The sequence below is a fragment of the Martes martes genome (genome assembly GCF_963455335.1).
Source record: "Martes martes genome assembly, chromosome: 9".
Lineage (NCBI taxonomy): Eukaryota > Metazoa > Chordata > Mammalia > Carnivora > Mustelidae > Martes > Martes martes.
In genome coordinates this window covers 30,124,944-30,269,122 of record NC_137896.1, presented here as the reverse complement: position 1 = coordinate 30,269,122, position 144,179 = coordinate 30,124,944, and the positions used below count along the sequence as shown (strand labels likewise).

The 144,179-nt window shown below is 44.9% G+C and overlaps 3 protein-coding genes and 1 pseudogene across 4 annotated transcripts; 2 read left to right on the top strand and 2 right to left on the bottom strand.

The window, feature by feature from the left end:
- Window positions 1-54,355: 54,355 nt before the first annotated feature.
- Window positions 54,356-107,795, bottom strand: CDS2 (CDP-diacylglycerol synthase 2). The gene is made up of 13 exons (XM_080813179.1): window positions 107,613-107,795; window positions 70,029-70,165; window positions 68,686-68,782; window positions 67,829-67,926; window positions 65,173-65,312; window positions 63,339-63,397; window positions 62,387-62,469; window positions 60,362-60,449; window positions 59,751-59,819; window positions 58,697-58,849; window positions 56,875-56,994; window positions 55,789-55,892; window positions 54,356-55,529 (listed from the first exon to the last, which is right to left on the bottom strand). Exons 1-13 carry the CDS (start codon window positions 107,667-107,669, stop codon window positions 55,397-55,399), a joined length of 1,338 nt encoding a protein of 445 aa, XP_080669305.1. The 5' UTR covers window positions 107,670-107,795; the 3' UTR covers window positions 54,356-55,396.
- Window positions 92,900-106,580, bottom strand: LOC308349843 (ATP synthase F(0) complex subunit C2, mitochondrial-like; annotated as a pseudogene). The gene is made up of 2 exons: window positions 106,495-106,580; window positions 92,900-93,345 (listed from the first exon to the last, which is right to left on the bottom strand). The product of its transcript is annotated as an ATP synthase F(0) complex subunit C2, mitochondrial-like (transcript).
- A 9,816-nt stretch (window positions 107,796-117,611) lies between the features above and the next one.
- On the top strand, window positions 117,612-123,899 carry PCNA (proliferating cell nuclear antigen). The gene is made up of 6 exons (XM_080813382.1): window positions 117,612-118,053; window positions 119,091-119,188; window positions 119,349-119,416; window positions 120,139-120,333; window positions 122,413-122,536; window positions 122,620-123,899. Exons 1-6 carry the CDS (start codon window positions 117,833-117,835, stop codon window positions 122,697-122,699), a joined length of 786 nt encoding a protein of 261 aa, XP_080669508.1. The 5' UTR covers window positions 117,612-117,832; the 3' UTR covers window positions 122,700-123,899.
- A 493-nt stretch (window positions 123,900-124,392) lies between these two features.
- TMEM230 (transmembrane protein 230) lies at window positions 124,393-135,475 on the top strand. Its single transcript, XM_080813178.1, has 4 exons — window positions 124,393-124,524; window positions 126,683-126,803; window positions 128,106-128,228; window positions 134,383-135,475. The coding sequence occupies exons 2-4, from the start codon at window positions 126,705-126,707 to the stop codon at window positions 134,521-134,523; spliced, it is 363 nt and encodes a 120-aa protein (XP_080669304.1). The 5' UTR covers window positions 124,393-124,524; window positions 126,683-126,704; the 3' UTR covers window positions 134,524-135,475.
- The last annotated feature ends 8,704 nt before the right edge of the window (window positions 135,476-144,179 follow it).

Below are 144,179 nucleotides of genomic sequence, written 5' to 3'. Positions count from 1 at the left end.
GCATTTGTGTTGGGGTGCCTGGGTGGCTCAGTGGGTTAAGCCTCTGCCTTCAGTTCGGGTCCTGGTCTCAGGGTCCTGGGATTGAGCCCCAAATCGGGCTCTCTGCTCAGCAGGGATACTGCTTCCCCCCGACCCCTGCCTCTCTGCCTACTTGTGATCTCTCTCTCTGTCAAATACAAAAATAAAAATTTGTTTAAATTGCATTTGTGTTTACTCTTCTCAAGACTAATTGATGGTAAGTTTAAGATACTTTTTAATGAGCTTGACTATGTCAACATTTATACATCCTATCATATATTGAAAATATAATCTCATTTGGCAAACCAGGTCCATTTCTTTGGCTGGAATAAGAGAAAAGATGGCTTTGTGATGAAACTGTTAGAGGTTTTTCTTTCAGCATCCAATAGCCAAATAAGTTGACTCTCAATGCTCGCGCATGCATACACATGCACGCGCGCACACGCACACACAGACACACACCCCAAAGCAGAAAATGGCCTTTTAAGGGCATATGATTCAACTTACTCCTTGCTTGGGTGAGGAGATCTAAATTCTAAATGAAGAAAAGACTTGCTGAAGGACATACAGTGAACACTCATTGGAGCCAAAACATTGCCCCAAGGTCTAACTCTGGTCCAGTGAACTGCACTCAGTCACTGTATTCCAGAGCCCCAAAGAGATGACCTTCTCTAAGAATGCTTAAAGGGCCATTGAAACTGGTTTATGACCTCCTGGGAGAATCTTAAATTTCTCAAAAGATACCTTCCCTCCCTCTAGCAAGTAAAGAGTGCATCCCATCTATGTGACTTTGCAATTCAGACTCCAAGATTCCAGAGAAACCAAAGAAGAATTACACCAGGTCCCTCTAGTGCTCCTGTGTTTCTTTTCCCCATGAGAGAGGGAGGTCAGAACAGATTGATTTGAAGGTACATGGAGCTATTTGGAAATGATGCTAGAGCACAAGGGAAAAGTGACCCTGACCCAGATAGTGGGAGAAGGGGTTCATATTCAAAGACAAAGCAAGTCTAGGGCCACCCAAGACAGCGTGCAATCTTCACGCAAATCCCTACCAGCTGGCCCTGAGCAGTGGTCATTCTTCATACTTCCCAAGAACCAAATACCTTCCGGTCACCAGGTCGGCCTCCCTCCTGAGGTACGCCAAACAGGCACACGTGACATCGTGGACCGGCTTGTACCACCTACTCCTGTATAGATGCTCAAAGAGCTCCAAATATGGGACAGTTTCTCTTAAAGAGAAACTGGTACGAGAAAAAAAAAAAAGTGTTTGGCACTTTCTTCAGATAGAACACTGGGCACAGGCGAGGGATTCATTGGAACTTAAAGAAGAATAAGTAATCGCTGGACAGGGCAATAGGCAGGAGGTTTGCCTAGTCCAAGGTCAGCCTTTGGAACAGAAGGCCACGTAGACACAAGGTCCTTGCATCCTTTTACCGACTCTTCCTTTTTTTTCCCCCTTTTACTGACTCTTATACTGAATTTCCACAGCTGAGTCACAGGCTGATATGAAAGAGGTCATTCCCAGAATCTTGTTTAATCTTGTTTAATCATGTTAATCCCAGCTCTGGATCCAACACTGTCCTTTGGCTGAACTCTGCTTTAGAGATGGTCCACTGTGGGCAAACAAGGGTCTTCCACCCACTCATCCAGTGTCTGTGCTGGCTGCTAGCAAGGAACAGCAGTGATGGAGATGCAAAAATCCTGAGGTGACTCTTCAAATAACATATGGCTAGGGGACGACCTGGGCGGCTCAGTCGGTAAGCATCTGCCTTCAGCTCAGGTCCTGATCCCAGGGTCCTGGGATTGAGCCCCACATCAGGTTCCCTGCTCAGCAAGGAACCTGCTCTCCCTCTCCTTCTGTGCCTCCCCCTGCTCATGCTCTCTCTCTTTATCTCTCTCGTTCTGTCTCTCTCTCCTCCAAATAAATAAATAAAATCTTTAAAAAAAAAACAGAAAGAAATAATATGTGGCTAATTCTGTGTTGAAATAGAGACAGGGTAAACAGAAAAATGAAAGGAATTCAGAAAACAGTTTCCTTCTAGTTATGGGGATCAGAGAAGTTTTGGGGTGGCGAGATCATTAGGCAGAGCCCTGGACCATAGTGAATGGTGGGGAGAGGGCATCCCAGGCAAAGGGACCAGGATGAACAACAATGTAGAAGAGGGAAAATGAGATGTGCTACACATGGAATGATGAATTGTTTGGTTGGCACAAAGAATGCAGAGTGTTTAAAGGGAGGACAGACTTGGGCAGTAGGCTTAAGAGCAGGATGAAGAAAGAGGCCAGGGGATGGGGAGGGCCTAAAAGAGGCTGGGAGGCACAATCAGACAGGATCAAACAGTAATTCCTGCCTAAACATGTGCATTTGGAAGATACCTTACCCCTTATCCAGGCCTTAGTTCCTTGTGTATTAAATGGGAGTAATAATAGTACCTCCATCATAGGATTATATGTGGACTAAATATATATCTTATAAAAATGCCTAGTACATCATAAGTGGTCAATAGATATTATCTATTATTTTTAGAATGATTAATTGTAGGAACAGAATTTCTTCTAGATGAATCCAGAACATTGTGTCATGTATAATGGATATAATATTTTGGGGTTATCAAACCAGAGTATTTTTATTTTCTGTGATCTCAAGTTTCTAGTCATCTTGGACTCCCAACCATACAGAGCAGCTCAAATCACAGGATTTTTTCCCATAATGTGAGGATGCCCTTCCACTGTTGTGCCCAAGCCAGGAAGTTTAATGACCTTCAGGAAGGAGACTATGATGTTGGGGAAGTCCTTTCTATAGAGGAAGAAAAAACCAAAGACCACTCCTTCCAGTCCCTATGAGATTAGGAAAGAAAGAAAAAATATTAATTGAACATCAGAGTTATTTTTCCTTGCTTTCTCCTTTATGGGCTCAATCCAGGTGGTGGAAGTAGGGTTACAATAGGAGCATCTAAGTTACGGGGAAGCCTAGAATCGAGAAGTAGGGAGGCACCAATGGAAAGCTTCCCCAAGCTCATTCTTCCTCAAACACCTCTCAGATGAGTCCTGCATATGACCCAGAAAGATTGCGAACCAATGGTGGAAGAGGCCACCATCTTGGTTGCCAGGTTCTGTGAGACACTCTTGACATGTGGGAGCATGCTTAAACCTCTATGTCATCTCACTTCATCATTTAAAGGTGATTAAATTCCTCCCCCCTACCCCACCTGGAAATCCTTGATGTAGGAGTGATATCAGTGAGCAAAGTGAAATGTGGTATGTTATCAGGGCTCTCTTGTGAATAGCTGTTGGGAGCACAAGGCCCCTCACCTCATCCAGGAGTAATTCAAAAAATAAGTTCTCTCAGGGTGCCTGGGTGACTTAGTCGTTAAGCGGCTGACTTCTGCTCAGGTGGTGATCTCTGGGTCTTGGGCCTGAGCCCCACATCAGACTCCCTGCTCAGTGGGGAATCTGCTTTTCCCTCTCCCTCTGTCCCTCCCTCCACTCATGCGTGCTCTCCTCTCTCATTCTCTCTCAAATAAATAGAAATCTTTAAGAAAAAAAGTTCGCTCTCCTTGGAGAAAGAAAGAGGAGAAGGAGGGAGGGAAAAACAGAGAGAGAGAACACATAGCCACATGTCTTCCCACCTGATTTAACAGCAGCTCACTGAAAAATTGAAGGGTGAAGAGGTATGCCTACAAAATATGCAGATGGGGACTTCTGGAAGAGTTCATCCTCTGCGGGATCTGGAAGGTCAAAGCCTTGAACTGCCTGGGAGCCCCCAGGGCATTCTCATAGATGGAGTTCCTTAGCACCAGAGAAAGTACTGCCCAAGGGGAGGGGGATAGATCCTGGGTGAGGCAAATCCTTTGGGTAAACAGGGAGCATCTAAAAAAGTGAGTGGGAGTCCCATGATAAGAAGAGAAGAGGAGCACCTAGGTGGCTCAGTCGGTTAAGTGTGGTGTGGACTCTTGATTTTGGCTCAGGTCATGATTCAGGGTCATGAAATGGAGCCCCACATCAGGATCTGTGCTGGGCTGGTGTGGAGCCCGCTTAAGATTCACTCTCTTCCTCTCCTTCTGCCGCCCTCTTTCCCCGACCATTCATGTGCATGTGTGAGCACACACGCTCTAAAAACATTTTTAAAAATGAAATAAAACCTTAAAAAAAAGAAAGAAAGATAAGTTGGTGCTCCCTTTTAAAGCAAGAACAAGGGGCGCCTGGGTGGCTCAGTGGGTTAAAGCCTCTGCCTTCGGCTCAGGTCAAGATCCTGGAGTCCTGGGATCCAGCCCTGCATCAGGCTCTCTGCTCAGCGGGGAGCCTGCTTCCTCCTCTCTCTCTGCCTGCCTTTCTGCCTACTTGTGATCTCTGTCTGTCAAATGAATAAATAAAATATTTTAAAAAAATAAAGCAAGAACAAGATAAAAAAAAAATGTTTTCATCCCTTCCATTCAACCTGTAGTAAACGCCAACATAATAAGATAATAAAAAATATATAAGAATTATAAAAGGCCATTGTCCTTATGTGCAGACAATATAATTGTCTACACAGAACAACCAAAAGAATCTAGTAAAAATTAATAGAACTAATGAAAGAGTAAAACAAGATAGTTGGCTATAAGATCCAGAAACAAAAATCAGTAGTGAACTTTTCGAGCTTATTCCAAAATTCAAGCCAAGTCACCTTTTTGAGGAAGAGAGTCTACCAGATACCAATATTTATTATGAAGCTAACTAGGCCAAGGAAATAGAATATAAAGCCCCAGGGACAGATGCAGATGCATTTATATATGGGATTGGCAAAAAAAATTAAATTTTCTCCAAAACATGCAAGTTAAGACTCAAGAACTAATTTAATCTGTTATAGAAACATAAAGTGAGACTTTTACACACTTGACTTTTTTTTTTTTTTTTTTTTTTACTAAAAATTTACACCTCCAGCCTCCTTTCATACTTAATGTGGAGGTGTTGAAAGGGATAAGGGGACAGGAGAGGAAAAGGAAATGTCATCTGCCCCCCTTCAGCCCTGCATGGATGCCTGGACAGAGGCAACTGGATCATGGGGGGAGTATGGTGTCCAGGCCTTCCTGGGTCGCTAACAGCAAAGTGAGCAGAGGCAGAGACAGAGCCATGACGCCTGGCTAGCACCATATCTCATGCTGGACTGAAGAGAAGCTCCCCTGACATGAGGCCTGGAGGCTGGGAGGCTGGTCCCTGGATGACTCTACCCAAACCCAGTCAATATCACATATTACCAACAGAATTCCTCTCTCTTTTTTTAAGATTTTTTTTTTATTTATTTATTTGACAGACAGAGATCACAAGTAGGTAGAGAGGCAGGCAGAGAGAGGAAGGAAAGCAGGCTCCCTGCTGAGCAGAAAGCCCAATGTGGGGCTCGATCCCAGGACCCTGGGATCATGACCTGAGCTGAAGGCAGCGGTTTAACCCACTGAGCCACCCAGGTGCCCCAGAATTCCTCTCTCATACACAACACACCAGGAACTCATTTCCTAAACATTCTGCAATCTCCTTTCATGTGCCAGAGACAGATTTCCAGTGTCTTTGCCCGTTTTTATAATAATCCTTTCCTTCCCCTTACCATCATTAAAGAGTAAGCCAAAGCTATGTAATCATGAGCTATGATTCCGCCACCCTACATTTATCACATAAAACAGACAGGGTGGGCCTCTGTTTCATGTGCCCTTTCCTGCCTGCCCCTGGTCTCTTCCCTACTCAGACTCCTCTAAGACCAGAAAAATAACCTCAACCTCCCTGCTTCCATCCCTATTACCTACTCCACTTTCTCTGGTGGAACTGGCTCTTTCCAATGACTCTCAGACTGTTGGCTGCTTCTGGTCTCATGCCTGGGTCTGGGCTCCCCAACCCACTGGGACCGAGCCCTGTTAGATGCAGAAGGACTCCCCAGAGTGAACTGCGTCCCCAGGTGTGTCGCCACTGCCCAAGACCCCTGCCTCTTCTCCTCACCAGAGAACGCCTCCCCGGTGTCAGCACCAGCACAGACCAGTAACGATAACCTATCATGTAGAACCACGTGAGCCAGTTCTGCTGCTGTGCCTGATTCCTGGGTCCTGCTCCATGGGTCCCAAGTTTATTCGACCTCCTTCTCCCCTCTAAGCTGCACCACTGCTGCCTCAGAATATCAATCCCAAACAGACTGGGACCTCTATTCTTTCTCCATGCACCAGCCAGGTGGTTCAAATGAGGAGACTTGAATGGAGGAACTATTTACAGAAGTGTGGGTGGGGCTAAGGGAACCAACAACTGGTGATTGCGCTCCTGGACCCCAGCAGCCAAGGGCAGCTTTACTGTCCTGAGGACTGGAGAGAAGGGAAGGAACTGGTGGCACAGGAGCCTGGAGAGAGTCACAGGCTGTGAAGGGGCCATTGCTGGAGGGATGGAACTAGTGTTAAAGCAGGGGGCAGGGAGAGTGTATTCTGACCTCTCTCTCCTGCTGCCCTCCAGTCTCAGATGCCTCCCATTGGTCAAACCCAACAAGAATCCAGCTGGCATTTGAGTCCCCCAAAATGCCACCCCTAGGGTCAGTCTCCAAGAACAGGCAGAGCAGAGAAGGGTAGAAAATGAGTCTGGGGTAGGCCAACAGCTCAAGCATCCTACCTCTCTCATGGTAGGTCCTTCTTGTCTCCTTCAACCCTGAGAGCTTCTGCTCCATCATGTGGGCTCTCCTGGCCCCTAGAGAGGGGAGTCTCTCTTAAGTCCTTCAGGAGGTGTCCACTTGGCCATTGCCAAGGCATTATGGCTCCCCCATTGCTGCTCCAACTACTCAGCTAGGACTCGGACTTCCTCCCACTCCTGGGGGTGGAGGGTCTCTGGTCACAGGAGTGACTATGAACTTCCAGAGAGAGGACAGGGAGGGTGTGGCTCCCATCAGGGAGCTCCCAGTAGAAAGGCAGGCAGGTGGGACAGAGGCATAAGGGAGGAAGACCATAGAAGTGCAAAGCTCAAGCCAGGACCCTTTGGTCCAATCGCTTGGGACACTCAAGGGAGACGATCCCTTCTCTCCTGCCAGGGGGTGCCCAACAGGCCGCAGAATGACTCAGGCAGCCCTGATCAGGAGGGCTGCAGACCAGGTAGCAGTGTCCCTTCCAAGTTCCTACCCTTCGTTCTGTCCACACCAGGCTCAGCTTCCCAGCCCCCACTCAGACACTGCTGTCTGCTCTGACTTAATGCCCATTTTCCTACCTGCATCTCGTATTCCCAGCTCCTTCTTTCTAGGTTTATTTATGTCATCCCATCACTTTGTGTTGTCACCTAGTCCCAGTTCCACGTTCTTTGCCAACTTTTACTGACTTTAAAAAATACGGTTGCCATAACGACACTTGCAAAAATCACGGGCGAGCTGCATTATTTAGCGGTTGGCATGTCCCACCTCGAACGACATCCTAGCAAAACAGAGGGTATGGGCTTCTATTTTATGTTAACTTTGAGATTCAGGAAGGAGAACCAACACGTTCCACTGGCTGGCATTAACACACACACACTAGCTCATTTAACTCTTCAACTACTCTGTTAGGTATAAACCAGTATTAGTCCCATTTTATAGATGAGAAATCTAAGGCTCAGAGAGGATGAACGACTTGCCCCAGGTCATGCTGCTAGTGAGTGTCAGAAGGGGGACAGGAGCCCGGGTCTGTCCAGCTCTGAAACACATGCTCTGAACGAGTAAATTAAGGCCCCTCTATAAATCATTTCAAGGACCGAAAGTGGAGACACAAACATGAGTGAGATTCTGATGCCCACCTCCAGTAGCCCCTGCTCCTCCCACCTGTCCCTGCCCTCCCAGGAGATTTTCTAAGTGAGAATTCTGCTTCTGGCCCATTGCTGGTTAAAGCTAACGCTCCCCTAGTTCTCTTTCTTCCTGAGAACCTGGAGCATTAATGAGAATATCCTCCCAGGGTTCTAACACTGGTTGCCTGCCCCCCCACATTGTGATCAGATCAGAATCTGACCCCGAGACTGGAGTTCAGGTGTGAGTGGTCAATCACAAAATAAGTTCCTTAATGAGTCAGATAATTAACGAATTAAGGAGAACCCAGGAAGAGAGCGGGGGAAGCAGGATATGGAAAGGGAGGAAGCCAAGGAGGAGAGCATTTCCGGTGGGGCCCCAGCTCAGCCTGCTCCCATGGGGAGGTCTGGAGCCTACATTACCTCGGACTTTGTCTACCTTGGGGAGCTGAGCTCTGTACTTCCACACTCGTCCCTGGCTAGGAAGGGAGGATCTCGGGGGGAAGGTCGTGGAACTCTCAGGCCCCTCTAGCTCTTGTCACTGCCCAAGCTGATCTTCCCAAAGGCGCAGATGCCAGCATTCACAGCCAAGTCCATGGCAGCTGGGGATGCACATAGAGAGATGGGGAGAGGGACCTCAGGGGATCCAGGTGGGACAACAACAAAACAACAATGTCCGCGACACACACCAGCTCCTCTCCTAAAACCAAGAGCCAATGCCGTTCTCCTCCAGGGCAACAGCCGGTTCCACACTCCTGCTGCCATCACTCTGTCACCCAGGCTGTTCTGAGCATGCACTGGTTGGATTTCCAGTCCTAGCAGGAGCTTTGTCCAACGCCACTCCACTAGTTCTCTATGTCACCAAATGTCCATGATCCAAGGCTGAGGGAAAAAAGCAGCATTTTGGAAGGAGGCATTTTTCTCTCCTCTTACTGCTGCTGTTTCTCTCGCTTCCCCATAGATTCTGTGTACATATGCCCCTCGTCTCTACCTCATATTTCAGAGCAGGACTGAATGAATGAGTAGCCAGGCCTGACAGAGGCAACCTCCCCGATGGGGTGATCCAAGCCCTAGGTAGTTCCAGGAGGACCTGGGCTCCTGTGGCTGGGCCTTTTCAAGCTCAACTCAACAGTCTGCTGTTGTGTCTTTGTTCCTTTTTATGCCAGGAACAGGAAAAGGAATGTTTGTGCTCTCCAGGGAGTGAGGAGGGATGGAGGCAAGGTCATTCTGAGACAGAAACAGGACAGGACCTCCCACCGCTCCTCAGCTACCTGCTATCTGTCAACACAGGAGTTGTTGCCACACTATAAAAATGAAAAAGCATGGCTGTTCGCACCTTAACAAGCCATTTCCTGCACTATCTAGGGCAGTTTGGGCTCTCTCATGCATCCTTCAACACAGACACACACACAACCCTGGCTGGGAGCAGAGGGGACAAATGACCCCAGGCTCCTGTCCCGCTTGTCCTTGGAAGCTTGTAGGTGATGCCTGAGGGGTCCATAGAACCCTCAGCCCTCTCACTTTCTAAAGAGGGAAATCAGCGGGGCGCCTGGGTGGCTCAGTGTGTTAAGCCTCTGCCTTCAGCTCAGGTCATGATCTCAGGGTCCTGGGATCAAGCCCCGCATCCGGCTCTCTGCTTGGCAGGGAGCCTGCTTCCCTACCCCCTCTCTCTGCCTGCCTCTCTGCCTACTTGTGATCGCTGTCTGTCAAATAAATTAATAAAATCTTTAAAAAAAAAAGAAAAAAGAGGGAAATCAGGTCCCGAAAGGCAAACTGCCTTATGCAAAGTCACAGAAACTGTTGAGGGCAGACTATGACCTAGAACCCAGGTCTGGTCTGAAGTCTAAGGCGTTCCCATTGCGCCATCCTGCTCCCTTCCCTCCATGAGGACCAGTGGTGGAGAGCCCACAGCAGCGTTCAGCTGGGCCCAGCCTACTGGCCTGAGGAGAAGGTTTGTAGGGAAAGAGGCTCTTGAAAAGTGAAAAATGAGTCTCATGATCTTTCTCAGGGCAGAAAGAGCCCTTCCCAAGTTGGGCTGCCAGGTTCACAAATTAAAATGTAGTATGTCCTGGTGAATTTGAATTTCAGATAAGACATGAATAATGTTTTGGAATAAGGGTGTTGAAATATGACAACTCTATCTGGCAACCCTATTCCCAAGGTTCAGGTAGAGGGTCAGAAACACCATAACCGCCACAGACCCTTCCTTCTTTCCCTGAGACCCTACACCAAATCGAATCTGCCCTGTTTTCCAGCTTTGGTTCTGGTCTGAAGTCAACAGAGTGCTAGAAAGCACCTGGAAATGTCAAAGTGTTAACTGGGAAAGTCAGAAAATATGGATTCCAAAACATTTAACCCATACTACCTCTTTTCTTTTCTGAATTTCTCAGAGAGAGAAATAGACATGTCATGCCACCCTAAGAAAGATGCTGGGCAGATGACCCTGAAATTAAGCAGATGCTCCCCCACATATTTCTTGAATCAATGAATGAATGAATGAACGAATGAATGAACCCAGGCCTGAGCTATCTTTTAGGACTCAATGGAATCCCCCCCTTTTCCAAGAGCTTCCTCTTCTAAGGAGCTCCTGGATGTCAGGGGTTTGGCTCAATCACTCATCCAGGACCCATAGGGCCTATCTCAAAGCTAAGCACAAAACATGAAGCCAATTAAAAGTTGAATGAATGAATGAATGGAGATCTGACCACAGGGACCTCAGGAGTCCAAGAAACTAGCAGCTCTCTGGGATTTGGAGTGCACAATGATAAGAATCCATTATCACCAATCCTGAATCCACTCATTCAATACTAAATATGCTGAGCTTGTTGAAGTCTAAGCAGGAAATAGCTTCATTTATCCACTTTCCTTCAAAATTACTCAGCCCCACCCCTAGAAAACATCTCGGGCTAATTGACTACTTTCAACAACAAGACCAGTCTCATTTTGATACTAACTCAACTGTTTAGCTATTAAAAGCCAAGTCCAGTCCATTCCAAGTCAAAACTCCAGTGTCATGTGCAATTCCAAGCATCAGCTCTCCTTGTAGCTCCTTCCTAAACCGTGCCTCAAGGCCCTGTAATGAGGAAGAGTGCTGTCAGCTGTCCTTGCTTTCCTCCACTTCCTCCCTCCAATGGGACAAAGCAGGAGAAGGAGGGATTAGAGAAAATAGGGAAGGATCAATGTACTTAGCTTGTGCTGTTTTGGGTGTGCCTTGACTGTGAAGGTCTTCTGGATGTAGAAGGCCCTCAACCTTGCTCCTGGTGGGGTACACCGGGAAGTCCTTTAGAAGTATCTTTGCACAAACCTCCACACTGTTTAGTTCTCTGACATGAGCAATGTACTCCTTGCTGATTCTTGCCCAACCACTTCATCCTAAAATTTCTTCCCGCTGGAATCCCCTAATCTCTTGGGCAACCTCCCAGCAAGGCTGCTTAAACTTGGTGACTTTCCATAGTACCCATTCACCCATCCTTGCTCCTTGAAATGAAGAGTGCTCTCTGCCTACAGATGCCTTTGCTCCTAGCCCTGCCATCAATCAGCACCAACTAACATTCCACCTTTAGCATAACCCGCTAAGTCATGGACTCCAATAGGTTTCACATAAATCCCCCACTTCTGGGTTCGCCCACACACTCTCACCTCCCTCCTTTCCCATGGCTGCACCAAGATGGGTGCAGAATCCTGCATCTTAGCAGGTCACCAGTGAGGAAGTAAGAGGCCAGCTGGGAGAGTATGAACCATGGAGAGAAGGGAGAAAAACACCACAGCAGCTCACACTAGACTGAGCTCTCCTTTCCCAGGGACTCCCCCATAATCATTTCAAATAGAGAGTTTTCTCATAAAGACTAGAGGTAAAAGTGGTTGATGGCCACTGAACTTCTAATATTTCCTAGTAAGTCTGGCATAGGTGTGTCTAGTGCCTCTCTTGGTGATGTACGTAAATACATCTTACATAATTCATTCTAAAACCTCTCTTTGGGAAGTTGAGGGTAACTTTTTGCCTACTATCCTCACCTTCCGGGATTTGCCAAAATTCTATGGCATCAGGAGAAGCCCTCTCAACTTCCTGTGGAAGTCTATTTATTCATTCACTCCTCCATCTGTTTATTAATTCAACACATCGTTAGAGTCCAAGATTGAGTGTGGCCAGGGGACACCCAACAGAAGGAATCTATCTTGATGGAAGGTCTCACTGGGAGAAAGCATCTGGTTTTAAGACCCCATCAAACCATCAGTAAGAATGGGCTTTAAAAGCAAAAAATGAAACAAAGCAGTGTCATCAGTGACCACAATAATATATGTGAAGTCTGACTCTAGGGACATGAAAACTCCCCTTCCCTCTGCATTCACACACTCAGTACTGGGTTCCCTTTGGAACACCACCATGTTTCCTGGAAGGATATTGACAAACCGGAGCTGATAGCCAGATGTGGCTGCATGGGATGGTGAAGGAGTAGGTAGGTGAGTTTGCCCAAGAAAAGAAGAAGCCAAAGGGAGAAGGGAAAACATTTTGTAGCTGCCCTCAGTATTGGCATAGTAACCGGGCATGGGAGGAACAGTCTCAAAGAGTCAAACTACAAGTAATGACAGAAGATTCCCGGGGATACAGAGTTAAGTTGTGTATATGAAATCACTTTCCAGTATTCAGTCCCCTAATCATTTGCATTGTGTGCCAATGAAGGTGTAAACTAAGATCTGCTGGACCTTTAGCCGGGAGTTTCCCTACCGCAATGGGCTTCTGATAGCATTTGTAAAACAGGTTGAAATACAGATTCCTGGTCCCCATTCCAGCCGAAGATCAGAACCTCTGGAGTGAAGTCTGGGGGCTTGGGGGAGGGGGAGTCTGTGTGTGTCCATAAGCTCCACAGGTGATTCTGAAGGGCCAGTCAGGACTGAGAACAAATCTTCTGTGGGGTGGGGTGTCACACTATGGCCATTGCCAACTCCCAGCTGGGACAGTTTTAAGAAATATTTGGTAAGAAGTAAATTGGGGTGTTCTAACTTAAAATAAGGCACTAGGGTGCCTGGCTGGCTCAGTCGATAGAGCACCTGACTCCCGAACTCAGGGTCACGAGTTTGAGCCCCATGTTGGGTGCAGAGCTGACTTAAAAAAAAAAAAAAAAGTTGAAAATTAAATTTAAAAAAGGAACTGAGCACACAAATTATCTCCTAATCCTCCTTAACTCCCCCTGAAAAACAACAAAAAATTCTTCTTAAAAGGCATAAACCACAAAAATAAAGACAGCAGGAGAGGAAATGAAAGGCACCACGTTTTTGGAAGCTGGGCAACAGCAGGCTGTGGGGTAACTGAGTTCGACCTGAGAATTGAAAGTCAACAGTGGGAAAATCCAAGAAGCAACCCTCTTTGTTCAGCAGAACCCCCAGAAGTTCCAGGTGTTATGGGGGGCAGGGTTAAGGGCAATGCTGAAAACACAATGAGGTTGAGAGTCTGGTGGCAAAGAAAATAGACACTGAGATTCTCCTCCTTGGTGCCATCCAAAGACTAGAGGATCCCCCCTGCATCCCCAAAGAGAACAAAGTAGAAACACCAGGCATAGTAGAAGGAAGCAAATACCATATGGCGAACAGGAACACCAGCAAAAATATGTTTACACACCGACTTTACACCCCAACCCTCTTCCTCCTTTTATCCCCCAAATTCTGGCAACCAGGGCCACATCCTGGAAGTGGGCAGAGAAGTTTTCTTCTCTGGAAATTGGCCCAGCCAGCCCAGAGAGGAAAGACCTAAAGACATCGACATGGAATTTCCCTAATAAAAGGGCCCAGCCACATCACTCTTCGGAGGAGACAAAAAGGCCAACAATTGGGGCACCTGGGTGGTTCAGTGGGTAAAGCCTCTGCCTTCAGCGCCTTTGTCTCAGGTCATGGCCTCAGGGTCTCCGTCAAATAAATAAATAAAATCTTTTTTTTAATATTTTATTTTATTTATTTGACAGACAGAGATCACAGGTGGGCAGAGAGGCAGGCAGAGAGAAAGGGGGAAGCAGGTTCCCTGCTGAGCAGAAAGCCCAATGTGGGGCTCGATCCCAGGACCCTGAGGCCATGACCTGAGACAAAGGCGCTGAAGGCAGAGGCTTAACCCACTGAACTACTCAGGTGCCCCTAAATAAAATCTTACAAAAAAAAGTCAACAAATGTCACCCATGAGCACAGACTCTCATCATTCTTAGTGACATGCCCTTCCAAGGTGAGCAGACAACCCAATAACTGAGGAAAGCCATGGACAGAGACAGAAATAATAATTAGAAGAAAGTGACTAAGAGGGGATATATACATATACATATACATGATATATATAAACACATTGTATATTAAAATGTATTATTTATATAAATGCGCAATATAAATTAAATATATAATATTCTCTATATATATACATATCTAAAATAAAATATCTATGGCAATTCCATTCCTCCTATACATGTGCCCTAGGAGGCATAAATAGAATATTCAAAGCAAAACAATTTCTAATTTATAAAAGGGGGGTGCCTAGATACAATCTGAATGTCCATTCACAGAAGAATGGATCAATAAATTGTGGTTCTAGTCATAAAATGGAACACTGTAGGACAAGGATTTTATGTCTTTTTATTTTTATTTATATTTTGAAATATATGGTAGGAAAAGGACTGGCGCTTAGCTACATACGTATCACTGGGCAGGTTCAAAATCAACATGGACTAAAAGAAGTAAGTCACAAAGGGACGCACATCTCACCTACGGGATTCCCCCATGAGGTCCTCTGCCTGGAAGAAATGTCACTTTCCAGGTCTGACTCTGCCCTTGCGTTTCCGTGATGTGGCTTTGGGAAATCTCTCACCACCCATTTCCAGGGCTTAGCCCATTTGGCCACAAAAGGGCTAGGGAGGGTAGCTCTTAAAGCCAGCCGGTTAAAGGAGTCCCTGGTAACATCACATGATGGGGTTCAGCTCTGTTCCCAAACACAAGCCAGGAGTTTAATCCAGAATTCCACTTTTAGGGTGTTTATTTCTTTCAGGTCTTTCACAATGTTTTCAGGGCCCCTCCCTGGTGTGGCCTTTAGATACAGAAAGATAGTCATTCCTTCTGTAGGCATATGGCAGGACAGTAATTCCCCCTGCCCCTTTCCTTCCATTGTACTTGTGGTCTGTGCCTGGCCCAGGCAGGTGGACATCCCACCCTCACTGCCCAGGACAGTCCTGTGACACCACTTAAACACTGTCTCATCCCCACCCCCCACCAGCCCCAGGAGCCCAGATGCGCACAGTAGGAGAAACATGGGGCAGGTGGTAGGGTTGAGGGAGGGACCCTGAATTGACTGAGTTGAAATCTAAAAATAAGCCCAAATGTTGAAGTAACTATATTCACCCGTAAATCACAGGATTCAGTTTTATGCATTCAGATGGAAGGTGAGACCATCTTGGTTGGTCTACTCTAGAAGCAGACCCCAGGGTGAAAGGTATAAGTGCAAGTGGCTTATTCAGGGGATGGTGTCAGAAGACCACACGTGGCAGAGTGTGGAAGAGAGACCGCCAAGAGAAGGGGGCCCATGAAGAACGGGTTGATGAGCAGATTACTGTTGTAGACGACTAGGCTCTACCCAAGAGACATCTGGGAGCCAGCTTAGAGCTCCCCTGGGAGTTGATGACCGTCGTCAATGGGAATAAGGAAGGTGGCCCAGTCAGTGTAAGTCTGCCCCCAGGCCAACTCCTTGGTTCTTCCAGCCCTTGCTGTCTGACAGAAGTAGCCAGAGAACATTCCCAGGGGAAAAGGTGCCGCAGGAAGCCATAGGATTAGCCGGCACTAGAACAATGAATGTGAGGTGGGCATGCGTGGGGCCATCAATAGTGTCTGAGACAGAGACTCAAGATGACTGCGCTCATTGTTAGGAAACAAAGGAAGTTTCAATTTTGCACTCCAGAGCTCTGTGACCTTGAAATCGAGTTTCAGGTTTATAGCAAAATCAGCAGAAAGTACAGACTCCCCATACACCTCCTACCCTCCCCACATTAATAACCTCCCCCATTATCGATCCCTTACCAGAAGGGTTTGCGACAGCTGATGAACCCGTCTTGACACATCATTGCCACCTAAAGTGCATAGTGGATATTAGGGTTCACTCTTGATGTCTATTCTGTGGGTTTAGACAAATGTATAATGACATAGATCTACCACCACAGGACACCACCACAGGATAGTTTCACTATCAAAAAAGCCTCTGTGCTCTGTTTAATCATCTCTCATACCGCCACCCCCCCACCCCCCACCCCAACCCCTGGCGACTGCTGATCCCTTTACAATCTCCATAGTTTTGCCTTTTCTGGAATATCATGCAGTTGGAATCATACAAAACGTAGTCTTTTTAGATTGGCTTCTTTCACTTAGTAATATGCATTTAGTGTTCCCCCATGTCTTTTCCTGGCCCGATTGCTCATTTCAATAAGATCCCGTTGTCTGGGTGGACCACAGTTAATCCTCTCACCTACCAAAGGACATCTTGGTTGCGTTCGAGATTGGACAATGAATAAATGAATAAAGCTGCTATGTATATCCATGTGGGGATTTTTGTGTGGACCGCAGTTTTCAGCTCCTTCGTGTAAATGCCAAGGAGCATGATGGCTGGACTGCATGGTAAGAGTATGCTCACTTTTGCAGGAATATATCATACATACTATCTTGAAAGTGGCCGTACCATTTTACATTTCCGCCAGCAAAGAAATGAGAGTTTCTATCACTCCACATCTTTGCCAGCATTTCCTGCTACTAGTGTTCTGGAATTAGGCCATTCTGATAGTCATGCCGTTGCATTTTAGTTAATTTTATAATGATATTAAATTTAATTGTGACTGTAATTTACAAACATTTAAATGCCTCCTGACATTAAACATCACCTCCTTAAGTGAAGGACAAAGATGGCCTCTGTCCTCTACATAAGAATTAAGTCTAAGAAGGGCACCTTAAGCCTGAGGGGTTCTGGGCAAGGGGGAGAGGCATCCCCCCACTCCCCGCTCAGAGCAGCTGGTTCCACCTTTTGGCCTCACTCCCCTTCCTCTCTTCTGTCCTTCCCTCCTCCTCCGACTGCCACTCAGAGGCTAACATTTATAGAACAGTTACCCTACACCAGACTCAACAGATGTTAAGTATCACGATTATATTATTATCCCAGAACATTCCAAAACATTTGAAAACATCTTTAAATAGAAACTCAATGTATTTTAAGTGACTCCATAAGGAGACGGTGAAAACAGACTCCATCGGAGAAAGTGCCGGGTAGACAATTTAGCAACACGATTCCATTCCAGAGTCCCCTGCTGTGTGTGGGTGACATCAAGTCATTGAAAGTGCCACATCCGATCCACCAGGAAGTGGGTAGTGTTAACACAGACATTCATGTGTTGCCAAGGACATCTCCCTGCTTCGTGATCCGAAAAGCCTGGAGAGTTCACTGGCAGGTCAGTGGGGCTAAATCACCAGCCCCCCTAAACAGGAGCGAGATGTGTATATCCACAGTAGAGGAAGTGGGAGCAAGTTCGGATACCTTTGCAACTTGGTAACCCTCTCAATTTTAAAAATAATAAGTGTGGGAGAGGAAACTCAAGAACATACTCAAGGATGTACATACACACGTTGATACAGATACACACATACAAGGTTCCTTGTCCATTTCTTTATTAAAATGGGATCACCTTACGCATGCTTTTTACCCCTAGTTTTTCTCATTCCACAGTGTCTGGGGAAGACAGCTCCAGGCCATCTGCGTAACTCTGATAGACTCCTTTTAATGTCGGCGTGATACTTCCTAGCATGACTACACCATATGAAAGCATGCTTCCACGTGTGCCCATTTTCTTTATTCCCAGTTTCTTTTGGCACAACAATGTTGTGATAAGCATCTCCATTTTTTATGGACCAGTGGTTTTAGTGCAGGGGACAGACTTCTAGGAGAGTGTTCCTGGGCAGAAGTAGATGTATTTCAGTAAAGTGCACAATTCTTGAGTTCATGACTCAATGAATTTTTAAAGGATCAATACTTTTAGTTGTTAGAGATGTTGCCAGATTGCTGTTTAAATTCATATGGCTACAGCAATGAAGGAATGATGGCGAAAGGCACTTTGGCCGTCATACCCCTCCTGGTGACATTCACGTGTTGCCAAGGACATCTCCCTGCTTTGTGATCCGAAAAGCCTGGAGAGTTCTTGTACCCAGACTGATGGGTACAAAGTGATACTTGTTACCCTACCTGGTATTTCCCTGCCTGCTGGTGAATTTCAGCATCTTGTCACTGGCAAGTTGACCATTTGAATTTGCTATTCTGTGAATCACTTCTTTCAATCATTGCCCATTTTCTTTTCCTTTTGGGTGCTTGATCTTGTTCTTGTGAATTTGTAAAGCCTCTTTGAATATTAACGATTTTAACTGTGTCATCTGCATTATTGATATTTTTCCCTGACCTGTCATTTATCTACTAACATTCTCTATGGTTCTGTTTTTCTGCAGAAGCCTGTTAACAACAGTTTAGTGGGAAGGGGGTGGGGGAAGGGAGCTGGTGGTAGATAAAGACATGAGAAGGAAGAGGGAAGGGACAAGTAAAAACGAAAAAAAAAAAAAAGACTGAAATAAACCCAGGACATTTGTCTAAAATTATGTCTAAGTTTAAAGAAATTAAATACAAGGGTAAAAATATATTTTTGAAAGACATAATGAGACTGATTCAAATTTTTAAAAAGACTTTTTCTTCCTTTCTTTCTTTATTTATGATAGAGAAAGAGAGTACATCAGCTGGGCAGAGCTGAGGGGTGGGCAGAGGGAGGAGAAGCAACTCCCCTTTGAGCAGGGAGCCAGATGTGGGACTCTATCTCAAGACCCCAGGATCATGACCTGAGCCAAAGGCAGACGCTCAACCGTCTGGGCCACGCAGGCGCCCCCTGCTTCAACTTTTTATCTGAGATCATTGTAGATTCACATGCAGATGCAAGAAATTATACAGAGATTTTATATGCCCTTTATCCTGTTTACCCCAATAATAGCATTTTGCAAAACTGTAGCAAAATATCACAACCAGGATATCGACATGGATACAGTCAAGACCCAGGGACATTCCCATCACCACATGATGTTAACCTTTAGAGTCACACCCACTTCCCTCCCATCCTTACCCCTTCCTTGGCCCCTGGCAACTACTAACCTCCTCTCCATTTCTATAATTCCATCCTTTCAAGAATATGGTGTAAGTGGAATTATACAGTACGTAACACTGTAGGATTGGATTTTTCACTTGGGACCATTCTCTGGAGATTCATCCAGCTTGTTGTATGCATTGCCCAGCGTCCCTTTATAGTGCTGAGGAATATTCCATGGCTCGGAGACACCGTAGTTTGTTCAACCATGGAAGGACATCTGGGTTGTTCCATTTTCAGGGTATTACAAAAAGAGCTGCCAGGAACATTTGTGTGCAGGCTCTTGGGTGAGCATGTTTTCATTTCTCTGAGATAAATGCCCAGGAGTGCAACTGCTGGGACGTATACTAATTGCATATTTACATTTTTTTCCTTTTCTTTTTTAAGTAAGCTCCAGGCCCAGTGTGGAGCCCAATACGGGACTTGACCTCCCGACCCTGAGATCAAGAACTGAGCTGAGATCAAGAGTCATTGCTGGCCTCTAGGGCAGCTGTTTTCGAATGTGGTCCGGCCTTATCTTCTGGGAAAGTCTGGTCCTTCACTCCTCAAGGCCAGTGGTCTGCAAATCTCAAAGTAAGTCTGTTCTGCTACAGATCAAGGCTAGGAAGGACAGTGTACTCTTTTTTTTTTTTTTTTCAAGATTTTATTTATTTATTTGACACAGAGAGAGAGAGAGATCACAAGTAGGCAGAGGCAGGCAGAGAGAGAGAGAGAGGGAAGCAGGCTCCCTGCTGAGCAGAGAGCCCGATGCAGGCCTCAATCCCAGGACCCTGAGACCATGACCTGAGCCAAAGGTAGAGGCTTAACCCACTGAGCCACCCAGGTGCCCCAAGGAGAGTGTACTCTTGAGGCAAGCTAACCCTTAAGAGGGGGTGGAGTGCTATTATAGGGGAAGTGAAAGCATAGACCACCAAGCCTTTTATGGGGTCATAGAGCCTTGTATCAATCAATGCGTCCCTTCCTCCTCTTGCAATGGCCCCCAGTGACCATCTTCAGTTTCCAGGGACCTGTGTTTCTGTTCTGGCTCTTCATTGGCTTCCTTCCTCCAGTTGCCCCTCCTGTGACAATATCACACCAAACTCGAACTTCAGTAAGTCTTGATATGTAGTAGACCATGACCTCACACTACCTTGTTTTGCTCTGTCGGGAGTGTCTTGACTTTCTTTTCTTTTCTTTTTTTTGGGAGGCGGGGGAGGGTGGGATGACTTTGTATTTATAGCTCAGTTCTGGGGAAATTGACACATGTGCAGCACTGCATCTCCCTAGTCGTAACATGGCATTTCTATGCAACTATTTACGTATTCTTTAACATCTTTCAATAAAATCGTATCATCTTTCCCATAATAAATCTTGCTTTGACAAATGAAAAACCCGAGTTTATATGGAAAGCCTCCTTGTCTTAATTTCCAAAATGCTCGTAGACTTAACACTGATTTTCATTAGTAAATTGGCTGCTGCTGAAGAACTTTCAGAAGAGCTCTTCAGTCTAAGTTCTCATCAGTGAGAAGCAGAGGCTGGGAGGGAATGTCATTCCCAGGAGGTTTTTAGTTAGGTCATTTTCTCATCCACTTGTTCAAGGGGGAAAGAAAGTGCTCCCTGCCTGGGCACTGCTCCAGGATTTAAATAGGTTTTTAAAAGTTATGGGGCGCCTGGGTTGGTTGAGCGGCTGCCTTCGGCTCAGGTCATGATTCCAGGGTCTTTGGGATCGAGCCCCGCATGGGGCTCTCTGCTCAGTGGGGAGTCTGCTTCTCTCTCCCCTCTGCCCGCTGCTCTGCTTACTTGTGCTCTCTCTCTCTCTCTCTGTCTCTCTGTCAAATAAATAAATAAAATCTTTTTTTAAAAAAAGTTATATCCTTTCACTTTTCCAACAGACACTTATACTCGATGGGCTTGGCACCATGTTGGAAGCAACCAGGATGCAGGTGGGTAATTTATTGTAGTTGGTCCCTGTCCTCCCAGAATTTACAATGTCTCTGTAGAGACAAGTTCCCTTGGAATTGTTCTAAACTCCACAGCCCAGAGCTTCAAGCCTCCCAAACACTGATTTTAGTTTGTTCTTCCCCTTTGGCCAAAGACAAGTGATGATGATGCCTGATAATATGGTTCATCTTTATCCCCACAATATACATTTTTTTAAAAAAATGGAACCACTGGTTCCCCTTTTTAATCTACCTCTCCTTCATAGAGAAGAAACCAATGGCCTCTTCAATTCACTGATTGAATTATTTGCTTAACATGTATCTTTCTTGTGTGATGTCAGGTAGTATCTCTATCATAAACCTCTATCTCTAATTGGGAAACAAAAGACTTTGCTTGCTGTTAAAGGATTTTTTTTTTAATTTTAGATTTTATATATTTATTTGAGAACGAAAAAGAGAGAGAGAGAGAACACAAGCCAAGGGCAGGTTAGGGGGGGCAGAGGGACAGGGTCCCCACTGAGCAGGGAGCCCCACATAGGTCTGAATCCCAGAACCCCGAGATCATGACCTGAGCTGAAGTCAGAGGCTTAACCGACTGAGTCACCCAGGTGCACCTATAAAAGAAATTTTATGTCAGCAATGGAAGGAGATACTTTGAAGAGGGGGTTTCACAAAGACAAAGAGAGAACTTGAAATCTGGAGGCCATCTATAACCCTGAAGAGAGAAAGACTGAAATTACCCCACTTGCAGCAATGAAATTATAAACCCAGAGTATGAGATTTCAAGGGGGGAGGGTACATATCCCCCTACCTGCAACTTCACAAAGGAAAAATTATTTAAAACTATGAAATATGATTAAACTGACAGAAAGTATATTGCATAAGCCTTTTGGAGGCAGTAAGTTGTGACACCTGAGTTATGTTTCTGTTCTGTAACAGCACAGAGATGAGAAATCTTTCAGTCTTAATTTAGAAAATGTAACAGCAGCTTGGCATAACTCAGCCACCTACATCGTGCGGATCATCCCATCTCTACGTCCCCGCAGCAGCTCACTCCTTCAGACTGACCCGTGAGCAGCTCTCCACGGCCAGGCTCACGCATTTCTTGTTTCCCTTTGACCTGTGAACACTTCAGGTGTGTTCAGCTGTGGGTTCTTTCCAGCACTGCCATGCCCCACACAGTAGCCGTTGGCCACATGTGCCCATTTACATTTTAATTAATTCAAATTAAACAAAACTGAAAATTCATTTCCTCGGTCACAATAGCAACATTTTAAGCGCTCAGTCGCCCCAGGTGACCAGTAGCTATGGGATCAGACAGCACAGATAAGAGAATATTCTCTTCATCACAGAAAGTTCCTCAGTGGAGCTGTTCTTGGTAAGTGAAAGAATTTGAAAATCAAATTAAAATAGAGGTCTTTCTCTTTCCTCCCAGACTCCTCTCCTCTCTCGTCCCTCCCTCCTTTTCTACCACAGCCTCTTCTTATGTTGGGTTCAGAATTTCTAGAAGAGATTGGACAGGGTTTGTGAGTGTGAATAAACTTTCCAGCAATGACCCCGAAGTGATTATACGTCAGTAAAAATACTGGAGCTGTAACCAGAGGAAATTTTAAAAGAATGAACTAAACAGGAAGTAAATACTTAATAAACATTTTTGAAAATGTATTAGTAGGTCAATAGTTCTCATGAAAATATGTTTATTAGTATTTTGAATTAAACACAATTCGATTCATCTTAATTTTTTTTAATATTGACTTCACATTTTGTGTACTATAATTTGAAGGGAGGTCTGTTCCTTTCAACACTTGCTTTTGACATCTGTTCTAACCAAAAAAGTTTTCTCACAAGAAGTGAATGTAGTAAAGACATCATCAGATGTGCTCTGCAAAATTGCAATGCTCATTTTTCTCTCTTCCACCATCAATTATGCAAGACTCTTGTTGACACACGGCAAGTAAATCACTCTGTTCCCTGACGTTCTTGCAGACTAATGAGGGGGTACCGTGTTCTTATATATTAACAAAGTGTTTCAGTTCAAAACCTACTGAAGGGCTGCCTGGGTGGCTCAGTGGGTTGAACGTCTGCCTTCGGCTCAGATCATGATCCCAGGGTCTTGGGGATGGAGTCCCTCATCAGGCTCCCTGCTCAGCGGGGAGTCTGCTTCTCCCTCAGCCTGCCTCTCTCCCTGCTTGTGTTCTCTCTCTCTCTCTGACAAATAAATAAATAAAATCTTAAAAAAAAAAGCCAAAAACCTACTGAAATACTTCATTTGGAAGCTCAACCCTTTTGTTCCCACGTTCCCCCCCCCACTTTTTATTGTGGTAAAAAAGCACATAACAAAATTTACCATTTTAACCATTTCTAAATGTACAGTTCAGTAGCATTAAGTATATTCACACTGTTGCAAATGGATCTCCAGAATTTTTTTATATCATAAATATGAAATTCTCTAGCCATTAACTCCTCTTTCCCCTTCTCCTCTGCTCTTGGGTACCACCTTTCTACTCTTTGTCTCTAAATTTGACTCCTTGAGATGCCTCATGTAAGTGAAATCATGAATATTTCTCTTTCCATGACTTGCTTGTTTCACCTAAAGTCCTCAAGGTTTATTCATGTTGTAGCTTGTGATAGGACTTCTTTCCTTTTTAAGGCCAAATAATGTGTCTGTTTTTCTTTGCATGTGTGTATCACATTTTTGGGTGTTTTGTTTCTTTTGTTTTTTTAAAGGATTTTATTTATTTATTTGTCAGAGACAGAGAGCACAAGCAGGGGTAGCAGTAGGCAGAAGGAGAAGCAGACTTCTAGCTGAGCAAGGAGCCTGATTCGGGTCTCAATCCCAGAACCCTGGGATCATGACCTGAGCCAAAGGCAGACACTTAACCCACTGAGCCACCTAGGCATCCCCACGTTCTGTTTATCCATTCAGCTGTTAGTAGGTGCTTGGGTTGCTTCTGTCTCTTGGCTATTGTGAATGGTGCTGCTGGAACATGATTGTACAAACACCTCTTCAAGATTCTGATTTCAATTTTTTGGATATACACTCAGAAATGGGATTGCTGGGCGCCTGGGTGGCTCAGTTGGTTAAGTGACTGCCTTCAGCTCAGGTCATGATCCTGGAGTCCTGGGATTGAGTCCCACATCAGGCTCCCTGCTCAGCAGGGAGTCTGCTTCTCCCTCTGACCCTCCCTCTTCTCATGCTCTCTCTCTCTCTCATTCTCTCTCAAATAAATAAATAAAATCTTAAAAAAAAAAAAGGAAATGGGATTGCTGCATATGATAGTTTTTAATTTTTTGAGGAACCTCCACACTGTTTTCCATAGCAATTGTACCAGTTTACAATCCCAACTGTGCGCTAGGGTTCTAATTGCCCCACAACCTCCCTAACACTTACTGTTTTCTATCATTGTTTTTTTATAGTAGCCACTATAACTGTTAGGTGATATTTCATTATGGGGCTTTTTAAAAAAGATTTATGTATTTATTTATTTGAGAGAGAGGGGGAGAGCATGTGCATGCAAGTGGGGGAGGGGCAGAGGGAGAGAAACTTCAAGCAGACTCCCCACTGAGAGTGGAGCCCAACATGGGGCTCCATCCCCCAACCCATGAGATCATGACCTGAGCTGAAACCAAGAGTCAGACGCTCAATGGAATGAGCCACCCAAGTGCCCCTTCATCATGGTTTTGATTCACATTTCTCTGATGATTCATGATGTTGAGCATCTTTTAAAATGCCCATTGGCCATCTCGATATCATCTTTAGAGAAATATCTATTCAAGTCCTTTGCTCACTTTTAAATTGGGTTGAATTTTTTTGTTGAGTTAGAAGAGGTCTTTATATATTCTGGATATTAACCCCTTGTCAGATGTATGATTTGTAGGTATTTCCTCCCATTCTGTATCTCACCTTTTCACTCTGTTGATTGTGTCCTTTGATGTGCAAGTTTTTAAGTTTGATGTAGTCCCATTTGTCTGTTTGCTTTTGTTGTCTGTGCTTTTGGTTTCATATCCAAGCAATTAATGCCAATGTCATGAGCTTTTCCCCTAAGTTTTCTTCTAGGAGTTTTACAGTTTTAAGTCTTAAGTTTAGATCTTTAGTCAATTTTGAGTTAATTTTTGAATATGGTGTAAGATAAAGGTCCAACTTCATTCTTTTGCATGTGGATATCAAGTTTTCCCATAGCCATTTGTTGAGAGGACTGTCCTTCCCCATTGAGTGGGCTTGGCATCTTTGTCAAACATCGTTTGACCATATACACAAGGGTTATTTCTGGGCTTTCTATTCTGTCCCATTGTTCTATTTATGTTTATGCCAATGCTATATTCTTGATTATTGTGGCTGTGTAATATGTTTTGACATCAAGAAGTGTGAGCCCCCAGCTTTGTTCCTTTATTTTTATAATTTTTTTATTATGTTATGTTAGTCACCATACAACACATTATTAGTTTTGGATGTAGTGTTCCATGATTCATTGTTTGCGTATAACACCCAGTGCTCCATGCATACGTGCTCTCCTTAATGCCCATCACTTGGCTTACTTATCCTTCCCCCCAAAACCCAGAGTTTGATTCCCAGAGCCCATAGTCTCTAATGGTTTGTCTCCCCCTCTGCTTTCCCCGCTCCTTCATTTTCCCCTTCCTTCTTCTAATATCCTTCATGTTATTCCTTATGTTCCACAAATGAGTGAAACCATATGATAATTGACTTTCTCTGCTTGATTTATTTCACTCAGCATAAACTTCTCCAGTTCCATCCACATTGATCCAAATGTTGGGTATTCACCCTTTCTGATGGCTGAATAATATTCCCTTGTATATATGGACCACATCTTCTTTATCCATTCATCTGTTGAAAGGCATCTCAGCTCTTTCCACAGTTTGGGTATTGTGGACATTGCTGCTATGAACATTGGGGTACATATGGCCCTTCTTTTCACTACATCTGTATCTTTGGGGTAAATACCCAGTAGTGCAATTTCTGGGTCATAGGGTAGCTCTATTTTTAATTTTTTGAGGAATCTCCACACTGTTTTCCAAAGTGGCTGCACCAATTTGCATTCCCACCAACAGTGTAAGAGGATTCCCCTTTCTCCACAACCTCTTCAACATTTGTTGTTCCTTGTCTTGTCAATTTTTGCCATTCTAACTGGTATACAGTGGTATCTCAATGTGGTTTTGATTTGAATTTCCCTGATGGCTAATGATGTTGAACATTTTTTCATGAGTCTGTTAGCCATTTGCATGTCTTCTTTGGAGAAATGTCTGTTCATATCTTCTGCCCATTTTTTGACTTGATTATTTGTTTTTTGAGAGTTGAGTTTGAGAAGTTCTTTATAAATCTTGGATACCAGCCCTTCATCTGTGGTGTCATTTGCAAATATCTTCTCTCATTCCATGGGTTGTCTCTGTTTCATTGACTGATTTCCTTTGCTGTGTAGAAGCTTTTTATCTTGGTGAAGTCCCAGAAATTCATTTTCACTTTTGTTTCCCTTGCCTTTGGAGACGTGTTTTGAAAGAAATTGCTGTGGCCAATGTCAAAGAGGCTGCTGCCTATGGTCTCCTCTAGGATTTTGATGGACTCCTGTCTCACACTGAGGTCTTTCATCCATTTAGAGTTTATCTTTGTGTATGTTGTAAGAGGATGGTTGAGTTTTGTTCTTCTGTATATACCTGTCCAACTTGCCCAGCTCCATTTATTGAAGAGACTGTCTTTTTTCCATTGGATTTTTTTTTTCCTGCTTTGTCAAAGATTAGTTGACCATAGAGTTGAGAGCCCATATCTGGGCTCTCTATTCTATTCCATTGATATATGTGTCTGGTTTTGTGCCAGTACTATGCTGTCTTGGTGATCACAGCTTTGCAGTGTAGCTTGTAATCAGATGACATGATGCCTCCAGCTTTGTTTTTTTTTTTTTTTTCAACATTACCTTGGTGATTCAGGGTCTTTTCTGGTTCCATACAAATTTTAGGATTATTTGTTCCAGCACTTCAAAAAATGCCAGTGGTATTTTGATCAGGATGGCATTAAAGTAAAGATTGCTCTGGGCAGCATAGATATTTTAAAAATGTTTATTCTTCCTATCCATGAAGATGGAATGTTTTCCCATCTTTTTGTGTCTTCTTCAATTTCCTTCATAAGTTTCTGTAGTTTCTAGAGTATATATCCTTTACCTCTTTGGTTAGGTTTATTCCAAGGTATCTTCAGGTTTTTGGTGCTATTATAAATGGAATTGATTCCCTAATTTCTCTTTCTATAGTTACATTGTTAGTGTATAAGTAAGCAACTGATTTCTGTACATTGCTTTTGTATCCTGCTACATTATTGAATTGTTGTATGAGTTCTAGTAATTTGTGGAGTTTTCCACAGAAAGTGTCATGTCATCTGCGAAGAGAGAGTTTGACTTCTTCTTTGCCAATCTGAATACATTTTATTTCTTTTCATTGTCTGATTGCTGTTGCTAGGACTTCTAGTACTATGTTGAACAACAGTGGTGAGAGTGGGCATCCTTGTCGTGTTTCTGATCTCAATGGGAAGGCTGTCAGCTTTTCCCCTTTGAAAGTGATATTCACTGTGGGCTTTTCATAGATGGTTTTTATGAAATTGAGGAATGTTCCCTCTATCTCTACACTCTGAAGAGTTTTAATCATGAAAGCCTAATGGATTCCCTGGGGAATTCTGCCAAAAATTCAAAGAAGAAATAATATTTATTCTCCTGAAGTCTCATTCAAAAAGTGAAAACAGACAGAAAACGTCCAGACTCATTCTATGAGGCCAGCATTACCTTGATCCAAACACCAGACAAGGACCCCATCAAAAAGGAGAATTAGAGCCCAATATCCCTGATGAATATGGGTGCCAAAAGTCTCAAAAAGATTCTAGCTAATAAGATCCAAAAGTACCTTAAAAGGATTATCCATCACAACCAGGTGAGATTTATTCCTGGGATGCAAGGATGGTTCAACATTTGCAAATCAATCAATGTGACAGAGCACATAAATAAGAGACAAGAATCACATGGTCCCCAATCGATGCAGAAAAAGCATTTGACAAAATACAACATCCTTTCCTAATTAAAGCTCTTCAGAGTGTAGGGATAGAGGGAACATTCCTCAATTTCATAAAAACCATCTATGAAAAGCCCACAGTGAGTATCATTCTCAATGGGGAAAAGCTGAGAGCCTTTCCCTTAAGATCAGAAACATGACAAGGATGCCCACTCTCACCACTGTTGTTCAACATGGTACTCCTACTTTGATCCTTTTCAAAATTGTTTGGGTTAGTCAGGTTTCCTTGAGATTTTATATGAATTTAGAATGTATTTTTCTATCTCTGTGAAAAATGTCTTTGGTATTTTGATAGGGAGTGCACTGAATTGGTAGATTGCTCTGGATAGAATAGATATCTTTTTTTTTGAAGATTATATTTATTTATTTGACGATCACAAGTAGGCAGAGAAGCAGGCAGAGAGAAAGGGGAAGGCAGGCTCCCCGCTGAGCAGAGAGCCCTATGCGGGACTTGATCCCAGGATCCCAGGATCATGACCTGAGCCAAAGGCAGAGGCTTTAACCCACTGAGCCACCCAGGTGCCCCTAGATATCTTTTTTTAAAGATTTATTTATTTATTTTTAGAGTGAGAGAGAACACGAGGGTGGGGGGCAGAGAGAGGAGGAGAGAGAATCCCAAGCAGTCTCTGGCTGGGCACAGAGACCAACACAGGGCTTGATCTCACAACCTGAGCAGAAACCAAGGGTCATAAGCTTAACCAACTGCACCACTCAGGCATCCCTAGAATTGATATCTTAATAATATTAAGTCTTCCTATCTGTGATATAAGATCTCTTTCCATTTATTTATCTCCTTTAATTTCTTTCAATAATGTTTTGTAGTTTTCAGGATAGGAGTCTTTCACCTCCTTGGTTAAGTATATTCTTATGTATTTTCTTCTTATTATTGCTATTATAAATGCAATTACTTTCTTAATTTCCTTTTTGGGTTGTTTATTGTGTTTCCCAAAATTTTTTAAAGTAAGGCAGAAGGTCGATGATCCACTTTTTTTCTTTTATCAATAAAATATAAACTTTCAAAACATCCTCCCCATATATTTTATCCCAAAAAATATTTGCTTTCTTTCTCAATGCTGAACCATCGTTTTCAACTTGATGGTACAGATGGTTTTTTATTAATTTTGCTTATTATAAAAATGTTTATTATGAGCATTTTCAAACATATGGAAAAATAGAAAAACTAGTGTAATGATCTTCCATATACACCTTACCTAAATTTGACCATTGTTAACATTTTGTCAGATTAGCTTCATAATTTTTGCCAAAGTATTTACAATAAATTACAGACTGTGACATTTTACCTCATAATACTCATATATACATCTCTAAAAATAAGGGCTTTCCTACATAAGCCTATACTACAATACCCAACAAAATGAACAAATAATTATCCTATGTCACCTAGTACCCAATCTATATTCGGATTTCTCCAATTGCCTCCATATCGTCTTTTGCCATTGGTCCGTCTTAGCCAAGATCCACACAAGGACCACATATTGCATTTGGTTGATAGGTCTCTCAGGTCCCTCTTAATCCAAAGACAGCTGGACAGCACTAAGCTCAGGAATGTGTCTGGACAAGGCTTTTAGCCTGGGGAACCGAAGGGGACACAGAAGGCTGTGTTCATGGCTGAGGGTACTAGGACCTATAATAATACTTCATATCATAAACTCCAAGAGTGATGAGGTGCTTCTGGCTCTAGTGCAGAATTTACTGGGTAAGTCTGGAGCCAAAGACACAGGCTTCCAGAAGGTCTGTTGGAATCCTTATCTGATCAGATTTTGTCATCTGACATTGTGAAGCTTGGGGAGATTTAATGCACACGTTTGCACCTCCATGTGGCTCAGTGAACATTCCTGATCTCTTTACAGTGAATTCTGACTATAACCGACTCCCATCGGTGAGATGAGTGAGACTTGCTGATTTACCCAACCATGAGTGTTTCTTGGCTTTCCTCCAGGCTGAGCCCTCCTATGTCATTTGTCAATTCAATTGATAGTTACTTGTCTTCCCAGAATAGGCTCCCAAATTTGAAACGCTTGTCTTGTTTTCAAGGAAAACTGTGTAATTTATCTTCAAGTGAGAAGCTCTTTAACAAACTTGCACCGGATCACTCATGAATTCTCATGTTGTCAAATGCTTTCCATGGTCATTCTCTTAAATATACCCTTATTCAGCAAGCGATGTCCACAGAGCCCTTCTGATTTCCCCCGCTCTGCTGCAACACGTGGTCTCCGAAACAATGGTGGATGTGGTTTTTTTATGGGATGCCCCAAACCCTCACACCAAAATCCTTTCTGTTCCCCTCTCCAAATCAAAATAGATGATCCTGGGTGGCTGTACATTTTGGTGGCTTTCCTTTTCATCAAACGTTGGCTTTATTTGAAAAGTCATTACCACTGAGACTATTCGTCTAGTTCTATCTTTCCTTTCATGCCTCATTTAAAAAACACCTTCTGCACTTTATTACTGATGGAATCTAACAAGCACAATACCCTGGGACACACACATAAGCAACAGATCTCTGGACTTCCATCAAACACATTGCAAACTTCCCACCTGTGTCATTTAACATTTTCCAAATCTCCAGGAGTCCTCTACTTATTTTCTGACCAAGGACTGCATTTTGATTTTGCTACCAGACTGTTTTCTTATATTCTTTCAATCATCTTTTATTCTAGTAGGATGAGACATTTTACACAATGCCATGGAACTTTCCATTTTTAAACTCTTAAATAGAAAATATAACAAGTGGCTATTTGCCACGACATTTCATAAAATTTTGTCAAATTCTGAAACCCATTTCCCATGATTTTAAAAAACAAAACAATGAGAAAGTAGGGTATTTGGGATTAGGCTCTCCCCCCGCCCCACTCTAGTGTTACTTCATCCTAATTATATCTGCCACGACCCTATTTCCAAGTAAGACCATCTTCTGAGGTTCCAGGGGTTATGACTTCAGTGTATGTTGGAGGAGACACCATCCAGCCCATCACAGAGCTCAAAATAGTTGTTAGAGGAATGATGACCAACTCTCCCCGCACTAATATCCTGTGTATCTAGAAATGAGATGAACAATGGGAAGTGTTGTTGGAGCAAGAAGATACATAGGAGAGAGCACCGTGACTATGCTTTGTGGCGTTGGCACAGAGGATGTCAACCAGAGATATTCTGATCTCTGGCTCTGCCATCAGATTTGGCTTTATTTGGATCTAGCCAGACTGGGTTCTGGCTGTTGTTAAATCAAAATGTGTCCTCGCATGCTCTAGCCAGAAGCGTGCTCTGTGCAGGGCTATTTCCTCCCATCTGTAGAAATACATGACTGACAATCATAGTAAGAGTCCTGTGACACTGCACGGTCAGGGAGTCTCTTCTGAGCCATCCAAGAACAACTACATTATCCTCTGAAGAGTGTTCCTGTTAAATGCATTTGAGTGCTTTCTTTGAAATTCAGTCTCAAAGTTAGTCCCTTGAAAGCAGAGGCTGGTGGGGTGCCTGGGTGGCTCAGCTGGTTAAGCATCTGCCTTCAGCTCAGGTCTTGATTTCAGGGTCCTGAGATCAAGCCCCGCATTAGGCCTCTCATCGGGCTGCCTGTTCAGCGGGGATTCTGCTACTCCCTCTCCCTTTGCCCCTTCTTCTGCTCATAATCTCCCTCTCTTTGTCTCAAACAAATAAATTAAAGCTTAAAAAAAAAAAAAGCAGAGGCTGAGACAGGATTCAGGTGCATGATTTATAGAGGGGGACTCTCTGGAGAAGGGGGTGAGAGAAGTAGGAGGGGGCAGGGAAAGGAGCTGAGCGGGGCTGTGGCTTCAGCTGGAGTGTGGTGTCAGCCTGGTCCACAGGGAGCTCGAGAGTGTGAACTGCACCACATGGTCAGTCCCACCTTAAGGCAAGGGGGCTGTACCCTGTACAGTACCCTGCTATACTGATTTGTACCCCCAAATCGGTCATCATTAGCTGTGGGCTGCCAGAGAGGGGACAGAGCCTCTCCCGATTAAGTTCCTGGACAAGGAAAATTCTGCACAGAGAGAGGCAACTGTGAGCCACTAGCTGCCAACAGTCATAGTGAAGAGATGGGTACACCGGCTGGTGAAGGGGCCTGGCATTTCTGTGCACTTGGTGATATGTGGATTGGGAAGAGACAGGATATGTGTCTGGCTATAGTCACTGTTGGGGCTGAACTGTTCCCATCATCACCACCACCAAATTCGTATGTTGAGGTCCTAGGATCCAGCATGTAGGTCCTAGGATCCAGAATGTAACTGTATTTGGAGATAAGGTCTTTCAAAAGGTAATTAAGGGGTGCCTGGGTGGCACAGACAGTTAGGCATCCGACTCTTGGTTTCGGCTCAGGTCAAGATCTCAGAGTCATGAGATCAAGCCCCACGTCGGCCTCCAAGCTCAGTGGGGTCTGCTTGAGATTCCCTCTCCCTGCTCCTCCTGCTTGTACATGCTCTCTCTCTTTCTCTCTCTCTCTCTCTCAAATAAATAGATAAATCTTCTTTTAAAAAGGTAATTAAGGTCAAATGAGGTTCCTGGGTGGGCCTTAGTCCATTAAGACTGGCATCCTTATAAGAGGAAATCCGGACACAGACGCACACAGAAGGAAGGCCCTGTGAAGACACAGGGAGAAGCCCGCCATCTGCAAACCGGGGACAGGCCTCAGAAGAAACTCGGACGACACTTTGATCTTGGACTTCTAGCCTCCAGAACTGTGAAAAATAAATAAATTTCTGGTGCTAAAGGCACCAAGTCTGTGGTACTTTGTCATGGCAAACTAGTAGTCTAATATGGCAAAAAGTCACTGAGACTCATTAGCTCTCCAAAAGGCCGGGATGTTTGGTTCACCTGGAAATCTCACCTTCCAGTCCTGTTAGAAAACCCCTGACCATAGTGCATCGTTATCCCCAGTGCCCAGTGACTGCCAGTAAAAACAAATCCATCTAACACTCTACCTTTGTGGAAACATGGACATTCAGGCATCTCCTTGATGTATTTTCTTTCCCACACCCGTACCGGCGGTTGATACCGCCGGGAAGCAGGCTTTGTTTTGCTGAGAATTATAAATGTGAGAGCTTCTGCATTAGGGTGGTTTGAATAACAGTGGGAGAGAAAAGCTATTAGCCCAGGCATGCTTGCTGCCTTCTGTTTATAGAACATCTTCGCTCTGTAATGGTGTCAGGGGACATTAAAACGTCATCGGTGGACCAAGGCTTTGTAACAGCACCATCTTACCCAGAGGCTTGTGGATGGTTGGATTATGAGGGAGAAGTACTCAAATAGCTATTGATCTCTGCTGCGTTATATGGGGAGAAACATTTAATGCTCTGACTTCACCATCTTCTCCTAAACAATCGCCAATCAGTTGCTTTTTGGTAAGGACTGCTGTCAGTTTGGGTGTATGACGCTATTTGGAAATAAAGCTACTTTTTTTTTTTTAAGATTTATTTATTTTAGAGAGAGAGGGAGACAGAGGGAGCATGGAGTGGGGGAGGGGGAGAGAATTTCAAGCAGACTCTGCACCGCATGTGGAGCCCAATGTGGGACTCAATCCCACAACTTGAAGATCACAACCTGAGCCAAAACCAAGAGTCAGATGCTTAACTGACTGAGCCACCCAGGTGCCCCTAAAGCTACTTCTTAATGACCTTTTCCATATGGGGGTGAAGGCCCAGGAAACCGAATTCCCACAAAGGCCATTTGGGTTCATTTCCTCTCCCTTCCCCACACCCTTACGGTGAACAACAATATTGGTTCCCTAGAGTTTCTTCGGTCTTTATTTCCTCTGTGCACTGACCGGTGAGATACCAGCGAAGAGTGAGGAGGCAGGGGCACAAACTAGATCATTCACTTCTCACTTGACCCTGGACCTGAGCTTCGGAGCTCCGTTAGGGCCTGTGGCTCAGGAACTCTGGCATTCAGCCCCAGAAGCCGCAGCCAGCCCTCCTGACTGCTCCGTGCTGTTCACGGCTCCATGGATGAAGCCCTCGATCTCGGGCAGCTGCTCACCACACCCTAGATGTAACCCCAACAGCTGATCAAAATCTTCTCCCTGGACTCTGTGAGGATGGGGGGGGTGGTGGTTTTGCTCCCCAGGGGACATCTGACAATGTGTGGAGGCATCACTCGCTGTCACACTGTGGGAAACAGGGGGGTCACTACTCGTATCTAGTGGATAAAGGCCAGGGGTGCTCCTACCATACACAGGACAGTCCCTCCCCCCAACACACACACACACACACACACACACCCCGAAGAACTATCTGGACCAAAATATCAACAGCAGTAAGTTTGAGAAACCCTGCTCTAACTACTGTTCACCAGAACCCCCTGCTCCAGCCTTGTATCCTGCCTTCACCTACATCACCATTTCTGCCACTGTCAGTCGGTCTACAAACACTCAGCACGTGCCTTGGCTGAGCCTGGAATTGTACCATTTGCTTTCAAACACACATGGAACAAGGATAAAGTTTGAAACTGTAGCTTCGTAACTAACAAGGGCATTAATTCAGAGAGTCATTTCCCTTGCAGACAGGGAGAAATGCCTTTCGCCATAGATGGGCTGGGCCAGAGGGATGGCTGCTCACCAAGGTGTTGGCGGGTTCCCTTGTGCACTGCCATCAGCTCTCGGCGGATGAGCTCACTCCCACGTTCGCAGGGTGTCTGACTGTCCGCAGGGGCGATAAAGGTCTGTTCATCAGAGCATGTGTTGCTCATCTGGTAGTGGGTTCATTTGCATAGCAGTGGAACTAGGGTTCCCAAGAGCCCCGGGAAAGGGAAAGCTCCACGGGCAAGGGCTTTTGATGCTTCCGTTTGCGATGCAAAGCAAGTCACATGTCCCAGCCCCATTTCCAGGAGTAAGATATGAACTCCGTCTCTCTCTCTCTCTCTCTTTTTTTAAATATTTTTCTTATTTATATATTAGAGAGAGAGGGAGAACATGAGAGGAGAGAGGTCAGCGAGAGAAGCAGACTCCCTGCCAGACAGGGAGCCTGATGTGGGATTCAATCCTGGGACTCCCGGATCATGACCCGAGCTGAAGGCAATCGCCCAACCAACTGAGCCACCCAGGCACCCTGAACTCCGTCTCTTGTTGGGAGGAGCTACAAAGTCTCAGTGCTAAGGTAGATACAAGGATAGGAAGAAGTAGAGCTAAATTGCAATCAGTTCTGCAGTGAGAGTGACTCGTTAATCTTTCTCTCTGGTTCCTCTCCACGAGAGACTACTGAGTTCTTCCCATTGGTTTTGGTTAAGAACCATTTCTCATTTTCACCTTACTTAATCCTCACCCCAATCCCTTGGGGGTTAGCTGGGCAAGTTTGGTTTTTGTTGTTTCTGTTTTTACTTTATAAATGCAAAACTCGAGTTTCAGAAAGAGTTCTAACCTAAGGTCAAAAGCTAGAAAGTGACAAAATAGACCATAATAATGACCATCACGTGTTGACTAGGCCACCAGCACTAGCACTGGGTGATGAACGTTCTTAATCCTCACAATAACCCTCTCATGGATCCTGTTTTACAGATGGGTAAAGGGAAGCTCAGAGAAGTTAAGTAACTTGCCCTAAGTCACACAGCACATAGGGTTGAAACTCTGACTTAAGAGTTAAAGCCAGATTTTTCTGGTGCCAAGGCAAGTTATATCTCAGTGTAACAGGGTCATTATGAAAACACGCTGAGCCCTTGTTGAAGCAGTAGGTAGGTCCATCTCTGTAGCAGACGGGGCAATGCTGTCGTTAGCTGGGGTAATCCCTGCACTAAAAGCAATTTCCCTGCTGTCTAAGCTGATATGGAGGACAATGAAGAACATATAACCACGGCCAGTGGTGTGTTCTGACAAGACTTAGAGGGCACACAGCTATTTCTTCATGGGGATAGAGGCCCCATAGGTGAGGAGCCTGCTCTCAGGTATGCTGACCTTGACCAGCACCCCAGCCTAGGTAAACTGTTTTAGTATGAATGATGGAGCCACAGCTGGGGTTGGAAGAGAAGCCACTGAAAGAAGGAGTAGTTTTGCTCAAACTATCTGCATCAACAGGAGCAAAGACAATATTCTTTTTGCTGATGCGTTTTTCTATTTACAAAAAGAATATGGTCAATTTAAAACCCTGTGAAAACGCACCAGTAGTATCTTCCCCCAAATTCCAAATCACTCCTCCTTCCAATGTACCCATTATGAATACGGTCGTATCCACTCTCCTCACGTTTTTGTATATGTAATTGACATGTGTAAGTAACTTACAGGCATAATTCAAGCATGTATCATAAGTATGGGAGTAATTTACCAGTGTCTCTATGATTTTTATTTGTCTATATAATTTATCAAAATGAAGACTTTCTGTACATTCTGCCTTGCACCCTGCAATCTGTTGTGAACATTTATCCCCGTATACCAATATTCTTCAAAACGTGACTGTAAGGGCTATGGCATCTGGTCACACCTTGATCATCTAGCTGGATCTTGGGCTTGGGTGTTTAAACGGACAGATTTGCAATTCGTTGAGTTTGGGAAGTTGTTTTGTTTTGTTTTGCCCCTTATCATTGAGGCAAAGAGATCTGGGGTGGGCAAATGGAGATGAGGATCAGTAAAAACCTCTCTGATCTGTGTTCTTTCCCTGACGCCTCCTTCTCCCGCAATCCCGCACAGGAGCCCGCGGTCCTTGAGTTAATTAGAAGTGCTTGGGGGAGCACAGAGCGACAGTAGCGCATTACATCTCTAAGGCTCCACGGAGCATGATGTCGCATGGGGTTATGGAATGCATTATTTATTTTCCAATCCACCTGGCCTCCAGGCAGGCAATTCACTATTTCCACTGTGTCCATGCTGCTAGTCTAGTGAAGGACGTGGAGGCTAATGTCTGTATGCTAGACATTCAGGAAAAATTATAGGCTCAAGTGTGTGCTTGAGGCTGATTGGCAATTTGAGGCTATATGCTAATATTTCAAATAATAATACCCAGAGTCCTCATCGTTCCTCTTTTAGAGAGATTCCAGGAAGAAGGAACATTATCTTCTTGTACAATTTGTATCTCTGCTTGTCATTCCTGTGAGTAACAGAGAGAACGTCTTACCCTGAACACTGCGAACCAAAAGAACTTTCCAGCTGTGGCTTTAAGGCTCCTTGGTGGACCTTGAGCTAACTCATCCTCATGGTGCCAGATGCGATGAGGAAAATACAGTTTTTAAACTGTTTGCAGCGTGAGCAGCAGCTAACACTCAGAGAAGTAAGCAAAATGTGCAGGGTGAGACTTACTGTTTCGCTTAGCCAAGCATCTTGATAGGTAGGGTTGGTAGGGAAGTAAAGATCCCTGTGGGCATTGCCTAGGTGAGATAAAGAACAGTTAAATCACTCTGCATAATGATTTGGGATTTGCTTGCTGAGGCCTGGAGTTAGTGTAGAGAAAGGGGAAGGGGAATTGAGACCAAAGGTGTCCTAGCAATATGGTGGAAGAAAGGGACCATAGAAAGGATGATGAGGGGGCACCTGGGTGGCTCAGTGGGTTAAGCCTCTGCCTTTGGCTCAGGTCATGATCCCAGGGTCCTGGGATCGAGCCCCACATCGGGCTCTCTGCTCAGCGGGGAGCCTGCTTCCCCCTCTCTCTCTGCCTACTTGTGCTCTCTCTCTCTCTGTCAAATAAATAAATAAAATCTTAAAAAAAAAAAAGAAAAAGAAAGAAGGGATGATGAGGCCAGTACTGCCCCCAATCCCAGAGAAAGGAGGACCCATGGAGGCAGGCACACTGAGAGACAGCAGAAGTTAGGGAACAGTGTCTTAGGGGGTTCCCCAGAAACTGACCTGAAACAGGATTTGAGTGCTAGTAGATGATTAGGGAGGTGATCCCCTGAAACACTGAAACAGTGGTAAGGGGAGTAGGGTGAGAGATAGAGAGATGGCAGGAAGTGGCAACAAGCAGAACGCCCCCCTGGGAAATTGGGGCTGTCTTCGGGCAGCTCCAGGACAGAGCATAAGACACGCCTCAGAGTTAGCCCACCAGCAGGGCAAAGGGACTGGATCGTTTATCTGCCAACTCATACACCAGCAGCTGAAGGATGCCTACTCCCCCGAACTTTCCACCTCCTCCCTGTGGAGAGAAAAGTCTTATGCAGAAAGGTGCAGGGGCTTACAATGGACTGCAGTCAGTGTGTCCTGGACTGGTGAGAGCCAAGACCTGGGCTGGTCACTGGCGGGGGTCTACAGTAGGCAGTCAAGACTGAGACTCCCCCAGAAGGAATCAGGAATTACCCTCATAGTTCAGTTTTGTTGAAGGTTGTCCACATGAAGGTAGAAATGAAAGAAAAAAAAAAGTCTAAAGCTTAGGAGACTAAATTTAGAAGTTAGGAGCCCCAGGAACATCCAGTTCAAACCCATTGTTTTATAGGAAACTGTAGACCACAGGACTTCATGTCATCTCTTGTCCATACAGCTAGACAGAAACAGGGGATTAGGAAGGAGAGGCCAAAATATCTAACCTTTCACATACCTGGGAATCCAGAAGGGAAGTGATCCCAGGGGCCAGCTGGGATGGTTGCTGATAAATTCATGGAATGAGCAGCGCTTGGTTCCCACGGTTCACACCTAATCTGTATTGTAGGGCACTGACTATGGCCCAGCCCTGTTCCAGGAGGTTATGATGCAACAGTGAACAAAGTGGGCAAAATCTTTGCCCTCAGGAGTCTCACCCTTGAGAGGGAGAGAGAATAAGCAAATAAGTAAAATATGTAGTATGTTAGATCATAGTGAGCACTTTGGAAAAAGAAGTATCAGGCAAGAGGACGGGGGTGGTGTGGGGTGGAAGTGTGCGTGCTGCTAGACAGGTGGGCTGAGAAAGCCCACTATGGAGGAGACATTGGCATAAAGATCTGAAGGAGCCGTGTGGACATCTGGGGTAAGGACAGTCCAAACTGAGGGAACAGCAAGTGCAAAGGCCCTGAGGTAGGACGTGCTATTCCAGGGGGCCAGTGTGATTGGTACAGAGTACACGAGGAGGAAATGAAGCCAGATCGTACAGACATTGTAAGGACTCTGGCTTTTGCTGAGTGAGAGGAAATCTCCTGTAGGGTTCTGGGAGAGGAGGGATAGGATCTGAGTGGGCTGAGTCACTCTGGCAGCTGTGTTGCTTCTAGAATGAAGAAAGGGATAGAGAAAAGGAGATCAGTTAGGAGAGTGGCTCATTACAAAGTGATAGCAAGGGGCAAGAAGTGTTCAGATGCAAAGTACATCGTTTTCAAGAGAAAGTGTGAGTAAAATGTCATTTGTACCAGAAGTGACACCCTGGATACCCATGCCATAAAACCTACATGGCAAGAAGAGAGGCAGACGTAGACACTGCCTGTGTAAGGTGTGGGCTCGGAGAGGTGAGGGGCGGTGTCCAATCACTCAGCTAGTTCCTCGCTCCTTCCTCCTCATTCCTTTCCTCATGGCAAAGACCCTCTCTGAACTTTCACCATCTTCCCCATGGAAGGTCCGTTCCATACGTTGCCCAAAGTGGGAGTGCAGACTGCAACTTTCCTGTTACATTATTTAAGGCAACTAACTCACTCTTCTCACTGGGTCTTTAGTCGCAGGGGACTCTGAAGTCTGCATGGACTTGTGACATCCACACCGCTCCTGAAGCTGGTTAAGGCTGTGGACTCTCCCAGGCCCCCACTGGTAGGCTCCTGTGTTTCTCTCTGCCCTTTTGTGTGAAGTGGGAATGCGTGGTTATCTGGTATTTGTTATCCCAATTGTTTTGGAGTAAAAGGTGTTCTTAAAGATAGCTGATGTGACTTTCCACTCCTTTCCACTCTTTCTCGAGTTAATGGTTAAATGTCCTCAGAAGGGTTAGTGTCGTTTGGACTGAGGTGGGAATAAATATGGCAGCTCCCAGAACAATTAGGACTCATCTTCCTGTCCGCACTGAACACCAACCAGTACAGTGCCTTCATGATGCCCAACGGCTGACCTAAAGACATACTGTGGCCATAAACCATTCTTTTCTAAACTCACTTTTCCTATTTAGTGCTCCCATTAACTCAAAGGCTAACTTTGTACCAATTAGAAAATGATACACCCTCCAGACTTGTAGATTCCTTGTGTCCAGATGTATCCAGATTGGATACAACTCCTTGCTGGACATTGGAGACTAGTGAGCGTAGCTGTTCTGCCTTTTGACTCCCATCAGCCAGCATCCTTGTGGAGCATGCTGTCTGCCTTCCAGAATCCAGTAGACTGAGCCCCCAGGGGTCAGGTATCAATAAATTAAAGCCAGCTAATTATCTCAATAGTGCCTGCATGAATTCCTGGAAAAGATCGGACACACCCAGCCCATCCTTTCTCCAAAAGTTGCGTGGGCTACATCCAAGCTGGCTATTTTATTTATTTTTTATTTTTATTATTTTTTTAAGATTTTATTTTATTTATTTGACAGAGAGGGAGAGAGATCACAAGTAGGCAGAGAGAGAGGGGGAAGCAGGCTCCCCGCCGAGCAGAGAGCCCAACTCGGGGCTCAATCCCAAGACCCTGAGATCACGACCTGAGCCGAAGGCAGACCCCAACCCACTGAGCCACCCAGGTGCCCCTAAGCTGACTATTTTAAAGAACAAAATAGTTGGATGAAATATCAAAAATGCATGGGATGTTTTGAGATGGAACGGTCATGGTCCATTATTTAGCTATTATTCACAATCGGTCATGAGGATTTCAAACCATGAAACCGCCACAGGCCCCAACAGCCTCCTTTGTGTCATGCTTAGAAAGACTGTCTGCCTGCCCTCCCAGTCCTGGCCTGAGGTCCCGAAGCCCAGGTCTTCCCTGAAAGCTGTTGCGGCCGAGTACACGAGGGCCCCACAAAAACCCTCTGACTCACCGTTCCCAGCGTGCCATGACTTCCTATGCAAGCGCTTGCTACCCATCACCTGCGGGGCTGCCTTGGGCTGTGGAAAAGTTCTTAGCCCACTGCACGGGGGGGAGGGGGGGTACAGGGTGCTGGAGGATTTGACACCCCCAGAAGTTCGCCTCAACAGGGGACAAAGCAGGTTGGAGGAACTTCGGCGCCTCCTGGTGGTACCAACTCCAAAGAATGTGCTCTTCCCAGCCTCACGGGTTCCTGCAGGGGAATCGAGCCCGGCCAGCTGCCCCCTGGCAGGACCTGCTGGTTAATACTCCCTTCTTGGTCTGCTTCCCACATCACTGCAGGTTTGCCCTGAATGTACTTCCCAATAACCTCCCTCTGGGTCTACTCCTGGAGAAGCCCAACCTAAAGCAGCTGCTTAAAGGACTGGCCACGAGGATTCTCCCTTCAGCCCTTCCGGTTCTGCAGGCTCCAGTGGAGACGGGGTGTCATTTTCACAGAGTAACCGAACACACGCAAAGGACAGTCACATCAATCACACTCTGTGGGCAGAAGAAGCAGCACTGTTATTTCTGCAAACCTAATTATGCTGACGCCCACCCAATGCCAGAAAGAGAGAAGCTTCAAAACAGAGATAGCAAAAACAAACGCACCAAAGCAGTCAGCCCAGGCAGGTGCTCTCAGCTCCCAGACAAGCGCCACTTCACCATGAGAAGTTCTGATTTGCAGCACGGGGACAGGGAAAGCGGGAGATGTCCAGGTGTTCCTCCTCTGAAACATCCTTCGTGCGGTTACATGCCCGCTCCCTTGGCTCTCTCCCCCTCCCCATGACCACCTCTGTCCTATGCTAAGCGGCAAGCCTCTTACCAGGAAACAGTGGCACCCGGTCCACAATTACGGGAAAGACCAACCTTTGCCCACAGCACTAACCTTGGTCATACACCAAGTGATCATAGATGTGCAGTCTGTTTCCTTGCTTTTAATTCTTTCACTTTATTTACCCAATTCAAAATCACTACCTAGGTGGCTAGTATGTTCATCTTCTCACAGCAGATATTTGATTCTCTGGGTACAGTTATTTAGACAAGGCAGGGTCCGTGCTTGATTCTGTCCCTTTGTTTACACATTCTAGAAAGAGATCTCCTTTTCTAGCATCCTTCGGTGGTGATCCATTGAGCGTAAATATCCTCATGAACTCACGTATTTAAACACAATTGATAGGTTTCAATCAACTGCACTTATTACTCTTACTGATGTTTGGAGCATCCCATCTTCGGCAACCTCTTCTTACTGATATGGCCCTATTGTTTTTTACAGCTCCCTTGCTCTCTGGTCTGTTTGTAGCAATGGCTAATGGGCGGGTAGGGAGCCCGTGGTCAGCTTAAAATCCCACGCGGCTGACTGGTGGCTCCGGGGAATTCAGTGTGAGCAGCCACCATGGACAACAGAAATGTTCAAGCGAGGGACGGCCGCCCTCCCCACTAACTCCTTCACCCCCATGGGGCCATCTCCAGGGCGATATGCAAAGGCCAAGGACACAGATCAGGAAGAGAAGGGAGGAGGTTAACACTGAAATGATAAGAGCTAATACTTACGAAAATGTGCCATGTGCCAGAAGCTAGTCTAAGGTCTTCCCAAGTCCTAACTCGTATCACCCTCACAACAATGCCGTGGGGTGGGGGCTCTCATTACCCCTGTTTCACAGCCGAGGAAACAAGCACAGAAAGGTTAAAGAACTTGCCCCAAGCCCCCAGGTCACACCAGGAAATGGTGGATTCAGGAGACAAGGTGGGTCATTCTCCCAGCCATAAAGGAAAAGGCCAGCCACGCCTCCTTTGTGGGTTTGTGAGAGCCTCCATGGCGGGGCTGGGGGAGGGGGGCTGGGGGGTTGCAGCACCACGTGGGAATCTGTGCAATGCCCTGACAAGCTCAGGCAGCAATCCCAGGGAGAATTTCGGATCTAACTGACCTTGGGATGCCCAAGGTCAATAATTCAGCTGCTATTGATAACTTCAGTTCCCCCTGCCTTCCTTCCCGAGAGCCTCCTGCCTGGTGGGTGCACCAGCCTCTGCGTCTTGCTCTGCTCCTGCTTTCGCTGAAGCGTGGGTGCCAGCCCTTCCCCTGCATCCCCCAGAAATTCACTTCTCAGACCAAGGGGGTAGTACCACAAATAAGTTTCTGGTGGGTGTGTAGTAGGTGCTAGATGCTGGACAAGTGCTTTGCAGATTTGCTCTATCTCCATCTGAAAGAGGAGGAAGCCGAGTGGTTGAGTATTTCCTTCAAGACACAAAGCTGGTGGCCGCTGGACCAGGCTTCCACCCAGAGTCGTCTCACACCAAAGCCCTGGGCCTCACTTGTGACTCACGGCTGCCCTCTGCTGGGCTCATGACAGCACTGCCCCGCTGTGCTGGGCCCGGTGTCACCTAGGCCCCTGGAGTGATTCCATCCCACCCCCGAAGTGGTGGCAGCCGTTGGGGGACAGGGTGGGAGGAGGGCAGGGAAAGTATTTCTCATTCTCAAAGTGGCAGAGCCACTGACAATGACGAATTGCCTCAGTCCAAACTCTATGTATTGTTTTGTTATGAAGAATATAGTTGCAATCATTGGTGGAACTTGAATAAAGTTACAGTAAAGGGGCCTCATGTCTATAATTTCAAACAATTTGAAAAAGTGTGTGTGTGTGTGTGTGTGTGTGTGTGTGTGTGTGTGTGTGTGTGTGTGTGTAGAGAGAGAGAGAGGGAATAACTCAATTGGTAAAACGTTCACATTTGAGGAATTTGGGTGAAGTTTGGAGGGAATTCTTTACACTATTTTTTATATGTCTGAAATTATTTCAAGGGCGCCTGGGAGGCTCAGTTGGTGAAGCCACTGATCACTCAGGTCATGATCCCAGGGTCCAGGGATCGAGCCCCACATCGGGATCCTTGCTCAGCAGGGAGCCTGCTTCTCTCCTGCCTGCCATTCCCCCTGCTTGTTTGCTCTCTCCCTCTCTCTCCCCATCTCTGTCAAATAAATTTAAAAAAAAAAATCCTTTAAAAAATTACCTCAAATAAAAATGTCAATAATTGTACCTTCAGGAAGCCACCAACCACAACTCTCCTGAGACAGTAGCTGGGAACTGATGGAGTCTGCAGGAGACCATAAACCTATGACCCTCAGGGCTCGTCTTCATGATGATAATCACAAGCACTGCAGCCAGTCCGGAGTACGTGGACCAAGCTTGAGATGAGAGGAAGCAGAAGCTACCTCTTGAGTTATGGGTCTTCAGTTCCCACAGGACCCCGTGTGCAGCCCCACCAATGCACACACGTATTCACAACTGCAGGGAACGAGAGGGGACCCTCAAAAGGGATAAGCCTGTGTGTGTCCAGACACTGGTTGGCAGAGGGAAGGGGCAGAGGCATATCTCATAAGGAAGAAGGAAGGACAGAAAATGGGGAGCTTGGGAGGCCAAGGCTGGTGGCAAGGACAGGAGCTACCTGGGGGCACATAGCAAACACTGAGGGTATCTGTGAAGCAAAATAGAAGCAGACCCAGTCTGAGATGCGAGATGACGGAATGAGCTCTGGGTGGAGGGGCTGGGAGGCACGTCATTCTACACTGTGGCTGTGGTGCGCAACACTGTCCCAGCGATTAATCCAGAAGGCTCACCTCCGGGCACCTGCGGCTCTCCATTGGAGATGCTCCCCAAGAGGATGCTGACCACCTGCAGGGGTAGAGGGGGTATCTGACAGGGATAGACTCCCGGGAGGGAGTTTCAACCACTGGTTCTCAACCTTGGCTGCACATTGGATTCACCCGGGGAATTTCTTTAAAACACCCAGATTCTGATGTCATTGATCTGAGGTGCTGCCTGGGCACTGACGTTCTTTTTCCAGTTCCTCGGGTGATTCCAATGTGCAGCCAAGCTTGAAAATCACTGACTTAGAAAGTACTACCTCCAAGGTTCTTCGAATCTCAGAGAAATCAAGAAATCTCAGAGAAATCAAGATCAGAGGGGCCCATTTTTGCTATAGGAATAGCAGCTTCAGTCACCTCAAATAGAAATCAGAATTGACCCTGAACCTAGTCTCGGATGGACGTGCATTTGACCCTGAAAATGTACTGAGCTTTCTTGTTAAAATTGAGAAGAGGCATGAAGGGAATGGCAACATTGTTTTATTCCATTTGACAGCTACCAGGACTTTGACCAATTTTGGAACTAGCCGTGTCTTTTATGGGGAGGAAATGGCTTTTGATGATGTCACAGTCAGGCCATCAGTCCATTCTCTGGGGCTTTCTACCCCAACGGCCTGTCCTCTGAATATACGAATACAGAAGTCATTCTTGCTTTGTTTCCTTCTGCCACCTTTCCCCAAAAGACCAAAAAGGTCATGGCTCCCCTCCTTCTCAAGGAAAAGGCACCCAAGCCTCTAAAATTCTGGTCCCCTACCCAGGAGGAAGTTGGCAGCCGCTTCTGTTGTCCGGTGGGGGTGGGGCCACCCGAAGACAAACTCCATCCAGGCCTTTGTCCTGGCCCAAAAGCTGGACTGAGAACCCCTGAGAAATGAGACCGTCTCATTGAAGGCAAGGGACCTAGCTGAAAAGAAGCAGATCCCTAAGTGCAGAAAAATGAACAGAGGGCTTGGCTTTGGACCTGAACTCTTCCCCATCAATGGTCTCATCTAGTCTTCTGGTCCAGAATAATCTCCATATATTGGCCACTCCCCTGGTTTGGATATCCCCACGTGGATATTTCACGGGCACATCAGACTTACTGTGTCCAAAACCAAACTCCTGATCTCCCTCTGCTCCACCTCCCACCCCAAACCTGTTCTCCCCCAGCCTTCTTTAGCCCCAGACAATGGGGACGCCATTCTTCCAGTTGCCCAGACCAATAGAGCCACAGCCATCCTTCACCCCTCTCCCATTCCAAGCAGAATCCTCCAGCAAATTCTAAATGATGTTGCTATTTCTCCTTGTATCACCCACACCGAGCCACTGTCCTCTGCTGCCTCGTCTGCTGCTGTGTCCCCCTCTCCAATCCTCCTCCTTTCACCCCTCTGAAATCTGCTCTTAGCACAGCAGTCGAGTGACTTTGAGAACAAACATCAGATCAAATCACTCCTTGGCTCCAAACTCTCCAACAGCTCTCATCTTGCACAAAGTAAAAGCCAGTGGTCTTGCCCTGCATAATAACCCCCAATCTCTGGGGCCTCGTTTCCAACCCCTGCTGCTCCCCATTCACCCTGCTCCATCCACCACTGCAGCTCCTTGAGGACGTGTCACATTTTGCCGTGCATCTGCTCGAACACCCCCCGCCCCCATACCCTTCAGTGTGCCCAGTTGCCCAAACGTCACCTTGGTAGCAAGGTCTTCCTTGATCACCTTATTTACAATAATCATACGCCATTGTGTTCTCCTCTGCTGGCTACATTTTCTCCAGCTAACTAGCTAGTGCCTTTTTCACATGTCTGCAACGCTCTCCTGAAATGAACTCCATGAGGACAGGGACTTGGTTGTTGCATCCCCAGTGTCCAGACTGGCCAAGCACAGAGCGGGCGCTCCAGGAGCTTGTGCTGAGTGCGTGGAGACCATCCAGACCTGAGCACGGGGGCTCTGAGGTGGAAGGACGTTAGCAGCAGACGACTGCACGGGTGCCCACGGGGGACTGGGGCCTCCTCAGAGCGAGCAGATGGACCCCACAGGCCGGGATGACAAGAGCCTTCAGCACATGGACAGCACCACACGAGCCCATGGCTCCCAGTATAACAGAGGGGCAGGCAGCCAGGGCAAACAACCAATGCTCCGTTTCTCCTTAACCTTGGAAACCCAAGGTTTGGAGTGAGATTTTGTCGGATTGAGAGAAATAAATGCAGAATTTTTTGCACCTTGACTGTTGGGAAGCAGTTCATCCCGCAAGTCCCCCCACTTAGGGTCCCTGTGGGCAAGAAAGGCAGAGGCCCCTTGCAAAAGGCAAACACTGGAGGTCCCACTGGCCCAAGGTACTAGCCCAGGTGGGGCTGGCCCACTGGGTCCCGGGGCTGCAGATTCGGGGTGTCCTCCACCACCACCTCCACCAGGCCCACAGTCTTGCTGGGAAAGCAGTCTTGGGGTAGGACAGTAAGGTGAGTAGGAGTTAGGCAGGTGGGGGAAACCAGGGGGAGAGGAGAAGAGAAATCTGGCAGGGGAGAGGAGAAGAGAAATCTGGCAGGGAGGTGAGAGTGGCTGGGACAAAGCAGGGACATGCACGGAGCATGGTTGTAAGAGAAGAGGGCCCAGGTGTGGGGTCAGAGGTTACAGACTGGGGAACTCACAAACAAGCCTGGACTTGGCCCTCAGGCCGCAGGAGGGCTCCAGCAGAGAAAGCTTGCCCCAGCTGGAGAGGAAGGGTTGGGATGGCGGAGGTAGCCAGGCTGTGGAGACCCGGCAGGCAGGCAGGATGAAGGTAGGACGGGCAGCCGTGCTTACTGACAAAATGGCTCCCAGGTACCAGCCGTGGAACACAACTCTGTGGGACACAACACTGGACTGGGCCACGTGTGGGTCAAGGGCCAGGGTCTGGGTTTGGTCGTGCAAAGTCCATATGAAGAGACCTCACAGCCTATGCGGGTTAGGGATGTGCACTTGGGAATCGTGGAGGTGAGTGTGGTCATCGGAGCCCTGGGAGTGGGTCAGAACACAGGACAGAGTTCGGTGTTGGGGAGAAGAGAGCCTTGGGCAGAGTGTCACGGTCTGAGGGACGGACAGGTGGAAGAAGATACTCAGAAAAGTGGTGGAGGAGGAAGAGTTAGGGAAACAGAAGGAAAGCCAAGAGAGGAGGTTGTGAAGGCCAAGGGCAGAGTGTCTCTAGAAGCAGGCAGAGGTCGGCAGCATTCTGGGAAAGGATGCTGGTTCCACACAAACCACCCTCTTCTCCAGCCAAGCCCGTGTGCGCCTTCAAAAGGCACTCCTCCCCCAGCAGAAACCACGAGCAACACAGAATTTAATTGATGTTTATTTGTGTAACAGGAACATTCAGGTATATAAATAAGGTAAATATTTCCCAATGTACAATATAGGATGTTCTGGAATTGCGCTGAAAAAGCATCTACATGTATTGTTCAACACAGATCAGACAGCACACAAAGGTCAGCTGTGGCGAATACACGCGGACTCTGTGAACCCCCACGTCAGCTAAAGGGCACAGCACACACACACACACACCCACACACCCACACACCCTAACTGTGGAGGCCTTAGGGGCTGTCCGGTGGGCTCCACACACCCCCAAGAACGGCTCCAAGGTCCCCCGCATCTGAGGGCCAGAAACCGAATGTCAGTACCCGGCTTATCCGTGCGGGACCACTGAATCGCACCCCCCAGAGGAGGGGCAGAGAAACTGACCTTGAGGGGGCAGGGTACATCCAGGCTAAGCTCTGGGTGGCAGACACAGGCCGTGATGGGCCCTAGGTGACTGCCTCACACTCCCCAGTGTGGGTGGGGAGGCCATTTCTGTGTGGGGTGGCTTTCCCATTAAACAGATCCTCGGAGCACACAGACCTGAGCGGGTCCACAGCTGCGCCCAATTCACCCAACAACACAGAGCTCCCAGGGCTCCAAGGGCGGACTTCTTACCTCGCCCACTTTGGTTCTCCCTTCCTCTTTTGGAAAGTATTAAACATCAATAAAAATTAAAATTTGGTATCAGCATCAGCTCCAGAAGATAATCCATAATCCACGAGCTTTGAATCTTCCTGGATGGGCTTTCTGGTCCCCACACCCATAAAACACAGTGCTGGCCTCTGTCCGTCTGTCCTCAGCTTCGGGACTCCTGGCCTCTCCTTTGCCACCGTGGCTCCTCAGTGGTCTTCTGCCTGGAAATCCCCCATCTCTGCATCCTGTCCTGACTTGTTCTCTTGGCTCCAAATCCTTTGGTTTTATCGGCTGTGATGTCTGCTCAGCCCTTTCTCTTTCCAGCCAGGTCCCAGACACCCAGCCAGCGGGACATAAGGTAGCAACATAATGCTCTGTGTATGAAAACGAAGCAGCACGCCAAGGACACTCTCAGAAAAACATGTATACACATTCTGCCCACTAGAAAATATTAACTCCCTTCCTATTCTGGCATTTCCAGGCACCAAGGCAGCAAGCCCAGTCCAGGAACCGAATGAAGGTGAGAAGCAGACGTGTTCCAGGAGCCGAGGACAAAAACAGCAATGGGGATGAGATCAGAGACACAATTTCACTTGGAACAGAATCACAGGTGGCCGAACCCAGCTAAACCCCTAGAGCACTACATACAGGAAAAGGCTGCAAGGAGCCAGGCCCTGCCTAATGCCTGGGAGACCAACACGGGGCCATCGACAGCCCAACTGGGTCCTCATCCCCAGTTGAGAGGACAACTTCTCTACAGACAGAAAGCAGCCTGCGTCCATCAGATGCAACAGTAAGGGAAGAAGTGCCATGCCTGGCAAACGCTGGTCCAGAAGGGCATGAGGGCAAGCCAGGATCAGCCTGTCGCAGCAGCTGCTTACTGAACTCTTCCATAACCTTCTCCTGATTCCTGTCATAGCCAGTACTTCATTATTCAACTGAAGGAGAGAAACCATTCCTTAAATACAATGGGCCTTTGAGTCTGGTCTTCATTCCCCACCAACACCCAGGAAACAGTCCATGTTCAATCGGTAGTTCTGTTATCACTAGTCCATTGGTTTGAGAATTTCGTGGATTCTCTGTCAACAAGATTCCTCCCAAGCAAAGAAGCCTCCACCTCACACCCATGCCCTCCCCAAGTCCCCATCTCTATTCAGAAAACCAAGTGAAAAGATTTTTCGCACAATCCAGTGTCTATTTCCCTTCATTCATCACACACCCATGTGATCCTTTAAACTAACCTCAATTCTAGCTAACTCAGACTCCAAGAGAAACACCCCACACCACCTATCCTCAAGAGATTACCTGCTTCTAGCCCATTAGTACTTGTAAGGAAGCTCGAAACACAAGGCCCCTGACTGGTGATGTTGTGAGTGTGGGCAGAGCTTTTAGGCTTTCTGTCACTACTATAATCTGCCACACAGAAGGCTTCTCTTTCCCCCCACCGAGAGGTCCCCCCTCACAGGGAACAGCTGCAGGCCCCTGAGCTGTGTGCAAAGGGCACAGTCCTTGGGCAGAAGAAAACAGGGTCCAGGATGACTCACAAGCCCTCCCCTCTCATGGAGCAGAGGCACCAACAGGCAGGAAGTAAGGGGCTCCTTCTCCACGGAAAGCCTACCCCAGGGGCAACAGGAAGTGGGCAAGACCTCAAGGAAACCATTCCAACTAAGAGTAGAGAATTTCTGACCATCCTCATGGCCATTTAGAAGGCCAGCCTGATGAAAGGAAAGAGAAGTGTGATGCACCCAGACGCTGGAGGTGGGTGTTAAGGTTGGATAACTTCTCTCAAAATCTTTTAGACTGTGAACACCCAGGATACGTGCTGGGCAGGAGACAGTGCAGTGACTAAAAACCCAGTCTCTGGCATTACACCAACCTGGGTTCAAATTACTCGCCGAGTTCAACAAAAATAACTACCATTTATTGAGGGCTTACTACGTGCCAGACACTATGCTAAATGCTTACATGCGTTATCTCCTAAAAATCCTCACAACATTCCCACGAGGGAGGTGCAACTCTCAGACCCCACCAGTTGGAGTTACACCCAGTAACCTGCCCAGACCTAGGGCTATTGGAGCCAGAAGTCTATCTCCTCAGCCACTGAGATCAGCCTGTCATGGTGCCTCGGTTTCCTTACCTATAAAATGGGGATAATACCTAATTAAAGGTTGTTTTCTGGATTAAAAGGGATAATGTACGTAAGCCCTTAGCACTATACCTGGCACATATTAAGCACTATTACTATTATTGCAATTATTATTAACAAACAACACTGCTGGCATCTTACTGGCTCAAGAATAAAAAGCTTCAGCAGAAAGGCATTTGGTGGAGAGGGAGGGAATGGGACAGGGTCTTCAAATGGCCAACAGATTTGAAACCCACTGGCCATAAGGTCCTAGATGTCACCTATTCTGCCCCCAGTCTCATAAATCACCCATATGTTCTACAAACCCTAACATTTCAGCATCCAAAGTATACCTCCCAAAGGGTCCTCATAGCCATGATCTCTTTGCCCTTGAAAACACAGTCTACATACAAACCAGCGAAAATCTCACTCAGTCAGGAGACACCCCAGGGAAGAATAGCCTCTACCCATCTGAGAGCCCAGGTAAGTAAGGTCACTGCTGGTCAGCCTGAAAAGGGGAGGGTGGCAGGGCAGAGCCAGGAGGAACAGAAAGACAGGGCCATCGTCCAGTGGTACAAGCAGTCAGCAGCTGGGACTCCGTTCATTACTGAGAAGAGGGCCGCCTTCTGCAAGGATGTGGGTGAGCAGAGTCTGGGACTAAGAGGAGGGGGGCCTAGAAGAGACCTTTCACTCATCATCACTTGGTCCAAAGGGCAGCACCCTCTGCAGGTCAGGTCTTCAGATCCTCACCCAACAAGGGAAACCAAGTCAGGTAGTGGGAGTGGCAAATGTTTTCAAAAACTAGAAACTGGGCAACTGTGTGGACAGCAATCGAGGGAAAGAGAAGTTCATTTTGACCACGACAAGGACAGAATAATGAAACTCTGCCCAAGGGTTAGCCCGTCTGCGGGAAGCAGATGGTTTGCTCCAGCTGCTCCTTCGGGGCCCCTGCCGCAGACAGGCACAGTGAGTCTGCAAACGGTTCACCATCCTGTGATGCCTACATAGCCACCTGGACATCCTCCTCTTAGCTCTTCCTCCCCTCCCTGACTTTGGTGGGTCCAAGTGAAACCAACCCCCTCCCCACTCTACCTACTACTCAGCACATCACCACAACAGGAAAGGAAGGTGAGCACAGAGTTAGTCTGAAAGATCGCGACGGTGCCAAAGACACTTCGGACACAGGAAGAAGTTCTGGCAATGATAGACCACATCTGGTAGAGTAATGAAAAGCTACTTGCTTAGAAATTGACCTGGGCAAGCTCCTTACAGAGCAAGGCCATTGCTGAGTTCTCTGAGCAGTGACGCTCATTCACACCCCCTGAGTCATTCACACCCCCGCCCCCCACCCCACCCTCTCCCATCAACATCAGGGGTGACTCTGGGCTGGCTGGGGACTCACGGACACTTGGAAGATCTGAACTCAAGGATCCATTCATATCAGCCTCTAGCCAACTCAGCAACTAGCTTACTCAAATCAGGGTCCGTTTAATCTCCTTAAAAATACGGTATGCAGGAAGATTCCAAAAATATGTCAAGTTACAGGAGAAGAAGCCCAGTGGGGAAAAATAAATAAATACCATGAAAATGGCTCCAAAGTCCACCTGTGTATGATGAAATACTACATTTCACCCCTTCTAAAAGTGAAAGAGATACTAACTTCAGATATACATTATCGAACTAGAAGTACAGAATATAGAAAAGACTAAGAGTAAATACGTTTTAAATATAATTATACTGTAGCTACTAATATGCTCAGAATATGAAATAGGCAAAAAATAATAAACACAAACAAGACCCAGTGTGCCTTAAGGGGTTTCACTCTTAGAAGCAAAACATACATGTGACTTTCTCAATGCTGAGGGCAGTTAAGGGGGTGGCAAGTGCTCGTAAGGGGAAAAGACTTGGGTGTCCCCTGAACAGTCCCCAGGGAGGATGCTCAGGCCCAGCCCTCTGTAGATGCTCCCTGGTTTCCATGACAACCTTGCTTATCAGCTCCCTCCCTAAGCTCCAACCTGGGGCACAGGTCCACCGGATGCTAAATTCCTGGCACACTTACCACCACTTTCACAAAAGCAAGTGGGGCTAGGGATGGTCCCTGTCCCGGTGAGCAGAGTGCAAGATGGAGTGAGGCTTGCTTCTGCCACGTGACCCTGGGGAAGGCTCCCGCTGCTCTGGGCCTCTACGTCCTTGGCTATAAGGTGCTCGGGACTCCCACCTGAGGCGCCTTGGAGGGCCGCTGTGAGAAAGTTAAGATTCAGAGCAGAAAACAAAAGTCTCTAAACCAGGACTGCAGGATATTTATGATGCGATAACAAGTAGGAAACATCAAACCACGCGTGGAAGGGAAACACGGAAGTCACAACAAGGGAGAGCACACAGTTTCTGTCACATTTTATTTCTCACACACAAACAAGTGGATCTGAAGCAAGTTATGCCACTCATGAAGACCTGCACAGGGGTATGTTAAAATAGTCTCTAGCGATCTTGTTGATATGGTGAAATATCTCAATAAATGGGAGAAAGAAAAACACTGTGTGTAGACAGAGACAAAATGTGGCTTTGCTTGCCTGGCTACTAGGCTAGGAAATTCCTCTTCCTTGACCAGAAAGCACGTGGGGAAAATAGAAGATAAAACTGAAGCTGACCTTCAGGGCTTCTTACGAAGAGCTCTTGTGAGCATCCAGCTTTAGTCTCACAGGACCCCAGAGGCCCCCTCAGCGACCACTGCCTTCCACAAAGGATTGTGCCAGGCAGGCTGATCCCAAAGATGTCCCTATTTGAGGGCTGCTGGGCCCCAGCCACCAAGGCGCCCACTGTAGGCCCACAATAAGGTGACAGAGACAATTCCTTCTGTCTCTGGTTTTAGGAACCAAGTCCATTCTTCAATGTGAAAACTAGATCTGTTACTAATGACCTCCACTGTTTAAGATTTGTTGGTGAGATACTGATTCATCTCAAAGACAAGCATTTAGAAACAGCCTGAAAGCTCTTGCTGTTTATGTGCCCAGGACACGACTCGATACCCACAAGTAGCCTCGGGTGACACGAACTTGTTCAGTCAGAATCACGGAATACTGAATTAAGGGAGTGCTCAGAACACGAGGACCCAGAGAGGGATGTGTCCTGCCCAGGGTCACCCAGGCAGAATGGAAACCCCACGCAAAAACACATTTTGTTTTTAAGGGGCCCTCAGGCCTGAACCAGGAAAGCCACGTGTTGAAACAGAAGTACAAGCTCAGACGGGGAAAGCTGCTTCAATGCTGCACGCGTGGGGAGACCCACGCAGTGACCGTGAGCTGCCATGTCGACAGGGGCTTGCCGCCCTGCGCCGTACATGGCAGTGAGCTGAGCTGACCGTGAGCTTCCAAGGACGACTGACGGAAACAGAAACAGAATGAAACAGTAGCAGACCAAGGTGCTGAAGCAAGTCACTGCACCCTCATTTGGCAAGGAGAACCAGCATGGCACGGAATAACTGAACACAGCTGGCCACCAAGTTCTCTTTCCTATCCTCCCCTGCTTGTTGACCTAACAAAGAACTTGTCTCCCCAAAGTCAATATCACTCCTATCAGAAGGCGGGGGTGGGGTGGGGGAGAATCACAGTTTAAAAGAAAAAAAGGTCCCTCAATAAAATACGAACTACATTTAAACTGGTCACATTTCATATATATATATATGTGTGTGTGTGTGTGTGTGTGTGTGTATATATATATATATATATATATATATATATATATATATATAAAAAGTGTGCATATAATCTTCAGAACAGTCACACCTCTACACCTCTAATCGGGTTAGGTTTCCAGAGTTGTAAGCAGGATTTTGTGGTTGCAGTGAAGAAGTCATGGTACAACTGAAATCACTCTAAGAAGTAAATGATTTTTAAAACACACACACAGGTACACACTTGCCTTTAGAGTAGTATATACACAACACAGCAGCTACAAGGGTGGTCGGTCAGGCAAAGGGCACGTGAACGAGAAGCCCCCTGCTCCCTGCCTAACAGGACAGCCCCCAGGAGGGATTCAGCAGCAACAAGTCTACAGCACAAACGTGAACGGCATCGGCCCTGAAAAGATACAGTTAGCCGGACTGCCCAAGAGGAGCCACGTGAGCCATGAGCCGACCACCTGGGGGAAGGGCTAGTGACGGCACGTTCTACCGCATACACTCAAAATATTACAGTGTACTTTTTCGGACTATTATAAATAATTTCTCGTGCTTCCTGAAAAAAAAAATTGAAGCCTTCTTTCAGTCTGTGATGAAGTAAGGTTAACCCATGTCATAAAGCAGAGCTCACATCCCACAGGACCTTGCGGGTAGAATGTTTATCTAATTAAACAGTCTTTGTCCCTCCAGACAGAAGGCAACTGTCCCGTCGCTCCAGGGCAGGGATTCTCGAGAGGCCCAGGTAAAAGCTCTCCGGGGCAAAGACATCCAAGCTGTGCACCTCTTCCCAGCTGGGGGGCAGCTACAAGGGCAGGCCGGGGGCGGGGGGGGGGGCCTGAACTGGTCAGCCACAGATGAACATCCACTCCCTGATGGAGCCCGGCAACAGAAGCTCTAGCTTGGGAGCAAGAAGCACCAAGCAGATGCACCCCAGGTGGGCAACACTGTCTTCCAGGTTAAAACTTTTGTTTTTGTTTAAAAAACCTGAAAGGTCTGACCGCAGTGACTTCTTTCCAACTCAGAGCTGTAGTTTACCCACAACCCAAATCATAAGCACATAGACTATATATACAGATTGTTCTGAAAACCCACAAATAAAAAACACTCTACAAAAAAAAAAAAAAAAAAGACAGTGAGTTGAAGCCTTGTCATGGACTGAGTCACACCAGGGGAGCTTTGCCTTGGAACCTAGCCCCTCGCTCGCTTGCTCCTGCCGTCTTGGCCTGGGGCCGCTACTCATCCTCCACGGCAGCTGTCAGCACCCCCTTGTCGGCCAGGTGAGATCTGAGGGTGTTGAAAATGTGCAGTTGCTGGTCCGGACGCAGGGTCAGGAACTGCTGAATCAGCTTGCTTGGGTTGGGGCCCCTGGAAGAGAATGTGAGGAAATAGCGCTGAGTGGATGTCCAGCAGTTTCTGGGGCCTGATTATTCAAACGGCTGCTATTCCCTCTAGATTCCCTACTTGTGGAGGGCAGGGAACCCTCAGAGAACCCAGACAGAGTAGCAACTGAAAACCGCATTCATGTTTGGGATGCATTTCCCTCCCACTGATTTGTAGCTACACTTCCAGAATTTCAACACATTCAAAATCCCACCAACTTGGTCCAGACGGAAAGGCACTGTACCTGATAAAACTGGCAATGTACACGTTAACAAAGGTGGCCATCAGGTACTGGCAGTCAAAGCGATCCATGATGCCTCCGTGGCCAGGAATGGTGTTGGCGAAGTCCTGTTAAAGGCAGGGGCAGGACTGGTGAACCTGGGGAGGCCAACCCCAAACCCTGGCCTACTGTCCCACCTCAGTGCCCAGCTACTGTCCTGAGTAGCTAAAGGCAACAGAAAGTAAGAAGTATTGGTTCAAATGCTGAGGGTATAATAGGACAGAGTCTTATGATATAATGTTTCTTCTGAAGAAAGATACAAGATATATGAACAAATACACTGAAAATCGAACTACAGCTGACCCTTGAACAATAGGGGTTTGAATTACACAGGTCCACCTATATGTGAATTTTTTTCAGTAAATACAGTACATTGATGTGAATGCATTTTCCCTTCTTTCAAATTTTCTTAATCACATTTTTCCCTCTAGCTTACTTTATTGTAAGAATACAGTCTATAATACGTATAACAAAATAAGTGTTAATCAACTGTTATCAGTAATTCTTCCGGTCAACAGTTATATGTGAATTTTCTGCTGCGTGGGAGGATGGGGACAGGAGGGAGGGATCAGTGCCTCTAACCCCTGTGTTGTTCAAGGGTCAACTATACTGAATTTTCTTGGAAACAATATTGTTATTGTTGTTTTTTGGAGAGGAGGAGGGAGGGAGGGAGAGAGAGAGAGAGAGCGCACGCGCGCATGTGGGGAGGGGGTGGCCAAAGAGCAGAGAGAGAAAGAATCTTAAGCAGGCTCCATGCCCAGTGCCAAGACTGATGTGGGGCTTGATCTCAGGACCTTGAGATCATGACCTGAGCTTAAATCAAGAGTTAGACACTTAACCAAATGAGTCACCCAGGCGCCCAGGAAACAATGCACTTTAAATTTACCAGCCTAAATCCCACCCATGGGTGAAGAAGAGCACACATTAATAGTCTGGTTTATAGCTTGGTATTTACAGCTTGGTATTTTGAAGGAGGGGGTGGTGGATGGGGTGGGACAGGAGGAGACCAGGAGGAGACAATGAGAGAAACAGAAAAGAGGGTTTTCCTACTTTGATTTTAAAGGCTCGTTTGAATCCACTTGCAAAGAACCCTCCAAAGGGGCCAATGAGCGAGGCGAATGTGGAGAGGGCGATGCTGTGGATCTGGAAGGGGTACATCCAGACTGTTGTCTGAGAAGAAAAATGAAATCAGTCAAGATGCCTTGTTAACACAAGTGAGTCCTTATGAAATGAACTCTATTTTCCCTCCAAAAACAAAATTAGTAAGAAAACTGGATTTTGTCTGTAACTCTCTACTGCTCAGCTTAATAGAGGACATTCAGTATCATGCATTCAGTCTGTTGCAATATGATGTTTAAATTGAAGTATGTGGAGAAAATCCAGCCTCACACAAGTTAAGTGGCTGAAAAAAGGAAGAGTATTTTATTTTATTTTTTTTAAAAAGATTTTATTTATTTATTTGACAGACAGGGATCACAATTAGGCAGAGAAGCAGTCATAGAGAGAGAAGGAAGCAGGCTCCCTGCTGAGCAGAGAGCCCAATTCGGGGCTCGATCCCAGGACCCTGGGATCATGACCTGAGCCGAAGGCAGAGGCTTTAACCTACTGAGCCACCGAGGCGCCCCAAGGAAGAGTATTTTAGATAATTATGGGTATTCTTCTCTGACACAACACCAGAACTTGACAAGTGGTAGTTTCTTAAAAATTTGGTGCAGTATGGAATTTGAAATCCTACAAATGAACTTTCTGTGCTCTTAACATTGAAATCCATTGATCTGTCTTGTACTTTGAATGGATCTTTGACCCACACCTGACAGTTGTAACACCACGCACTGGCCATTTAGAAAACGATAGTTCACCAAGTTATGTAAGTCTTCCAAGTGTAGACAGTTTGCTATATACAATGTCAAAACATCGTATGTTAAAATCACTATAAAAATCACACACAAAAAATCACTGCAGCTCTCATCCACAAAGCTTTGAAGTATCAGGAAGCTGTCAAACTCCGGGGACAGGTACATGCTTTCCAAAATATTAATTTTCACTTGGAATCCAAATTCTATCATCAGTAACAATCACTGTCAGGGGTTTTCCTTGAAGTTGCAGGCTCACTTCGTTCATTTTCAAGAAAAATGTTATCGAATACACAAGGCTGAAACACTAGAGTTTGTCAGTTCTTTTCAAGTAAAATTATGTCCCTATTTAAAAAAAAAAAAAAGCAGCTAACTCAGCTCATAACTCAAACAGGTGCATTCGCGCTTTCCTTTAGGTAAGCACCGGACTGCCATATTTAGCAGAAATATTCTAGGCATAGTTTCCATTTGGGTACACAAGAGTATAGACATGTATTCAAGGGTCAGGATATAATAAAATGAACCATGTTACGTTTTCATCAAAGAAATTCTTAAGAGGAGCTGGCTTATTCTAACTGCAAGTGTGTGGCATGAAGAATCCCACGACTTAGTCTAGTTTGCTGCCACTGCCTTCACTCGTGCTAGAGCATCAGCGAGCTTACCCACCACTGCTTTTGCACCATTCACAGCAAATGTCAACAAAGTAAAAACAGGCAAATAATGTCATTTTCTTATTATGAAAATAACTGTGACCTCACAGGCCCCCTGAAAGGATCTCAGGGATCCACAGAGCACAGTTTGAGAACCACTGGTCTACGTGAACTGAGGTGAGATGAAAGGTCTCCTTCTGCTCTCACCCTTACCTGACTTGGACGAGTCTCCTCTATCCTGGGCCCTGGCATTGTGGAGGGAGGAAGCCAGGCTTTTTCTAAGGGAGTGGCAGTGGTGGAGAGAGGGCTCTCTCTCTCTGTAGTCATTACCTAACCAAGGATAGCTTGCCCGACATGAGTGGCACATACCAAGCCAATGACCGACTGGATCACCTCAGGAATGTTGTACTCCTGCAGACGGAAGAGGTCTGAGGGCTCACAGTCCACAGTGAAGCTGTTGGTGTCATTGTTGTACTCCACGGGGCAGACAAAGCATCTGTACCCGGACATCACATAGGACAGCTGAGGATGAAAAGCAGAGTTGGGCAGAAGAGACAAGGCCCAGCCAGCCCACCCGGGCAGCACACATGGGGTTTGGCTGTCCCCCTCACAGTGCCTAGGACACTGCTAACTGCGAGCTGGGCACTAAATCAGAGGTTCATGCTTCCCCACAGGACTATTTTGCCTGAATTTGGAAAAGGATTTAAAAACAGGTGCATGGCCTGCTGCGGCTTTACACAGAATTGCCTGAACACCCAGGTCAGTATCCACAAAAGACCTGAAGGAATTTGGGCAAAGAGCTACAAGAAGATTCTCCCCATTTAGGGGAGCTATGGTCCCTTTTCCTCAGGATCTCTTAATTTCATTTGAACTGGAGGCAGAATGTCAGGGAGTGGTACAGTGAGAGACAGCCAGCCTGGAGGAAGAAGGTGGAAGAGCAATGAAGAAAGGGAATCAGTACTGGAAGACAGCTGGACACCCCTGAAAAAGGAGAGAGGCTGGCCTAATGGTCAGAAGCAGGGTTAGGGCGGAAAATCATCCTCCTCCCACAGGACGTACATGGGAGAGAACCTCAGCCAAAGCGGCAGAGCCCACCTCCCCTCCTACTCTCAGCTGCCAGTCACTCAACCTTGAAATATCAAAATGGTGGACAAGAACACTACCTGCTGGGCATCGCGTGCCTTGGTCTGAGGGGAGTGCAGGCGCACATGGCCCCGCCCCTCAGCTGCCAAGATCCTGTTTGAGAACTGGCATGGGGCCAGTTACAGAGCGTGCCATACTCATGCCCCTCAGGGGCAAGGTTACCGTGCAGCAGGACAGAGTCCTGGGCCTCAGGAAACAAGCTCTCTAGCCTTGGACAAGCTCTGAGGGAGGGTGTGAGGTCTCTGTCCACTCTCCCACCCAGCAGCGAACCACCACCTACCAGAAGGCCAAACACCACAGTAGCAAAGAAGCCCCCAATGAAGCCTTCCCAGGTCTTCTTCGGGGACAGCTACAGACAGAAAGCAAATTCTTAACAAAGGGCATTTTGGTAACTGGCTTTGAGAACAATGATTACTTATTTAAAACCTTCCTACTATAAAAAACAAAACAAAACAAAACAAAAACCCCACCTCATTTTGTTAACCTCCTTCCCTTCTAAAACAACCCCTGCCTGGTCTCCTTGTTCCTGGCCTGATACCCCTCAGTTTCTCTTCTGTCCCAGTTTTTATATATATATATATATATATAAAAAATATATATTTTATATTATATATAAAATATAATTAAATGACAACACACAAATTCCAATCAAAGTCCCCAAAATGTGTCTATATAATCTATAAGATATTTTCTCTGTTAGCTCTTTTTTTCTCTATGAATAGTTGTCTTCCTTTGGCTTTTCTCCTAAAACTAAGTTATTGCCAGCCTTTCTCCAGGATGACATAAAGATATTCACACAAGCTAGACTTCTTTTGTCCCAAGCTGATCTACTCTACGGAAAGGACCACCTTTCCCTCACAGTGGTATTTCATGTGAGGGTGACCCATTTACCTTGATGAGTGGGGTCCGACCGAAGAAGAAGCCAAACATATAGGCCATAATGTCATTACAGATCACACAAGAGATGGGGACAATGAACCTAGGGAATAAATCAAAGTGAAAACCAACTCTCCCCAGATGACAATACCTCAGAGGTCTATAAAACAATGCCATTCATCAACTCCAGGAACAAAATAACCTCTAAGTACTTGTCATCCATGAAGGAATAAGCTAGAAAGAAAGAAAATACCAGACAAGCTATACCTAGTACCTGGCACACAGCAGATGTTCCAATCTTTACCAAATGGCTCCCAAGTAAATGGGGGGGGGGGTTCTATAAAATGTCATGTGTTCCTTTTTTGTTATGAAGTAATATATGCATGTGGTAATACAAATTTGAACTGTAAAGAAGAGAAAGTTTTCCTTGCTTCCCCCTCCCTATCTCCATTCCCCCCAAATAACTACTTTTACTCATTCCTGACTACTTCATGTCTGTTTCATAATTTATCTAGGTGAACGGTTTATGACTAGCTCTCAGGAGCACTCCCTCTCCCTAGGGCTACGCTGAGCGCAGAACCACAACTCACAGATCTAGCTATCTTTTCGAGCTCCCTCGCCACCACCCCCCCCCGCCCCACCTGCTGATCCCCACTATGAAAAAGGAGGCCATTTCCACACTTGCATCCTTTTGCTCTCCTCCCTCGCCACTCTCTGACCGTCATGTTTTTCAAATGTCCTCTATTTAAAGTTCTGTATTTAACATAATATACGTAAATCTCTGACTTCCTAGTTCTAGTTCCTGACAACTAGAGGCAATATCTTCTGTTTGTTAAGAGAGCATCTGTATCCTCACAACCCCGCCCATTATTTACTTTGTCCAGGCTTCTTGCACATATCCTCTGCTCTTCATATTTTCTATACCTACGGTTAAATCCTGTAGGTAAAGCTGAAAACCAATAACCAGGGATTTTAATTATGATTCACTGTAGAAACAAGTGGCATGTTTGGCCCTAAAGATAAGGAGTTATCAGAAGCCATTCCTTAGAATTACCTAACAAAAACTGAAAGAGAAAGGGGAGGATTGTGTGCCTCCCAGACCATTACTACCATTGTTTTAAACGTAGTAAGACCAGCATTTATGAGCTAGTCTCTGTTCCAAGCACTTTACATATATTTACTAATTTATTCCTCAGGAAGTGAGTATTACTATACCCTCATTCTGAGATCTGGAAACAGAGCACAATCTGGGGTCTTAAGCACAACACTTTAGTACCGCTTATATAAACGAGGATATGCCTTCGCCTTTCCCCAAAATCATCCAGCTTCCTCAGCCTGCTGATTTCCATAAATGTTGACAGACTTCCTACTGAAACCATTGCATTTCTGGAATAAAATCTACTAAGTAATGAGTATATGGTGCTTTTGACACATTGCCAGATTCTATTTGCCAATATTTACAATGTTTATCTGTAATCATTAAAGAAATCAGTTTAACATTCTTCTTTCTGCCTCCCCAAGCTTATCAGCTTTAGTATGAAGGGGTAGATAAAACTCTGCTATTATCACTGGTTGTTTTCTTCCAAGGTGTGGATTCTTAGGTGATTTTCAAAGATCTTTAACAGTTAGTGATCTTTTCAACTTTTCTTCTTCATGACCGTTGGTAGTTTACATTTTACCAGATCACGACATTTTCCTTTAGTTTTTCAAATCGGTTGCTATAAGGTCGTGTTGTCTTTGATTCTTTAATTATCCATGTACTTGTTAGTCTAGAATATCGGTTCTTAAAAGTATAGGTCCTGACCAGCAGCATCACCTGGGAATGTACTAGAGATTCAAATTCTCATTACTGAATCTGCTGAGGCAGACACTCATGAGTGAGGTCCAGTGATCTGTGTTGTAACCAGCCCCTGCATGGGATTTTGACATAGCTCAAGGTGAGAATCCCCGGCTTAGAAGGTAAGCACGGATTCTCAGTCTACCTGGACATGAGAAAACCCACAAAATAAAAGGGAAATCTCCCTCCCTGACATCACTCACCAGATCATTCCTTCAAATAGGTTGTGGATAACGAGATGTGACTGAGTTACAACAATCAGTAATGTTACATGGGTCCAGCCAAACTGCAAAAGAAAACCAAGAATACATTTGACCTACCTGTTACCTTGAAAGGAACTTCAAATAACAGCCATTAACAAACAGAAATTGCTAAACAACAACAACAACAACAACAAAACAGGTAGAAAATATGTCTGCTTCTCTACCTGTCTTATTGGAAGTAAAAAGGTACAGAACAGGCATTTGGGATTAACGTTGCCCCCACCTACAATTACCACCAAAAGTAGGGACCACAGGGCCCACCAGTGAACAAGTCCTTCTATGCTCTGAAAGCCTGGGTACGTCTCATTTTCTCCATAAATGTTAATTGAGTGCTGGGATACCTGGGTGGCTGAGTCGGTTAAGCACCTGCCTTTGGCTCAGGTCATGATTTCAGGGTCCTGGGATGGAGCCCCATGTCGGGCTCCCTGCTCAGTGGGTGGGGACTCTGCTTGTCCTTCTCCTTCTGCTGTCTCTCTTTCGCTCTCTCAAGTAAATAAATAAAATCTTAAGAAAATGTTACTTAGGACCCTTGCTTAGGCCCCTCAGTGAGGGGTTGCTTCCAAGTTGAGGGAGTGATGTAGCAGGTAGAGTATCTGTGGGCATTGCCTAAAGCTTCACCTTGAGCCACACTTGGACGCCACCTACAGGTTCTAGTGGAGAGGCTGCTGGGGGTGTAAATTAACAGTGATTGGGTCTAGGTGGACGTAGAGCAGCGTAACTTAAATGGGAGATATCCCTTCATGCTCTAGGTTCTATACACACAAAACAGACTGCATTCCAGAGTTTTGATCTGTCACAGAAAGCAAAGAGGCCTGGTGAACTTCACTTAAGCCAAGAATTCAGACACACACACACACACACACACACATACACACACACATAACTCGCCTACCATGTAGAACTGCAGTCGATAATGCTTCTTGACCAGACTCAGTACAAACATGCAGAATCCTAGTTTGAGAAGGAGAAAGGGCAAAATGAATCACACTCTGAATTATCTTTGTCCTAATCATTTACTTTAGATGTGTTAAACGGCCTTCTGGCCAATTTCTTTGCAGCAGTCAAGCAGTGCACAATTCCAAAGCCCAGGGGAATAAACCTAGCTATTCCAGTAAGTGTCAGAAGCAAAAACAGACTCCTTCAAGACAATCAAAGGAAGGCAATATTTTTTTTTAAATCTTGCAGACTACACTCAATTTAAAATACTCTTCATGAGATAGGGACATTTTGATCCTAGAGCAGGGGTCAAACAACAAAGGTTAGACCAGACACCAGTTTTCACAAATAAAATTTTACTGAAACACAGCCATACCTGTTTGTTTACATATTATCTGGGGTTCTCCTTTCATCCTCCAGGGAAGAACAGAAGAGTTGCAAGAAAGAGCCTATGGGCCCCAAAGCCTAAAATATTATCTAGACCTTTAAGAAAAAGTTTGCTGGGGGCACCTGGGTGGCTCAGTGGGTTAAAGTCTCTGCCCTCGGCTTGGGTCACGATCTCAGGGTCCTAGGATCGAGCCTCGCATTGGGCTCTCTGCTCAGCAGGGAGCCTGCTTTCCCACCCCCCATCTGCCTCTCTGCCTATTTGTGATCTCTCTCTCTGTCAAATAAATAATAAATAAAAATCTTTTTAAAAAAATTTAAAAAAAAGAAAAAGCTTGCTGACCCCTGTCCTAAATTATAGGTTTGGCTAAGGGGGGCAGATCTCCCTAGCATGGAGTCAGGGCCTTGCATCTCTCACACTGACCCACATGGTGGCAAAATAAAAATAAAAATAAAAATAAACCTTAAGGCCCCTACACTCCTTCAGGAAGGAGAGAAACGCTTATCCAGAAGAGTGGCAGGGCACCTCAAACACAGTCCTGCCCAGAAGACAACATGTGGCTATTCCAGACCCCTGGCCTCCTGCTATGGGGGGCTACTCCCGGAGCCTGAGGCGCACTCTCGGACTATGCTCAACAGCAACAGATCCCCTTGGCGGTGGATTTTCTATTTTAATGGCCAGGGGCCATTCACAGAGCCAAGTATTGCTATCAAGCTGATCAAAAATAGGTCAGACTGAAATTTAGGTCAGAACAAATTTCTCCTGTGCCTCAAACTGACTTTGAGGGCAACTATGAAAAACACTACCATTAACACTTAACACTCAGGTAGTACTGAGTTTAGAGTGACACAGCACCCTTCTGTTTGTGAACTTTTAATGCATCTGATCAAATCTTCACAGTGCGTTTGCTGTTTTAGCTCCAGATGACGAGAGACCCAAAGACTAAGCACCCAGCTCCTCCTAAGTCACAAAGTCTTTTTAAACCCAGTTGGGTAAAATCTCCACCACACTGCAGTGTCCCTCATGCAGCTTCTCACGTGACTCCCCTAAAGACAGCTGCTGGGTTTTATACGTAAATTCCTGGGTATTTTTGTTTTGATCTCACCGCAGAATCTCTGCCAACAGGGGAGTCAGGACTGGACCATGCTAAGCTGTCCTCCCACAGAGGCTGGGACACAAGGACAGGTGGCACCAACTGCAGTCCCCACAGTCACACAAGGCCCTCGGTCCCACTTAGTCAAGAGCTGCTATGACTCAGATTTAAGGCAGGGCCCTCAGCTCTGCTGCCTTGCACCGTCAAGCTTAACATCATTAAGACTGTGCAGGCACCAAGAAGTTCTCCAACCTCTACTCAGCAAACACAAACAAGACAAACCCAAGAACTGGTGAACCACTGAATGCCTACCTATTAGGTAGAGAGTAAAGGAAATGAAGCGGTGGTATTTACTGAGAATCCGCAAAGGCTCCTCTCTCTGGACCAGAGTGAAGAAGTAATCCGTCACTGTCTCACCATAGAAGAAGTAATTTACACACAGTAGAAAGTACCTGTAAAAGAAGACAGGTCACTGCTGTGGGGAGCGCCAGTGGCCTCTCCTTTCCGGTGAGGCTGCCAGCAAAAACTCAGAGCAGCAGCCCGCCCGGCCCCTGCACCCCCCACGGCAGCTTGCTAAGAACAAGCCAACCACGGTTCCCTGTTCACTGGGGACGCTGTGGCTGGGAAGTCCATCTGGAAATCTGTGGCAGTTTTCACTCACTCTCCATTTGTCACAAACTTGGGACTCAGCTTTTGCCCCTTTTGCAAAGTTACCATGCCTAATCTAAGAACACTCCCACCGCAGGAGGACCTTCCAGAGCGTGGTTCATCCTGCCTCCCCATCCTATTTCCTCTCTTCCAGGAACCCTGCACACCTATCACAGTGTTGTTTTTTTTTTTTTTTTAAAGATTTTATTTATTTACTCAACAGAGATCACAAGTAGGCAGAGAAGCAGGCAGACAGAGAGAGAGGAGGAAGCAGGCTTCCTGTCAAGCAGAAAGCCCAATGCGGGACTTGATCCCAGGACCCTGAGATCATGACCCGAGCTGAAGGCAGAGGTTCAACCCACTGAGCCACCCAGGCACCCTATCACAGTGGTTTACTCCATCTTTGCCACCATCCGCTTCACTCCTGTCTCCCCCAGCCTGGGACATCCACTTCACTCACCCCATTTTGTCACTCGTTGCTCAAATACCATTGTATTTGCTCCCCCATCTTTATTTCTATAATATGTAGTATTTGGTCATTTCACTAAGCAATTAATTATACTCAGTCTCCCAGTATCTCCCTCCCTAAAGCCTGTCTCTGACACATCAGCCTTTCACCAGCATTAACTCTTCATGTGTGTATAACCTGCTTCCTCCACTGGAGCTCTGGGCAGGGGGCAGCCATGGCTCATATACCTTTAGAGCCTCGGCAGTGCTTCGGAGCATGGGAGCAAGCAGGCCTACTCCAAATACTCAGCCAGGGTCCGGAGGTAGGAAAGAGAGTGGAGAGCTTCTCTCTTCCATGTTCTTTCTTTCTTTTTCTTTTTTTTTTTTTAATTGTGGAAGTTCAAGAACTCTCATATTGGATTTGTCTTCTGTTACATGAAAAACACTCCCTTTGGTCAGTGACCACAATCAAAGGTCAGACATCCTGAGTGTGTGAACAAAATTTAAAATACCGCTCGGCAGCTCTAGAAGAGCCCTAGAAGAGACCTACACTTGAACCTGGGTGGCAGGCACAGGCCTGTGTGGAGATCACGAGGCAGCTTGCATGGCTGGCTGGTGGGTAAGCATCTCTAGGAAGGATGTGTCCAACCCAAGTCTGAGCACGTCAGCTCCCTTGGCCATGACCACGTTGCTGGGGCCTGAAACATTCCTCTCAGGCTGCTAAGTCATGGAACCAACCCTTGCATCCCAGCACAAAAGGTGTGAACGGTCCATATTTGCCCCAAGTCCTCTCGGCACCACGCAGAGCTCTGCTCGCACGTCCCGCAAGGACAGTGCAGCCAATAAAGCAGAGTTTCAGATCAGAAAGGGATCTCAGGGGCGCCTGGGTGGCTCAGTGGTTTAAGCCTCTGCCTTCAGCTCAGGTCATGATCTCAGGGTCCTGGGATCGAGCCCCGCATCGGGCTCTCTGCTGGGCAGGAGCCTGCTTCCCCCTCTCTCTGTCTGCCTCTCTGCCTAGCTCTGATTTCTCTCTGTCAAATAAATAAAATCTTTAAAAAAAAAAAAAAAGAAAGGGATCTCAGACATCACCTGGGCTACAGGTTTTGATTCTGTTTCTGCTTGAAGGCAGCTGAGCCCTTTCCTAGGAGAGAGGGACCAGAGCTTCTCTGAGGAGCCCAGATCCTCTGTATTCAGGGTCACTCCTGCCTACCTGGCCCCTAAGGCACCTCCGTCCAACGAATGAGGGTTCCAAAGCCAACTGACTTGGTCTCAACCATCTGTCTCAAGGACAAGGAAATCGGGCGCCTGGGTGGCTCAGTGAGTTGAGGCCTCTGCCTTCAGCCCAGGTCATGATCCAGCATCCTGGGATCGAGTCCCGCATCAGGCTCTCTGCTCAGCAGGGAGCCTGCTTCCCCCTCTCTCTGCCTGCCTCTCTGCCTACTTGTAATCTCTGTCTATCAAATAAATTAAATAAATTTTTAAAAAATTTAAAAAAAAAAAAAAAGGACAAGGAAATCAAGTTCCGGAGACAGCAACGCCAGCACAGACAACCTACAGAGGACTCTCATGGGATGCTGGGACATCAGAGCATAAAAAATATGCTGGTCTAAAAGTGGGGGCCACTGTGCAACATCTGATGAATCCAAATACCAAGGCAAACATGCTCACAGATGCAGTCATGTGGGAGACTCTAGACCCCAGGCAACTACTAAACACTCCTCACAGGCCAGCCACATAAAATACTTGGGTCTTAAAGGGGCTATCTGAGTGGGCGGCCATCACTCTCCATCTATCCACCATGACTGTAAATACCTACCACAAAACGCTCGTCATCCAAATCCATTAAGGGCCCCTGTGGGGCTAGAGGGCTTACCAGCTGAGGGTTCTGAACCAGGGCAGGTCATAGGAGTGGTAGACGTTGTAGCCAATAGTGATAATCTCATGGAAACACTTAATTTGAACACACATCACCTACAAGATACAAAATAATAGGAGTATTTGTTAATTTCCCAGTTCTTACCATTTTTGGAAACAGAAACCCACACACAGGTCATGGGCCTTGAAGAAAAGCTATCATATTTGAAAATGTCAGTCCTACAGTGACTCTGCTCTCCTCCTCCTTTCCCACTCACTCTGCACCCCCTTGGCAGTGCAGTCCTTTGTGTCACACAGACTAGATCCAAGAAATAGGCACCCCTGAAGCTTCAATTAACTTTTTATTTTTGTACTTCCCTGGACTCCATCAATCTCTTCCCCTTTTGATTTTGAAAAGAAATACCTGAAAATCCCCAACTGCTTTGCTCAGCAGTCAGCCACTAGTCATCTGACCCTGTCCGTGCCAGCAGGAAGACTAACAGAGCAGTGCTATGGACTGGGATTTTTTAAATCAAAGTCCTAAGCCCCACAGTGAGGCCCCAGGGAAAAAAGAAACAAAACGGAGAGTCACACAGAGTCACAGCCGGGGTCACTGGCTAATCAAACAGGGGGCTGAAATAATAGTATCAACTTTTAAAATGAAGAGGTATCTTTAATCACACACAACAGGCTGACGCCAACAGCCCTCCAGTTGGCTCCTGGAAGGGGAGCAGTGACAGTTCTAAGGCAGATGTGGTCTGAGGACCCAGGACTCCCACTGATTCCCAGAACCAACCCAATCCTCTACACTTAAGATGACGGAGCCTATGGGAATAACTGAAGGCAAAACCAAAACAGCATGCAAATGGCACTTACAATAATCATTAAAACCATTGGTCCCAGGTAAATGATGATGAAGAAAAATGCAATCATGGCCAAAGTCAGGATGCCTCTCACCCACCAGTTCTTCCATCTAAGAGGGGAAGGAGAAAACATGTTAGGAGCCCGGAAAGAAGCAAAGCACAAAGTCAAGGAGGATTGCTCTTTCTGGAAGGAGAGGTCAATCCCTTTCTGCAGCGTACCTCCTTCCCCTTGACAGAGGTACTAGCCACATGCGGGCAGAAGCAGGGCCAACAGCCATCACCTCACCCACACCAAACTAGCAGGTGCTCCAAGGCGTACAGAAAAATACTCCCAGCTTATTATCTTAACAAACGAATCTGGCTGAAGTCCCGAGGGAAATGTGGTACCCACTTCTGCATTTACTTGGATGGCTTCTATGGCTCTCTATCCAAAGAAAAACAATGCATATTTTTCCAGCAGCAGAATCCTGCATCACTCTGCCCCTGTATCTTTATGGTAAGAACAACATTCAACAACAGTAATAACGATCACAAAGATGCATCTGGCACTTTTATAAGGACTCAGCATATATTAATGCATTTAAGCCTCAACACTACTAACCCTTCCAGGTAGGAAATGGAGATACATAAATCATGTAGCTGTGACGTGGTCCAACCGAGATTTGAATCCTAGAAGTCTGGCTCCAGAACCCAAGCCCTTGACCACTGCATGACACCACCTTTCAAAGAGACACATGTGTGCAAGACACACATGGCAACACCTTCAGATAATGTTTTGAGGTCTTAAAGTTTGCGTTTTTTAATCTGCCCACATAGCCAGTGTTGGAGGACCAGAGTCTCAAGGGACTAATATTTTAGCTCTGGATTCACCCGAGTTGAGATTTCTCAATTCTTCTGGGTGAATTTAAGGAATGTCCACAATGGATGTGTGTGGGAGAGGGAAAACTAAACTTTGACCTAGAAACTCGGGCTCCTCTGTGAAAAGCAGCCTGTTGATCAGTCACAAACCCTTCACAAGTTGTGTCAGCAAACTTGCCTGCCACCACCCCTTTGTCCACACTTTCCTCCTCCTCGGACTACTGTCCCTCCCAGCCCTACCGAAGCACCCTTCAAAGGCCAGATCCTTCTAGACTGTGCTCATAGCTGCCGTCAAGCACAAGGTTACATTCGGAGGAGGCCTGAGCAGAAGCAGGAAGACTGTGGCCACTGCCTCTGGGCATGCCCAACCTGTACACTTTGATAGCCATGGGCTCACGTCCCATGACCGCAAGCTGCCTGAGGGCTCTGGGTTTTCCACAGCTCTTGGACCTGAGGTGAGGCCCCTGCAAGCATCTGCATCACGAAGCCAGGTTATACCTTGAAGACAAGTTGGAAAGGGCCCTGTTGAGGACCTCTGGGGTATCATCTGCAGACGTTGATAAAGGAGCAGCTTCCGCTCGGCTCTCACTGTCTGACGCAGTCTCTCCATCTACCTTCACTTCTGACTCCGATTCCTACACAGCAGAAAAACAGGATGAGGAGGAGGTAAAAAATGAGAAGTACATGCCTGTCATAAGAGATCTGTGGGAAAAGACCCCCTACAAGGCTCAAGGACCTAGCACAGCCACGTGACAGAGCAGATGGGACTCACAGCGATCCTGACACTCTTCTGACAAGTGCCGAGGGGGCCGACTCTGCTGGAAGCGAAGCACGCATCTGCCATGGGGGACTGAGGAACAGCCGCTATCTGCTCAATCCCCCCTGCCCTCCCAGGGGAAGGGGAGGGAAGAGTCCGGAGGAGGGGGAAAGGGGCTCTTTTGTACCCAAAAGGGGAGGCAGGCCTGAATTTCAGCGGGACCTCATTCCTGACCCTGTCCTTGCTGCCAGGCTTACTGCCTAGGAGGGTTTGGCCACGGGCACCCAGAAAGACACATCCACCTCTAAAACCTCTCCACCAACACCTAAATCATGCAGCAAAGTCCCTGCTCTCCCACAACATGCTGTGGACTCTTAGTGCCCCCAGAGTGGCCAGTGGCTCTGGCCAGGCTCTCAGAGAAAAGCCGGGTGTGCAAGCTGTTGTCCCCCCACTAAATGCCCCAAAGTTCGCTGTGTTACTTCCAGACTCCACAGGAGCACCCCATGAGGCGGCCAGCCCCAGGCAGTGTGGAAGACACACAGTACTGCTTACTAGAGTCTAGGCTTCACCAGGACTGGGGTGCTGCTGTCCTTTCCCAGCCACGCAGCCCCGGGCACCAGAGGACCCTGCCATGGCACCCACAGAGTTGCCATCCAGGCTCCAGCCATGTCAGAAACTCACCCTGCTTGCCAGCGCCCCCATGAGGGGAGCAGAGTCACGCCAGCAATTGGCTCTCTATCCAAAGTACCAAGGGCAGGCTGCTCTGAATCCTAGGGATCTTACTACTCGGAGCATTTATCTCTTACAAGAATTTAGAACCACTGCTGTTGGGAAGAGATGGAAGAGAAGTCAAATCACGACAAATTAGAGTCGAACAATATTGCTTCGATTTGCAGAGTTCTCAACAGCTGTAAGAATGTTTCCCATACCTGCTGTGAGCCACAGAGTCATTCTGGAAGGAAGGGAAAGGAGACAGGAAGATCCTTATTTACAAATGAAGATATAGAGGCTCTGAGCAAGTTCAATGGTGGGCCCCAAATCTCCTATTAACCCAGGTCTTCTGACTTCTCAGTGTTCATCCCACTACATTTCCTTTTACTTAAGCATCTTGGAATCCACTGTTTTTTTGACACCCGACACTTTATTAGTAAGGAAACTTGGTTTGGAGAGGGGGTGCGGCTGGGATGGACAAGAAGTGCCCATCTCAGGGGATTTTCCTGGACCTCAGGCATTCCTCTACACAGAGTTCGAGGAAATACCATCGTGAATGAAATCCCCAGAGGACAGCACTGTGACTGCCAGGCAGCAGAGAGGGGAGGGGCACCCTAGCACAGCTGGGCCCCTGGGACAGCAGGTCTTCGAAATCAGGCTGGATGTCGATGGCTGGAAAACAGGGGCTGGACTGCACACAGGCATGCTATCTGGGCCCACCAGGAAGTTCCAGGCAACATCGCTGTGGCAGACTGGAGACCGTGTGATGAACTGGGGGTCAGTCATTAAGGCAGTGGTATAGTCATTGGGACCAGGCAGAGAAGGAAGGTGAAGAGGAGGTGCACCTGCATACCCTTCACCTCGCACTTCTCAAAAAAGGATGAGGGTGGGCTCGAACCTGCCACCGGGTCAGAGGTCCTTGAGGGAATTCAGGATGTCTTCATTCCTGACATCCTCCTGACGGCTGGACGGCTAGCACAAGAAGATGCTACAGCGTGTTCATCTGGGTAGAGTGTGGACCACTGCCTCGGAGCAATGGCACATTCTCGATGAGCAGACCTTAGCCCGCAGGGAGCCGCAGGGCACCCAGGCTTCCGGGCTTGCCGGGGGCCAGCGCACCCCGAGTGTGGAGGTGTGGGGCCGCAGCCGCGAAGATGGGATTGTGGAGGGCAGGCTGGAGATCCCATTTTACTTTTCAGCAAGAAGTTCACTATGAAGTAAACTAGAAATGGCAAATGGGTATTTCACCACATCTTCAAAGATTTTGTTATATATGTTTGTGAACACAGAAAACAGTCACTTTTTCTTAAGTTGAATAATTTGAATTTCCCTAAGAAGTACATGAAATCGAGCACCATTTCATGTTCACTGGTTGTTTGGATATCTTCTTCTATAAAGTGTCTATCAAGTCATTGATCATTTTTCTACCAAGTTTTCTGGCCTCCTTTGGATTTGTAGGAGCATCTCAGACATTCCAGCCTTAAGTACACTGTGTCACTGTGTTCTCCCAGCTTTCTCTAACCCAATCACTCCTTCTAACCTTCTCATTCTGGGCACTGGCCACAATGCAGACTGATGGGAAGATTTTTGTACTTATCTGTTGTTCCCTAAAGACAAGGACCACTTTTTCCTCTTCACCTCCCCATACCTGGTACAGAGCAAAATGCTCACAAATGGATGGAAAAATGATGGAGAGAGGAAGCCAGGAATTAATTCCAGGTGTGGTAAAGAGCTACCCAGCCCCTGCCCTCAGGGAAATAGCTCTTTCTAAACTAAACTAAAACAGAGGTCTTTAACTAGTGTAAGACTGCTAATAAGAGGCAGCTGGCTTTGGTAAAGGACCTATCCAGATGACCTCATCAGCAGGATGTGACACAAGAGCCTTAGCTTCTGATGACATGGTCACTGTTCCTTACGCCGCCACAGCACAGCGAGGGGGCTCTGGACAAGTCACGCAAGTGCCTCAGTACTGCAGTGTCCTCACCTTATCAAACGGGCCCAGAAAGATCCTCCTTTCCTAAAGAGATACAGCCAAACCCCCCTCCCCCCCATCCCCGAGCTCTGTCCTATTCCGGCACCGAGAGGTTCTGAACCACAGCAATGCCTCTGGAATCATCCCTCTCCAGTTAGAGTGAAGGAGGACTGAGGCATTCAGAAAAGCTTCCCCTTCCTTATATTAACATAAACACCCACACCCCAGCGGCAACCATCAGCACAGGAATGATGCTGTGGATTATCTAGATCTGACCCCTAACCCGAGGAGCTTCAGCATGTGACCTCCTGGGCCCTACCAAGGCCTCCCACAGATGCTCACCAGGAGCATCAGGAAGCCACAGGGGCTGAGCTGGAGCCCAGCAGGGGAGAGAGCCTGTATCCAGCCACAAGCGCGTGCGCGCACACACACACACACACACACACATGCATGCATGCATGCATGCCCCAGCACAAGGTTATTTTTAACTTATCCATCCGTCGTCAAGGAGACTCACAAAGGCTGCTGGTTTCCCTAGGCAAGGAAGGGCAGGAAGGAGCCCAGGCAGAGCGCCCACAGGGGAGGGGCAGCGAGCTCCAGCTCGGTGCTGAGCCTCTCTGGTCCTTCCACATCCTTGATGAGCATTCGCCCAGCACCATGTCCTGCAAGATCACCCTGACTCCTGTCCTTCCTTGAGAGAAGGGGTGAGGGGAAGTGGGGTATCTGGGGCAGAAAGCAGTACAAGAGCTGGTTCTCTATCTATAGTTCTAGATGCTATAAGGGATGCTTGGGGGGTGCAGTCGGATAAGCAGCCGACTCTTGATTTTGGCTCAGGTCATGATGTCAAAGTCCTGGGATCGAGCCCTGTATCGGGCCCCACACTCAATGGGGAGTCAGCTTCTCTCCCCCTGCCTCTCTCTCTCTCTCTCTCTCTCAAATCTTTGGGGAAAAAAAAAAAAAAGAAGAAAGACCCTACAACTATTATTACCAAGCTGTCAAGGAGCTTGAGATGAACAGCTAAGAAATGAAGTTAACACCCTAAAGGAACAAGCCTGAAATAGGGTAACTTTCTAGGTTTTTCCTGCCTCTTAAGCAAGTAACCCCAGGACCCAGGGATGATGCAGGTCACTGAATCAGCATCCCCAGAACCCTTACTGGAGGCACCCTTTTAGCAGGAGACCAGCACCTACCCGGACAACCTCTCCCTCAACAGGCTGCAATAGGACCCCGCAAGGAGGAAGGGTAAATCCCTGTGCAAAGGGCAAGGGCATAGCCCAAAAAACATGGACGGGGAGCGGGCAGGACAGCCAGCTCTCTGGGCTCCTGACCCCCAGTCCCCTCCCCAACCCCTTGGTGTAGATGTCACAAGAGAACAGGCCCAGGGAACAAAAAGCGAAGAGAAACTGGAGGCTTATGGTGTTCGGGCTCCTTCCCACCCCGTGGGAAAAGGCCTTTTGCTCAGACCGCGAGGACTTCCTCTTTGGCTGCTTATGCCTGAGTGAAAGCAGCCAAGTGCAAGCGGCAACTTCCATCGTGGGCAGGGATGCCGAAGGGCCAGGGACCTGGCCCAAGTTCTCGCCCAGCAGGAAGGTGGCACATGCTTGACCAAGAGTTGGAGGTGCTAGAGGTACACTGGTGCACTCCTCCAGGGGATGGCAAGATTGGCAGATGCAGAGGATGACCTCCTGCAGGAGGAGGCAGCGGCCAGTCTGGGAGAGCAGGGCCCAGGCCCCAGCTCTGACACTCACTACACTCCCCAGAGGCCTCAGATCTCTTGGTGTTCCCAGGGGAGAAAGGATCCCTTATCTTGGAAAGGATCCCCTATCTTATCTGGAATGATCAAATGCCACAGCAATGGAAGTCTGTGGAAACGATAAAGAGGCGGAAGAGCAACACCGCCACCCACGCCCCTCAGTATCCTGACCAGGGCACACAGGACAGCAGCATAGAGCCTTAACCCTCCCACCCCCTGCCACCAGGCAACCTGGGCACCCTTCCCAAGGAGGGTGGCATGGGAAGAATGGTGGCTGGCAGGACCTGCTGGGGCCCGTGTGCTCACCAGTTACATGAGCTCAGCATCGCCCTGCCCAGCTTCCTCTTCCATGCCTTCCATTCATCCAGTAGGCAGCCCCCCAATTCAAAAGTGACCCACTTCCCAAAGCTACTGACACATAAAGGCAGCAGCCCATACTAGTGCTCTCTGGAGTGGGATGTGTGCAACACAATCCACTGAAGTGTGGGAAGAAATATTACAACTAACTTCTATTTTTCTCCTTTGTATTTTCTTTCCTGTGCATGCTTTATAATGGGCCTACCAGTATACGTACATAACTCCGTAAGTCTGTGCAAGCTGGGCACAGGGCTAAAGCATCACATACACACAGGTCAGACTCGGCGGTGTCTCAGTGGCCACGGGCTCCCTGCTTCCCACTGTGCTGAGCAGTGCCTGGAACAGAGCAGGCACCCAAAGACTTGGTGACCTAATGAGTTAATAAGAATTCTACTTGACCTACCACAGACCAAAGCATCAGACTGCACGGAGAGAGTGACAGAACCCACTGTGATCTCCAGCTCACATGCCAGGGCCCACGCCCCTGCCTCCCCAGTGGCCCTCACAGCAGGACCAGACTGGTCCAGTTCCACTCCATCCACCTCCCTGTCAGGAGGGTAGCAAGGAAAAACTGCTTTGCTGCTTTAAACTATCTCAGCCCAGCTTCCAGGCAGCCCCTCCCTTTTCAACCCAAAGGCCCAGATCAGAGGCTAGTGGAGCACAGCCTCTCTGAGATTCTATCTCCATCAACAACCATCCTCCACAGTCCCTTAGTCATTCCCCAAGGGGCCTGGTGCTGGTGTAAACAGGAAACAAAAGAAATTTCAAAAAGAAAGAAAAAAGCTCCCTTCTGGGCCTTCCTGGTTCACTTAGACCCTGAAGGGAAAGCAGAAAGTTTGACTGATGATGGACAGAGGGAATGTCATGGGTACCAAGGCTCACATGAGGCCTGCTGACATTTTTGGAGAAACTCTTGCTCGGAAAGGCTTCCCCTACCAGCCTTCCAGGGCCCCTCTACCCCCACTACTGCCCAGAAGCCAACCCTAGCCCTGACCTGAGGCTCAAAACAGCACAGCACAGAAACTTTCCTTCAGTGGAAGCAAGAGAAGGCAATGAGAGAGGGCCAGGGGAAACAGCGGGTGGGAAGGGAAGCTCCCTGTGGTTGAGGCCTGGCTTTTCCTGGCCTGGGGAGGGACCTGCACTCATAGAGCTCATTTTCACTGCTATTTTCTGGGTAGAAAACCCTACCTCTTCCCACTCCTTCCTAATTCCCAGTGCTTCCTGAAGGACTGCCTTGGGCTTATGAAAGCTTACGAGGCAGCATCCTTTTGGGGCTCCCTTCTGGTCATCGTCAGTGTCGCGGTACACCCTCTGACCTTGTTGTTTCTCAAGACTCCACAGTGACACCCACAAGTGGATGACGGTCAGAACTTGAGCAAAAAGAGTATGGCTGTGGCCAGGTTACACAGGAGCCCTTGGCATTGTATCTACCAGACTCTGGGCAGAAGGTACTCACCCTATCCCATACCCCATTTCCTTACCAGATGCCAACTCAGTTTTCTACCTTGCTAAAGAAAACATATTAATATTCTGTTCCTGTTTGCCCAAAAGGGGCGAAAAACTAGGGAAAGAAAATAAGTGATAGCAACCACTAGGCTCTTCCCTCTCTTTTTCACTTTCAGGGAAATTTCATTTAGAGGTATGCTCAGGGCACTGGCTGGTTCTGCTTCAACAACTCGGCCCTTTCCACTGGCAGTGCATTCAAATTCATAAGTTTCATTTATTCGGTGAATTATGGAATTCACACAAACTATGTTTTGCGCCGCTTTAGATGCAAATCACAAACCTTATCCTGGAAGAAAGTCATCAGGCTGAGCCTAACCCTTCTGCTAAATATTGGGCTTGCCATCTTCTTAAACCCTGTGGCAGCTGCCAAGGCAATCCACTCCCCCACTTATAGACACATTCCCAGGAGAGAAATCGCCAGAAACAGGCTTATCTTTAATAAGAGCATCAGAGACCTAAGTATCCCTCTTACTAAGAAAGTCAAGTATGGGTGGGATGTGTGTGTGTGTGTACGTAGTGTTAGGAATAGCAAATATTTCTAGCTTTTTCTAATGTTAATCCCATTTGCCAAGTTCACTTCTTTAAACAAAAGATCAAGGAAGAGGAGTCCTACTCTGAAAGTTCACAGTCATCCGCAATATGGCCATACCCCTGTCCTCTGAAAGCCTCCTATCAATATGACCCACAGAAAATGCGCTCAGCTACTCCAGATGGACTGCTTCACCTATGTCCACAGGTGGCTGCACTCCACACCAAAGGGTTCCAGAGAAAGGACATGAAAGATGCAGGTGTGGGAGACTCAGCTTTTAAAAACCTGACTCAGAAAGAAAATCTGATCCTGTCACTCCCCTGTCCTGAACTCCCTCTGGAGCACCCCAGTCTAAATGGAGGCAATTTGCCACTAGTGATCTGAAGGACAGATAGTTACAGGATAGGTCCACACTTATTTCAATGGTGTACCAGGCCCTCTGAGATCAGGGTCTTATTTCCCTTCCCAGCTTCATTCCTCACAGCCATTCTGAAGTACAGTCAGTTCCTAGAACAGGCCGTACTTTGTCACCTTCAGGACTTTTGTTCATTCTGTTCCTACCTAGAACAGTCTTTACACATCACTTCTACGGACACCCATCTCTCTTCTTTGTGGTCAATTTTAATTTACCCTTCAAATCTTGGCTAAGAGATCCCTTTCTCTCTAAGGCTTCCCCAACTCCCTGTGTGCCCCAGTGGCCCCCTAACATTTCTTAAGAGCACACCCCACACTGCACGGACTCCTACTGTTGACTGCCTCACCACAGTACATCCAGCATCTGGCATGGGGCCCACAACAGAGAAGACAGTTCAGCAGGTCTTACCACATCTGCTTAAGGGGACACAGCCAATCACTCCAAGAGGATCCAGGGTGTACTGAACTGGCAGAGAGCTGAGTGACTTAGCAACTCATTTTCTGTGCTCTTAACAAGTACTGTTGCACTTGAGGGGGGGCGGCTGGTTGGCTTAGTCGGTTGAGTATCTGACTCTTGACTTTGGCTGGGGTCATGATCTCAGGGCCGTGGGATCCAAGCCCGTGTAGGGCTCCACGCTCAGTGGAGAGTCTGGTTGAAGATTCTCTCCCTCTGTCCCTCCCCCCAGTTGTGTGCATGTGGCCAACTGTGTACATGCTCACTCTCTCTCAAGTAAATCTTCATTTTTTTTATGATTTTATTTACTTATTTAAGAAAGAGAGTGAGTGAGAGAAAGAGCTCCAGTGAGAGGAGGGACAGAGGGAGAAGCAGACTCCCCTGCTGAGCAGGAAGCCCGATGCAAGGTTTGATTACAGGACCATGGGTTCAAGACCTGAGCCGAAGGAGCTGCTTAAGTAACTGAGCCATTCGGTACCCCTAAATAAATCTTTAAAACAAAACAAGTACTACATGAGGCATCACAGGGTTGAAGCCCATGGTCTCACTATCCATCTTCTCTTCTTTCTTAGACATTGTCATAAAAGCCCTGATTTTTAGCTGGGCTTAGAACCAAGACTACGTTTTCCAACTCTGGCCAGTGAGTCATTAGCACGGATGCTGTGTGCAATCCTGCCCTTCTTCCTTCATGCTGACTAGAATGCAGACTGGCTCGCTGGGGCTCCAGCAACCAATTAGGAGGTGAAATCCACCTCTTATGAATGACTAAGCAACAAGATGGAATGAGCTGACAATGAGGAAAGAACAGCTATGGAGGATGACTGTGTAATAGGACAAACACAGTAAAAGGGCCTGCGCTGCTTATTACATGAGAGAGAAGAGCACTTCTATCTTGGCAAGCCAGTTATTCTGGGGTTTCAGTCATCTGTGGCCAAACATATCCTAAATGCTATCGGGAATTCAAAAAGCCCAGGATTTGCAATAGAGGTATTTCTGAGAACAGCTCAGTAACAGAAGAAGCTGTCTGAATGTAAGGCTTTCAAATTCATACACAGGACTGGGTCCCAACCTCCTCAAAAATGCCAGTCTCATACATAAAACCAAGAGTGTGGATGACAGAGAATGAACAGGAATTCTCCTTTCTCCCAACACCCTCTCTCACCTTCCCCACTCGAAATGCATCCATTACTAATAGAAGAACCATACAACTCTAATCTGATATCCATCATCACAAGACATTATTTTATTCAGGTCAGAGATGACCAAAGGTGGAAAAATGGCCTCTGTCTCCCAGGAGGCTCTGCCCAAGGTTCTGTCCTGAGGAGATCACTTGTTTTTCCACTGTCTTAAAGAGTCAGAGCACAAAATACTAGAAGCCCTGCTGGAGTCCGATAGGTCCTCTTACTTTTTGTTCCCTAGTCATGGATCTTTATTGAACATTTAAGGAAAAATGAGTCTTGGAGGGAGAAAGCAACTTAAAAAGAAAAGTTTCCTCTTCATCAGAGAAAGACTCTTTCAAAGAGAATATATCAAATACTACCCAAAAGGGGAGCCTGGGTGGCTCAGTGGGTTAAAGCCTCTGCCTTCGGCTCAGGTCATGATCCCAGGGTCCTGGGATCTCGAGCCCCGCATTGGGCTCTCTGCTCAGCGGGGAGCCTGCTTCCCCCTCTCTCTCTGCCTGCTGCTCTGCCTACCTGTGATCTCTGTCTGTCAAATAAATAAATAAAATCTTAAAAAAAAAATACTACCCAAAAATCTAGTAAGATGAAAAAGAAAGATATATTTGCAATCCCAAAAATGGGCTCAAGTGTGCTCCTTAGACCTCTGCCAGAAAGTGAAACCAAGACCAGCTGCTGAGGTCCATATCTGACAAGCCCCTAAATCATAAATTGCCATCTGGTACCTGCCTCAGTTTCCCCCATCTCCAACAATTCTTATTGCAAAGGTGACAAGGTAAGTGGACATGAGAGCTGATGTCCCCCATGTTTTGTGCCCCAACCTCCCCTGCCCCTGTAAGTGGGCAAGCACCCTAAGCTGTTTTATAGCATTGGAATATTGTCACTTTTTTGGTACTCCTGATTTATAACTAATAGTCATGGAAATACATGCTAATCAAATAGATTCCCTCTCCATTGGGGGGAAAAAATTTAACAGTGTTCTCAATCCCAAAACTGTTGTATTGGCTGTAGATGAAATTATGAAAGCAACAATGTGAAATGGCTTTTCTGATAAATCATTAAGGATGCACGGGAAAACAAGAAAGCCATTTAAGAAATAAAAGACTCCTGATCCCCAAAGAAGGGATAATTTGAGTGTTAAAAGATTAAATGTGATTTAAACACAAGTATATGATAATCTGTGAGTTCATAATGATAACTGTAAGAAGCCATACTGGCCACCTTTGAAGGTTGCTGGGACACCAGATCATCTTTTGAAAATCAATAATTAAAAGGAAAGAGTCCTTAGCGTGCCCTTACCACATAATGGGTATGAGGAAATTGATTAAACTATTCTCTTTTGTGTTTGAAAAGCTCCTTTAATAAAAAGTTTAGTAGGGGAAAAAGGTGCAGGGGCAGGAGCTGCCTGGTCTGCTGAAGGGCAAGTGATTATGAGATTCCTCAGCAGAGAAAAATCAACATGGCCTCAGTGTGATGCCCCAGGCTCTCAGAACTAAAACAAACATGAAATTTCTAACACGTGAAGAAATAAAACAGCCTCAGTGCTGCCAAACTGGATGGACTTTCCAGTCTTCATCTTGTACCTCTTGGCAATGTTAGATCTGGTTGACGACTTCCTCCTTGAAACATTCCTCTCTCAGCTTCCACGATACATACTTTCCAGGTTCTCATCTTATCTGACTGCTCTGTCTCAGTCTCTGTGCTATTTTCCCTTTCCAAGACTTCTAAATGCTGGACTAGTTCCGGTCAGATTCTAAACCCCCTACACTCTCTCCCTAATTATCATCATCCAGCCCCTCGGTTTTAATTACCAATTCCACCAACCCCAATCCCTCCTCCAGTGGCAGACACAACTACTGTCCAAATACTTAACAACACCCCCACCAGAAAGTTCTCATAGGCATCTCAAACCTAACTATCTAAACAAAACTACAGATGTTGCCCACAAAACTGGTAATCCTGAGGGCTCACCATGCCAACAGGTTTGACACCAATCTGTATCCTGCATAAGCCAGAAACTTGGGAGTGATGCTTAATTCCTCTCCCCTCATCTTCCCCCAGGTACCAGACACTACAGGTGGCTCCCTCCAAAAATCCATTCCACTCTTCCTAGATGGCACACAGTAATGACTCAGGATCCATGTTCGCTGAAGAATTTAACATAGTTATTCCAACTTACCACCCCGGTTTCTAAGGTTTGTATCAGCCAGGCCATGAGCTCGTTGGGGAGGACCACGCCAAACGCTGGATGAAATTAGCCCCATGAGAACATCCTAAAACATTTAGAGAAACAAACCCCTAACTTTGGCAAGATCCTAGAACGCTCACCGGAAATCTCCACCGGGCAATTACAGTAGCTTTTCCTAAGCCTGTTGACTGGAACAGAATTCAGATTTGCACACAACAGCCTGATAACCTGGTCGTGACTACTATAACCAACTCCAAACTGTCTCCAGGGAAGATTCTGGTCTTCCTTTAGAGAATCCACCTGGGTAGCATTTAGCTCTCATTTACTAACAGGCTGAATCAGGATTTTTTAGTTGAAGGAGCAGCATGGAACGGGAAACTGTGTCCACTCCACATTTGGCTTGGCAAACTAGCTCACTCACACCCACAAGGGCCACCTGAAAGAAAGACCACGAAAACTCTCAATTTTCAACTCTGGCCAATGACGGCCCCTAAGCAGACCAAAACCCCTTGGTTTCTGCTAAAGGGCCAGGGCAATGGGAAAAAAGACTGTTAAAAACTAAAGCATTCCAAAAGCATTCAGCCCTCATGCCAGCCTTTCTAATGTCCTCCTAATTCCCAGCGACGAAGCTCCAAGGACCTACAAGTGCTCTCCCCAGTCCCCACTCTTAATTGGCCTGAAGAAACCACTCTCCAGACTGAGAATAAATCTTTGTCTTACTGACCCCACAGCTACATTCTCCGTATGCAATGCCACTCCTGGAAAGCAGGTCCTGCAGGCATCAGAGCATGAAAAAAGCCCAAATAGTGTGTGCATGCGTGTGTGTGTGGGGGGGGGGGTCTCTCATAAACCTCAAAGGTTCCTGTCTCTGCACCTTACCTTTTCGGTTACCTTTTTGGAAAGATTCCCACCCTTTTCTCCTTAGTTTCTCCATCCCATTCATTTACTGGGACAAGATTTCTTAGAAAAGTATTATGCCAGAATTTCTCCCAAAAGAAGGAAATTACTCTAGAATCAAAATTGCTGGGGTGCCTGAGTGGCTCAGTGGGTTGAAGCCTCTGCCTTCAGCTTGGGTCGTGATCCCAGGGTCCTGGGATCAAGCCCCGCATCGGGCTCTCTGCTCCACGGGGAGCCTGCTTCCTCCTCTCTCTCTGCCTTCCTCTCTGCCTACTTGTGATCTCTGTCTGTCAAATAAATAAATAAAATCTTTAAAAAAAAAACAACTGCCAACCAGGTGGATTAAATGAGCCGTCAGCCTCTTGTTTGCTCCATTTCTGACAGCACGAAAGGGGAGTCTGGGGACACGGCTCATTTGTCCCCATCGGGTCAGCTGCCACCCTCTTTATGGGCAGATTCCTCAACTGATACTGGCAGGATTCACAGCATGCCTCTCACCAAGATTCAAACAGATCCCTCACCACCTCTCCCCAGAACAAATGCCCTATAAATAAAGAAGCCCTTTAAGGCCTCAAGCCTGGAGTAGGAGACCACAGACTCAGGGCCTTATCATCCCCTGTGCTAGGCCCTGGGAGCCCCTACTTTACCTGTGAGAAGACCCCTGGCCCAGGATGGAGGCTAGTCCAGGACCTTAGAGCAATAAATAACATTATCCCTGGGCACCCTGTTGTTCTCAACCCCCACACACTGATGTCCGTTCCCACTAAAAGCAAATCCTCCTTCCCTGTAATTGTTCTATATAGTGCACTTTTAGTATTCCGGTTCATAAGGACAGTATCTTCTTGCTTTCACCTGGGAAGAACAGTAATAAACCTGGAAAGTAATGCTCCGGGTTACACAGGCAGACCTTCTTAACTCCTTATAAACCTTAAAAGCTGACTTGGAGTCTATAAAGTTTTCTGCAGGCTCTAGTTGGTTACAATATGTATATGATTTGCTTCTCTGCTCCCTTTCTCAAATCTCTTCACAGGAAACAGAACTCATCTGCTAAAACTTTTGGCCTTAGGGGCACCTGGCTGGCTCAATGGATGGAGCATATGACTCTTGATTTTGGGGTTGTGAGTTCAAGCCCTATACTGGGTATGAGATTACTTAAAAATCTTTAAAAACAAACAAACAAACAAGAAAAACAACAACCACTTTGGGCCTTAAAGGGACATAAAGTCTCCCTCTCTCCCTCCCTCCCTCTCTCTATATATATATGTTCCCCCCTCCCCCGCCAGTTTGCGCAAACTCAGGTTCCATATTTCGGGCATCTGATCTGGAAACAAGAACTACTTTTACATCCAGACAGAACTCCTCATAACTGCTTAATGCAGACAGATTACATTTTGGCTTTCAATGACATTTACATGAAACTACTTTAACAAATGCAAATTTTTCATGGTTCGCTGACTATTTTTATTTATAGGATGAAAATGGTAAATATCATGCTGGGTATGCTAGTGTGACTCCTTTGAAGTCACTGAGGCAGCACCTTTACTTTTAGCTACTTCAGCCCAAAAGAGTTACTTGAGCTTAGCCCAGGGCAAAATCGTAAATATTTATACTGATAGCTGCTATGCCTTTGGGGTAACTCATGATTTGGAATGTTACAGAAACAACTAGGTATCCCTACCTCCAATGGGGACAAAATTAAATATGGTTCCTATGTTTAAAATTTATTAGATGCCACACTTTTATTGGTTGCTCTGGCTACTATTAAGGTTCCTAGGAATCCCAGATTCAACTCCCTGGATGCCAAATTGAACACCTTGCTAAAATTTCTGCCAAAAACACTGTTCTCAAGGAAACCAATAGCCTAACTTCTGTCATGTTTCAAAAGAATGTTCTGCCAAATGATAATTTGGAAAAACTGACCAGAGATACCCAACAATTGACCCCAGAGAGGGAAAAACAATAGGAAATCTATCATTGTTGGTTCAATACAAAGAGAACACTGGTTTGGACATTACAATGAAGACCTACAAAAAATTCTAAAATCCCTGCTTAACAACTGCACGTACCTTAAACCGTTAGTCTATTGACAAAATGACAGCATTCAACAACCAATACGTTTTGACAATATTGATAAATATGTTTGGGTCACAGTTGGCATGTTTTCACTGGACACACAAACTAATCACAGCGATTCCCTGTACTTCTTGTGGGGCCCCCAGGAAGAAGGCATGACCTTGTCCATGGGACTTTCACCTGCTGGAAAATCTTGCAACCATATGAAGCCTGAAAACAAAAGCAATGTGAAACAGAGTGACCAAGGCTTGGTGACATCTGAGCCCCTAGATTTTTTTTTTTTTTTTTTGAGCCCCTAGATTAAATTAGGCCTGAAGCTGGAATTCCCTTGGTCTTTAAGTTACATGAGCCAATGAATTCCTTTTTCATAAAATTTGAGCAGCTTCCTGTGTTTATAACTAAAACTGTCTTAGTTTTCTTCTTTTCCAATTAACATCTTTTTTTTTTTAAAGATTTTATTTATTTATTTGACAGAGAAAGACACAGCAAGAGAGGGAACACGAGCAGGCGGAGTGGGAGAGGGAGAAGCAGGCTTCCCGCCAAGCAGGGAGCCCAATGTGGGGCTTGATCCCAGGACCCTGGGATCACAACCCAAGCCAAAGGCAAATGCCTAATGATGAGCCAGGTGGCTCCGATTACGTCTTTTCTGTTCTTCTTCCCCACACTCCCTAAGTGCAGGTTGTGTTTGTACACCGTATCCTTAGTGAGCAATCCACTGCCATCAGCGTCTCTTCTGTGGGCTCATCGTCCAGGACACTAGTTATGTCCTCTCTCCCAAGTTCTAAATTTCAACCTGCCAGTAAAACACTCTGATGTCCAACCAGCACCTTAAACTCGATAGGTCCAAATTCATCACCTCCTTTCCAACCCACACAAGCTCTTCCTTCTGTTCTCCTTCAAGACGCTAATGTACCTGAGATGCACATGGGAAACAATGATCTTCACCACTGTCTCCAAGCCTCTGTTGGAAACCACAGGCCCCAAATGGCATCACTTACACCAACTTCCCAAACTGGAGCTTAACACCGAATCTAACTGCAGTTTCAACCTCCCCCAGATGTGTAGTCTTAACTGGTTGGTCAGGAATTTTTGAACAGTGCCTGTCGGTCTGCCATATGGATCCTCTCTATCCCCCAAAGGAAGATAAGGTTATCTACATAAGAAGACCCCCAGCTTCTCTCCCCTTGCCTGGAACGTTTTGCTAGTAACTTTCTTCCACCCCCTGCCCCCATAAAAACCTTCCATTCCGTACAACTCCTCAGAGCTCCCCTCTACTTGCTAGATAGGATGCTGCCCAATTCACGAATCATTTAATAAAAACCAATTAGATCTTGTTTAAAATTTACTTAGTTGAACTGTTGTTAACAACCCTCCCCCCTCATACACACACAGAATCCCCTCATCAATTCTCAAACTGTGTGATCCTCTTATTACAGGGTCTTTCCTTATTCTCATTCCCACTGCTAGTACCCTTGCTGACGTCTGCATGTCAACCTTTCTCTACTACAATGGCCTCCCAATTGGTTCTCCACCAATTCCTCCCTTTTCTAATTTATTCTGCACACACTCCCAGATTAATCTTCATAAACCGCAGCTCTATCATCCCCCTCCTCCACTCATTTCTGCCTAGTGAATTAAAGACAAACTACCTCCATTCCAAGCCCTTTACATCCTGCACACACCACATGCTCCATTCAAGCACAATTAACTACCCGTTGGCTCTGATTACATCCCACCCTTCTTTCTTCTCCCCCTTTGCTCCTTGCCTTTTCTCCTCCCTGCTTGTGCTTCAGGTCCCATCTTAGAAGTCACCAAGACTCAAGGAAGGTCCTTCCTGATTCTCATCTGTAGCAGGCAGGAATAAAAATGGCCCTCCCTGAAAATAAATTGATCCAACAATCTGTGAAAAATTACCTTACATGGCAAAAGAGTAAATATTCCCTCATACCGCAGTGTGATTGAATTAAGAGTCCTGAAAAAAGGCGTATCCTAGATTATCCAGTTGGCCCCTAAATGCAATCACCTGTATCCTTCTAAGAGTGAGGCACAGAAATTTTGGACACACAGAGGAGAGGCAATGTGAAGACAGCATAGACAGAGATGTGGCCATATGCCAAGGAATGCCAATAGTCACCAGAAGCCGGGAAGAGGCATGGATTCTGCCCTAGAGACTCTGAAAGGAATGCAAACCTGCCAACACTTTCATTTCATCCTTCCAGCCTCCAGAAGTGAGAGAATAAATTTCTATTGTTTCAAACCACCCAGTTCCTGATAATTTGTTAGAAGAGCCCCAGGACACTAACAGACCATTCTTCCCACCAGCTTTATCTCCTACAAATAAAGTTCCCACAGGATGTTACTTATACCTCTCTCACATCATTTGTTGCCCATCTGTATTTAAGAGGGAACTTCCTGTAAGCTAATTTGATTTCAAGCTCATCAAAAGTAGGGACTGCATTATTCATCTTTGTTTATCTTGAATGTTCCTTGCCTTGAATCTGGTAAAAGCTAATTAACTGTCTTTTTAAAACTCACTGATTTTTTTTTTTTTTTTTTTTTTTTTTTTTTTTTGAGAGAGAGAGAAAGAGAAAGAGAGGGCGAGCACACACAGGAGTAGTGGGGAAGGGCAGAGGCAGGGAAAGAGAATCTTAAGTAGGCTCCACACCCAGTGCAGAACCCACCAGATCGGGCTCAATCTCATGACCCCGAGGTCATAACCAGAGCTGAAATCAAGAGTCTTGATTTTAATCAAAGTCATTAATGTTTATCTACAAAGCCTAGAATAATGGTGTGTCAGCATTTGTGTGGGGAAGACCACCCCTAGAGCTACAGCTATACAAATCCAACTAATGACTAAAAGGGCTGCATTTTCAGCCTTTCCCAAAGGTTAAAATGACTGGGGCCAGGGAGGCTGGTGAGGGAGATCCCCCAGGGCACCCATAAAACCCAGAGTGGTCATGAGCTCTATCTGCAAACAGTAACTAATGTTGTCAGGAATAATGAATAAGTGGGCAGAGTAAAACCTTTCAGAGCCCTAAATGGTTCAGTCCTGCCCTACAAAAGGTAGAAGTCTCTGCATATTTCCCTTGAGTAATGGAAAATGCTCCAGAAAGAGTAAGAACACATCTGTCCTCTGAGCCAATCAGATTCATTAGTGGAAGGGCTTCAAACAATTCAAAATGCTACCCTCATATTAAAAAAAAAAAAAACAACAAACCGGGGTACCGGGGTGCCTGGGTGGCTCAGTGGGTTAAAGCCTCTGCCTTCGGCTCAGGTCATGATCCCAGGGTCCTAGGATCGAGCCCTACATCGGGCTCTCTGCTCCACGGGGAGCCTGCTTCCCCCCCCACCCCGCCTGCTTCTCTGCCTACTTGTGATCTCTGTCTGTCAAATAAATAAATAAAATCTTAAAAACAACAACAACAACAAAAAAAAACCTGGTTTGTTCTTCATAACATCACTACCACCTGAAATTATTACACATTTGACTCCCCCGCTGGAACACAAAGTCCACGTGGAAGGGACTTCGGTTATTCACTGCTACATCCCCCATGGCCTACAACACTGATATATACAAGGTCCCCAATGCAGGTTTCTTCACAAAAGGAGGAAGAGAGAGAAGATGGCAGGTTAAGGAACACCTATGGAGTTTTCCCCTTCTGAGTATGTAGGTTAAAATGGCAAGCATAATTTCTCACGTAGCCAGCCACTCTGCATAAAACGGCACCAGCTCACGGCATTCACACAGATTTGCTAATTCCATAAGAGGAAAGAATGAGAAATTCCCAAGAACATTCTAAGGATGAGACATCAAACCTCCAGAATGAAGGTGGGTAGTAGAATGAGAAAATAATCTCCAGCAGCTGCTGGCTGATTTTCTGTCCAGCAATCTTGCAAAAGGGAAATACCTGCCTCCTTCAGCTTGGACTTCCAGAAGCTAAGCCCCTGCCAAACTGGTTGTCACTCTATGCAAAGACAGACAGATGCATCAACCAAAAACTTACTCACCATCTGTGTAACAAGCACAGCTGTAGCAGCTCCTCCAGTCATCACACTGTGGACAGGCTGGCTGTTGTCCCCACCCAACTCCATCTCAGCTGAGAAGTTGAGGTTTGATAAATAGAATAAGCTCTAACACCTCAGTCATCTAGTATTAAGAAAAACTCCACTAATCCACAGTGAAATTTCTAGATAACCAAAATGTACCTGCTTCATCAATTTAAAAAAACAAAACAAAACAAAACTTTCTTATAAATGTTCGGGGTTGCAAATCTTCTACTAAAAGATTATTATGCACCTCTGCCATGAGGACACTTATTTAATGACATCATCCTAGGTTTTCTTTGTTAAAAAAAAAAATTAAGCTGAGTAAAATTTAAATAAATAAACTTAAATAAATTTAAATAAATCTTAATAAAGATTTATTTAAATAAATCTTAAATAAAGATTTTATTGGCCATATCCAATGATGCATGAATACAGCAGCATCCCATCTAGCAGACAGAAAGGAGCTCTGAGATGCCGTACAAAATGAAAGACTTTTATAGACAGAAGTGAGTAGGAATAAGGAAGTCATGCTAAGCCAAAGCAGACTGGTTACAGTGAAGTCATTTTCCTTTAGGGGATGACAAGGGTCTATCAGGCAGATTACCTAACTGGTGCTGTCAGATGACTTTTGACTAGATTCCATTTCTGGGACAGCTGAAACTAATTAAGTCTCAGTTTGGTGATGTAAGGCTTAGCATAAGGGACTCCATTAGGGGCCTGCTATCTTGTTTTCAGTGCCTGAAATCTCTATTGTTCTGCCTGGGCAGGACTCAGGCACTAATGAATGAAGATGCTATCTGCCCCAGTAACATAGACTTTGTGCTTCAGTGCTCAAATGTGAATCCCAGAGGATCCTCCCTCATTCTCAGGCCACTGCAGACCTGTCTTCAGAGTGTTTCCAAGCTGCCTCTCTCCCAGATAACTCTATCAAGGATGGAGAACGCAGATGGCTCAGGCTCTTAGAACTAGGACTGACCTAAGAATGGACACACCGAGTGAGCAATTCACTGTCTGAGAGGGTCCTCAGACTCGGTGCCCACCCAAGGGCTTCTAGAAATGCACGGTTAAACATCAGTCCCTGCTGTTCCAGAGCCATTTACTCCAAGAGGTCCTGGCTTGGAGCAATAAGCTCTCAACCAGAAAGGCTTGAGATCAGCAGGACCAACAAGACACACAGGCCCTGGAGGCAGGTATTCTGAGGCCTGAGGAGACATCAGGTGAGAAGAAATCTATCTACAGGCTTTTACACACAGAGAAAGAAATGTGAGTCATCATGCTTTGCAGCTGGTGACAGTGGGAAGCTGTCTATACCTAGTCCAATTCACCTTCACAACTGCATGCCAACTATGCACCTGTAGAGTTTCATTCTTTTAGGGGGATGCAGAGGATGAATACCATGAAAGGCTCCAAATCACACAACTTCCAAAATAATGAGCAAATGTATATTACTCATCATCACAAAAACATTCTCAGTACTTAAGAACTGTAATCCTAGAATTCACTAGAGCTACATTAAAAATGAATGATCAATCCCGCAAACACAAGTAAGAGGGAGTGGTGAACTAGACAAAAACAAACAAAAAAAAAAAAATAAAAAATAAAAAGGCTGCAACTGACTTTCCAAAGAAGCAAGTCTATCTCAAGGAGAAGAGTACCCCCAGAAGAATGGGGAAAGGGGGAAAGCAGTACTAGCTGTGTGATCTTAGGAGAGATCATGTCACCTCTGGGCCTCAGCTTTTTCATCTGTAAGACAGAAACAATTCCTATCTCGGGGGTATTGGTGTTTTTTGAGCTGTGGATTGAAACCTACTGGGTCTTAAAATCAGTTCAGTGGATCACAACTAGCAAAAAATAAAATATGGTGCGAGGAGTCAGGCTAATTCTGAAAGGGGTACACATCATGTTAACATAATGTGGTACTTCCGTACTAGAAATAAATACTGACATGCCAATATTTTCTTTTTGCTCTCCAACACTAATCACTACACTCAACAAATTCCTCCTGAAACCAGAAGCCTGGTTCTCACTGCCCAACCAGTTGCTAATCTTCACAGCTGACTTAGCACTACTCCACCTTCTGACAACCATATGTGCTAGGGACAAGCCAAGTGTGACAGTAACGAAGAGCTTCTGACCAAGTCGGCAGGAGGGTTGTGCTTTCCAGTTTTCTTGTCCCAGGGACAGTCAGTTTTGCCTCCCTCCCAGAAATCATCATGACCCATCGACACACATCCTTTAATGAATCTTGTGGGAGATACAGAACTCCAAGACAAGGAGCCCAACCCCAGAGACTTTATTTGCTGATGAGAAAGCACCTAACCAGAATTTGAATAGTCAAGTCCCACAGAAGACTGGAGAAGGAAGGAAGATGAAGAAATGGAGTGCAGGAGCAGAGAGGGATCCACGAGAAGCTGGGGCTAAGTGAGCATCAGGGGGTAAGGACTCCACACCACACAGGCCTCACATTGGTGAGGGCTCCAGGGTCCATGCTAAGATGCCCCTGCTTCCAGCATGCAGGCCCCAAAGAACTCTGGGGCCACTAACCCACCTCCTCTCTCCAAGACAGGTGCAGAGTAAGGCAAGTGCTCCACCCCGCCCTGTTGGCTAACCCTGAAATGCTCACAGATCCTCCTCTGTTATGGACTCTTTGGCCAACCCATGGAAGGAAATGACTACGGAGACCAGGAGGCCAGGAAGGCAGAATGGCTAAAGCAAAGAGCATGGGACTCAGGTTCAGCCTACCTGGGTTCAAATTCTGACTTGAAGTTCAGGCCTTTTTGCTCATCCCTGTAAAACGAGAGCCAATACTTCTGATCATCCAGGAAGCCTGCCTCTGGATACATATACAAGTCACCAGCTGGTCATGGTATGACCAGGACGGTATGACTGGGATGTGTAATCACATCACAGCCCTGCTGAACAGCGCCCCCTGGCCCTCACACACCTGCAGGGATCACGGCAGCATGTCTGTGAAAAATCAGATCTTTCAGCTTCCTTAACTATGAAAAACAAAACAAAACAAAACTCTTTCAAATCAATAAAATGTGCCCATGCCCACATGAAAAAAAAATCAGCAAGAGACAATTTGCCAAATACAATAACCTGTACACTTATTTAACCTCACTAATAATCAATGTCATAAAAAATAAAATGGCCATAGAAGCCATTTTCTCACATCAGACTGAATAGATCAAAAGAACATTCATGGTGGACCAGGCTTGGAGAAAATCCGTAAGCTCATACAGTACTCATACAAATGTAAATTAGTACCACCTTTCTGAAAGGCAGTTTGGAAATATGTATTAAGAACCTTTAAATGGTTCACATCTCCTCTGATCTAGTCATTCCTTGGCAAGAAATATACCCAAAGTGAGTATCTATAGAAATACTTCATTTACATGAGGATGTTCATCATGTCCTTATAAGAAGAAACAACTGGGGCCCCTGGGTGGCTCAGATGGTTAAGCAACTGCTTTCAACTCGGGTCTTGATCCCAGGGTCCTGGGATGGAGCCCCATGTTGGGCTCCCTGCTCAGCAGGGAGTAGGCTTCTCCCTCTACCCCTGCTCATGTGTGTTCTCGCTCTCTCTCTCAAATAAATACAATCTTTAACAAAAAAAAAAAAAAGAAGAAGAAGAAGAAGAAACAACTTATATGATCTACTTAACAAAGATAGGGAAAAACACCAAGCAGCCATAGAAAAAAGATAAGCGGGGCACAGTAAAAATGTTATCAGCAGTTATATTCTAAGTAGTAAAATTAAAGGTAATTTAAATTTTTAAATATTTTCCCATCAGGTCCACATTTTTCACCAAACAAGTATTCTTTCTATACTTTGAAAAAGTGCCAAATGGATATATCTAAGCTTCTCAACTCCTCTGTGCTGACTTCACCCTAAAACTTTCTGGCCTGACCCTCAGGTCTTTCCACTGGGACCCCTGACTTATTCTTGGTCCATCTTTCCAGACACACTCCTGCTCCTTCAGCTCAAATGTCACCACCCTACAGGCCCTTCCTCTGTCCTTGCCCCCAAACCATGCTAAATAGGTCAGAATGATGAGCACGCCCCAGTCCCACATGGATAACCATAGGAGGCAACAGGAGATTCTGCAAAGTAACCAAAACAACCAGCCCCTGAGGTCAGCTTCCCCAACCACATTATCTATCTAAACTCGTCAAAGCTAAAAGACATTTGTGATGAATGAAGATGAAAATCTTCAGGAAATTTCCAGGAAAAAATTTTTCCTGGAAAATTTCCCTGGAAAAAAAAGGGGACCCTGAAAAACCTCAGACCATCTTGGTTTTCCATCCCCCTTTTGATCCCCTGGACACTAAAAGTCTTTGGTTTTCCAACTTCAAATAATGGCTCATTCTTATACTTTGGATTTTCTTTTATCTTATTAATACAGGATTTATTTGCCTTCCCTCTGTCAAACCCTGAGCTAACCACTTTCCCCAGGCTGCCTGGGGAGGTGTAAGAAAAGGAGCATACAGGGTAGAGGAGACACGGGAGAAAGATGGAGGCACAGGTCCTTCACATAGTGAAGAGGATGAGAAAGGCCACCATCAGGCAAAAGAGCCCCATGTCCTCCGAGAGGGCAAAGCCCAGAATGGTGTAGGGGAAGAGCTGTTGCTTCAGAGACAGGTTCCTGACATGACCAATGATGAAATTCCCACAGTCCCAGTTCCAGCCCCAGAGCAAGCCACGCCTACCATGGCAGCCCCAGCCCCCATGCACTTGGCTGCTGTGCCAATGTCCCTTGAAATGGCTCTGATTCAGCTGCGGCTGGGAATAAGTGAGGTCAGGGGACACAGGGCTGCCAAGCTGCTGAGGCTCTCATCTATCAGTGTCTCTGGTGCTTTTAGCATGTAGACATTAATTGGCTCAAGGGCTGAGAGGTGCCCCTGCCCAAGAAGGGGGTGGAGATGAACTTCGCACAGACGTACGTATTCAGGGAATGAGGGGCTGTGGCAGGAGAGCTGCTCCCAGTGCACAGAAGACAGGGAGCTCGTATACTGGATATTTTAAGACCAATGAGAAATGTTAAGAGTTGTGTGTTAGAACACCAAACCTCGTAATGCAGATAATTCTTCCTGAGATCTAGGAAAGAGGATCTAACCACAGCTCCTAGGACTCAAGCAGGACCCTCTAGAACGATAAGATGTCACTTGTCTGATAAGCCTCCAGGAAAGGCTGATATCTCTGGAAGAAATGGTTCTTGGTCAGAAGTGCTCAATGTAGTGTGTTTTCAACAGACCACTATGTGAAAATTAAAAATTCTCTGTACAGAGAATTCTGTGGAGCAGACAGAAGATAGAAATGGCAGCTGTCCAAGAGAAAACTGAGAGTCTGGTTGGCATCCCTGTGAGAAAACAAAGCCCATGTGGCCCTTGTTCTCCCAAATCTATAGGGGGTGACAGACGTCACCCTCAACACAGAACAGACCGGATTGCAGTAGGAGATTCTACTTAAAGTAGCCAGTGAAGGAGGTCTTCGGGCTTCTACTAACTCCCCTCATACTCAAAAACGTAGGGTGGGACACTACACACCGACAGTTGAAGGGAATACAGAGGATTTAGGATTTATGCCTTCAGAGGGAAGCCCCTGGAAAAACTGGCTCAAGGGAATCAGAATGCATGCTGGCTGGTCAATCCCCCTGAGCCGCTTCTCAACTGATTATTTTTCCACCAATAACCTCTTATTTAGAAGACTATTATTATTTTGAAGACTGAATGCATCAGTAACTGATTCATTCTGAAGAGAAGTGCCCCATCACACTAAGAATCTAACCATGGCATCTTTGTTAGGCCCTTCAGGTAGGAGAGCACGGCCACCGCCAGCAAGTCGCTGTTCCAACATCTAGGGAATGTACACTTCTATTGCAATAGTGGAAAGAGGCTTCATGTGTGATAATTTTTATCCAAAGTCATCTAGTTAAAGCAGCACCAGTGCCGGCTATCTTTAACATATCATTTCTGTACAATCTCATAAGAATTAAGACCATCATTTTAGGGGCATCTGGCTGGCTCAGTCAGTAGAGCATGCAACTCTTGATCTCAGGGTTGTGAGTCTGAGCCTCAGGTTGGGGGTAAAGATGACTTTAAGAAAAGGAGGGACTGCCTGGGTGGTTCAGTCGGTTAAGCATCTGAGTGTTGATTTTGGCTCTGGTCATGACCTCGGGTCTTGGGAGCTTCTGACTTGCAGGGAGTTTTCTAGATATTATTCCTTTGTTTGCCAGACATTTATGGCACACTCATCAACAGATCTTCAAGGCCTGTGCCTTGAGGATGCTCCCTCTAAGCCACAGGCAGCTACCCGTGCTTGATCCCTGCCCTTCTTTCCCATCCTCACACCTACAAAACAGTCCCTCTTTTCTCCTTGTCTGGCTGTCAGTGAGCCAGCTGCCTACCACCACCAGAGGAGACCCTCGCCTGCCACAGTTGAACACTTCTACTCTCCACTCTCATCTTCCCACAGCTTTGCTTCTTCACTGCTTTGCAGAATGCCTGCCAATTTTTCACAGGCATCTTCAGGCCTTTGGAAGTGCTCAAAGTTCTCTGTTTGTTCCAATATCTATTCTCCTTTCCTTCCATTATAACAGGAACCCCAGGGATTAATCAAGCACATGGCCACCTAGAAAGGGCATTTCCCAGCTTCCCTTGCAGCCAGGCAAGGACATGTGACAGAGTTCTGACCAATGGGGTGGATGCAGAAACAGTGCATTTTCTAGGAAGAGTCCTTACAGGAAAGGAACAGGCCTTTCCTCTTCTTCCGTTCTTCCTGTTTGCTGAAATATGGATGTGATGGCTGGAATTCCAGCAGCCATCCTGTAGTAGGGCTAGAAGTCACACACTCAGGATGGTGGAACAGCCAGAGAGAAGGAACCTGAATCTTTGACATGTGAGGAAGAAGCGTATTTACACTGGTATCTTGTTTAAGCCATGATCATTTGTGGTTTTCAGTCACTTGCAGCTTAACAGGACAGCAACTACTTTTTGGTAAAGAAGCCTGAGACTTTGCAGTAATGTTTAAAGAAACAGGTTATAAACACACTCAGTACTAGTTACTTCATAAGGTAACAGAGACTTAAAAATATAAGACTGGGGCACCTATGTGGCTCAGTCAGTTAAGTGTCTGCCTTCATCTCAGGTCATGATTCCAGGGTCCTAGGATCGAGTTCCCTGCTCCCTGCTCAGCAGGGAGTCTGCTTCTCCCTCCACCCGCCCCTCTTCCTGCTTGTACTCATGTGCTCGCTCTCTCCTTCTCTGTCGAATAAATAAATAAAATCTTTTAAAAATATATAAGAACTTAACAAAATCCACAAAATGGAAAATGTATAAAGGTTTACTGTTCAGAAAAACTTAGGTCCTATCACCTTCTGAGATACCATCTTCCATGAAAGGATTTTTGGACCATTGTGCAAAATAATGTTGGCAAGGTAAAACCTTGTCTGCTCCCCATTCTACTTGACCTCTCCATGGTACTTGACACAGCTTTTCTTTCTTCTCAAAAACGTGTTCTTTCAGGATCTGGTAGCACACCACCCTCTCCTGACTCTTCCCTGATCTCCTACCCAGCATCCTCTCCTCCATCAGTCAACTCCAATTGAACACAGGCACTTCCCATGATCAGTTGTCAGCTCTTGCCCTTCTTAATGTCAACAGCAGAAGCCCAGAATTCACAGGTGCCATCAATCAAGAGGAGCCATGTTTATCCTTCACCCCAAACACGGAACAACAAAAGTGTTGCAACTGGCTGCTTCTAATGTAAGATGAGCTCAGTCTCTCAAAACTGAAAACTTCCTGTTGATGAAAGCAGACAGGGTGCATGGCTTTTGACCTCAATATCCCACTGAAATGAATGTCAATAAGCCTAGTAAGGAATAAAACTGTGTCCTTTTAGGCAGAAATAGTAAGGGACAGGGACCAACCACATATACGAGATTTCAAGAAATTTCTGGATAATAGTGTAGATTGAAGAACTAAGATGGAGGATATAAAACCAAGTGTAGCCAAGAGGATATACTTCAGAAAGGCTCCAGAGAAAGTAGCAGCCCTCTGCTACCCTGGAGGAGTTCCGGACTGAGATCTGACATATGGGATGGTAGATGAGATTTAGGAGGTGTGGCTCCCTATCCGGTCAACCTAAAATGAAGCCTATCAAGCAACAGGCCCCATCTAAGCACACAGAGGTCTCAGAAAAAGTCCCAGTCAGGAGAGAAGTGAGCCCAGACATTGCTACTCATTCTCTCCTTGTCCAAATGGAGAGAATTTGGACAAGTAAAATAAGATTTTACTTATTTGGGTTATCCTGCCCCATTCGTCCCGACCCTCTTCCATAATTGTCCTTGAAGGGGAGAGGGATGGAAGATAACCTTCAGTGCATGGTAACCAGACCCAATGAGACTACTGGACATCAAACTGCGATACAGACTCTAGGCTGCATACAAGGACTAGCAACTGGATGGGCTTGGTGCCGCCTGCCTTGGGAGGAATCAGTTGTGTCCTGCAGACCAGAAGAAAAGACTGGCTCAAGCAAGTACACCCTGCAACACCGCCCCCCCCCCCAGTTAGTATTTTCCTGGGAAGATACACAGAGATTGTTCATATGCAAACTTCATACAGTGCAAATGACCCTCAATGTGATGTTTTCAGTCAACATTTATTAAGAAACAAATATTTGTGTCTCAAAAACCCATCTGAAAGGTGCCTGGGTGGCTCAGTCATTAAGCATCTGCCTTCAGCTCAGGTCATGATCCCAGGGTCTTGGGATGGAGCCCTGCATACAGCTCCCTGCTCAGTGGGAAGTCTGCTTCTCCCTCTCCCACTCCCCCTGCTTGTGTTCCCTCTCTCGCTCTCTCTCTCTGTCAAATAAATAAGTAAAATCTTTTAAAAAAATCCATTTGACATTTTTTTACAGACTTCTTTATTTTTAGGGAGAAACTGAAAAAGAGCACAGGGTGGGGGGAAGGCAGGGGCAGAGGGAGAGGCAGAATCTCAAGCAGACTACAGACTCAGATTACAATCTGAGCCAAAATCAAGAGTGAGACACTTAACTAACTGAGCCACCCAGGCACCCGCATTTTAGACTTTTAACAAAACAATACATGGGGAAATTTTAGAGTTACATTCCAAATAACAGTGGCAGGAGGTCAGAATTAATAGATTTCAAAACAATAATCAAAATTCAAAAGGAATGTATGGTCTTCAGATTACTGGTATTTTGAGAGTAGTCACACTGACAACATATGCTTTGTGAATAAACAATAAGAGGCTTTTAGAAAAAAAAAGAAAATGACCTGATGTCTTATAGTACCATATAAAGAAATTTTTAATGTAGCAACCAGGGTGAAATAAAGCTATACTCTGTAGTTTCTTCATCCTAAACCATGGTTGACAAGAAGATGAAAGCTTGCCAGTTCAGGAAGCTCTACTACAACCCCAAACAACACCCAGTCTGACCAACCACTTGATAATGGATCCCATTATTAGTGCGACCATATAAGGTGTCCTCCAAACTGCGACAATGCAGAGCAAAGGAGAGTATCACCCACCTCATCCACATCCATTAGCAATGACTGCTTCAACCCTTCTCTTCCTTGGTGAGTAATACAGTTCATTAAAGCTGCAGATCTTGCCTTTTTTTTTCAAGATTTTATTTATTTATTTGACAGAGAGAGTGCATGCACAAGCAGGCGGAGCAGCAAGTAGAGGAAGAGGAAGAAGCAGACTCCCCTTCCAGCAGGGAGCTGACTGCAGGACGACATCCCAGGACCCTGGGATCATGACCTGAGCCGAAGGCAAATGCTTAACTGACTGAGCCACCCAGGAACCTCCCTCTCTACACTCATAATTATTGAGGACCTCAGTAGTTGTCTATGTAATTTACATCAATCAATACCTGCCATTATTAGATATTAAAACAGGAATTTCCAAAATACAGGAAAACACAAGTGTGGCATTTCCTCAAGAAATTAAACACAGAATTACCACATGACCCAGCAATTCCATTTTGGGGTCTAGGCCCAAAAGAAATGAAAGCAGAGATCCCAACAAATATTTGTACACCCATGTTCACGGCAGCATTATTCACAATTTGGGTTGTTCGCAGGTTGGGGCTACTGCAGAGAACACTGCTTTCAATATTCTAGAACTTGTCTGTTAGTGAACATTATAAACATTATGTACAGATTTCTATCAAGTAATCACCTGTGAATGTTCATAGGATTTGTGTATACGTAGGTTTTATTTTTTTAAGATTTTACTTATTTGAGAGAGAAAGCACACACATGAGTCGGGTAGGGGATAGCAGATGGAGAGGGAAAGAATCTCAAGCAGACTCTAAGCTTAGCACGGACCCCAGGCCAACATGGGGCTCGATCTCACAACCCTGAAATCATGACCTGAACCGAAACCAAGAGTTGGACACCCAACCGACTGAGACACCCAGATGCCCCTATACATAGGTGTCAGTAAATATTTGCCAAACAGTTTTCCAGAGTGGTTTTACCAATTTATACTCCCACAAACAGTACATGAACTCCACATACTCGTCATCCCTTAGTATTTTCAGTCCTCTTAATCTTAGCCATGCTGATGGGTGTGCAGTAGAATCTCATTGCTGTTTTAATTTGCACTTCCCTAACAACTAATGATGTTGGTCACACTTCTGTATATTTATTGACCACCTGAAGAGCCCTGTTTTTTTTTTTTTAAGATTTTATTTACTTATTAAACAAAGAGAGAGAGAATACAAGCAGAAGCAGGAGAGGGAGAAGCAGCCTTCCTGCCAAGCATGGAGCCCAGCGTGGGGCTCGATCCCAGGATACTGGGATCATGACCTGAGCTGAAGGCAGATGCTTAACGACAGAGCCACCCAGGCACCCCATAAAGAGCCCCATTTAATTGAGTTGTCTTTTTTATATATTCATTTTGTAGGACTTCTTTACATAGATTCTGGATATGAGTCTTATGTCAAATGCATTTTTTAATCTTCTCATCAGTAGACTTCCTTTTCATCTGTAGACTTCCTTTTCATTTAGTTCTTAATTTTAATGTAGCTCTATTTACCAACTGTTTCTTTTATAATTGGTGTTTCTTTTTCCTAATTAGGGGCTTTTAAATATCACTATACCATTATCAGACCTATAAAAATTAACAATTCCTTTATATTAAATCTCCAATATTCAAATTTACCCAAATTTTCACATATTTTTCCTCTTCATAGCAATTTGGTTGAATCAGGACCCAAATCAGGTCCAGAAATCATTAATATGCCTTAAGTCTTTGAATGCATAGGTTTATAATATCTATTGCTCCCCCCTTCTCTTAAAATGGGGCACAATATCTCCTTGCCATGTATTTTCTAAAGTAACCAGGTCATTTGTCCAATGGTGTTTTTCAATGTGTTCTCCTGTCCCTTGAATTTCCTGTAAACTAGCCCTTAGAACTAAAGTATTGATTAGGCTCTGGTATGATTTTTGGACAAGATTCCTCCTCTAATTTGTACTTCCATCAGGAGATATCCAATATCTGGTTGTCTGATGGTAGCAGCATTGATGGTTATGGTCTTGTTCTATAAATTCAGTGGGGAGTTGAATATATTAATATTTTATCACTCTTTTTCCATTTGTTCTATTAAAATAATCAACTATTTGGTTACTCTAAGGTACAGTTCCTATGGGAAAAGCATAATAGTGCCTCAGAACAACCTCATTCTAAGCCCCTTTATTCAGAGGAGAAAATGGAGGCAAATTATTGGGGGAGCCCAGGTTATAAACCAAGCAATCCAAGAACTCTGGGCTTGTAACCACTAGGCTCTAATGCCTCTTCTAAGATCAGGAAACATGCGAATACTCTGTATGTCTTTGTGGGGAAGGAGAAACCACAAAGATAGACACTCTCATGCAGTTGGGGTGGCTACAAATTTACTGCAGGAAGGAAATATATTAATTGTATCAAAAGCTTAGACAATGTACATCCCTTTTTAAATCAGCATTTCTAAACATAGCACTTATCTAAGGATATGCATGTGCAGAAAGGGCTTTTTGTGTTTTGTTTTATTTCAACAAGGATATTTCCTGCAGCTTGCTTATAATAGCAAAAAAATTAAACAACTTAAAAGCCTGATTGGTTCAATAAGTTCAAGTACAGAAACACAATGAAATGACATATAGACATTAAAAATGATGCTGGTTAAATGTTTATAGACTTGAACAATGTTCACGGCATATTCTTAAGTTAAAAAATTAGTTATAAAACAGTAGTATTCATACTACAGGAATGTGCAGTGCATATACAAAGAAATATGCACCAAATATCAACATATGTGGTTCTCTCTCAATGGCAGGTTTGAGGTGACTTGTTTTCTTTTTTTGGTGCTTCTACAATGAATATCGTTTATTTGCATCTGTTTCTTTCATGGTAAGAAAAAGTTTGAAATAATGCTTAAAAAGAACTTAACGAACCTTAACAGTGTGGGAAAATGCTTCTGGCAGCATAAAAAGGCAAGCTATCGGATCAAACATGGTAACTGCTATTACAGCCATGTGCAACCACATGCATTTGAACAATGGTTGTTTCCCTGCATGATGGGACTGCAGATGGGTTTCATACTCATATGTACACATTTCTGTGATTTCTACAATATATGCTGATGAAGTAATGAGACAGAGAAGAGCTAAAACGGATTTTGAGAAAATAAGATTTAAATAGGTAGAGGTAGGGAGAGGGGTGACAGAGAAAAAGCACAATTCAGGAAGTGGAAACAGCAAGAGCCTAGATTGATATCACAGGGCACCAAGCAAGAGGAGGGACTGGGTAAGAGAGAAGACTTTATAGTCTTCAATAGCCAGGATTCTTTTTTCCCCTCTAATTATAGGGTGGTTTCAGAGCTGTCAGAGGATAGGAAGGATAGATGGACTAGAAGTATACAAGAGCGACAGGTAAGGAATCCAGGTTAACACCTGGTTAGAACCTATGACCTGGATGGGGTGAGAGCAGAAGACAAAGTGACCAATGGACTTAACCTAGAGCAACTTAGAAATCTGATTCTACTTGTAGAGGAGACAGAAAGAGGGTCAATGTCTAGAAAAAAAGAAGTCAGATTTGAGATAGTCACTGATTGAGGAATATGCACCAAGGAATGTTCTGGACATCACTGAAACCACCAGGACCAGCAGGAAACAGATTGTGGGGTGAAGGCTCTGAGAATCACCTGCTGAGGAATCTGGGGTCAATGACAGAAATCCCCTCAACATTAGGGACCCAGGAGCAGAGAGTATTGTCAGTAAATCCCAAGTCTCAACAGCTGTTTCAGCAGAGTCTTCCCGGAGAAGTCCTGGGCTGGCCCTGCGGTGACCCTAATACAAAGGACTTGCTGACAAAAGGTTAACAAAAGGACATCTTACTTTGGAAGGAGATATTGCATCCTGCACCAACAGCAGGCACTCACGAGCACTGAAACTTGGCTCAAAACGCTGCCTCTGTGGCGCACTGGGGAAGAGAGAAGGTGCAACTCACAGTGTACCCTTTGCACCTCTCAAATTTGGAACCATGCACTGCCCAGTCAAAAGGACACAATAAAGTTTAACTTTCTTGAAAAGGTCACTCAACTTAGTGGGCCCTATGCCATCCCCACTGCTGGGGCAAACAGCGTGAGAACAAAGACTGGGGACTGGTGGGGAGCTGCCTAAAGGATCCAGCCTACCATCGCTGGCACTGCACCACCACACACAAGGCTTGCAAGGCAAGAGCTCTGCCTAAAGCCGGGAACAAATTTGTATTTTTCCAAGATGACCCTGGAAAAATACTAATCAAGAGTCAGGGTCTCTACGTCTCCTTCACAAACCAGAGGCAGTACAGCACATGAAAGGCTGTGCTTTCTCATGCCCAGCAGCCTCCAGCATGGGTCAGGAGAGTCAGGGAGGCTGTCACAGCATGGGGAACACGAAGCCGTGTGCAGGACAGGTACTCTGCAAGCCTACTGGAAACGTAAATGAGTTCAATACAGTCCACCTGCATGGCTCCTAGAGCAGAGGGAAGAGCGTGCAAATCAGAAACACAGTAGTCCCCCGTGTCTGCAGTTTTGCTCTCCCAGGCCCGTTGCCAGCAGTCGGCCCAGGGCCTGGAAGCAGGTGATCCTCCTGAGGTACTGTCAGGAGGTCAACAGTAGCCAACCTCTAAGTCATGGTGCCTAAGTCACTGACCACACTTCATCTCATCACACGCGCATTTTATCATTTCACATCATCACAGGAAGGGCGAGTACAGAACGACATTTTGAGAGAGAGAACACATTCACATAACTTTTATTAGAGTATATGGTTATAATTACTCTATTTCAATATTGTTGTTCATCTCTTACTGCGCTAATGTGCAAATTAAGCTTTATCATAGGTATATAAGTCTAGGAAAAAACATGGTAGATATAGGATTCGGTACTATCTGCAGTTGCAGGCATCCTCTGGGGTCCGGGAACATATCCCCTGCAAATGGGGCGGGGGGGATACCGTATGAACACTCACATTCTTTCAGTTTAAAGGATGATTATTTGCATCCTTTTGCAACTGGGAAATTAGTTACAAGATTCATTTTTTGTGCAGTTATATTTCTTCAAATCAATGGAGAAAGAATGAAATATTTGGAGATTTGGAGCCAAAAGTGGTAAAAAAAAAAAAAAAATCCTGAACATTTTCTTCATGAACACAGACACCAGCCCACCCTCAGAGCTAACAGAGACTGTATACAGCAGACACAGGATTCAGTGAATGTTCTGAGGAGAAGGTGTGTGGAATACTGAGTGACTGATTATTGCTGGAACAAACAGTTCTGATACTAAAAGTCATCATCCAGAAAGCAGCCTCATATGCAGCTCAGTGTGAGGAGCCCACACCACACCGGGAGTTCCTTCCAAAGATACCTGAGCAGCTGCTCCCAGGGATGGACTTCAAAATATATAAACCACCAGTAACTGGGAAAACTGGACCTAATCTGCCCATTTTTTTCCCCTCAGGATCTCCACATTACTGAAATATATATATATATATATACACACACACACACATATATATGAAAATATACACACACATATACTTTGAAAGACTCATTTTGCTATTGATAATAGCTATTTTGCTATTTTGCTGATTTTTATAGCCACATAAGAAAAATAGATGCTCTTTGGGCATGCTTTTAAAGTCTGTAAATTAGGGGCACCTGGGTGGCTCAGTGGGTTAAGCCTCTGCCTTCGGCTCAGGTCATGATCCCAGGGTCCTGGGATGGAGCCCCACATAGGGCTCTCTGCTCAGCAGGGAGCCTGCCTCTCTGCCTACTTGTGATCTCTCTCTCTGTGTCAAATAAATAAATAAATAAATAAAAACCTTTAAAAAGAAAAAAAAAAAAAAAAGAACCACAGTCAATGGGGCGCCTGGGTGGCTCAGTGGGTTTAGCCTCTGCCTTCGGCTCAGGTCATGATCTCAGGGTCCTGGGACTGAGCCCCGAATCGGGCTCTCTGCTCAGCAGGGATACTGCTTCCCCCCTGTCTCTCTGCCTGCCTCTCTGCCTACTTGTCATCTCTCTCTCTGTTTCAAATAAATAAATAAAATCTCTAAAAAAAAAAAAAAAAAGAACCATAGTCAAGGGCATCTGGGTGGCTCAGTCGGTTAAGCATCTGCCTTTGGCTCAGGTCATGATCCCAGTGTCCTGGGATCTAGTCCTGCATCAGGCACCCTGCTCAGTGGGAGCTTATGCACGTGCTCTCTTAAAAATAAATAAAATTTAAAAAATTTTAAAAAGAACCATAGTCAAGGTTTACTGATTTTTCAATACCTGAAGTATTTCTCAATAACAAAAGAAGTTGAAATAGAGCATTTCTCCTACATCTGTAGTTTTATAGCTTTTAAAATAAGATTTCATTATTTCAGTAATTCATTCTTAAAATCACAAGAACACTTTTAATTATTCACAACTGTCCTCAAACACATTATAGCTAGTGCAGTGAAGGGAAGATAACTGCATACAGCAATGCTGCTTCTACAACTAAAGCCTGCCTGTGATTCTGAGCATCGAAAAATTCAGCAAGAAAAGAATTGAAAACACAGGTCATACAAGGCCAAGCCCTGTCTCTAACAACTTCCTTAAAAAGTGATGAATAGCGAAAAACTACTCCAAACACTCACAACTTGATGTTTTAATCATCTAACAAGAGTGGAAGGTGAATATTATTTTTTTCTATAACACTATATTTCAGCCAGAAACAACCTTAGCTAATAAACTATCACAATGTAACAATTCCTGCCCTACCTCTGAAATAGGCATATTCATTTAATCCACAGGAATATCCTCTGAAACACATGCTACTTTATCACCTCCATTTTAGGGATGGACAAACAGGCTTTTACAAGTGCCTTGCTCAAAGTTACACAGCTGGTAAGTGGCACAGTCCCTGTCAGTTAAACTTTAAACTCCCCTTTCTAAATGATGTCACTACTTCCTCCCCATGCTGTCTTCATCCATCTACAAAGGAAGCCTTGAAACAAGTAAACCTCTAATTTAAGGAGCACTCCAGCGCGTAAATACAGCAAAACCTTCACTATAACCTCCAAAACAAAGTCTCCTGAAATGCGAACCCAAACATAAATTTTAAGATGCCAATCTTTTGGCCCATGTTTCATCCTTTTCTTTCCTAACCTCCATTGGAAAAACACGGTTGGACGGAAAGAGGATCATTCTCAAAGCTTAAATTCCAAGTTTCTTAAATTTGGCAACAATACTGTGCTTTGGGACTTTAAAATTATAAGCACGGTTCTCAGAGGAAAACATTTCCTTTATTAGCAGTTGGCTTTGAAAATTCCATTCTAGGATGCTAAATATAACAAAATACCTCTGACTTCTAATAAACACATTCTCCAGATTATTTTGAAACTAATGGTTGCCTGCTTATTTACAAAACAATTTTGCCACGACCATTAAGCAAATGGAACATTTTAAAGACTCTCTCAAATTTGTTCCAGTTCTTTTAATGAACTGACCTGATATTATTTTCTGAATTCTTCTACTATGAAATAAGAAAGTTCTCAATTCACAATTCATTTCTTTAAAGAAACAGCCTTGTTTTATTCTAATTTTCTTAAGTTTTAACAGAAGAATATCAGCAAAGCCAGAATCATGGAAATAGGTTTTTCAAACTATGAAATAGAGTATTTTTAAAGATTCTATACATTCATCAAAGGTACATAAAGCATTTCACAGTTCTTAAAATGTATCTTTATTATTAAAAATACCATACTTCAGAAATACTGAGTAACAGGGCAGGGGAGGAGCTGAGTGCCTTGTTCTGGGCTAATGGACTACATCAATCAGGTTTTTAACTGAATGCATAGCTGCTGTGTTTTAGGGAACAAGCACTTAGTGGAGCTCACAACCCCAGGCATTCTGTCATTGTACAAGCGGTTCAAGGGCAGTTGTAAAAATTTAAGGTACTTTTAGCTGGACAGCTCCTCATGTTCTCCCTACCTAAAACATGGAATGAGAAAATAATTAAGACTCAACTGAAACTTTTCCTCTGGGAGATGGATCCAAGGAGTGGGAAAGGTAAAAACTTTCACCTCACAATCCCATGGGGGGGGGGGTGTTTGTTTTCACCAGTAAGTATGTCTATTACAAATAGCTTTTTTATAGCCCCCCTGGCTATTTTGCCTTCTTTTGTCTCCCTGTCTTCATAGCTTTAACATTAAATCTTAAACAGAGCTACCCAACCTCTAAACATCTAAATATTCATCAACTAATATATGCAGGATAGGGCCGAGTTCTTTCAGGCCCAACCAGAATATTTAATGGGAAGATAAGAGATTTCAAAGTATTGTTTCTCTGAAACTGACCCCTAAACTTGGGCTGAAACCCTAAATTTTCTCCAAAATGTATTCTAAAAATTAATATGAAGAGTGCTCCTTGAATGATCTACTGTCAACAGCAGTAACAAAAAGTTTAGCACCCTATTATCTTTCACCCCAAACATGCATCCTAGTATGACTGCTCGGTTGACACCCTGTCCCCAAAGTTTGTGCTTTCTTCCTTCCTGGTGTTTCCCCAACGTCCCTTTCCTCCAATTATCAAAATCTGCAAGCTACATACATAAGTGGGTGCTGTAGGCCTGGGGTACTCCTGGTGTAGGACAACAGGGATTGGTGGCAATAGCTGTTCCTCAGCTCCAGCCCCATGTTAATCAGGTGAGACTATGATGGCAGATCTTCCAATTATTCACATAGGCCTGAAATTCACACTGTTAGGAGAAACCTTCTGGTCTTTAAAATAGCATGTGAACCAAAGAAAACATGTGCAGGACACCCACTGGCAACCCCCAAGTTAACTAGGGTCTTCCATTCTGACCCAGGCTCCCCCGGTCCATTCTACACATCACTACCAGATCCATTTACCAAATACACTGCTCCTGAAGCTCGAACTATTACCGCCAAGTCTCAACCCTTACGCTGTCATTCTACGTCCACAGAACCAACCACTCTCACCTTCCTCAACTCCCCTACACAAATCTTTCACTTCAGTGAAAGGGGTCTGTCTACTCCCCTCATCCCTCACCTCCCAACCAGCTGCGTCCCTGCCAAGATGGCCTCTTTTTTACCCTCCTGCTCTACCCCATCAGTGCCCACACTTGAAGCAGGAAACCTACGCTGGGAGTATACCTTCCAACACCTGCTGACGACGTGAGTCGAGACCTCTCTGCTTAATTTAAAGCCAATAGATCTCACTTTCAAGAAAGAATTTAAATCTCCTAAGAGGCAAATCCCATGGCCTTGTCCTGATCGCCGCCTCCTCGCCCAAATAACATTGTAGAGGGAAGCAGAGAGCCTTAGACCGGCTCAAATGAGTCTCCTGCCAAAGAAGGCTTTGTGGGGTCCCGATGTCTCCACACCAGGAAGGCCTCGGGGAGGTGGGGGACTAGAACGGGACCCCAACAAACGCTGCGAGACAGGTGGCCCCGCGCAACCTCCCGTGCGCTCCTTCCTGCGCACCGGAGATGCCATCCCCAACCAGTCCCCGGAGCCGGGGTTCCGACCCACCTCCCTCTTCACGAGCTCCGCCAAGCCCCCCACCCAAAGACCTCCGGTGCTGCCCGGGGCCGCCGTCGGCCGCGACAAAGGGTCAGAGAGCGAGACGACCCCTCTGCGCGCGGCCCCGCGGACCTCCGGGGGGGCGCCGCTGCCCGGCCGCGCCAACCCCGACGCCTCCGCTACCTTGTCCTCGGGCGCCGCGTCCGGCTCGCGGGCCGCCCTCTGCCTCAGCTCGGTCATGCTTGGAGACCCCGGCGCGACGTCGCGGCAGGCGAGCAGCGTAGCCGCCGGAGCGGGCAGCTAAGTGCGGACGCGCGCGGACTCCGCTCGACCGGCCCCGCCCCGCCTGAGCGGCTCTCAGGACCCACCACAGCCCGGCCGCTGGCCGTGGAACTCTGCCCCGCCCAGCGCCGCCGCCGCCCTTTCACCCGGGCGGACACACAGGATGCTCCGGCACCGGCCAGCTTGCTCCGCTAGGGAGGAGGGCCCCCGGAGCGAGCGCGCACGCGCACGCGCACCGCCGCCATCACGGCCGCAGAGATCCACCAATGGCGCGAATGCATCAAGGAGGCGGAGCTATGGGGGCGGGGAGGAGTGGAACGGAGAAGCGTGCATTGGACTAGCTGCGTGAGGAGGCGGGAAAAGGCGTGTGTTTCCTAAGGAGACTAGCCAATGGGAGCTCCGGCCTGACAGCGGAAGGCTGGCGCTGGCGCCCTGAATCCCAGGGGCAAAATGAGTAGCCGAGTCGAGAAGCGGCATCCTCCAAGCTGTAGCCTGAAGGCTGGTGTTTGCTCTGGGCTTCGCGTTCTCCGAGGCCAGGGCTCGTCCCTCACGCATACAGGTAGACACTTGTTAGGCCCTGAACTGGAAAAGCCCGAGGAGCCCCCAGTGTAAGGGATGACGCCCACGTGATGAGGAAGTGAAACCCAAACTTTAGTCGGCTTTGCTTTGCCAAGCTGTCTCTACTACTTATGGTTAATTATGCTAGCCACTGAACTAACTAATCGCTTTATCTCATTGAAGCTGACGGGAAGTAGATACGATTTTTATTTTACAGATAAGATCTCCCACGGTTTTTCAAATTTCCGTCTTCTGAACTGTTGAAAGACCTTTTCTTGGACAGGAATGCTGCCTACTTCGTTCGCAGGGGATCCCCTGTGTACGTGAAATATCCTTAGTACTTGAATGGATTTTAAAATTCTACTAAAGGAAGGGCATTTGGGTGGCCTAGTCGGTTAAGCGTCTGCCCTCAGCTCAAGTAAGGATCCCAGGGCCCTAGAATTGAGCCCCCTTTGGACTCCCTGCTCAGTGGGAAGTCTGCTTCGCCCTCTCCCTCTGCCCCTCCCTCCGCTCGTGTTCTCACTTTCTTTTGCTCATTCTCCCTCAAATAAAATCATTTAAAAAAAAGTTATCCTGCGGCGCCTGGGTGGCTCAGTGGGTTAAAGCCTCTACCTTCTGCTCAGGTCATGATCCCAGGGTCCTGGAATCGAGCCCCGCATCAGGCTCTCCGCTCAGCAGGGAGCCTGCTTCCCCCTCTCTCTCTGCCTGCCTCTCTGCCTACTTGTGATCTCTGTCTGTCAAATAAATAAATAAAATCTTTAAAAAAATTATCCTAAGGAAAATTAGTTAACCAAGGTCTCATAACTACAAAGTACCCACTAGGAATTAGAACACAGATATATTTGTTACCAAAGCCCGTGATAACCATTGCACCTACTCCTGGCTTCCTAAATTCGTTGTTAATACCTGTGTTGTCAAACATTGCCTTCAGCGGTCCCTATTCTCTGCTTTGTGAGTGATGTAAAACAAGTATGAAATGGGGTCTCTTCCCATAAGCATACTGTAATTTAACAAGGAGAGAAACTTGCCAGGTGGGAGTTGCAATTTTGCAATTTTATGTTACCAGTTTTGACCTTAGCTGTGGGTTCTGGGTACAGTAGTGAGAATTCTGAGAAAAGCATTCTATTTTCTTGATTTCTGGAAGTATATTCCAAAGTTCCTGTAACTGCTTCACAGTGACGGTAAACTAGGTGTGGAGGAATTCTGAACTCCTGGTGTGCTGTGTTCCCTACCAACAACATTGCACAAATACGTGGTGGGTTTTGGCGGGGCGGGGGTGGACGGGATGGATTCCACAGACATGACAGACCACTCCTTTCAGTCCATAATTTATTTATAGAAAGCTTTGCTTTTGTATTTTATTTTGTCTTTTGTTTCAACCTTACAAAAGTAAATAGCACAGTGATGGTAATCTTAAAGCTCTTAATCTCTGGAGGACTCTGACCACCATTTTGACTAAGGTCAGTGGTTACTTCATCTAAAAACCAGACACCTCTTGAGTAAATTAAGCGAGGTTTATTACCTAAAAGATGTAGGAAGGATGTTAAACACAGAGAAAGCCACAAGGTCATCCTCTGAGATAGAGATAGATAGAGATATATCCAAATCCTCACCCTTAGGGTATGTAATTGTGAAAGCTCACAATTACGCCTGCATCAGTCCTTCCAAATCAACTGTTGCCTTTCAAACCTAGCCTAATATAAAGGAGGCTGGTAGAGCACTGCATATAAATCAGTTTCAGAATGAACAGTATGATTACTAGGTTGGATAAGCCCCACAGTTTGGTCAGAACAAACTTCTCAGCCATTGCTCTCAGCCCTCCCAGGCTGAGCTTAAACCAAGTACATTTCTGAAGTCAGTGCTGTAGAGAACAGGGAGCGGTATTCAGACCGGGAAAAGTCATACCAATAGGCCTTTAGGCAAGCTTTAGGGTTTCTCTATGTATAAACTGTAGAAAGAAATGAAAAGTAAAAATCTCCCCCTATCTCCGGCCCAAAGAAAAATTTTGATCCTTCACTTTTTTTTTTTTTTAAAGATTTTACTTATTTAGGGAAAACTGCGTTGCTCAGTCGGTTAGCGGCTGCCTTAGGCTCGGGTTGTGATCCCAGGGTCCTGGGTCCGAGTCCCACATCAGGCTCCTTGCTCTGCGGGGAGCCTGCTTCTCCTTCTGCCTCGGCCTGCTTGTGCGCTCGCTCACTCTCTCTCTCTGACAAATAAATAAATAAATAAAATCTTTTTAAAAAATAAAGATTTTATTTATTTATTTGAGAGAGGAAAAAAAAACAGACAAGCAGCGGGAGCAGCAGAGGGAGAAGCAGGCTCCCCACTGAGCAGGGAGCCTGAATTGAGGGCTCCATCCCAGGACCCCAGGATCATGGCCTGAGCTGAAGGAAGATACTTGGCTAACCGAACCACCCAGCTGCCCCAGATCCTTACATTACTTTATACTTCCTCCTCTATACCTGAATTTTCTCTTCTTTTCCTCATATTAGCTCTTTCTTCTAGGCTCATTTCTTTCAGTCTTATGGCATATCTTGTTTACAGGGACTTCTTTTCATTGCATTCCTTGATTAGTTCCCATTTTTTTTTAAAGATTTTATTTATTTATCTGTCAGAGAGAGAGAGAGAGAGCACAGGCAGACAGAGTGGCAGGCAGAGGCAGAGGGAGAAGCAGGCTCCCTGCTGAGCAAGGAGCCTGATGTGGGACTCGATCCCAGGACACTGGAATCATGACCTGAGCCGAAGGCAGCTGCTTAACCAACTGAGCCACCCAGGCGTCCCTCCCTTTATTTTTATAAAGATTTTATTTATTTGAGAGAGAGCACGAGCAGGGGGGAGGGGCAGAGGGAGAAGGAGAAGCAGGCTCTCTGCTGAGCAGGGAGCCTGAAGCCCGGCTCCATTCAGGGGACCTTAGGATCATGACCTGAGCCAAACGCAGACTCTTAGCTGACTGAGCCCCCCAGGTGCTCCTCCCCAAGTGTTTCTAAGGGGCAGCTAGACTTGAGACTCACTCTAATACATGGTATCACCTTATAAAGAAATTTGCCAGAAATTATATGAAATAGTTTACAGCATTTTCTCTCCCAACATTCATTAACATTTTCCGATCAATAATACATGTCTGATAAAGTGTGGAAAATGCATAAATGTATAATGGAAAACATTAAAATCATTAGTGGTACTATCGGCCATGGGTAACTACTGTTGTTATTTATATTACTGCATTTTCATTCCATTTTCCAGATGTAACAATTTTAGAAAATTGGAATGCTACTATTTATACCATTTCTTAACCTGACTTTTCTTTTTATCATTAAATGTTCTTTAAGAATGGTATTTGAGGGGTGCCTGGGTGGCTCAGTGGGTTAAGCTTCTGCCTTCGGCTCAGGTCATGATCTCAGGGTCCTAGGATCAAGCCCTGCATTGGGCTCTCTGCTCAGCGGGGAACCCGCTTCCCCCTCTCTCTCTCTGCCTGCTTCTCTGCCTACTTGTGATCTCTGTCAAATAAATAAATAAAATCTTTTAAAAAAATGGTATTTGAAATGCTGTTTGGTATTCCATTTTGTGATTTACCATAATTTACCTAATGACATTTGTTAGACCTCAAGGTTATTTCCAATTTTAGAGGAATTTTTAATAATTCTGGAAGTTGTTTTTTTGTTTTTGTTTTTTTTTAATGTGATAGACTCCAGGCTTGGTATGGAGTCCAAAGTCCAACACGGGGCTTGAACTAACAACCCAGAGATCAAGACCTGAGCTGAGATCAAAAGTTGGGTGCTTAACTAACTGAGTCACCCAGATGCCCCTCTATAAGACATATTCTTAAATGTGCTTCCTCTTGGTAAGTACCTCTGATTACTTCTTTAGGAAAAAAACCCTAGAGACTGAATTTGGGTGTCAAAGAATAAATAAAATTTGAAGACTTTCATATACCTTACCAAATTACTACCAGAGAAATTATACAATTTATACTCTAAACTTCAATGCATAAAAGTGCCCACTTCCTTGATTATTGACATAATTTTCATTAATTTGGTAGATTAAAATTCTGTCACCCTTTAATTTACTCTTTTTTGTTTTGTAATGTGGCTAACCATTTTGTTCATACACTTACTAAGATAGAGCCTTGGACACTGTAAGCTAGCTACTTCCGGCTTTTGTTTGGATGCATAAAGTCCCCTTTTCTCTTGATCACTTTGAACTGATTCTCTGTCATGGAAACATAAAATGTACTAATGAACCCAATGCTCTTAGCCATACTGAAGTTTTAAAACTTAGTCATTAAGTATTCATTCCTTAGTTTCATGGGGATTATCCTTTTATGTTTAGAAGCCTGTAGCAAGATCTCATATATATTTACCAAAAGACTTTTATACATCTTATTGGGTTTATATTTATTTGAAAAAATTTTTTAAAGATTTTAGTTTTAAAAAGGGGATCAACCCCAAGGTCAAGAGTCCCATGCTCTATTGACTGAGCCAATATTGATTTGAATTTTGAATTTATTTATTTGAATTTTAACTCCTTAATCTATCTGGAATTTACTTTGGTGAACAGTTGTTAGGAAGAGTCTATAGCTTTATTATTTCCTAGACATTTAGTCAAGTTTGATAGTTTACTTAATACATTGTTTCTCTCACTGATTGGAACAGTACCTTTACCAGATGTTAAAGTGATCCTCTTAAAACACAAATTAGAGGGGCACCTGGGTGGTTCAATGGGTTAAGCCTCTGCCTTCTGCTCAGATCATGATCTCAGGGTCCTGGGATTGAGCCCAGCATCTGCATCAAGCTCTCTGCTTAGCAGGGAGCCTGTTTCCCCCTCCCCTGCCCCCCCCCCCGCCAGCCTACTTGTGATCTCTCTCTCTGTCAAATAAATAAGTAAAAGCTTAAAACACACACACACACACACATACATTAGATCTTCTGATAATTTCCCCTTGCACTTGCAAAGTCCTATGAGCTTGTCACTCCTGCTTTCCTTTGCAACTGTCACCTTGCACCAGTCTCCCCTTTTATCAATGTGTCCCAGACTTATCAATCTTTGAGTTCTATTATTATATGTCAATTATATCTCAATAAAACTGGGGGAGAGTACCCATAAAAAAAAAATCTTTGAATTGTAAAACAAACTACTACCGGAACATCTGGCATCCTTTTTCAACATACTATTCTTTTCAGGCTCTTTCTTCCACTCTCCAAACAGCTAGCTTTTCTGATAAAATTCTATTACCTTGGAAGGACTTCTCTGACAGGTCATTGCCATTCATATGCCCTTATTTCAACTGATTGGGTGCCACATTGGTGGAGTTTAATTGCCATTTAAAATGGCCTTCAAAGTAATTACACTTAGATCTGGCATTAGACCAAAATGTAATTATGTAAGCAAAAAGCAAAGAAACAGAGTAGCCGAGTGTACATTTGTTGTTAGTAAAGCAAATGTTCCTCTCTGGAGTGAACAGATTCCACATTTTGCAAAGGAATGAAGACTCTAAGAGAACTATGTAAGGAAAATACAAATGGAGAAACCTATTATGTTTTGATATTAAAATGTATGCAAAGGATAGTTGATCATACATAAGTTAAGAAAGTACCCGTATCAAAATTTACCAATGGGAAACCATCAACAAAATGAAAAGACAACCTACTGAGTGGGAGGAAATAAATACAAAGCATGTAAAGGATAAGGGGCTAATCTTACACAATAACAAAAACCAAACAATTCAATTTAAAAAGTGGGCAAAAAGTTTGAATAGACATTTTTCCAAAGAAGACATGCAGATGGCCAACAGGCATATAAAAAGATGCTCAACATCATTAACCATCAGGGAGATGCAAATCAAAACCACAATGAAATATCACCTCACACCTATTATCAAAAAAAAAAAAACAAAAAAAACAAGTGTTGGCAAGGAGATGAATAAAGGGAACACTTGTGCACTATTGGTGGGAATGTAAATGGGTATAATGACAATGTAAAACTATGGAAGTTCCTGAAAATATTAAAAATAGAACTACCATGTAATCCAGCAATTCTACTTCTGGATATTAAACCAAAGAAAATGAAAACACTAACTTGAAAAGATATATATATATATATATATATATATATATATATCTGCACATTCACTGCAGCTTTATTTACACTAGTCAAGGTATAGACAACCTAAGTATCCATTGATGAATTAAGGGGGATACAGAAATTGTAACACACACATATACCAGAATATAATTTACCCACAAAAAAGGGTGGAATCTTGCCATTTGCAACAATATGGTTGGATCTTGAGAGCATTACCCTAAGTGAATAAATCAGACAGAGAAAGACAAATAGCACAAGATCTCTGTTTGGAGCCTAAAACTGAAACAAAAACAAAAAAACTTGAGAACAGATTTATGGTTACCAGGGGTGAGGGGTGGGAGTGGGAGAAATGGGTGTACTGCTTTCTTGTTTTGTTTAAATTGACTTTAAAAACTTATAAAAAAAATTTTTTTAATTCACAAACGGGTGGCACAGACTTGGAAAAGATTCCAGAGACAAGAGTGTAGCACTTTTGAGAACGATGCATCAACACCTGTGATAAGGGTATGCTAGCATATGGAAACACAGCAGTATCAGCAACTGTGAAAGACTGTGGAGAAATATTAAGAATGCCTTAATTCATCTTGATTATATGTTTTTGTATGCAGAAGAATAGTATATGATACAAATATTTTAAATGATCTAAAAGTTTTTTTTTTTTTTTTTTTTTAAGATTTTGTTTATTTGACAGAGATCACAACTAGGTAGAGAGGCAGGCAGAGAGCAGAGAGCCTGATGCAGGTCTCGACCCCAGGACTCTGGGATCACGACCTTAGCCGAAGGCAGAGGCTTTAACCCACTGAGTCACCCAAGGGCCCTAGATCTAAAAGTTCTTCCAATAATTACAAAGTAGAAATTCTAGGGGCATCTGGGTCGTTCAGTTGGTTAAGCCTCTGCCTTCAGCTCAGGTCATGATCCTGGAGTCTCAATATCAAGCCCCATATCCGGCTCCCTGCTCCACAGGGAGTCTGTTTCTCCCTCTGCCATTTATCCGCTTGTGTACGCTCTCTCTCTCTCTCTCTCTCTCTCACACCTCTCCCAAATAAATAAATAAAATCTTTTAAAAAAAGTAGAAATTCTAAATGATATAGCATTGTGTGATGGTTCAACATTTCTTTTCTTGTGCTACATAAAACAATGGTGTATCTTACCGTAACGTTATCTTACTTTCAGTTAAATACATTCATCCATTTGAATTGCCAGAGGGAGAGACTAGAGTAGGGAAAGGCAATATTTGAAACTAATAATTGAGAATATTCTAGATTGATACAATACATAAATCTTCTGATTTGGGAAACTAAACTCCCCAGACAGCATAAATAAAACTAAATCTATATTGAGATACACGGTAGAAAAACTAATTCTACAGACCAAAATAAGATAGCAAACACAATTAAAGGGAAATGCTATAACCAAAGTAAAAGAAAAATAACAAAATGGGGGGGGATATATGTAAGAGAAATGCTTAATATATAAAGTGCTCCTTGCAATCAATAGTAAAAAGAGTTTAAGAGAAAAGATGAAAATATACAATGGTCAAGAATCTTTAAAAATATATACATGAAAGGGGGCACCTAGGTGGCTTAGCGGGTTAAAGCCTCTGCCTTCAGCTCAGGTCATGATCCCATCAAGCCCCACATTGGGCTCTCTGCTCAGCAGGGAACCTGCTTCCTCCTCTCTTTCTCTGCCTGCTTGTCTGCCTACTTGTGATCTCTGTCTGTCAAATAAATGAATAAAAAATCTTAAAAATATATATATATATGAAAGATATCCAACCTGTAACAATTTTTATTTATGTGACAGAGAGAGAGAGCGAGAGCACAAGTGAGACGCAGAGGCAGCTGGGAGCGGATGCTAGACTCGATCCTGGGACCCTGAGATCATGACCTGAGCTGAAGGCAGCCACTCATACCCCTGTAATAATTTTTTTTTTAAAGATTTTATTTATTTATTTTAGAGAGAGATCATGAGCAGGGGGAGGGGAAGAGGGAGGAGAGATAGAAGCAGACTTCCCGCTGAGCTAAATAAAGCCTGCCTGTGGAGCTCCATTCCAGGACCCTAGGGGAAGGCAGATGCTTAACCAACGGATCCACCCAGGTGCCCCCTGTAACAATATTTTAATGTGCAAATTGGAATTTTCACACAAATAAGCATAGATTTTAAAACAAGATTGCATAGGGGAAAGGACGGAAAAATGAAACAGGACGAAACCAGACAGAAAGAAAACCTTAAGGGACTCTTGGTCTCAGCAAATAACAAACTGAGGGTTGTTGGAGGGGAGAGGCATGGGAGGGATTGGGTGGCAGGGTGATGGACATTGGGGAGGATATGTGCTATGGTGAGAACTGTGAATTGTGTAAGACTGATGAATCACAGACCTGTACTCCTGAAACTAATAATACATTATATGTTAATAAAAAATTTTAAAAATTGCTAATATCTATAGCTAGGAAAATACGGAGAAATGAGCATGTCCACAGGCTTAGGTAAACTGCAATCTTTCAGCGGTCAATTTAGTAACATTTATCAAAACTTTAATGGGTATGCCACTGCAAGGAGTCGATCTCACAAAAATCAACTAAGTACCCAAAGGTGTTTGTAATTACAAGAAATTGGTAAGTTTGGCTACATGCATAGGATACTATTCCGTCGTTTTAAGAAGTGCTGATATAGAGGTGGTATGTGACATAAAATTAAACATAAGCTTATTAAGTACATTGTAGAAGTGTTTCTGGTATGAACTCATTTTTTCTTTAAAATGTATTCGTATAGAGAAAAAAATGCTTAGAAAGTCGCCTACAGTAAGTAACAAGAGCTTGGGGTGCGTGCGGGAGAGGAAGGGGCGTGATAATTCTCTAATCGTAACTGCACACCTCTGTACCGTTTGACTTTTAGGAGCACATCACTTCCATGATAGCAAAAATAAAACGCACATTTAAAACAGCTGTACTCAGGCTGCAAAGCGTCTTCTTCCTGCTAGGTTGGATTTGCGTTTCATTTTCACCTTCTTGGTATTCCTGAAGAGGGAGGTTGAGCAGGCAGCACAAAACTCTAAGACCCAGGACCCGCGCCAAGCCTTCACAAGCCTAGACTTGTTTACCGTCGAGGTTCCCAGAACAAGGCAAAAAAGAAGGCGGAGGCGCCACGCTCCTGCTCCGCCCCTGCGTCAAACCCTCCAATGGATGTTCAGGGAGGGCGGGCTACATGCAGATCAGGGACACTATTGGCCCTGTAGTCTCTCGGCCAGGCAATGGGCGGGGCAGCGTGGTGACGTATCCACACGCGGCGCAGAGGCGGAGAGCGCGCGCTCGCAGACGCGGCGCTATTAAACCGTCGCAGGCGCCTCGAGCTGGTTGTGATCGTCCAGGCTCTCAGACGTGAGCTTCTGCGTTCGCCGGCTCGCTCTTACCCTGTGACGCCCAAGCCGGGAACAACTTCCTCTTTACCTCCGCCTGTAGCTGCGTCGTTGTGACTCTGCCACCATGTTCGAGGCGCGCCTGGTCCAGGGCTCCATCCTGAAGAAGGTGCTGGAGGCGCTGAAGGATCTCATCAATGAGGCCTGCTGGGACATAAGCTCGAGCGGCGTCAACCTGCAGAGCATGGATTCCTCCCACGTCTCCCTGGTGCAGCTCACCCTGCGCTCCGAGGGCTTCGACACGTACCGCTGCGACCGCAACTTGGCCATGGGTGTGAACCTCACCAGGTGAGCCCCAGGGTGGCGGAGAGCCGGGCTCTTCGTGCACCCCCACCTCCGGCTCTTGGCGGGAGCGCCGGCGAGCTAAGCCCTCATTGGCTGGCACAGGCGACCCGCGCCATCTCATTGGCCTGCGACGCTGAGGGGCGGGACCTAGCGGAGCGCGCGGTTCGGAAAGCCCGCGCTGGCAACCGCGCGAACCGGCTCTTTCCGCGCCAAAGTCACAAAGCGGGTGGTGGCGGGAAAATGACGGGCTTCTTCGAAATGCCAGGAAAAGAGTTGCACAGCTCTTGGGCCATTAAGTGCCGGCGATCTTGGACGAGAGACCTTTGGCCTGATTGACCAGTTCTGTCACCCTACCTGGGGACGGACAATCGCTTGGTTCTTGAGCGCCCTGAGGTTATGACTTAAAATTTCTCCAGGGCAGGGGCTTTTAAAGTTTTGATCACTACTTGTCTAGTACATAAACATGTTTAAATCTTGAGGTTTGTGAGAAATACTTACCCCGACTACATGCAGTGTGTTTAAATGGGTATCCTCCATCATTTTTCGTGATCGTCACAACCGAATAATTGGCTTCAACACCCCCCCCCAAGGGACTTGCAGGTCGTAAAATACTGTCTTTTTTTTTTTTTAAGATTTTATTTATTTATTTGACAGAGATCACAAGTAGGCAGAGAGGCGGGCAGGGGGGGGGGCGGGAAACAGGCTCCCTGCCGAGCAGAGAGCCCGATTCGGGACTTGATCCCAGGACCCTGAGATCACGATCCAAGCGGAAAGCAGAGGCTTAACCCATTGAGCCACCCAGGCGCCCCCAAATACTGCTCTTTTGTTGATATCCAGAAGCGAAACTGCTCGTGATAGGGTGTGTGCTTGCTAAAATATAAATAATGCTAAATTGCATTACAAAATGGCCATATCAGTTTACCTAACATACCCCAGTTCCTCCGACAACCCTGGTAAAAATAGCAACTCCTCCTTTTGAGTCAGAAATTGATCTTGAGAACATTGTGTTGATTTTAAATCCTGTGTCTTCTGTATTCTAGCATGTCCAAAATCCTAAAATGCGCTGGCAATGAGGACATCATTACACTAAGGGCTGAAGATAATGCGGACACCCTGGCCCTAGTATTTGAAGCTCCAAGTAAGTCATACCCTTCAACTAAGTTATACTAGGGGAAATTTAAATGCAGTGTGTCTCTCAAAGTTGTGAGAAATTTAAGAAAATGTTTGTGATGATTGTAGAACTTAACATCATAGTTATAAACTTAAATGCTTTTCTTCAATCTGCTTTCTTTTGGTAGATCAAGAAAAGGTTTCAGACTATGAAATGAAGTTAATGGATTTAGATGTTGAGCAACTTGGAATTCCAGTGAGTATCAAAGTTTCTGAGTGTACTGTACACAGGGCATGATAGTTACATAAGAAAGCGTTAATAATACAGTTTAAAGTCCAATTCCTAATGGAACTTCTGTATATTTGCTGTACATGTTCCGAAGTGGGCCTTTAGTATTTAGACTGACATCTGTAATTTCATTAAACTACAGTACTCTAAAATGAACCTGGTTGAATTCATTGCTGCCAAATGTATATTAGCATTAACCTCCATGGTTTTTTTTTTCTCCCAAGAGTAGACTTTAAGGCTGTGTTAGCAGAAATTCATTAAGGTTGGGTTTGTCAACATAAATGTAGAGTTAAGATGTTTAAAATCCTTAGTATCTTATTTTCTTGTTTTGTTTTAGTAAGTAGTTGGGCCTGTTTGCACACGCATCATCATTTGTGTGCCATGCCCTGATGTCCTCTTGATTTAGCCCTGGAGGGTGATTGGGGGAGGCTCTTTTCCTTGAATAGTGCATTTATCATTAAAGGTTTAAACTCTTATTTTAGTTTTCTTAGTATAATTATTATGACATACTTGTTTTATATCTACATTTGCTTTTTGAGGTTAAGAGTATGTTATGAAATTACACAATGAGTAATAATTTCAAAGTAATCAGGAAGTCTTAAATTCTGAATTTTTGTCTAGATGCAGAGTCTTCAGAAAAGAATTTTTAATTTCCAGCAGATGAACTCTTATTTTATTTTATTAAATAGGAACAAGAGTATAGCTGTGTAGTAAAGATGCCTTCTGGTGAATTTGCACGTATATGCCGAGATCTCAGTCATATTGGAGATGCTGTTGTAATTTCCTGTGCAAAAGATGGAGTGAAATTTTCTGCAAGTGGAGAACTAGGAAATGGAAATATTAAGTTGTCACAAACAAGTAATGTCGATAAGGAGGAGGAAGCTGTAAGTAGTTTCTTAACTAACAAAATATTCTGAAGGGTATGGTAACCTTCTTCTTTTTTGAGAATGGTAACGCTTAACATTAGATTGTGCCTTAGTCTGTTCAGGCTACTATAGCAAAATACTGTAGACAATGACTTATAAACAACTGAAATTTATTTCTGACAGTTGTAGAGGCCAGAAAGCTGGCAGATTCAGTGTCTGGTGAGGACCTGCTTCTTGGTTCACAGACAGTGGGCTTCTCACCCGATAGAAGGGTCAGAGGAGCTCCCGGGTCTCTTTTAGAAGGGTACAAGCACTAAGTACCTCCCAAAGGCCCTACCTCCAGGTTGGGGATTTGGTTTTAACATGAACTTTTTGGGAACACAAACATTCAGTCCGTAGCAAGGTAATTGCAACTCAACAGAAGATCAAGTTGGAGGTAAAAATTAACCTTTTAGGAGCTCTTATGTAATCTTTATATTTAAGTTTCAACATGGTAGTCCCAGTAGGGGGCCTAGAGAATCTCCATTTAGGGACAAAATAAAGAACGCTCTAATTACTAAATATCCTTAAATTAAGGTTTTCCTAGAAAATGAAGTACTTTTTTTTAGAAGAGTATTTATAAACAAATAGTTTGTAATTGTATTAGCCTTTGAAAAAACATCAGTTAACTCTGTAAATGAAGGACAGTTTAAGGTTCTAACTTCGTAGGATTATTAGGCTTAAATATGGTAACATTCAAAGTGCTTACCATATGTGTGACATTTTAAGTTTATAGTAATTATTAGATATTCTTGTTCCTTGCATGAGTAGTCAACCCTCAGTTTAAATGAAGACTTAAAAATATTAGTAGCAAAAGTTCAGGGGCTAATTCTGTATTATCTCTGCTAAATTACATGGTAACTTCCCTGCCATTCTGGATTTTTTTTTTTTTTTAATCTCAAATTAGTTCTTCTATAAGTATTTTTGTATCTGAAATGTGAGCGTTAATGACATTATTTGGTATTAAGGAATTTTTCAGTGTTTTCCTATTTCCTTGGTTATTTCAGAAGTTTGAATGAAGATTTTAATAAGCTCTGTACCCTGTAGTTCATTGATAGACCCTCAAATTCTTTTAATCCTTTGGTTCTCCATTCAATTTCTTTATCCCCCCCTCCATTACAATTTGTTGAGGCAAGTCCTTTGACAGTGAGTTTTCCCGAAATCTGGATTTTGCCTATTGTATCCCTTATGTCAATTAATATGCTTCTCTAACCTATATTTCCTATAAACTGGTAGCTGCAGCGCTAGAGTCTTGATATTCAGTGTTTTCTTTGTTTTGGGAGTGAGAGAATAAGAATACTTTACAGATGCTGGTATGTATACCCCTAGTAGGTATGAGGTGTCTTCATTTTCTTAGCAGCCATAATAATTGTTTAGAATCATTAGGTCCTTTGAGTTGTATTGATACATTTCATTCCTCCTCTTATTAGCTGATTTATTAGAAACATTCCCATAAAGAGAAGTTTTCTCTTACCACATAATTTTGTTTACCTGAGCTACAGTTCATATGGGAAAGACAGACTAAATACTTGATTCTTTTAATTTATTTACTCAAAATTAGTTTCATATCACTCTCTAAAGTAACCTAATAAGGGTTTTTTTGTTTTGTTTTTAAAGATATATTCTAGGGGTGCCTGGGTGGCTCAGTCAGTTAAGCATCTGACTCTTGGTTTCAGCTCAGATCATGATCTCATGGAACCAGCCCTCCTTGGGCTCAGCACTCAGCCTGGATTCTCTGCTTCTGCCTCTCCCCGCACTCACGCTCTCTCTAATAAATAAATTTTTTTTTAAAGATTTTATTTATTTGACAGATCACAAGTAGGCAGAGAGGCAGGCTGAGAGGGAGGGGGAAGCAGGTTCCCCGCTGAGCAGAGAGCCCGATGTGGGACTCAATCCCAGGACCCTGAGATCGTGACCCGAGCTGAAGGCAGAGGCTTAACCCACTGAGCCACCCAGGTGCCGCACTAATAAATAAATCTTTAGAAATATATTCTAAACTAATGGACTGCAACTTTCTTGATGTTTTTCAATATGATTAATCTTTCTGTTTTTTCTCAGGTTACTATAGAGATGAATGAGCCAGTTCAGCTAACTTTTGCACTGAGATACCTGAACTTCTTTACAAAAGCCACTCCGCTCTCTCCTACAGTCACACTCAGTATGTCTGCAGATGTACCCCTTGGTAAGATAATCGGTTTGTTGAATCTTGTTTTGTGGATGGTATATGTGGTGCTTCTCACTAATTGTGTTCCTGTCTTCTTTCAGTTGTAGAGTATAAAATTGCTGACATGGGACATTTAAAGTACTATTTGGCTCCCAAGATCGAGGATGAAGAAGGATCTTAGGTGTTCTTAAAATCCAAGAAAATAAAGTTAAGCTCTTTAAGAACTGCTTCTGAGATGCCAGCATGTACTAAGTTCGTCACCAAATTTGTACCTCTTGGGTACATATGTAGATATTTTCTGTAAATAACCTATTTTTTCCTTCATTCTTTACATTTTGTTTAAAGAATAAAATCCAAAGTCAAATTTGGTCTTGTTAACCTAGAAATATTTCTGCCTTACCTAAAAATACTTGTGTATTCATAACAAAAGGGTTTTGATTCTAAATGCAGTTTTGAGAATTTTTTTCGATTTAAATAAAAGTTTTTTGAATTTCAAACATAACAAGACAGTGCCTTCATTTGGACCATGACTGTTGCAAGTATCCTAGGGAATTCAGTTCAAGCTACTATTTCATGTAAATGCGCTTATTTTTCTAGTCTTAGAGCAGCCTGGTAAAAATACATTTGATACAGCAATAAAAAGTATTCCAACTACAGTAGGTGATGATATTTTGGGGGATTCGTTTGTCAAACTTATTTTGGTATTCTTCTAACTTGAGTTCAAGAAATAAACAGGAGAGTAGACCTATATATTTTGTTATTTTGTCAATTTTGTTAGCAAAAACTAACACTTTTTTTCAGCTTTATGTACCCAAAGCTGTGTGGGCTTTAGAAGACTAGCACTGTTATAGGGCAGTGTTTCTTTAGCCTAGGGAGCCTTTTAAAAGAATCTTGAAAGATTTAGTAGATCTGTGATAGGGGCCAAGCAATATGTTTGTGCAAAAATAATTTTTCTAGTATAAGTAGCTTTTTCGGGACTTAATTCTTGCAGTTGTGAAACAGACTGTTTAAATGTTCCTGCTAATTGTGCCAAACTGGCATAGCACATACTGAGAATCGCTTTATTAAAGTCCTTTATTCCCGGTGTATTCTGTGCTTGATGGCTTAAACGACTGGTTCCTTTGTTGTAATACCTGGACTGAGTTCTGGTTACTGGAGGTATAACCCAGTATACCCAGTAGGTAACTAGTAATTACCTTCTGTGTGCCTGGGGGCAGGGAAGGATATTGGCTGCAAAGGGGCCTGGTGGAAGTTTTGGGAATGATGTAACTTTAATATAGACCGGTGATGGTTCCAAGACTGTATGCACTTGTCAAACTCATCCAATTGTACTTTATTGTATGTAAATTATACTTTAATAAATCTGACATTTACAAAGCTTCATGTGCTGCAAAATGTCCCTTGTGGGCGGGCTTCTTACTTGGTCCAGGCCTGATACCGAGGAGAGGGAAAATGAAACATAAGAATGTGGGGCCACGCGAGAGTAGTGGTGGGGTATTGATGCAGAGACCGCGGCGCGCCCAGGGGGAGGCCTACAGCTGTGGGCACTGAATAGGAGACCTGCCAGCTCCAGTCATCCACAGCTTCACTGTCGGCTTCTGTCTCCTGTGGGTGCCACTCAGCTTCCAACACTGCCCGAGAGATCAGGGAAAGAAACAAGTAGCCAGTTCACACTGGGATCCAGGGAGTGGACACCCCTGACACCTTCACAACCCAGCGGAGGTGCCTGCAACAAACCCAGGCCGCAGCGACTCCCGCCCTGGATACCGTCAGCAGTACGCTACCACTAGCGCAAGGCCAAAACAGAAGTTCCGGAAAGGGCACTGAGAGACGTCGCTCCCGGTGACGCCACTTCCGGCACGCCGCCGTTCGGCGGGCCACTTCCGGCGTCAAGGGGGGCGGCTGAGGGGTGGCAGTTAGGTGAGGCGGGCCATGAGGCCTCGGGCGCTTCTGCTGCCAACCGTGAGCGAGCTGTCGGCACGCGGGCGGCCTGGCGCGGCGCTCCGGTAAGGCGTGTATTCGGCGGGGCGGGAACAGAAGCGCCCCCCTCAGGCGCCCGGCGGGGCCGAGACTGCGCTCCCTGTCGAAATCTAGCTTCGCGTCCTGGGTGTGGAGCGTTCACCAGCCTGGGCCAGGCTGGCCTCTTCCCAGAAACCGGTTTTGTTTGTTTCCGTCTAAATTCGCGTCGGTTTTTATTTGTCTTCCTGGCTAGGTCTGGAGATGGGCAGGAAGGTAGTGTGTGTGGAGGCGCATAATGCTAGGCATTGCGCTAAGTGCTTTACTGATGCTTTTAAAGCCTTGCAGCCCCCGCGTGCTCAGGGAGTTTGAGAGTTGTGGTGGAACCGGTTTAAAAAAAAAAAAAAATTTCTTGAATGGTACTCTGAAAACCTCGGTTTACGTTTTTCCTTCCTCTTGCAGAATTCTTACTCTGCTACCAGTAAGCATTCGTCTCCCCTCTCCCTCACACGCTTCGCTTTTTTATTTTGATGCGGGTGTGAATAGGTAAAGCAGAGTCCGTGAACTTTTTTTTTTTAAAAGACGATACAAATCAGAAGTGATTAAATGCCCTCAAACTCCCACATAGGTAGTTTGGCCTTTTAATTTTGTAGAATTAAATTTAGGTTATCATGTAATCGGGATCGCAACACTTAAAAACCTAGTTTTCGATGCAGTTTGAGCTAACTTCAGAAAAGCATATAAATTAGCATACTGGATTCAGTACTTGATTTCTGCACTGTTATATAATTGCTAAAAAGGGACATTCACATTTAGCACCAATTCCATCATAATGCTAGTTATTTTAGCATTTTTATTATACATAGTTATTTTAGGTTGACTCTTGACCACTTAAAACAGCTCATTAATAATTGGGATAAAGTACATAGAAAGCACTTTGACTAGTACCTGGTATCTAAGTGTGGGTAATTATTAACCAACACTATTATAATGATGATGGTTATTTACAAAGTGTCTTACCAGAGGAAGGCAAAGTCTTTATGGTTTCTGGATTGTTTTTTTTAATGGTGCCCTTATTGTGAGATACTTAATTTTCTCTTTTTACAGATCCACATCACCTTTAGAAATAGCTTCACAGTCAAAATAGATTTGTCTATTGTATCAAATTACAAATGTTTTCCGACTTAAATGTCATTGTTTTTTTATCTTATCTACTACCTCTTAAACTAGTGACAAAATAGCCATGATTCCATTACTGAAGTTGGTTTTGAATATTTTGCACAAAAAACAAGTTTTATTTTTATTTTTAATCTTTTTTAGGAGGCTATAGAAGTAATCTGGAAAATGAAATCACTACTTTCAGTGCTTGGGGTGGGGCAGAGAGGCAGGCAAATTGGCACTGATACAGTGCTGATTACCAGTACTGATAGTGCTGATAGCCAAATTTACTGGAGGCTCTGCAGATTTTTGCATTAAAAGAATGATACCGGGTGCCTGGGTGCCTCAGTCCCTCAAGCGTTGGCGTTCTGCTGGGCTTTGGTGGTGATATCAGGATCTTAGGATCGAATCGCACATGGGGCTCCTTGCTCAGTGGGGAGCCTGCTTCTTCCTCTGCCTGCTGCTTCCCCTGCTTGTGCCCTCTCCCTCTGACAAATAAAGTCTTTTAAAAATTAAATAAAATTAAATTTAAAAATAAAAATAAATAAAAGAATGGTACCCATTAGGGAGAATCAACAAAATGCTTAATGTGAGTGTATTCCATATCCCACCCATTCTCCCTCCCTGGCAGGTAAGAATCATTTTGAGCATATGCTCCTCTTGGGCTTTTTCCTGAAGCAGGGACAGGGGCCAGGCAGTACTACAGCAGAATGACTGAAAATGTGGACTTTGGTGTCAGACTTGGGTTTAAGTCACCACTCTTCCACCTGCTCTGTGTGGAGGGTTTGGAAAAATTAGGAGGCACAGGAATATTGGTGAGAAGATAAACATGAGATCTGTTTCTTGGTCAGTGTCTTGACTTTCATTCTACCAGGACAAGCGAGAGAAGGTACATAAGGAAAATGTTTTCACTTTGTCAAATGAGTATCAGATTTTAAGTGCAGTAGAGCGTGAATTGCCAGTTGCTTAGTATGACATCTCAGCCCTAATTCTAATATATGTAACACACTGTGGTCAGTGGCATATAATGACAGTTTTCTTTGTCTTCAGACTGTAGCTGTGTCAGTGTGTTATGATGCCGTCTCGTACCAACCTGGCTACTGGAATCCCCAGTAGTAAAGTGAAATACTCAAGGCTCTCCAGCACAGACGATGGCTACATTGACCTTCAGGTAAATGCGGAAGGGAATTAATGAGACTGGCTGGCTCCGTTTCTGTTGAGTTAGCAGGAAGACCTTCTAGGTGGAGGTTTTGCTGTCTCTGGGGATTAGAAAAAGCAGCAAGGACACTTATCTCTGAGACCCCTTCAGCCATAGTTTGCAGAAGGAGGGGCCTTGGTAGAGCAGTTTCAAACCAATATAAACATTGTTCATTTCTAAGAATTTTTAGTTGTAACGCCAAAGCCCAGTAGTTACAAATTTTATTTAGTTTTTCTGGAAAATACTCAGATTGTGTTTTGTTAAGTAGAATTTTTTTTAAGGACTGTGTCATTGGTTCGTTTACAATTTAGTCAAAGCCAGTTCATCTTTTAAGGGAGAAACTAACTGCTAAAGCCAACAGATTGTGGGAATCTTCCTTCTTTCCTGATGTCATGAGATCCAATTTATTAAAGGTATTCTTTTGGCAAACAGTAAGTAAAACAGAATATTTGTTAAGTTTGTATCCTACCCTGATTCATTATTTATAAAATACTTAATGGTGTAGCATATCTCCTTCTGCCCACTTTCCCTTAGAATAGTTTAGGTGGAACCAGGGCCAAGGAGGAAGAGGCAGGAACCCATCCCTTTAAATATAAACAAATCAATGACTCTTTGCACTCTTCGGACCCATACTTGAAGGAGAGTTTTGTTTTTTGAAAGCACATCTGAGAAGCTTCCAGCCCATTAGGTCAGATACAGAAATGAGGCAAACCTCAGAAAGCTTGTGTCTGAATCTTAACTTTGAATAGAACTTAATAACAAGTCAGGTTACTTGATCCCTGGGGTGGGCAACTAATGCTTTAGAAAAAGCTGTTTCTAAAACCTTTGACTGTATGCTCAGTTAACTTTGAATGCCAGAAGTCACTTGTTTTCTTCTCCAGATCACGATGTTCACTTTTGAATCCCTAGAGATTAGTACAACCTTCCATGTGCCAGGCACTTAATAAATATCTAATATCTAATCAATGAATGACCATAAAGTATCTTCTGTTTTTGTAAGAAAATATTTTCTTATGGTGAATGGTATATGGAATAAAATTAGAAGTAGAAAGAGTAACATTCTGCTGGGACTCCTCCGAGTGGCTGTTAGAGCAGTAATTAGAGCTTCACCTCCTGTTTGTCCGTTGCCTTTCTCTCCCAGAGCTCCATTGGGTAGTAGGACTTCCTTCAAGACACACAAACCAACCACATTGGTTCTTATTCTCCTCCTTGCTTTAAAGTGTTTCAGTCTTGGTATTTTCATAATGCTGTGTCTTTTGTTTGTTTTTCTTCCAGTTTAAGAAGAGTCCTCCTAAGATCCCATATAAGGCCATTGCGCTTGCGACAGTGCTGTTTTTGATTGGGGCCTTTCTCATAATCATAGGCTCCCTCCTGCTGGCTGGCTATATCAGCAAAGGGGTAAGCTGAAGGGTTGAATATGCATGAAATCCTTAAAGTGTGAGTCTGGGCTCTATTTTATATTCATATCTAGTACAGGAGTTTCCAGCAGAAGGAAGAGAGTTTTCTTTTAGATTTTGTTCTCTGATAACAAAACATACATTTCTTTTTTTGAGCAACAACATGCTTGTCCCAGTTTCTATGAGGGGTGTGTGTGTGGTGGGGGGACATTTTCCTTCTGAGATGTCAAGCAGTCTTCCTACTGTCACAGTTTGGAACAGCAAAGGTGAGCCTAGCATTGAGGATTTCTGATTGATAAAGGCTGTACCCAGAGTAGAATGTGTTATTATAATTTTGTAGTGCCACAGACGTTCCAGGTGTGGGGAGAAGCAGTGAGGCTTGTATAGGTCTGGGGCCACTGACCACACCAGGACTTGTGACTCTTGAGTCTGATCCTTACTACATTGGGTTTGGTTGGAGTTCTTGTTGAGCTTCAGAATGTTATCTTTATTACCTAAAGTGGTGTTTGGTGGTTCTTTTTCTTGGGCTATATACATGTGCTAATAGTGCCCAAGTTGATCTGAACTAATAATGATCACAAGTCATGGTCATATTGTCCTGCAGAAGGAACACAGCCAACATCTGAAAAACAAACTGTGGACATTATAGAAATTGAGAATAGTAGCATTGTAGCAATAAAATGGCTACATATGGTTTTTAAGAAGTGAATCTGATTTGCCATTGGTCCTTATCTACTTAAAATTACTATGTGGTCGCCAGATGCTTACTTGGTGCAGTCTTTGTTTGAACATCTAACTTCAGGAGTGTGCCTTCCGTTAACTTTCATTGCAGTATGCAATGTATCAGTCCCAGAGGATTCTTTTAATTACAAATATTGAGAGTGGAGGTGAGATCCACGTGCAGCAAATATTATTTTACCTTGTATGGTTTATAAAAGACTGCTTTATAAGTAAGGATAAAGATGTTCAATAAGAGAATCACTAATAAGTTTGGTTTGGAGTTTTTTTTCACTTTTTATTACAGATACTTCAAAAACAGAAGTAAATGAAATAATGTATTAAACCCCTGTGTGTCTCCCATTCATCAACAGTTGTAAACATTTTGCTTCATGTATTCCCCCAACTTTTTTTTCCTGTGTAGAAAACCAAATACCAGATTTCTATTTTGCTGGTATTCTTTTTTATTTTGAGAGAGAGAGGGTGCATAGGAGCGGTGGTGGGGTGGAGGGCAGAGGGAGAGGGAGAGAGAGAGAATGAGAATCCTAAGCGGGCTCCACATCCAGTGTGGAGCCCAATCTCACAGCCCTGAGCTGATGAAATCAAGAGACTGATGCTTAACCTACTGAGTCACCCAGGCACCTCTATTTTGCTGGTATTCTCAAGTGTGCAGCTTCAGTATGCATCTGTAACAGTTTTTATATAAGTTTACAGGTGCTGTATTAATATCTTTGATCTTCATATTTTTGTTAGATTTAGAGACTTGCTTAGATTCAGGTTAGTTTTGTTTTAGAAAGTATATTTCATGGGAGGTGCTGTGTATTTGCTGTGGCAGGTGGGTTCTGAAACTTCGATGTTCATCAGAATCATCTGGCAGACTTGTTAACACACAGATTCCTTAGTTCCATTCTCAGAGATTCCAGTTCTGTAGGTGGTTTGTGAGAATCTGCATTTCTAACAAGTTCCCAGGTAATGCTGGTGGTCCATCAACCACAATTTGAAAACCAAATTGTGGTATTACATTAGGAGGCATGTAATGGTTATCCTGCTTTTAGTTGATATTAAGGTAGATTGCTGGGTTTAAGTGCCTTCAGCCTAATTCATTTATTATAAATTTTCCCATTACCATTTATACTAGTGAATGCAGTTCTGTCATTTTCTGCGTTCATAAGCTGAAATTCTGCATAAAGATCTTTCTCAAATCTATCATCTTTTACCCCAAAATATAATGCGTATAGTGAAGGTAGAAAAAATGTTTTTCTGCTTCACAACTTTTATAAAAATACACCTAGCAGCCTCAAAACCTCAGAAGGTAGTCAGAGAATGGTATCAGTATAAACTCCTATTTTTTCTTTTACATATTTGTGTTTCAATCAATCACAGTCCATATTCTTTTTTTTTTTGAGTAGACTCCACACCCAGTGTGGAACCCAGTGCGGGGCTTGAACTCAAAACCCTGAGATCAAGAGTCGGATCCTTAACCAACTGAGCCGCACAAGTGTCCCCCATATTCTTTTAGTATCTAAGTTGTTCCATATTTGGTCAGTAGGACTCCTTCATGTTACTTCTTTGTCTTTTAAACATGGCCTAGGTAGCCTTTGATAGCTTTCTTGCTTTCTGGCACAGTAAGTTATCCTAGGCCCAACTAATATTTCCTGTCTCCTAACTTGTAAACAACCATTTCTCTGAAGAGCCTTGGTTTCTGTATAGGAAGTAGATTTAGAGAGATCACAGACTGGGCGTTAGTGGTGCTCATGCTTCGGTTTTGATTGTTTCTAGACTTTTTCAGCAGTGGAATCAAGAAATAGGTATCTTTTTTTTTTTTTAAGATTTTATTTATTTATTTGGCAGACAGAGATCACAAGTAGGCAAAGAGGCAGGCAGAGAGAGGGGAAGGGAAGCAGGCTCCCTGCTGAGCAGAGAGCCCGATGTGGGGCTTGATCCCAGGACTCTGAGATCATGACCTGAGCCGAAAGCAGAGGCTTTAACCCACTGAGCCACCCAGGCACCCCAAGAAATAGGTATCCTTTAGAAAACAGTTTTCAGTGCAAATTTAAGATTAGAGTTAATTTAATTAGAGCTTAATTTCTTTGATATTATATGGGTATATCTACCCTAAGATAGTGATGTCATTACTTATTTGCCTTATTCTATGTTATACATATAATAGCTTTAAAATAATATTGCAGGGAGCACCTGGGTGACTCAGTCCGTTAAGCCTCTGACTCTCGGTTTTAGCTCAGGTCATGATCTCAGAGTTGTGAGATTGAGCCCCATGGTGGGCTCCATGCTCAGTGTGGAGTCTACTTGTCCCTCTCTGCTGCACACCCCCCCAACTTGCTCATGTGTGCACGCGCGTGCTCTCTCCCTCTCTCCCTCTCTCCCTCTCTCAAGTAAATAAATCTTGAAAAAAATAAGATAACAGGGATGCCTGCATGGCTCAGTCAGTTAAGCAGCTGCCTTTGGCTCAGGTTATGATCCCAGGGTCCTGGGATTGAGTCCCACATCAGGCTCCTGGCTCAGCTCCCTTTGCCTGCTGCTCTTTGTGCTCACTCTCTGTCTCTCTCTGTCTTTCTGACAAATAAATAAAAATAAATAACATCTTTAAAAAAAAATACCAGCGTGAGTGTTAATGCTAAGTATAGGAAGGCTAAATGCTCTATAAATTTCCTTTGCAGTTCTTTAATCCCACTAAGGATGTACAGTCAATATCTTGCAAAAGAAAAAAAGAAGCAGGAAAGTAGAAAATATAAAATAAGATAACAGAAATAGCACCAAGTATGTCAGTTGCGAGAGTTGTAGACTTATTGTTTCTGATGTTCACGTAGTCCCATCTTTAGGCTGAGAGAGCCCCTTCAAGTTCTTTCCTTGGTTTTTTTTTTTTTTTTCTTTCCTTGGTTTTAAGCTGGGATTTATTGAGTCATTGTGTGTCAGCTGAGGCTGCTTGCTTTACACGTATTACCTCACTTAGTTTTTACTGTCTTATATGAGGTAGATACCCCTATTTCTATTTGAACGACGCAGTCAAAATTATATTGAGTAGATAATCTGTCAATATACATTATGTAACTAGCCGTGTTAAAAGGAGATTTTTAGGGACACCTGGGTGGCTCGGTTAAGTATCTGCCTTTGGCTCAGGTCATGATCCCAGGGTCCTGGAATTGAGTCCTACATTGGGCTCCTTGCTCACCAGGGAGCCTGCTTCTCCCTCTGCCTGTCACTCCTCCTGGTTGTGTGTGAGTGCCTGCTCTCTCTGACAAATAAATAAGTAAAATATTTTTTTAAAAAAAGATTTTTAGCCTGGGTTTAAATCCTTAGTTGAGGGAAGACTTAATGGGAAAAATGACTTATCAGATAAAGGGCTAGTATCCAAAATCTATAAAGAACTGTCAAACTCAACACCCCAAAAACAGATACTCCAGTCAAGAAATGGGCAGAAGACATGAACAGACATTTCTGCAAAGAAGACATCCAAATGGCCAACAGAGACATGAAAAAGTGCTCAACATCACTCGGCATCAGGGAAATACAAATCAAAACCACAGTGAGATACCACCTCACATCAGTCAGAACGGCTAAAATTAACAAATCAGGAAATGACAGATGTTGGCGAGGAGGCAGAGAAAGGGGAACCCTCCTACACTGTTGGTGGGAATGCAAGCTGGTACAGCCGCTCTGGAAAACAGTATGGAGCTTCCTCAAAAAGTTGAAAATAGAGCTACCCTATGACTCAGCAATCACACTACTGGGTATTTACCCTAAAGATGCAAATGTAGTGATCTGAAGGGGCACATGCACCCAAATGTTTATAGCAGCATTGTCCATAATAGCCAAACTATGGAAAGAACCTAGATGTCCATCAACAGATAAATGGGTAAAGAAGATGTGGTATAGATGTACAATGGGATACTATGCAGCCATCAAAAACCGCAAAATCCCCCTGGGGCTAATAATACATATATGTTAATTTAAAAAAATTTTATTTAAAAAAAATCACGATATCCTGCCATTTGCACAACGTGTATGGAACTAGAGGTTATTATGCTAAGTGAAATAAGTCGATCAGAGAAAGACAATTACCATATGATCTTTCTGATACAAGGAATTTGAAAGGGAGAGTAGGGGGGTTGTGGGGTTTAGGGAGGGAAAAAAATGAAACAAAAAGGGACCAGGGAGGGAGACAAATTATTAAGAGACTCTTAATCTCAGGAAACAAACTGAGGGTTGCTGGGGGGTTGCGGGGGAGGGATAGTGTGACTGGGTTATGGACATTGGGGAGGGTATGTGCTATGGTGAATGCTGTGAAATGTGTAAGCCTGATGATTGACAGACCTGTATGCCTGAAGCAAGTAATACATTATATGTTAATAAAAAGAAAAAAAATTAATGGGAAAAAAATCACAGAGGAAAAGGAGGATAAGCTTAACTGTATAAACATTTACAACTATACCTAAAAATAAAGCAGAGCAATTTTATAAGAGTGGATTCATTCATTTAATATATTTATTTATATGTTGGGTGCAGGTAGTGATTTAGGGATGAACAAGTCCCTACCCTCCTGGAACTCCCCAAATAGTTGAAGCCCTACACTAAACACCATTTCTTCCTCTTTGACCTGTGAATTGTGATTATGGGAATATACACTAAAGAAAGAATCTGAAAGGCTAAGAAAAAGAAGTTTATTGTGTTATCCTGTACAGTTACAAAAAGTGAGAGACAACCAAAGTATCCAACAGTCGGTGGGGCATGGTTAAGTAAAATTGTGGTGCATCCATTACAGTGGAATGGTAGACACCATTAGTTGACATAATGTGTTTGTTTCAGGTGTACAACATAATTCAATATAGTATATATTGGGAAATGATCACAATAAGTCTAGTTAGCATCCATCACCACACATAGTTAGTTTTTTTCCTTTCGATGAGAACTTTTAAGATCTACTCTCAGCAGCTTGCTAATAATACACAACACAGTGTTTTTAGCTATAATCACCATGTTGTACACTATATCTCCAGAACTTATTTTGTGAATGGAAATTTGTACCTTCTGACTGTCTTCACCCATTTTGCCACCCACCCCCAGTGCAGAACTTTTCATAAGACTTTGGCAGTTGCTTGTTATATCAAGAGACTAAAACAAGGCACAGGGTATGGTGTGTTCACAACTAGAAACTAGAATGGAGAACAGAAGGAAATAAAGGAAATACCTGTGGATGCAGATGGACAATTTATTCATAATTTTTAGTGCTTTGTAGTTTTTCTGCTTTTTATAATAAGGAGGAAAAGAGATGTAAACCTGTTCCATTGGTAGCATACTACCTAAAGGAAATGCTCTGAAGAGTGTAAAATACTGAGGTATGGGTTGAACCTATGGCTTTGTTTTATTTTAAAAGTGGTCATTTGTATGGTACTAATGTGTTTGCCTCCTTCTGCCACTAGGGGGCAGACCGGGCCGTTCCCGTCCTGATCATTGGCATCCTGGTGTTCCTGCCAGGATTTTACCACCTGCGCATCGCCTACTATGCATCCAAAGGCTACCGGGGTTACTCCTACGATGACATTCCAGATTTTGATGACTAGCTAACCCACCCTCAACCCTGAGGAGAAGAGTCACAGATGGGACTGAGACCAGCTTTAAGATACTGAGCAGAAACTGGCAAAGGGCTAAGGCATTCTGCAGTTTGCAGATGTTAAACAAAAGAATGGCCAGATTTTATGGGTCCATCCTCAAGATGTCAACTGAGCTTACAATTACAAATTAACTAACTAGGACATGCTCTATTTTTCATCTCCTGGCTCTGGCAAAAGCTGATAAGTTTTTCCACACGAATATGTATCTTGGAAGAGTAGCAATGTTAATGATGTGGGAAGGCAGGAGTTTCTTGTGTAGCGCAGAATGTTACTGCTGCCACCCTTGTTAGAGTTCAGCATTTCTTTTAAATAGTCCTCATTGTCAGTTCTGGTAGCAAATGGAAGAATTTAATATGTCAAATTTCATATTACTAGTAATTTATTTTGAAAACATCTAAGTAGCTTAGCCCTACACGCATCTGTCACTTTGTGTTCTAGCGGAAGACCTTGGCAAATCAAATGTCAGTGTAGGTGCATCTGTAATATTTTTTACTTGCTTTCTTATTAACAGCAGCCAGGACTTTTTTAAGTCTCAGAGCAAGTTCCTAGAAGGTAAACACCCCTCTGTTCACCAATCCTTGGTCAGCTTTGATTTGGTCCACCAGTAAGCTGGCCAGCATATAATATGGGTTATTCTGTTCTTTGTAGATCAAGATGTTCTGTATATAATGCCTTTAAGGACTGGATTTTGGCTGTTTCCTAAGGAAAAAAATGTAGATAAGTGGTGGTTATTTAGAGATTATAAACCTGTTGTTAGCATCTTGCATTATGATGTCATTCTGCTAAAGATTGCAAGACTCAGCCTGGATCCCTAGATGGACTAGACTGCCTTAGTTTGATTCTGGTTCCTAGCTTGCACAAAGTGACATATTCAAAAGAAATTAAAATGTCAAAATCTAAACCTAGACTTACAGTGAGTTAATTTCAAGTATATTTCAGAAAACATTTTAATGATTGTATGATATCTTTGATCCCAGTACCCAGGACCACCTTCCTTTTTAGATAATGGGCCTTGTGGGTCAGACTGCTTTTCAGTCATCCTCTTACTGTGAGCTTATGGACATGGGCAACTAGAACCCTGGAAGGACCATCAACTGAGATTTGGAAGGCTGTGGGTAGAACAAGTTTATTGGGGGAGGTGAGTTCACTTTTGGATATGTTAATTTGTAGATGCATACTCTACATCCACATGAAACTGCTTAGTAGGCAATTGCAAACCGTGGATCAGGAGTTCTGGAGATAATTTAGGCCAGGGATAGAAATTAGGGAGTCATTGTCGGGGCAATATCTAAAAGCTGGATGCTACCACTCACAGAGTGAGTGCATATGGGGAAAAAACTAGCACTCGGGAAATGAGGGACAGAGGGGTGTGATGTGAAGCAACCTCTGAAGTTAGGTGCATTTGGTAATGGGAGAGGAGTCTGGGGAGGCCAGTACTCTAATTGAAGCTCCTGGGCCTTGACACTGGAGTTGTAAAGAGATCCATAAAGCTTTATACTGGGAACTGTTTTGTTTTGTTTTTAAAGATTGATTTTATTTATTTATTTGAGAGAGTGAGAAAACACAAGAGAGGGGAGGGTCAGAGGGAGAAGCAGACTCCCTGCTGAGCAGGGAGCCTGGTGCTGGACTCGATCCTGGGTCTTGTTGATCCTGGGACTCCATGATCATGACCTGAGCCAAAGGCAGTGACTTAACCAGCTGAGCCACCCAGGCTTCCATCCTGGGAACTGTTTGTAAAGCAAAGGTCAGACCAGAAGGTTTTGGCCAAACCAAATTATTTGGTCCCTTTTTTTTTTTTTTTTTAAGATTTCATTTAGTTGAAAGAGAACGAGCAAGGATAGGGGAGAGGGGAAGCAGGCTTGCAGAGCTTGAGCAGGCCTCAATCCCAAGACCCCAAGACGACAACCTGAACCAAAGTCAGGAGTCAGATTTTTTTTTTGTTTTTTTGTTTTTTTTTTAAATAAGCAATCTTTTATTTGTGCCTTCATGTCTTTTATCAGTAATGAAGATTTTCATTCTTTTCTATTTTTCTGTGATTCTAGTTAGGTGTTTATTAACTTTTTTCTTTTTTTTTAAATTTTTTTTTATTTTAATAAACATATAATGTATTTTTATCCCCAGGGGTACAGGTCTGTGAATCTCTAGGTTTACACATTTCACAGCACTCATCATAGCACATACCCTCCCCAATGTCCATATCCCCACCACCCCCCTCCCCCCAGCAACCCTCAGTCTGTTTTTTGAGATTGAGTCTTTTATGGTTTGTCTCCCTCCCAATCCCATCTTTTCATTTTTTCTTTTCCTACCTCCCCCCAACCCCCCACATTGCATCTCCACTTCCTCATAGGAGTCAGATGTTTAACCAACTGAATCACCCAGGTACCCCTCAAGTATTATTTACAGACTCCCTGTAACTTTGCATTGACAGTAAGTGTGTATCTTGGTCCTTTTTAGAAAACATCTAAATCTAAATAACAATGGTGAATGTTTCTTGAACCTTTGCCAAATGTGCCAAGCACTTTTATTCCTTATTGTTTCATTTTAATCCTTGGAAAAAAGCACCAAGTTGGATAGTATTCTTAGGTAATAGGTTGGACATTTGGGACTCAAGGCAAAGCCTAAATTCCAATCCTTACCAAATATGAAAGCCCAAATGCCTTTAAGGGCCGGGCAAGTGAAGAAGGGGTAGAGGTGGACAGAGCCATAGATAGTAGTGGGGACCCAAGTCAATTGTCAAATGTATATTTTACCTAAAAGCAGCCTCCTCTCTACCCCCGTCCCCCACAATGTTGGCTGAACCATATGCTCTAGCTTTATAAAGATTTCCTTTTTTTTTTTTTTAAGATCTTATTTATTTATTTGACAGAGCGAGACACAGAGAAAGAACACAAGCAGGGGGAGTGGGGGAGAGAGAAGCAGACTTCCTGCTGAGCAGGGAGCCCAGTGTGGGCCTCCACCTCAGGATGATCCCAGGACGCTGGGGTCATGACCTGAGCAAAGGGCAGATGCTTAACGACTGAGCCACCCAGGCACCCATAAAGATTTTCTTATTTGTGCAACAACTCTTGGGCCTCTCCTCATTTCCAAGGCTAAAAATCCTCCCTGGTTGCATCAGCTGTTCTACTGTAATGGAGATTCAGACTCGTTCCCCCTGGATAAGCTTCGCCTGGTCAGTGTGCCCACCGCATATTCCTTCCTGCCAGGTTTTGTGAGGTGCTAAGGACATAACAGGAAAAACTGAGCATGGTCAGTGAAGAGCAGAGGTTGCAAACTAGTGGACACATGTTGGCCTGCATTTTGTTTTTCAAAATGGGAAGGTTCACGTTTTGATTTGGGGATTTTCTTGAAAAATCGCTACATTTTTCTTCCTTCCTGAGAGGCTACAACCAACTGAAGCAAGGTAGTAAAGCAGCTTTGAGCAGAATTCTCCAGGTCACCACAGTCCTCACCACTGCTTGCTTGTGTGCCCAATCTGCTAGTTGTTTTCATTAAGGGCAAGAGCGTCTCAGAGTCCCACAAAGTCTAGCACAGTGTTTGTGGGCACTTCAGTTTCTTAAATGAAGAACCAAAGTTGAAAGTACATTTCCATCCCAGGATGCTGTGTTACGTTCCTTCGAGGTGTGGATAGTTGGGCTGGTGCCATTTGATTCAGATGGTCCTAGATGACCCTCCCGTCAGCTGCCTGGCAGGCCAGCTCCTTAGATTGATTTGGTGCTACCTGTTGAGTTCACTCTCTGCCTAGTACTCTCTGCTCAGCCGTTGAGCCCAGTTCACAGCCACCTGCACGTTCCCGCCTTCGGGGTCCTGGGGTGTCCCTGCCAGCTAGCACCGAAGAGCCTTCTGTTACTGGTTCAGTGGAAGCTGGTGGAGGGACCTTCAAAGGGTTATAAACCAAATTAACTCGCCTTGGTTGTCTTATGTCATCTAAACTATCTCGAGGCTTCTCTCTTAGACATAATCCCCTAGGCTCCTGGCCTCACGAGTTCGGTTAGGGTTTAGTGCCAGGGTGGGGAGGGTCGAGTCTTATTAGCTGTGAGGCTTTGGGCAAATTAGTCTGGAGCTTCACTTCCCTTATACAGTGGGGATAAGCCAGTTCCTATCTGTGAGGGTAAATGTGAGGACTAAATAAAACCATGGGGGAGGGCGCTGCACACACAGCCTTTTGCACGGTAAGCGGGGTTAATGGAAGCTGCTGTTGGAGGAAGTGAAGGCGGTCACTCCTTTGGCTTCAGGGAGTAGTTTCTTGGGTGAAATTCAGGAGGGGGGAGAGCCCATCTGCTATCCCTGGGCCCAGCCTGTAGAATCTGCTGTTCCAAGGTGGAACCACCCTGGAGTTAGGGGCCCGAGCTAGCATGGCAGCCGGCCCCAGCCAAGGCAGGGCTCCCTGCCCTGATGGAATGGAGGGAATGAGACAGTCTCCAGCCTCTGGCCCTCTATCAGCATGCAGCTGGCAGGCACACTGTGTGCTCCAGTCCTGTGGAACGCAAGGGGAAGGGAGAGTACCAGAGCACCCCATTGTAGCTATCATGTGGGCCACAGAGGCCCCTGCCCCAGAAGGCCCTGCGGGGAGGTCCTCGGAGACCCAAGGTGGTGTAGCGGTCGCTCTAGCAGACCACCTTGCCTGGAGCTTGTTCTTCCACTGCTCACCTCCCTTGGGCCCTGTGTTTACCTCTTTCTCTACTTTTCCTCCTCAGTCTTGGCCCTTGCTACTTGAAGCATGGCCTGCAACCAGGAGTTTGTTACAAATGCAGAATCTTGGGCCTGCCCCAGCCTTGTTAAATCCAAGTCTGCATTTTGACAAGACCTGTAGTGTGTTGGTGCCTGAGAAGCACTGTTTGGGGCTCCCTGTGCCTCTTAATCCATTTCTTCCCTTTGGGCCTGGACCTCCTCTGGCAGCACCAATGGCTGAGTAGGGGGGGGGACCAAAATTTAGAGCTCCCCCTCCTTGATCCACCATGATTCTCCAGCCAGTAACACCCAGTGTCTTTTTTTTTTTCTCAAAGATTTTATTTATTTATTTGACAGAGAAAGATCACAAGTAGGCATAGACACAGGCAGAGAGAGAGAGAGGAGGAAGCAGGCTCCCCGCTGAGCAGAGAGCCCGATTCGGGGCCTGATCCCAGGACCCTGAGATCATGACCTGACCTGAAGGCAGAGGCTTTAACCCACTGAGCCACCCAGGCGCTCCAGTAACACCCAGTGTCTTGAGGAAGCTTCACAGAAATGGCACAGACATAATACAGGGATTGCTTTGTAAAGATGCTTCGTGTGAGCAGTGAGAAACTGAAGTAAGTCCCACAGGTGGGGAGAAGGTCTGTGGCAGGAGCGGGAGCACATTCGAGTGCTCTGAAGGCCAGGGGAAGGGAGCTGTGTAATTTAGGACGCAGTGAGAGGCAGGATATATTTTCCTGCATATGTGAGAGGCAGGCTTTGGGACTTAGGAGTTTCCCCTGAACACTGGAGGTGCTGTCTTTCTTCCCTGGCTCTGTGGGTCTACAATACCTCCATGCTTTCATTCCTCTTACTAACAGGAGAAGAGCCAACTAGAAAATGCTCCAGTCTTTGCTAAGGTGTTGGTCCTTCAGGAGGATTTTCTCTGGGATTAATATCCATAGAGTTTGCTCTGAGACCACCACCCTCAGGACCAGTATGCCCCTACAACTGAAAAGGTGACAGCAGCTGAATCACCCACGCAGCTAGGAGGATTTGTGGTCTGGCAGAGTGGAGATGACAGGCACCAGGCAAGAGTTGTCACCAGCAGGGGCTGGGACTGAGACAGATCTCTGGATATAGCTGTAGGCTCCTGTCCCTTTAGCCAGGATCTGAACATTTGAAGACTTCAGAGCATATTGCCAGGGTATTTGCCAAGAGCACCAGCTTTCCCCTTCTCAGGGACGTCAGCAAATGCCAGGTATCTTCTCCATTTAATGGAAGTGAAACCACAGTGGGACCAAAAGAGCATGGAATGAATGGGCCCAAGATCAAGGACTCCTGCTCATTCTGAACATGGATTCAAAACCATCTTCCACTGTATTGCTCTCCCAGAGCTGCTGGCAGGGTAGAGTACATTTACTATTTACTTTTCAAGGCCTGGGTCACCAAAATTTGGAACTTGAGAGTACTTTGGGGGCAAGATAATCTCTTTATTAAAAAAACTCAACTTAAACATTAACTGAAAAAGTAGACCACAGAGCTTTGAAGGCCACTCTATCTTGATACAGTTAGGTCCTCTAGATGCATTAACCATTATTAGTCACAGCTTTAATCTAACCTTAGTTTTATCTCAAGACTTTGTTTTAGATCTGTTAATTCACCTTGAATTCTACTTTTGAGTTTATCCATGAAATGTTTTTTGGGCACCTACTATGAACATTTGCCAGATATCAAAAAGGAATCTTGCACTTCCTGCAAAAGTTTGCAACTTACTTAGGGAGGAGAGCTCCATATCTGAACTAGCTAACCAATGTAATAAGTAATATTCATCCACTAATAATTTAGACAATTGTTGCTCTGCTAAGTGGATTGGAGAGAAAAGGAGGCTCAGCAGGCTCTGAATGGGTCTGGTGGAGACAGGACTTGAGCTGGACCAAGGGCAGATGGGAGGGAACTTGGATGAACTTGTCTCCCCTCCCCACACACACATAACACATACACTGGTAATGGGTGCCATGTCCAGGCAGGGCATTGGGAGAGTTGGAGATAAAGGTTGCCTAGGTTACATGGGACTAGGTTGTGACCAGCTAAAAAATGAGAAACTATGGTAGTTTTCTTTTTAAACTTTATTTTTCATAAACAGTTAAACCAGGCTTATTATGAAAATAATTTGTCCTTAGCAATCCCTGCTCCCTCTTTCCCCAAGGGACAAACCACCCACCTTACCCACCTTTGGTTCTTCCAGCTGAATCTCCTTGTGTTGACTTTGAGCTCTCTACATGATACATTACCACTTCACAAATTTTCAGTACTAGGCCTAATCAGTTGACTTTATCTGGTAGCAAGTGGAGATTTTGCTCTGTGCCCTCACTGTCTCCCGTCCTTCTCACATACTTGCAAGCCCTCCATTCTCTCCTTGTAACTGCATGATTTTGGATGAATTCATATTCAACATTGTGATGTGACTAAGAACATATAAATCCTATTTTCAGCTTAGCCAGGACATACATTATGACTTACTTCTCCCTTCTGGCTCAACTTTTAGCTTTCCCTGGAGCTGACAATCTTGTTTCGTTTGTTTATGTGATCTTCTATGTACCGTCACTAATTCAGACTCTGCCATTTCTATATCTACCCCTGGTATTCTGTGCTTGTCATCGGGAACTCCCTCTGGAGCCCGTTGCCCTTTCTCTACCTGCTTATTGTCCTCCAGAGATGAGGATGTGACTGCGGAGCCCTCAACCATCCCATGTGACTTCTGTGGAGATGTCTGGTGCCACTCAGATTCCAGGTTCTTTGGTTGGCTACTGTTTTTTTTTCTTCTGGATGCTTAAAGAGTTGCATTCAGTGTTCTGACATTTCACAGGGACACATCTTGTTGTTGGCCCATTTTTCTTCAGCATAGGTGCTCTGGTAACTCGTATCTTTTAGTGTTAGGGAATTTTCTGAAATGAATTTCTTTGATAATTTCCTTCACTCTAAAGTCTCTGTTTTCTGTTTCTGGAATTGTTTCTTTGGGGGTTGGCCCTTATCTTTTCTCTCCGATTTTTCATATTTTTGTCTTTTTTCCATATTTAGTGTTTTTTATCTCCTTTATGGAAGGCTTACTTGCCTCTGTCTTCCAATGATTCTGTCATGCTTTTTGGTTTTTTGCTATCATGGTTTCAATGTCCAAAGAGTCTCTTTAATGTTCTAAGTGTTCTTTTTATGGCAATAAAGTTTTATTTTGTGGCCTAACATCTTTCCTTATCTCAATATATTATCAATGTAAATATTCACTTAATCAGGGCACTTGTTTCGCTCAGTTGGTAGAACATGTGACTCTTGACCTTGGGTCTTGAGTTCAAGCCCTACATTGGGTGTAGAGCTTATTAAAAAAAAAAAAAGAAAGAAAAAAAAACAGGGACGTCTGGGTGACTCAGTCAGTTAAGCCTCTGACTTCAGCTCAGGTTATGATCCCGGGGTCCTGGGATCGAGTCCTACATTGGGCTCACTGCTCAGTGGGGAACCTGCTTTTCCCTCTCCTGCTCCCTCTGCTTGTGCTCTCTCTCTCTCTGTCAAATAAGTAAATAAAATCTTTTAAAAATACATTTTTAAAAGACATAAATTCTCATTTATCAGCATAACAGTCAGAATGGTCCTTTAAAAATATATCACATCATGTCATTTCTCTCAAAACATCACAGTGATTCTGCATCTGACTCACAGGGAAAGCCCAGGTCCCTGCAGGGACTGATGTGCCCCAATGTGCTCTCTCCTCCCCCAGCTCCCTGTCATTGGCTCTTCTACCTCTGTTCACCGACTCCAGTCACACTGGCCTCCTCAGTGTTCCTTGACTTCTCCAGACCCACTCCCACCTTAGCACCTTGGCATTGACTGTTCCTGCTGCCCAGAATCCCTCACTCCTTCAAAATTTTGCTCAGATTGCATCTTCTCGGTAAGGCCGTGGCCTCCATGAGTAATACTGCGACCTGCCCACGCTCTCGTCCCATGCACGCCTAGAGCACCCCCACGCCTGGCCTCCTTTCTCCCACTCAACTTTTCTCTCCCATGGTAATTGTCACATTCTAACTCGCTAATTTTACTTATTTACTCTGCATGTTCTTCATTGTTCCATTTCACTCCCTCACCCCACCCCCACTTAGAAGGACAGACCTCTGTGCTTTGTTCACTGGTGTTCCCAGCACATAGAACCATGCTCGGCACATGGGACACCAGTAGTCTTTGCTGAGTGAAAGAATATATGAATGGATGAATCTCGTGGAGGATTTTCATGGTTGGTTTGTGAACTTTCCATCTCCCTGCATACCGGTCTTTTCTCTAGGTTGCCTTTTCTATTTCTTTGCTTCAGTCTTGACCTTCCATGGCTTTCAGCTCATGCAAAAGAATGAGGACACAAAACTCAGCACAGCTCTGTGCCTTGTTGACCATGGGATGGATCCTCTGCACAATAGTCTGCCTGGGCCATTCACAAGGGTGTACTCATGGTCAGTAACTTTAGATCTTTCCCTGAGGCTGGTCTTTCCCAGACAGGACTGGCCACCAGTGCCTGGGAACCAAGCTGGCAACAAAGGCAACAAAGGGAGTCTCAATTTCTAGTTAGCCCCCTGCTCTCCGCTGGCTGCTCCCACCTTGGCTGCTTTGCCCAGCTTCTCAGTCAAAAACCCTGATTTCACAGCTTTCTCCAAAGATCAGACTTCCAGATTCCTGCCAGGATGCTGGAGTGGTCTTTGCTTAGAGCTGAGGAGGAGAGATAGGGTGTAACTCATTTTATTTTTTGCTTTTTATGCATGGATTCATACCTCAGGGGCTTTGCTATACCCCTGTTTCCTTCTTTCCCCCCAAATCCCTCAGGGCCTGAATTCTGCCTTCTTCCCACCACCCCGCATCCAGATAAGCTGGTGTCATCCCAGTGTCGTCTGCCTGCTGCTTGACTCCAGTCACCCGTGCCC

Coding starts and splice junctions, on each gene's coding strand:
- CDS2 (XM_080813179.1), bottom strand. CDS start 107,669: ATGACCGAGCTGAGGCAGAGGGCGGCCCGCGAGCCGGACGCGGCGCCC. Junction 63,398..65,172: donor CTTTACTCTCTACCTAATAG/GTAGGCATTCAG, acceptor TTCTCAAACTAG/GATTCTGCATGTTTGTACTG. Junction 60,450..62,386: donor CTATTTGAAGGAATGATCTG/GTGAGTGATGTC, acceptor TTTATTCCCTAG/GTTCATTGTCCCCATCTCTT.
- PCNA (XM_080813382.1), top strand. CDS start 117,833: ATGTTCGAGGCGCGCCTGGTCCAGGGCTCCATCCTGAAGAAGGTGCTG. Junction 120,334..122,412: donor TCGATAAGGAGGAGGAAGCT/GTAAGTAGTTTC, acceptor GTTTTTTCTCAG/GTTACTATAGAGATGAATGA. Junction 122,537..122,619: donor GTCTGCAGATGTACCCCTTG/GTAAGATAATCG, acceptor GTCTTCTTTCAG/TTGTAGAGTATAAAATTGCT.
- TMEM230 (XM_080813178.1), top strand. CDS start 126,705: ATGATGCCGTCTCGTACCAACCTGGCTACTGGAATCCCCAGTAGTAAA. Junction 126,804..128,105: donor ATGGCTACATTGACCTTCAG/GTAAATGCGGAA, acceptor TTTTTCTTCCAG/TTTAAGAAGAGTCCTCCTAA. Junction 128,229..134,382: donor CTGGCTATATCAGCAAAGGG/GTAAGCTGAAGG, acceptor TTCTGCCACTAG/GGGGCAGACCGGGCCGTTCC.